Source organism: Ischnura elegans, chromosome 4 (assembly GCF_921293095.1).
Source record: "Ischnura elegans chromosome 4, ioIscEleg1.1, whole genome shotgun sequence".
NCBI classification, from domain to species: Eukaryota; Metazoa; Arthropoda; class Insecta; order Odonata; family Coenagrionidae; genus Ischnura; species Ischnura elegans.
Genome location: NC_060249.1, coordinates 53,481,509 through 53,607,224, shown reverse-complemented (window position 1 = coordinate 53,607,224; position 125,716 = coordinate 53,481,509). Strand labels below are relative to the sequence as shown.

The 125,716-nt window shown below is 38.5% G+C and overlaps 1 protein-coding gene across 1 annotated transcript; it reads left to right on the top strand.

The window, feature by feature from the left end:
- Positions 1-62,012: 62,012 nt before the first annotated feature.
- LOC124157487 lies at positions 62,013-120,584 on the top strand. The gene is made up of 4 exons (XM_046532223.1): positions 62,013-62,386; positions 97,013-97,239; positions 106,587-107,260; positions 117,448-120,584. Exons 2-4 carry the CDS (start codon positions 97,071-97,073, stop codon positions 118,012-118,014), a joined length of 1,410 nt encoding a protein of 469 aa, XP_046388179.1. The 5' UTR covers positions 62,013-62,386; positions 97,013-97,070; the 3' UTR covers positions 118,015-120,584.
- Positions 120,585-125,716: the final 5,132 nt, after the last annotated feature.

The window sequence follows — 125,716 nt, the reverse complement described above, 5'->3', positions numbered from 1 at the left end:
TTATTTCTATAAACATAAAAATTACCGCTCACCACACATGACTCTGAGGAAGCCACCAGAATGGGAAGAGAAATGCTAGTTGGTACATATTTAAAACCTTGTAGGAATACTCAAAAAATTCCATGTAAACCATAATGGTTGCCACAACGTTGCAGCTACGTCTCACGGCAACCAACTGGGAGTTCCATGCAACGTTGTGACAACGTCTTATTTACTGCCAAACGTCCTCCGTACTACGTTTTCACAAGGTCTTCACAACATCTTTGCAACGTGACACGTAACATGATTGCAACCTGCCCGCAACCTTCTGTAAACCATATAGGTTGCCACAACGTTGCAGCCTATATGGTTGCAATTTTTATTCCACTTGTCCGGCAAAGCGTTTTTCAAGCCTCGGCGATAATACAAAAGTTCCATGTATGGAACATTTGCTATAGCAACCAAAACGAAAGGAGCTGAAATGTGCGTACATTTTCTGAGTAAAGCTCAACACATTCATAGTTTTTCGACACGTACGGAGAAATCAGCAGCAAAAATTAAAAACTTTAAAGCTTTGGCCTCATTTTAGCACAAGAACTATTACCTATTCTTTTAACTCAATATTTTCATATTTTAATGAATGAGGGAAAATTGTTGTAAGGACGTTGCAAAGCAACCTGTCTGCAACATTGCAAAGAGACCTTAGTAGCTCTGCAACCTCGTGCAACCTGTCTTGCAACGTTGCCAGGACGTTGCAAAGAGACCTCAACAGCCCTGCAATCCTTGCAACCTCGTGCAACCTGACTGCAACGTTGCTGCAACTCATTGAGTTTACTGGGTTACTTGAATAGGTTCAATACATACAATGGCATACAGATTCACTTAGCTTTCGCAGTTGTGGCATAATGGTGTACAGAAGCTTCAACCAGCTACCAGAATAATGTAAACTTTAATTCATGTTTCCCTTTCATGAAGTCAGCAATAAGAGATTTCCCTTATGGAAACTTACCTTAATCGATAGAAAACTATAATAATTATATGTGGTTGTTCTTTATTAGAAATAAAACTTTTATAGGTATTCTGTGTTTGCATCTTGTTTAGAGACTAATTTGTCATACCATTGAATTGTGACATGCATCTAGGAAAAATGTAGAAATAACTTGAATGGTTGATAAGTAACATTTACCGAGAGTTAATCAAGGTGGTGGTGGATAATAGGATAAATTTAAATGATGGTGTTAAATTGCATATTGAATTGCTTTTCTAACATCAAGAGGGAGGCGATAGAGTGGAAAGTGAACCAAAATCTCTTGAAACTATTCAGAGAAAATTTTTATAGAATCTTGAAGAATGCCATGAAAAAAGGAGGCATTTTAATATTCTCTCTAGTATTTTGATATCTTAGCTATTTTTCCACATTTGTAGCCACAGTTGTTTCTTTTGACGTTTTAGTTATCATAAATCATTTAATTGCCCATTAGAAAAAATGATCATCACTACTCCAAGAGAAGGCCATTTGGTCCTATGGTGAATTCATGAACTGTATTTTCAGATCACTTGATTCATGCATCGATTGCCTTACACAACTGCCTCGTAATGCATTACGGAGAAATGGCATTCTTCCTGCCTCTCATTGAAGGCTTCATCTACTCCCAATTAGCTTTCAAGTATTTATACAATAACCAATAGGTATTTGGTGTTATACATATAAAAATTGCAGTTAATCTGGGTGAAATTCGTAAATTATCTTAAGTTTGCACCTTTAGATAGCTAGTTAATATCCATTAAAGTTTAATGATTGGTATTTTTAATTTTACCAGTAATTCAATTATGTACCTAATTATTTGGTTAATTGTATAATATAACTGACTGGCTATTTGTAGACTCAGGTTTGAATTCTGGTTGTCAAATGGTTTTCACAGCAGTCAACCTTGGTATGTGTATGGAGAGGCTAATTAAGGGGTTGTCCTTTTCAGTGGTGCAGCAAGGGGGTGTTCTTGGGGATAAACCCTCCCCCCCAGAGCTCAGAGAAATTTTGAAGTTTAATCCATTTTACTTAATTGGATAGATATTACTAATAGAATAGTGTAAGGATTGATAAAATATCCCTCACAAAGCCGTAAAACTCACCATTTTGAACCATTTATTGTAATAAATTTCTTGGGGAGGGCACCCGCATCTCCTGTATTCCATACCCCCCCAGTATTAGTTGCGCCTAAACCCACCCCCTAGCCTTAATTCCTAGCTGTGCGCCTGACTCAGGGTATCTATGTATACTTACGCACAAGAGTCGCCAAAAACATTGAGCAAAAGATGACATAATTAGGGATTGAAATTTGAGTCGAATTGTGTACCTCAGTACAATGCAAACAGCAGGAATGATTTTTTAGAAGTATTTACAATTCAATTTATAAATTCCGCTATTTATTAATCTCGCACCAACCGCTTATCCTGGTGGGTATTCCATAACCCCACACACCTCGGTATTAGTTGCACCTGAAACCCTCCCCCCCCCCTCCCCAGCCTTAATTCCTAGCTGTGATCCTGGTCCTTTTATTCGGTGAGGTGATTTTGATGATTTTGGTGATTATTTGACCCTTGCTGAAATGTCATTAGGCTCGCCCCTTCCCCCAATCTCATGTACCTATATATTTTTCAAAATATGTACTATTTTTTTGTATAAATATGTTAATCTGAGCCTAATTGCTCAGGTTTTATGCAAAAGAAACACAATTTCATTAGTTATTGAAGGATAAGTATGTAATTGAAAATACTAAGAAAGTGAATTAGAATCACTGGGAGAAAAATCAAGCGACAGAAAATTTATAAATACCTATCTCAGTTTTATGCTGTTTCTTGATGATATTTACCAAATTCCCCTCTCCTCAACTGGAGTTGGGTGAGATTTAGCTCAACCTCTTAGCCCCCTAAATGTCTCATGTAATTAATGGAAGGCCCCCAACTGTGAGATTGTCTTCCCAACAACTCCAAAAGGATATGTTGTTCTAGTATTGTGGAAAAGAATTAATTTCACTTTAATTTTATGAATGGGAGGGGATAAGAAAAGTGAAGTGTTCTCTCTTGAGCGTAGAGTTTGAATAGCACATATAACATCAATGGCCATTAGTGTGGGTGATTCACCTCAGTCTACTGCAGTTTTGGTAACAAAGGCAATGTGAATTTCACATGGGAAATATTTATTTTTTATAATTATATGCATGTGTCTAACCAAATATCAAATGATTATGGTTTCTGGATATAAATAAAATAGATAAATATCTATAACAAAATGTGTTTAGAATGTTTGGAGTTTACATGAATATTCTCTCCCTAATGCAGTTATACAAAAGATATTACTTGCTACTCAAGTCAATCTCTCACTCCCTTAGTGATTCAACCTGAAGGTTGGTCAGAATATACAAGGGTAGAGCTCATCCCATACTAAATCAAAGGTTTGTGAATTTCACACATTCAGTTCGAGGGCCAGTTCCTATCCCTGAGGCAACTCTTACTTCGAGACTTTTGCATGCGAGTGTTCAAAGTATTTACAAGAGATTTTTGTGGAACACCCTTTGACCAGTAACCCAAAGTTGTATCCACTGGGCCATTATACTCCCCATGGCCATTATAGGGTGTTTGATGGCTCAGTGAGCAAAGCATTGGACTACTAGTTGGAGGGCACAGAAGTGGATTTTGAGGGTTCAAAGGGTTTCACCCTAAATTTTATCAATAATTTTTGATTTTTATGAGTTTAATAGTTTTTTATCTTCTCAAAGGAGTATAGGGAGTGAATATGCAAATGCATGGCTACAACTCCCAAACATCAAAGAAGTTAAAGCTGTATTTATCGTAGAGTGTAGCTCTCCCAAAAATGTTTACACTGGAGAACACCCAGGGATGCCGACTTTAAAAAAAATATTGGGGGGGCCCAAACCGGGGATCTTTCCCGGGGAAATTTTATAAGTGGCGAGTTTTAAGTTTTTTAAGCATTTTAGAAGAGTTATATTATCAACATTAGAACCCTGATAACTCTAATCTCGATATCTGGACACTTCGGGGAAAATCCTGAAAACAAGCCTGGCACTTTTCCTCACACCCATAACGAATTATTGAGGGGGTTCGGGCCCCCTCAAGCCCCATGGAGTCGGCGCCACTGAGAACACCCCTCTCTCCCGTGGGATTTTCCATACACAGGTCGACATGACCAACCCCCCAAATTTGATACTGAATCAAATCCTGGAAGGGCTCCGGTTCCAATCCATGGTGAATATTTTGGAAACCTCCAAATAAAAATCATCATTGCGGTAGGTGGCTCGGAGAAAGGAACTGGGCCTCTACACTGAATGTGGGTACCTCATACTGTTGCTTAGTTTGCGGTGACCTTTAAGCGCATAACTTTCACGTTGAACTCTGGGAGAGTTCTATCCGAGTCTCTATTGCCCGCTTCCAATCTACCTTCAAAAGCAAGAAAAAAAATTTCACAGTCAGCGATTCTCGTCTTGCATTAACTCCCATGGAATTCATTTTCATCCCACTCATGTGGTGAAGAAAATGCTTGTATGGGAGGAAGATTCATTGTGACTTTCCTAACTAGGGGAAGAACTTTGTCTTGATTCTTCTCGGCTCTCAACTCTCCTCGATCGCTCTCTTCATTAATTTTTGAATTCACTTAACGAACGCCTCCGGATTCCCTTTGTCGTATATCTCTCTCTCAGACGAATTCTAACACCGCACACTACGCCCCGCTTCATATCAAGCCCCTCATTAGTAATCTCTTTGAGAGGTCCTCCCGTTAAGTCTCACAAATTAGTTTCCCCATGACTGAGAATATGTCTTTTGCAATTGAAATCGAGATATCGATGTAGAGATGCGATGGGCTTTGGTTTTTGCAGTGTCTTTCGTCTGAAATCAATCGATTCTGATTATTCCTCGTTTCGAGATTTGGTTAAAGGCAATCTTACAGTCATTTAGCCGCGCAAAATTGTGATATTTATGGGAAGGGTGGCCAAATTTTGGGGGTATACGGAGCGGAGGTGAAAGTGCATTCCATAATGATGAATTGATTACTGATCACATGTCAGGGAAAGTGATCACATAACATGTAGAATGGCCAACATAATTTCTGAAGGTAGTAATGGAATTCCGAGTCGTATTGGATACTTCGTCTCATGATGGAGCATCGAGTTGTTGTCCTACTCTAATGGCCGTTTTGCAAGGGGTACGTAATTGCACAATATGACGTGTGTACGAACGCGCAGTTTTAATTGAGCCGTGTAAAGCGGTGAATTGGTAGAACGCATGCGAGAATACATATTGGCTGTGAGCCGGAATTTGCAGTTTAGGTCACTTTTGGTTTTTAATTTTGGGTTCTACTTATTGCTAGCCTAAAGCAACTTTGTGTTGAATTTGAGGTACACGTCGGTCACGGCGTATATTGATTCCTTTGTCTTTGGAATTGGAATTCCTCCATGTGGTTCGCAGGGATGAAAAAAGGAGGATTGATAAATATATAGCAGAATTATAGTTGCAAATATTCTGTCTAATCTTTTAACATTTTTTTTTTAATGTTTTTAACTTCTTGTAAATGAATTATGGAGAACCTGCTGATGAGCCTGTTTTGGCTCAGAAGGTCTCCTAATTGTAAAAATATTTTTTTTATTCTAAAATATTGTAATATCAGGGTTTTTCTCTTTTATCTTTTCTTGCCCAATAAGTCAGAATATGTGTTGGTTATATAGTGAAAAGCGTGTTAAGAATTTGTAAAGGGAATGTTTTTAATGTATTATATATATTTTAATATTTGAGATATGTATTTTTGATGTATTGTAATGTGTTTATAAACAAAAAAATAAATTAATAATAATAATAATGTGCCATATGAAAAAAAAACTCTGAGTATTTACGTCCATTAATAACTTGAGGTGATTTTGGTGATTTTTGGACCCCCTTAGTGAGATATCGTGAGATTTGGCTTGACTCCCACCCTCTAATATCCCGTGAGATTGTTAAAAATGCGTCTTTTCATGGTACATACGTTAATATATGCTTCATTGAGTTGGATTTATAAAAAAACATTATTTATTTATTTTTATTTAAGATTAGTCAATACTAGTAAGATAACTATTATTTAAGATAACTAAATCGCAATTTGACAGTGTTTCTCGCGGAAATAATTTAGAGATACTTGCCAGGACCACCCTCTTCCCCACGTAAGGTTGGGTGAGAATCGGCTTGACCCCCTAGTCCCCTTAATCGCCCCGCGTAATTAATTGATGCCCCCTTACTGCCACCCTTAATGTATGCAGTTCTAACACCACGGTGGTATTTCCTATATCCCTCAGAAAATAAAAGTATGCGAAGGATCATCGCGGTTGAAATACTGACTCACCGTTGTCGCTTTAATTTTCAATTGCCTGATTTAGCGTCGCTGTCTTTAGCTCGATGTGAGAGGGGTTTGTGTAGACTCGTCGATAGTCAGTGGCGGAGAGTGGAGTGCGATTTGCTCTCTGCAGTCGAAAAAAATCGATACGTGAGTGTGTGCATGAGTGTGAGCATATGGAATTATTTTTTCACTTCTTTTTACTTTCTTTGCACTTCCTTCACGATGCTTTAGCAGCGAAAGCTGTACATTTTTACCTACAGACAATGTTCAAACCACAGTTTGAAAATGAACGATAGGGATTATAGGCAGTGACGCCGACTCCATTGGGCCTGAGGGGGCCTGAGGCCCCTCAAAAATTCGTTATAGGTGTGAAGAAAAAATGTGTCAGGATTGTTGATTTTCCCCGGAGTGTCCATAAATCGAGATTCGAGTTATCAGGGTTCTAATGTTGATCATATGACTCTCCTAAAATGCTTTAAAAAACTTAAAACTCACTATTCATAAAATTTCTCGGGGCAAGATTCCGGTTTGGGCCCCCCCCAATATTTTTTCTAAGTCGGCGTCCCTGATTATGGGGTACAATATATATAAACCATCTTGAAATAGAAAAATCCGACATCACGTGTTGAGTCTAATAGAATGTGATTTAGACGGTCGCGTTTCTTATGTCGTTTATTTCGAATGGATATTCCATTTCTATAAATATCTTAGATTAATAATAAAAGCCTTAGGTTTTGGTTCTACGCAGCCACTGCGGACGCTCTTATTTATATTTATTCTGAACTTCAATCTAGTCCCATTAAACTTGGGTTAGAATAATTGATTTCCCTTCTGCTATGAGAAGACCTACTCGATCCCAGCGATGCGGGAAAAGGAATTGACGATAAAGGGCAGCCACTCCGCCCCATAAGAAGGAATGTGGTATTTTAATTTTACCCAAATCTTTAATACGGGTGATACGGGCCAGGCATAAGAAAGTATCCTTAGGCTATATGGATACCAACCATTCCAACTCCCTGAAAATGACGTTCCGTGGACTTAGGGATATCGTCCTCGAGAAGAAGAGAATTTGCCCAAAATGTTTATTTCTTGGGAAAGCCAAAGTATTTCAACAAAGTTTCTCTCGGCACAACACGAGAAAGCTTTTAATTTTAAAATGGATTTGCGAGGTGGAGAATGGGGTCAGAGTGGCGCAAAATTTGGATCGGGCGATTGTATTGAGCTGAGGACAACCTCGAATTGGAGTCATCATCGAGTCTTCAGCCTCCTTTCATCATTGCCACGATTGCTATTTAGTTCGGGGAGATGTTGAGGCACGAGGATAGGTCGACGAGTCGGAGGTAAAATTGCAGGATAAAGTTTTGAATAGGGCAAGCTTTGCCTTATCCTTTTTAAGAGTGGCTAGGAGGTTTTGAAGGCTAGGGAATTGCAAAAGAGGGTTTTCGTAGCCCGTCGTCAGGGCGAATGAAATGCCAGCGTCGGTGTTATCGTTATTGATAAAGTCTGGCGACAAAGGGTTATACATATTAGTTTTTATTGAAAAAACTGAGAATTTTATCTCATTATTTTCTCTAATTAAAAATTTTAATATTGGAGACGATAGCAGATACTGATAATATTTTATACAGGTATGATTAAAAATTTCAAGGTGATAGCGTAAGTTTTAGATAAGTATGTCAATAATATTCTTGCTGACATTTAGATTTTACCCCGGGTACCACAGGGATATGGGCTGCCGCAGACTATTCGTGGCCGTCAAAGTGAAGGAAATGCAAGGAGAACGTCAATGGGAATTGTGGCCTCAACACCAGCACCACATGGGATCCTACTGTAAATGATGCTATTGATATAAAACTCCGTATACTCCTCCTTTTCCAATCTCTTCCCCTCTATGAAGGGTTATACGTTCCCTCCATTGAAAATCTGGCTTATTCGCTTCCGAAAAAATGACCGGCACGAACATGGTACGCAGAGTAAACACGAAAACACAAAATACAGCTGTAATGACCAGCGAGGGCATTCACTAAGAAAAAAATTCTTGGCTATCGCGATATCAACGCAAACAAGTAGGTTTAAAATAACCGAACCATGATAATTTTCGGGTATTGGCAGTATCTAAATCACTAAATCCGCTTAGAGAAACAATTTATGATCCCTACCATTTATGGTTACGAAAAATTGAGATTCCGATTGATCTTCAAGTTATTTATTAGCCTGAACGCATAAGTTTTATTTTGAAAATATACTTGTCTGCTTTGACTTTTCGGCTCTGCTTTGCTTCGTTGGCTCGATGCGGTGACCTCCATATTGACAAAGGTCAGATAATTACTGACAGGAATTTGTCTTCAATGATAATATAATTAAATATAAAAGAAAACGACACGAGGGAGGGCAGCGTGGTTCTAATTAGGTGGAAACCCTGGGGGGCGTCCCAACTGTAGGCCGAAGGGTTTTCAGGGAGCATCCACCACCCCCGGATTCCACTGGGAAGCAGACCCGAGTATACATTTACTGCCCAATATCCATGCATAGTAAGCATTTTATTTCCAGAAACTATGTACTTATGTACATATGAACGTTTCAGTTTCAGAGGCTAATGATTTGGGTACCAAGGCTAAAAAGTTCGAAGTCACGCTTATCAGTTATCTCCCAAGCATAGTTAACAATTTTTTTCGAAATTTCTGAACTTTTGAACAACTTTAATACAAGTTTTGCAGCAGAGAAAATATATTTTTATCATTCCAACTCGATTTTACTACCAAACCGGCTTCTTCCTCATGTTACTTTGCGGATAACAAGGCCATTTTAATGGCCAATTTTAACCTGAAAAAAGAATCAGAAGGAAAATTATCTTCAGACTGCAGTGAAGCTGGTGTTATAGCGGTGGCGGCATTTAGCGACAAATGGGCAGGAATTCGAGTTTGAAGTCTTTGAACAGCTTAATGTTCCAAGTTATGAGTGTTTTCCTCATCCTAGCTTATTTATAGTCTTGGAAGGCCTATAAAGTCTTTGGAGGGCTTCGTCATTATTTCTCCGCATTTCTTCCCTATTGCTGTTATCCTTATCATTAGTTCCCTTACATCTTTCCCTGTGCCTGTAAGATGATGATATAATCCTTAGTGTAAAATAGATCAGTATCCTTCTTATCTCTACGTGTTGTCTGTGAATTTGGTTTTATTTGATTTTATTTTTTATGGTATAGTTCCCGCTGTAGCTTATTCATTTCTTCTTTCTTAATTTTCTCTGAAATTAGCAGTGAGAAATCGTTTATAATATTAAAATATGCGTCAAAGAGCCTTTCCTACTCGTCAGCGATGTCACTGTCCGTGTGACAAATAGTGAAGATAAAATGATTTTTCGAGCTATCCATTTGAATTGAAGCGAAAAGTTCGAATTTTCATCAAAAATCGAAATTTGAACCAGAAGATTGATAGAAAAAACATAATAAGAATGCATGCTTGAATTATTAGTAGAAAGAGATCGGAAACACTTAAAGTACAATGCAAAATGTGGAATAAGTAGACAAGGATATTCAGCTGCAATGTAAAGCCTCGGAATTTTATGGACTTGGTGTCTAAGCCTCGACACATATCCAAAGTTTTGATGGAATTACTATAAACTATCTGGGGATCTAATTCAAAATAAAAAAATTAAGAAATGTTGGAGTCTCAGAAAATCAAAGCTATCCCATTGCATATGTATTTGTTTCCTCACCTTTTCAATCGGTAATGAGATGACGATTGCGTAGTTAAGGGCATTATTTACAACTGGTTCGGAATAAATGTTCAGAATGTGTCCATCCTCCTTCAAGCAGATTCTCCAGCGGCTCAAGTATCCAAGTAATGGACCGGATCATTCTAAAAGAAAGTTATTTTTATACCTTTTGCTTCCTTTTTCTCCGCAGAAATTTTTAGGCGTCATTGTGAGTTTTATCGTGTTTAGGTAATTGTACGCTACTTCCTGTGTGCTTTTACTGTCCGCAAAATTTGGCTTCTGTTGTGGGTGAAGTTTGCCATTGCGCTATTTTATTTTAATATTTTCCTTTACTTTATTTGTTTTTTCTTTGATTTTATTTATTGGCATTAAGTTTTCGCCTTATTGACTCATCCAAAATATTAATTGAGAAGCTCTTCTATTACCTTCGCTGAGACAGGCTGTTCTGTGTCATTTAATTTGGTCGCGATGTTATCTGCACCGCAGGGGAAAATAGCATTGTTGAAGATTTAAAAAAATCTATTCTGTATCGTATTTCTCCGTTGACTTGTTATCGTTTCCTTTAAGATCGCTTGTATTTCTTCTGGTGAATATTTTTTTTCATGATGCTACTTTTGTCGTGATAGTTTTTATGTTTGTTATTCTTTTTCGGAGTGGCAATTCGATTCTAAAGGAATAAATGCCCAGATAATTTTTCCTTTCAACACTCCATTTAATGGATTTTTATTATTTTGAGCATATTTTCCACAAGTTATTATTCAAGGCTATATTTAAGTCCATAAGTGGCTCACAAACCGCCATGCATAGTTTCAGCAAGGACTTGGTGTAATTCTTTCGCTTCGCTAGAGTGGAAGAAGAGCGTCGAGGAGAGGTTTTTTCAGAATAAGATATTGCCGCCATGCAGCATTTCCTTGAGTAGATGGCACTTTTTGGTCAAAGAAGTCGATGTAATCCAGATAATCCTGCTTTTACTGGTATAATTTAGTTTTAATACGGAAACAAAATGGAATGCAATGGGCTTCTGTATAAAAAATTTGCTTAAATAAGACCCTATTCTGTGAAACAATGTTTTGCGTTTTTGGAGCTAAGCTCTTTTTTATGTTTTGCATCAAACCTATGTAGTTTTTGGTTGTCCTGCGTGTGAATACGAGTTAATTGAATTATTACCGCTTTGTGTATATTGATTGTGTATGATTATTTAATAGTTCGCGATGTATCTAAAATCGATTTATTTTCGTTTTCTCTGGAGAGCACCCGGTTTTTCGTTTGGGGAGAACGCAGAGAACTTCGTGGAAGTATTTATTTTTTTCACTGGTGCGTAATCTCTTTTAACAAGAGAAATTTATCAAGAATGGAATACCTGCTTCTTAAGTCACAGAAAGGATAGTCGACAGATACCACCTATCATCTGGCCATTTACTCATTTCTAACGTAATTTGAGGTGATAACAGTGGGAGTTTCTGAGGCGTTCTCAAGTTCTTGTTTTCAAGTTTCATGTCAAGGATAATCAAGGGTGAGTGGGCAACAGTGATAATTTTCTTGTTTATGCTTATCCATTTCGAGACGGTGGAGTTCTCGCCTTAGCATGACTGCTACACTCAGTCCCAAGAGACTCTTCCGTCCCCTCCGTACGGAGTATTTTTGCAGGACATTCGTTAAGATTATTTGGGAAGCAAGATAACTAGTGACGGGAGAAGTAAGAAAGAAATTATCAGTAGAACAGCTCAGGCGAAGAGAGCATTCCACCAAAAGAGAGACCTGCTTACAGCGGGAAACTTAAATATGGAAGTGAAGAAACAATTTATAAGAACAAACATTTGGAGTATGCTCCTATACGGAAAAGAGGCATGGACAATGACCGCAGTGGAGAAAGCAAGGATAGAGACATTTGAAATGTGGTGCTTCAGAAGAATGATGAAGATCAAATGGATCGACCGAGTTAGTAACGAGGAAGTCCTAAGAAGATTGGGAGAGAAGAGAAGCCTCATGAAAACCTTAACAAGAAGACGGAACAACCTTATGGGCCACATCTTGAGACATGATCGCCTGATGAAGACAATCGTCGTGGGACAAGTGGAAGGCAAGAAATGAAAAGGAACACCTCGAGCGAAATATATGGAACAAGTAAAGAAGGATTTGAAAGAGCAGAAATACGTAGGTGTGAAAAGATTAGCTGATAGGAGAACTGAGTGGAGAGCTGCGTCAAACCAATCCTAGGATTGTTGACCAGTGATGATGGTGATTCGTTAAGAAGAGTCTCGCTGATAATCACGCACTCTCAGCAACAACCTTTTTCGACTCTTCCTATTGGAGACTCCGCATTATCTCGGACTCCAAGGGTAGTTGGGCTCCCTCCTTTCGGGGTTAATAACCCTACCAGCGGCATTGGTTTGCGGTCAATCATGCTTCAATTATATGAATTAGCTATATGGATGATTGTTGCTTGAACGTAAATTTCAGACTTCGAATTGAGTTCCTCGTTTTATTCTGAAAATTGTCAAATTTTGAAAGAAGCTCTACCGGCAATATTAACGTATTTAATGCAGCAACAATTTCCATGTTGATGTTTATAATGAAATCGATATACGAGTTAATATTTATGATACAATTTCGTTTAAAAATTGTAAAAGCTGCTCAAAAGACAAAGAATTCAATTCTTAGTCTATATTTTTATAAAGAAACAAATATTTAATTCGCAAACTGACTGAATGAACAATTAAATGACCGCGGTTCCTTTCCGCAAAGAAGGGTACGGCCTAAGTCCCGCTTTGTTGGGTCCTGAAACTTAGACTTCGCGAACCCTTGACCGTCATAAAAGTGGTAGAGCAAGGAAAAGTATTTTTTCAGTATTCAATCGCTTGCGTATAAAAATCTCCGAAGAAAATTTGGGTCTTTCGTCTCCCGGGTCAAGAAACGTCCTGCCGCATATTATCGTCATTAGTAGGGAAAGGGTTATGGAAAAATAATATTTTTTTGTTCTTATAACGTTTTCGATTTTTGAGTTTGATGCTTCCTGCCTCATATACACTTATCTGACCAGACTGTTATAATTTCCAAATTAATAACCGGTCATTACGTGTAATATATTTTTCATATTGTATACATTTTGTGTTTGACGTCAGTGGTTTTCGTTCAAGAATTGGGAGTGTAAAATATGTGCTTGGGAACATGATTTCCTATTCAAGGTAATTAATATTGATTTTCCATTTTATTATAATGCAGGATTACATAAAGTATTTTTCTAATGTTTAAAAACAAGTTAGTGTCTATGATTTAACGATTGATTCTGTATAATACATAGCGTGTTTAGTGTAGCTCATGTAGTTTTTTTAAGGTAATAAATTTAAAGAAAAAATTTTCGCTACTGGATTGATTTTTGGGATGTTCTCAGCGGATAGGTAGCATAAAATGGTGGAATCACTTTGTCTCGGCAATCTGCCTTTCTGCAATCATCAGAAGCGTGGTGATGAAGTGCTTTCGAGTTTCTAACCGGGATTAGGCGTTGATGGGCACTCAACGTTTCGAGAGCTTTGCAGTCTACCACCTTCCAGAGGGTGAATGAACTCTGATAGAAATGGCGGCTCGCGTCCTCAACACGTCAGCGCCTATCGACGCTTTCGCCCTGTTGCGAAACCAAGTGCACTTCATCACCTTAATTCGTCGCGAAAACCTTCGATCACCTTCATGCAAATTCATGCTTATCCGGCTCCTTGGAAATGGATGAAAATGTCAATGAAATTTGCTCTTTCATGGTGTCTACTTCGAGCTTCCTTTTATTTATCGAATTATTCTAAATTCTTTGGAATCCTTTCGGAAAAAAGTTCTTGTCTAAAAAGTTTTTTATATCAAGGAATTTAGGTCCTCCTTTTCGATTTTCTATACATGATCACTTCATGTTGTATCTTAATCCGGAAGGCTTCTTGTTTTCGTCAATCGTGAAAAGGTTGTCAAAAAATTGTCTCGAGGATAATTTTTCTGATTTTGGCAACCCTATTCTACTAATTCGATTGTTTCGTATATTTTATTTTTCCGTGTAAAGTAAAAAACAATATATTTGAAGTCTAATGAGTTGTAATTCTCGTTTAATAGAGACTAGAAAGCCGAGGAATGTGATATTACGTATCAGCTATACATCCTGGTATATATCAGGCTGTTTAGTCATGTCATGGTTTAGTCCTCAGTAGATGTGTTTGATCCGTAGTGGAGTACGGTGGGCGTCGTATCCATTTACTATATCTTTCCGTATTCGCTGATAATCTCATTTCGGAAACGATGAGGTACCTTGATAAGTATTGATACGATTTTGTGACATTAAGGGCCGGTTTTATAATGCCTAGTTACGTTTATTCGGAGCATAAAAATCATAGTTAACGATATCTTCCACTTAAGTCACCTGTTAAACTAACCGTTATCCTGAACTGCTTTTCACTGCTATCAATTTAAAATACCTTTAAGGTTATGGCGGTATCATGTTCCGGTTAACGCAAACTAGACGTTATAAAACTGGCCCGTAGTTTTTTCAGTCTTATGGTGGAAATCTAATATATTAAAATAAGCTAGTGGCAAACTTCCACAAATAAGGCTTAATTACTACTGGTTTTGATGCAGTTCGTATCATAGTGAACTGAAGTAACATAAATAGGCAACGATGAAACGAAATATATTGAAAACGGTAGTAATAAAAGATTTTTTGAGCATCTACGAGTTTCTTATGTTAATACGATATTATTTTTCATTTAGAACGCTGAACTAATTCGTTCTGGCTTCCATCCGAAACCGCCGTCTACGACGAAGTAAGACGTGTCCTTTTGAGGGAAATAGACTTGAATATGGAGACCTCGTGAGCCGTCAAATTGCAAAAAGCGACCAGCGAAAGAAGCAGCGACTTCAAGAACCCCACCCGCACTTCCTTCATCGATTTGCCCATGGAAGATGAAAAGAACGAGAGACCTGTAAACAAGTGCCTTGCCTCCTCCTCCGTTCGTTTTTTGCGTCCCCTCTGCTGTGGGAAGGAACTCCAAAGGAGACTGCGCAAAGTGGCGCATCATCTCATGATTATGGTGGGATGCCTCGTTTTGCTGCTTCTTTCCGAGAGCATATTGTTTTACCCGGAAAAAGTTGTCCAGTCACGTAGCGAACGGCTTTAGGGCTCACTTCTTAGAAGTAACTAAAATCCATTTTGGAATTAACTGTATAGTCTTCTAAGGAATTTAAATTATTATTCTTTATTTTTTATTATTTATTTACACATTATTTAATATTTATCTTATACCTCGAGTTTCACCGGCTTGTGACATAATCAAAGATGATTTTTGAGATTTCCTTCAGGTGGTGAAATGCGTGGGATGAATTATAAAACTTAATTATTTATAGATAAACTGCTTTTTTATATACTGCTACTGATAAACTATCCTGCTTTATAGAGATAGTAAGTATAATCCAAAATTAGTGTCCACTCATATCAGTTCTTTCATATGACTTAGTTGATATATGCTGTCGGAAATTTTGCCTCAAACTTTCAAAATTTCACCAAGGAACAGCAAATAGCCAAATTATTTAATGAAAGTGGTCGTATTTTGATAACAATAGTTGAATAAATTGGCTACTTTAAAGTATACCGGGACTAGCCGCGGTGATAACTTTTACGGGAGTCACCCGCAAAGCACAATCGTGCGAAAGATCCGCAGAGAAAAAATCATCCGCCTTGACCGGTATTATTTAAGGGGAGTAAAATCCTCAGTATGCCAGTTATGTGATTATTTTTCACTGAATAGTTTATTAAATTCGTATTTTCGGGAACACGTTTTGGGTAGTAACAAGTTCGGTGTGGCTCGAACTCGCGACAATCAAAATATATTGGTTTCTTATGCGCCTTCTGTGTCACCTTTTTGGGTTGTAGGTACCCAAACAGAATTGCGCATTTACATCTCTATTTATTCAGTACGTGAAAACGATGGTGACGTTTTTCCCATAAATGTCATAACAAAAGTTTTTGATGCTAGTGAAAGAGGTGGGGAATTACTTGTTTTAACTAATTGTAAGTATAGCTGGATAAAAAGTAATTTTTTTGCATGAAGTACTTAGGAAACAGAAAGAGGGTCAAAAAGGTGGTCCAGTGACAGTGGCGCCGACTCCATGGGGCCAAGGGGGCCCGAGCCCCCTCAAAAATTCGTTATGGGTGTGAGGAAAAAATGTGTCAGGCTTGTAGATTTTCCCTGGAGTATCCAAATATCGAGATTCGAGTTATCAGGTTTCTAATGTTGATCACATGACTCTTCTAAAATGCTTAAAAAACTTAAAACTCGCTACTTATAAAATTTACCGGGCAAGATCCCCGGTTTGGGCCCCCCAATATTTTTTGTAAGTCTGCGTCCCTGTCCAGTAATTAGATATAAATACTGAAACTGGTGTATTTCGAGACGAACTTCGTAAAAAGCTGTATGGTATTCGTCCGAAAAGATTCCCTGTCCCTTCCTCCCCGTAGCGCTTTTTCGTCCTTTGTGTAATCTTTTCGCTGCTTTACAAGGAAGTGGAACCAAAGTGGAGGAATCGCATCAAATGAACGATTGTTAGCTGTACTTCAAGAGGACGCCTCACTTCGTGTCAAATGGCCGTTTTTTCTTTTCTCGTGACGTATTATTTGTTAAAAATTATGCTTAAAATCTTGAAATTTTCAGGTTATGCAGACTATACCCTGGTCATGATTTGCCTGTATCTCAAGCTGAAAACTAATTATATATGAGAAAATACTGAAGGAAAATTTTTCAATTTGAGATGCAGGCAAATATTGACAAGGGTATATTCTGTATACACTGAAAATGCTACGATGATAGCGTTAGTTTTAAGCAAGTAATAATTCGTCACAAAGGAAGATTGGTCCAGTAGGATTCATGCGTCTTGACTGCCCGTATTTAATGTAACCTTTCACTCGTTTAAAACGTACGCAATCATCCTCAATTTTTCAGAAACAATAGATTAGAGCCGTTTCAACGTTTTTCTATTTTATATTATGAATAAAATTTCAAATGAGAAAATACTGAGGTGAAAGTTTCAAATTTGACTCTAAGTGTTAGATTAGATTTGAATAAGGGACAAAGTCCTCTAAAAATAAAGGATTATATCAGCTGGTAAACAGAAAATTTTGGAAACATGGACGTTGAAATGATAAGTTGTATGTATCCTCGATTGTAGGATCATCATCATTAGTCAACAATCCTAAGATTGGTTTGACGCAGCTCTCCATTTCTCTCTCCTATCCGCTAATCTTTTCATAGCTACATATTTCTTCTCTTTTACATCCTTTATGACCTGTCCTATATAACTCATTCGGGGCCGTCCCTTGCCCTTTTTCCCTTCCACTTGTCCTTCAACGATTGTCTTCATGAGACCATCGTACCTCAAAATGTGGCCAACTAAGTTGTCCCTTCTTCTGGTTAATGTTTTTAAGAGGCTTCTCTTTTCTCCTACTCTCCTTAGCACTTCCTGGTTACTCACACGGTCAATCCATTTTATCTTCATCATTCTTCGGTAGCACCACATTTCGAATGCTTCCACTCTTGACTTCTCTGCTGCTGTCAACGTCCAAGCCTCGCTTCCATAGAGAAACATACTCCATATGTAGCATCTGATGAATTGTTTCCTTACTTCTATGCTGGTATTTTCAGCTGTAAGAAGATTCTTCTTTTTGTAGAAAGCCCTCTTCGCCTGAGCTATTCTACTGTGTATTTCTTTCTTAAACTCAATAAATTGGAAATAATACATTTTTAAACGCATTTCTGGAATTTTATGCTTATTATACCATGCAATTTAGAGGCAAATCATGAGAAATCAATTATTATTACAAAATTATAAAATGTTTCACACTCCTTAACGAATAAGGTATTTTGGGTAAGGGGTTCAAGAAAAATTCAAACAGCAGGTAAATGTTTCCCCTCTAAAATACCAACAAATTGAGGTTTTTTGGATGAATATCTATTACTTATACCACTTATTTTATGAATAAAGCGACCCGGGTTTCGATGACTAATCATCATTATCATGCCCTAATCATTAGGTCTAATAGGCCGCTTGACTAAAAGATAATGAATCTAAGAATCAATAGATTACCCCTAAAATTCATTTGGAAAAATATACTAGTCCATGAGATGCATCAACGTTTGACTAGGAAAATATTAATTGTGTTGTTATATTGCGATAATCAAGGGAAAAAACTCTTCATCAGGCGTAAATTATTAAGCATAGTAATTTACACCTGATTATAATTATTATTTATAAAAAAAAATCGGCTTTGTTTAAAAATGAAGTGGTAATATATATATATTCATTCAAATAACTTTAATAACTTTAAAAATGGAATACCATATAGTTAAACATGAGCTAATGAATTTAGTTCTTACAAAATACAAGATGATTGCGTAAGTTTTTCGGCAAGTAATATGTCACCGAAATAGACTGGTTTTGTGCGGGAGGTATGCGTCCTCTTGACGAAACAATTTACTTTGACCCGTCGCGTCGTGAGTGCTCTCAGATTACCTGTAAGAATGTAAGCGAATGGGAGTGGGATATGCTGGAGTAGAGATATTGAGATAATGCGGTGAGCGCTGTCAAGCTTCATTCAAAGTTTGTGTCTTTGAGGGGAGGCTTTGATGTTATACAATCCTTTGATGCCACTCTCAATGGTGCTAAGGAGCTATTGTGACAATCTTCCTCGGAAGGCAAGGTTTTCTCTATAATTTTCCTGTGGAAACGTCGGAGTTGTCTTGTCTTAATTGCTACTAAAGCAAGGGTTTTGTTTTGCGAGGTCTCAGCATTCATCGCTTACTTCATTCGAGTCAGCCTGTGATAAGTATCTTTTGTGACTCTGACTTGGAAATAAATCGAGCTTCAAAGTTTAACGCTCTGAAATAGTTTTTCATAAACTATTTTTTTATGAAATCGTTTAAATAAAACTGAAATCAAACATTACAACGATATTACTTAGACGTATGTTATAATTCGTTGTCTCGAGTGTGACTTCATGGATGCGACTTAACGCATTGAAATGTAAAAACTTTGTAATTACGCATTAATTTAATACTGTGCGACCTAGTTTTCGACGTGGTACTTCATCATCTGGTGGTGAGTATCGCGTCATAATCAGATGATGGCGTGCCATGTCGAAACCTGGGTCTTAAATTATTAAATTGATGTGGAGTTACAATTTTTTTACATTTCATCATATAGACATATGATGAAATGTAAAATATGTTGGTGGAATGAGGTATATTATTCCATACGATGCCATTTATGAGCATAATTAGTGCTCAATGTGATGTGATATGCAACCTTGTCAAAGTGAAAAGAAGTGGTCGTGCTTATTTTCGGCTCGGATAATTTTTTCTCGATTTCTCTCTTGGTTGTCTGTTGATAATGTCCATTAGGTTTTAACCATCGTCGTCAAAATACAACGTTAACTATCGAAGTTCGAATTAAATAACTGATATATTTTAAGTCTGAGTTTAGTAACACATGTAGGCGTTTTTGTACGTAGCTCCAAATCTAATTGTTCTGAAATTTGATATCTATTTGAATCAGCAAACGTTAATTTCAAAGAAGATTTTGGTTAATTCAATTTATTTCTCTTTCTGGTAAATAGTAAATCCCACCTTAATAGCCCGTGAAATTTATTTAAGGTAAAAATCATGTTTTAGTACTCTATATTCCATTTTTACAAATATTCAATATCTTATCATAATCACCTTTCTCGCCACGGAGTGTGCAAAGTTGTAGACTTTAGTAGGAAATATCGATTTCCCATGATGTTTCTCAAAATTGCAGTGCAATATTGTCATAGTTGTCCAAAAATGCATTCAAAAATGTATACGTTTCATTTTTTTGTTTTCTTCTACAGACGAGATTACATATTAATTTTCATTTCAACACCCATATCTCCAATATTTCCTGTTTAATTTCGGTAGTTGAATCAACACTATTTTTAGAAGGCTTTTGCCCGTCCTCAAACGTAGTCTAGCACCGACAGTCATTTTCATTGAAATCCTTTAGCCATTATTTTACCAGGTGCCAACGGAAAATTCTAGTACTTAACCTAAATTTAAACGTAGCAAGTTTAAAAACAGTTCCGTCTTGCTTTCCTTGTCATCTTCTTTTTGCTGACATTAACTCTCCTCTTATAGCGTATAATCGTTTATCAACATCTGTTTATTTTTGTTTAATTTATTGCCACACCACCGAAAACAGCGCTTTTTGGTCTTTACATACCATTTAACAATTAAACGTACACGAACATCCATGCTCTGGATAAGGGCAACCTACTCAGGCGGGACTCGAACACACGACCTTTGGTTTGGCAGGGGAGGACTTCGTTCCGCCGCCATCGAGACCGGCAACGTCTTTAATTATTTATCCACTAACGGAATTCTTTGCGATTAAGAATTTAAGTCACCTCCTCATACTCAAGAGACTTTTCTAAATCTTTTTTATTTCTTATATTTTATTCGATTCCAGATTTTCCCTATATATCACCATTTTCATAGTTTATCATCCGGTTCTTTACATTAGAGATTGCTCTGTTTTAATTACCTACAAATGTGAGATCGGCTTATGTTTGGCTTAAGCAAGCTTCTGTGATATTTCGATTCCTTTTTCTTTGATCACTGAAGTTTTTCTCCATGAATGTTATTTTTTGCTCCATCTATTTTTCACGGATCCCTTTTTAGCTAAAAAGGTTTTTTTTCTGATATAATGAGGCCCTTAGCATACCTACTACGATTTTTATTTGTACGTAGCGATCTCTTTCACCTTTGCCGTCCTACAACTTCTATTAATTTAATTTTCGGTGATTCCTGATAGTGGTACTCTTCGTATGAATCCCTCGGTGTTCTGAGCTTGTCCCTTTTTGATATGAAAATTCCTGTTTCCAGTTTTTACTTGCCCCTCTTCTTTTTACCTTTCCAAAGATTTTGGTCTAGCCGCTCTGAGAAGTGAAGATGCTTTTTTATTTGAGGAAAGGGACATTTCCGATGAAACAGTTAATTGGAGAAATACTTGTATGAAAAAAAAACTCATTGAGGAATTCCACGTTGTACAGTCTGTAAAATGCCTTAGAAACGGATATTAAGTCAGATTCTTGATCCCTAAGTGATAGTTAAATAAAATATTTCCTCCAATCTTTAATTTTTAGTGAATATTTTAAGGAATTGAGTAAAGGGAGGGATAAGGTTGAAAGAATACATAGAAGTAAGTCAATATAAAAAAAGAGAAGAAGATTAGGAAAATATTAATAGATCTCTCACTCATTTAGCAGATTTTCCTAAGGAACATGTACACGTTCGTCAAAAGCACGCACCCACTCAGATCCGCGAGTTAACTCTTACGGAAAGCCCGATAAAGAATGTTGTAGCAAGTTAAAATTTCCATTAAAGGGTTGATCCTAGTGGAATTAATTTTGTTAAACAACTTAACGGCCGTAGAACGTCTATTGATTGATCTCTCAGGGTCGTTATAGGTAGAGATTTACCGACAGTAAAGGTCATCTCTGAATCCTTCTCCATAGCCACATTTGTCGCATGCCTTTCGTGCGCAATTCTCGCTCTAAAACACAGCCACTTTCGAGGTTCATTCCAGTGCAGCGTAGCGGGAATGAGAAGGCAGTGAAGAGCAGGTGAAGAGGGTTGAATGGAAATGAGGAGCGTAGCCTCGGGTGAAAAAGGATTCGCTTCGCATGCATTGGAGGCGGAGAGGTGGAAGGCGAAATCACGGCTCGCCATTATCCTTGCCTCGCCCTCTCTCATTCTCCGTTTGTTTACTCCGGTGCGGGCGGCGATTCACAACTGAACATGCCGAACTTTGGGCTTCCATCCCCTCTGAATGGATTAACTAATGCCCTCTCGATTGCCTTCTGTTGTTGTGAAAGCTGAGCGAAGAAGATGATTCATTAAGCGTCGTTGTTTACGTTTACGGCATCCCATTAGCCTCGTGGTACTCTCGAATCACGACTAAGGAGAGATTTTTTTCGAGTAGAATCCGTAACCAGCTTTCAAGTTCCCTTCTTCACTACATTCTGCCTATGCTATCAACTATGAATTATGTAGAGAGAACCGATGGTGCGCCGTCATATTTCCTTTGAAATTTTTTTTCTCCATACAATGAATAAAGTAATTGAGTTGAGTTACTAATTGGCTTAATAGAGAATGTTCGAAGACAGAAATATAAAAATGTCAATCAAAGGTTGAGTAAATTAAATATCGTTTTAAATTAAGGTTTTTTGATTGACTTGACATTTATCTAAAGGGAGGAGAATAGGTGCTAACTCTAGAGTTACTATTGCCTTTCTGGTGGGTGAACACCTTTGCCCTTCCTCATAGACGATTGCTAAGTATCGAAAAACATTATATTTCAATTTTTAATCGGCAATCATATTTGCTAGTCTCCGAGAATCCGGCTGATAGCTTTGAACTCGATGTCTCGGTTTCCCTTCTCGAAGCTTCAAAGGGTATATTTCGTACAAATGTTGATCCCTGCCGGTGCGTTTTGTAGGGGGCGTTTTTGTGCATAACTCCGTCCGTAAAATCTTCGTGGTCTGTATACCATGATCTTATGGGTGTCTGTGGTGAATAGGAGGCTGACTGCGTTACCCATTGCGCAAAGTTTCTCTCTTTTCGTCCGTAATTTCCCAGATAGTTGATATTACTTTAACTGTAGGTCCCTACAATTACATTATCTATTAAATAATTCATTTCAGTTAAATTTGTGTGTCATTGGGTCGTTTTATCCGTGTGTTGCTTCAGCATAAATGACTGCCAGTGCTCACGCTGGGAAAAACATACTCTACTAACGGAAAATGAATGAATAAATCTAAATGAAAAAATAGACACAAAGGGTTTCATAAAATAGTTACATCGTCAGGTATGTCATGAAACTTGGGTCGTGCTTTTTCAAATATATTAGTGAATCTAACAAAGTGTATTCTTTCATTTTCCATAATGGAAAGGTTTCAGACAGTTAATCCTGAAATCATCGGTAATACTATACTTAGGTCATTAGGTTATAGAAATGATGCTATTTTTAAGTAGGTACCCTTGAGAATTTTGAGATAACCGCACCATTAGTCTATTTATCTATCATTCATTGCACAAGATTAGTTAATGTCCGTCGGTTCTTGAGGTACTAAAATATAATAATTTTTACTATTCAGTTAATTATGATTTATTTAATATTATTTTAATTATTGACGAATGCATTTTAAATTGAAATGTAAAAAATAATATTGATTCTTCCTGTATAACGGCCTGTCATAAATTAGACAGCTATTCGTCTTGTAAAAACAGGCTTTTTGATTCTCTACTTTAAGAGACCGCTCCAAAGTTTGCTAGCGTGAATGTTAAGCCCCCTAAACACGTAGACGTTGCTGGTTGCGAGATCAGAATATCGGATCGAGTGATGTATTCCTACATTTCATATTTGCGAAATGGTTCTCCCGTCTTACAGGGTACCCTTCATTTGCATACAAATTGTTTGGACCGCTGTAAGGGGTGGGAGATATCGAAGAGCAAGGGTATCGCCCGAGAATACCAAGGAGTGTTGACCGTACCCCACCAGGAGAGTTAGATATATGCGCGGTTCGATGGAAACTTCACATATACTACTGCATCGTTCCCTATTGCTATTCCACGGGTGTTTCGATTTCACTGTTTTCAATTATCGTATGTCTAAGAGGAAATTTAAAATGGGTCATTGAAATAAAAAGTCGGTGACCCCCTGTGAATTAGCATATGTAATCAAATAAATAGTCAACGGCTCTTCAAATATGTTTCTTTTACCTACTTTCAGTACTTGGTTTTGTTTTATATATTTACCCATTTTCCTATCTACTTAGAGAAATTGGCCTAAGTATATAAATTTTTTACAATCAATATGACATTGTGATAATGTTTAGATATATTTTAGAGAAGAAAATGTACTTACTACTTACATGTATTCTTATTTCATTCTTTTTATCACAGACTGGTCGAGTGAAGTGGATCTTCGAGTAAATATGAATCGATGAAAAGTTTTGAGTACATGTGCAAGATAAAGTACGTTTTACCGTAGACATGGAGCCAATCTATACCATACTCTTGTGTTCGTCTAATAAATATTTTGACACCATTTATAAATTGAAAGTATCTATATTGGTTATAATATTCACGTATGATGTGAGAAAAACATCCTGATTTTTTTTGCTGTTATCTGTGAAGGATTACCATATCTGAAATGAGATTAGTATTTTAGCTTTGACGTTGAATACGTTTTTCGTGCACTGTTCTTTTTGGAGTATGGTAGGAAGTCCTCATGTAAGAAAGCTTTATGAAGTACTTTGTGTCGGATAAACTAGACGTTCTATCTCTTTCATTTGACCCTTAAATTAAAGTTACCCTATTTTATTCACCCCTCTCGGTCTGTCCTTGATAATTATATTGCGGGTGCAACGTGTATACGACGCTGAGTGCAATTCTCTCTCGAGTTAAATGTGCGAGACAAAATGTGCAAAGGGAAATGATCTCGCGGTATAAATTTTTTTTGCACGTTGCGTGAACTTTATGACATCGCTGAATCAATGGCAGATATTCAATTCTATTCACACTCCTTTACCCTCCACTGGTTCCCGAAAATTTTATTTTAAAATCGGATCACGCGTGCAGAATAGAGGCTTCGGTATTTTGTGGCAGTCTTTTTTAGCTCTATCTCAATACCGGCATTGAGGCAGTATTTTTCTAACTTTATTTACTCAACAGTGGCTGTTTAACTCTCTTCAAACTTCAAGTATTTGAATTCCAATTTGTGCGAAGGATTTAGTCAGATGGAAACCTAGTGGAATGCAAGTTTAATGTTTTGCTGCGTAGTCCGGAGAAATTCGTATTGCATTTTTCGCGTGTTCCATAGTTTCCTCCTGCGACCCATTTTTTGTATCCATTTCTAGCTGCGGAAATTATCCTTTATTCGGATTAGTGCAGCACTGTGCATGAATTTTCCAAAATTGCTACCGAAATATTGCAAGGTCTCCCAAATGCACCACTACTCGGGTATTACCACTTAGTTTATACCGTGAATTGTTTTTGTCTTACCTCTTAGCATTCTCAATGCGTCACATTAACCCATTATAACCCAATGATGCTTCTAAGTAACATCAAAAATGTATACATTTTCAGCTTTTTTCATGAAAGATTTTAGCTACGTGTTCTTTTGTGCAATAATGTTTAATGGCGTGTAACACTTATTTTTGAGTTGATTTGGGTTGTTTTGAGTTGGATTTTGGTGTGACGATGGATAGAAGGAGAACAATGGAGCGAACAATAATAAGCAGCAGAGGTGGAGTGGGGCGATTGTTGGTGAATTGTTTATAAAGTGTTTAAAGTTTAATAAAAATATTTGTAAGTGCTTTGAAGAGAAAATAAAAAAAAGTTACAGGCGAAATATATAGCTTCCACAATAATTATGACTGAGTGGAAAATTTTCAAATGTTTAAAATGAGAAGTCTTGATATTTAATTTCTACCCGAATCAACTCTGGGTTAAGGAAAAATAGTGCTTTCATACGATCCTGAGCTACTGGGCGCCTCTTGCACGGAATGACTCTGCCTTTGGTGGAAAGGTAAGATTTGCAGATAAGTTTTACTGCGGGATATGATTCCACCTTTTTGTCCTCACGCTCACCCTGTTTTACTTGATAAAATGAGGTGAACTTCATTAAATCGAAAGACGGCTCCTATGGTTAGTTTACGATAATTAGTTGATAATAAAAAATATGGCGTTCAATAAAAATTCATTTTTCAAAGCGTATTTAAAAAAAAGTAATTTTATTATTAATTTTATATTTTCTTGTGTGATATTCAGCAGTAAACCTTTACACTCTCGTTAAATAGAGGGTAAACAATTGCATTTTCAGACTTCAGGAACAGTATTTCATAGCATAAGATGAATCGACGCATTCATGCCATTATAACACCGTGAAATCATGTTAAATACGCATTGAAAGCAGCCGGCGTCGAAATCGGCTGAGTTTTAGTAAACGACCCACTGTTTACGGACTTTTGCGGGGTGCTCCAAAAATATGTGACTGCCTATGGCGCACCTTTAATTATTCGATCCATACTTGTAACCTTAGGTGAATAATGATAGTACGAAATTCAGGTTCAAACACTTGAAGCAATCCATCGTGTTAATATTTCATTGTTGGAGTCTCTCATATTTGCGAAAATTGAGTGAATACGGAACAAATTCCTTACCTGTTGTGAACGTTTCTCAGCGAAGCGATCCATGAAGAGCCTGAATAACTACATTGTTCTTTGAATCTCGTTTTCCGCTGCAGGTGGCATTTTATTTTTGATTTTTAAGTGCGTGGGAAATTTAATTAATACTTGGAATCAAAGATCAGAAAACAGTTGAGGATGAAAATTTTTGGTCGGGTGATAGCGTCGATGTTATGACGAAGAATTATGTTTTCTAGCTGCATATAGATGCGGTAATCCCTTAAGTTTGAGTTTTTATCCATACGCACTTAGCCTCAAATGGATAAATTATTTCATTGCTGTTAGAGTCAGCGCAGGTCGAGGGCATTTTTCCGTATTTTGAGTCGTTTTTTTCAGTATTGCCTCATTCCTTTTATTTTGATTATATTTTCTCCTTGTGAAGGGGCAAAGCTGTATGTTGGATGCGGAGGTAAATATGTCGACATGAACCGTTTTTTATTATGTGTGGATCTTAAGCCCGTTCAGGATTGAAATTGAATCTATTTTTTAGGCTTTAATTCGCTATTTTTTTCTGTTTTCAGTTATAATATCAGGATGAGTCATGTGGTTTCAATTGTGGTCCTAGCTTTCGGCGACTGTGCAGCTTCGTGGAGTGCTTTGCAGTTAATATGGATCTATTCCCAAAAATTAGCTAGTAAATACGCTAAAAATAACAGTTCCGACAGCGTGAAATGGTATCGTGAAATCGATTTTAGAGGATTATATTTCAGTCCTTTTAGCTATCTCCATCAAGTCAGTCTCGCTACTTAAGGCTGTTGTAAACCAGCAATCGCCCTACTCAAGTCCTCTACTCCCAATTCACACTCCAGCTAGGCCAGTCGTATTTTATATTGATTTTTAAAAATTTTCATCATTACTGATTTTCACCGCATTTTTAATTTTTTTACCGGCAACATTTTTGTCAGTTGTAATACAGGCGAGACTTTCATCAGTAAAGAGTCAAGGCATGTAGTCAAGGGCGTACCCAGGATGATAACGGGGGAGGGGGGGGGGCAAGCCAAGTTGTTACATTTTAGCATGGAGAAGGTGAATGAAACAAAAATTTTAAGATAATTATAACAGCGCTTTTTTAGTTTATGAGATTATTTCCTTGAGAAAATAGTTTTATTTTAGTTACATATCTTGTACTAATACATTTTGTTATAATATCTTGTAATAATATCATTTTTAGTGGATTTAAATAAAATTTGTTGAATACTTTCGTTTCTATTCAGTACTGATTTTGCTTAAAGACTTTTGCGATTGCGATTGCGATAAAGACCCCCTGCCCCTCGCTGGGTACGCCAATGCATGTGGTGACAACCAGGTAACATGAATGGATATCGCTTGCTTTGCAAAAAAAACAAGAACTAACGACTGACGTTTTACTTATTAAAAATTTGCGCCATCATTTACGTAGATTCATGACATGTATGGTAATCCTTCTTAATAATCTACCTAATAATGGAATATGGAAACTTTTCGAAGAGGGAATACTGAGGTTAATTTGAGATGCATGTTATTCTTGATGTGCCTTCCAAATTTCATGTCTGTGTAAGCTTTAATACAAGTAATACGTCTTGAAATGAAGGTATTAGTGTAAAATGCCCTAACGGCTGAAGTTGCTTTTACATAAGAAATGCTTTGTGAATTTTACACAGTTTTTAAATTCCTTCAATTTCATGATGGAAATACAACCGGTTGAACGGGGGTGACCATGGTGTCCTTTCTTTTATATATTCAGAGATAATTTCATTATGATGATGAGAATTATAACGACAAAGTAATTTTCCACACAAAATGTATCCACCCAACCGGTTTTGACTCTTACTGTGTCATTAAGGGATACAACCTGACACATTTCAAGTGTATAAATATTTAATTAATAGATAACCAGAACCAGTTTTCTGTATTTATTAATTATTCATTTTTATGAGAGTGAATTTAATTTTTTTGTTTATTTACATGTTTCATCATACTTTTTGTGTTATTTTCATTGCTCATTGTCATGTTGGACTGAATATCTTAGAAGATTACGGAGAAGTTAAAATGAAACTATATTTATAACTGTATCAATGCTGGTGAATAAAAATTATTTGTAGAAGAAAAGTGCGGAGGGAAATAAAATGGAATGGCTGTAACACGATAGATTGACTTCTCCATCTTCCTCAAGATACTCAATCCAACAATTCCTACTTCATTTCCTTTCATCACGATGACAATAACTCAAAACGTTAATTAACAAGACATCATTGCAATCAATATTATAAAAATGAATAAGCAAAAGACACATAAAAGTGATTCTGGTAATTAATTTTCGTGGATCTCTCCGCATCCCGGGTTTTCGCCGCGTTTTCTGACGGGAAATTGGGAGATCCACGACTTCTCGACGCCACGGAAGACTGCAAGACAACATTGGGAATCAATAAATTAATCATTTACACCCTCGACATGCGTCAAACTACAAGACTAAAAGGGAGCTGTACCTTTGTTAATGGCACAGTAGGTAGGTGTAGAATCGGATTGGGTGAAACAAGGGCGTACCCAGGATCAAAACTAGGGGGGGGGGTCAAGCCATGGTCGTTCAAGTTATCGGTAAGATTTAAGCATTGAAAACGTGAATAAAACCAACATTTTAGGTAACTGTAACAGCTCTTTATTAGTTTTTAAAATTATTTGCTTAAAAAAATATTATTTTCCTTAAAGACATTTGAGATTTTTGCTTCTAGAGGTGGGGGGCAGCTGCCCCCTCCTGCCCCTCGCTGGGTACGCCCATGGGGCGAAACTAAATGAAAAATTGCTGTTTTAACCTCCTCTGTCATAAGTGTAATCTATACAATAATACATCGGCAATTAAATTTTTAGCTAATTGAAATGTGGTTATTGCACTGGTTCAGTGCATCCTGACAGATTACAGCATCATACAGAGGCATGGTGCACAGAAATTACTAATGCTATTTGTTAAGATCTAATTAACCAGAAAACATTATATTCAAACCAAGAATAACGGTAGATATGTTCCGCGACTAAGGAGGATAATCTGTAAAGCCTCGAAAAGTCCAGGAAAATCATCTTGATACATGAGTAGCCGACTTGGTGATGTCTTCTCTTACGTTAAATTGTTTATCGTTGCTTTGCTGTGAGGACATCCCTGCGGAGAGTCGTTTCGGAAATCCGCGCCAAAAATACCATGGCACCACAAGAGTTAAATTCAACGTTGTAACAATGAGTAAATAAAAATACATAAAAGTGATTTTGGTTATCAGTTAATAAAATATTTACATACTTGACATGCGTCAAAAATATATGCTAAAAGGGAGTTGCACAACTTATAATGACACGGTAGGTAAGTGTCGAATCCAGTTGGGTGAAACTGCCTGGAAAATTGCTGATGTAATACAAAAAGTCAGGGAAAATCTTCTTGATACTTGAGTGGCCACCCTTGTGATGCGTTCTCTTAGGGTGTTTTGAACGTTGCTTTGCAGTGAGGGCATCCCTGCGGGGAGTCGTTTCGCGAACCCCCGCCAAGAATGCCACAATACCTACCACAAAAGGGAAAGCGTGTTTCGCGGGTCGGCTCAGTTCTGTCCTTTTGTCGATGAGACTCCGGTTGCGTAGCGGCACGGCGCAGAGGCTTTCAAGAGCTGGCGAATCCGCGCTTCCCCCGAACCCTTTTTGTGAGGAGTGCGACGCGTCCCCCAGGCTAATCCAAGGCCGTCGATTTCGGATTCCTCCTCATCCTCTCTCCCGTGTTTTGACGCCCCGTAATTGATTTTCTCTCGCGGAGCGTACATTTCAAAGGAGCACTCGAGGAATTCAGAGCTCTCGGGGAAACGCTGCGAGCACTAGTGTGTGTGTTGCATGATTTTATGCGAGATCATATTTCTGCTCGGTATGCATGTTTCACTCGCTCGGTACCTCGCACACGCGAAATGATTTATTCCGGGATTCCAATCCGTGGTGATGGGATGATTCTCTTCGGAGTGAGATGCGTCCCGATGTTTTCCTCACATCCAGAAATGTTAGACTGTGTTACGTGTTAATAAGCCTTGCAAACGTGTTTACAGCGGTATTCGTGGAAATCTCGCTCCAAGGATATTCAGCTCGCCAATTTTGCGTGGTGATGTATCGCTTGGGTGCGTTGCCTCTATGAAATGGGTTTTGAGTAGGAAAAAGGATGTTGATGAATCCGGAATTTCAATCTCGTAATTCCAGTTAATTTCTTAAATACCTGGGAAAAGCTCATGAAGTTATATTTTTAGGCTTAAATCAAGATTCTTCACTTTTCAGATGAAAATTTTTCATTTCTCCTTCCTACGCCTTGAAGTATGTTTCCTTGTATTCACCTGCATTTTCCTTCTGCTGTTATTTTCTTGTTATTGCTTCAACACTTCATTTTATCTGATTATTATAAATATATATACATATCCATTGCATCAAAATTTCTCCGATAATTTTCTTCTGCATTAGGCCCTGCAATAGGGTGGTGTCCTATTATTTTTTAATTGCACAAATCGAAAGATTATTACTCCTGGAGTACGTAATTCACGCTTTTAGATTTGTAAATCACGATATGTATTTTTCCCAATTAAATGAAAAGTCAAAATTTTCAGACGATGTAAAACCCCTGACTACTCGTAGGCCCCTGTGACGTCAAGTGGAGTGGCATCGCATGGGCGGCAATCTGGCCTTTTTCAATTAAGGTTAAAATTGATCATTAACAATCGTCTTTACTCGGATTTCTAAAACCAAAAATTTGAATATTATGAATACACTAAGGGTGGGTAACGAATCGAAATATTTTTCTTTGATGAAGGAAACTACCCTATTGTGTACGTCTCTCCTTCCACTCTATCATATTCTTTTCCATGTTATAAAGGTTGTATTGCTATAAGTATTGTGTGAAATTCATGGCACGTTGACTGTATTAAAAATAGTAGACTATTAATCTTGATAAGTAGCCGATTAAATTAAATGTTGCAACGATTATGAGGGTGACCTGAATTTCTTTTTACATTGAACATTTTCGTCGTGGAAGAGCATCAATAAACGTCTGGAAACATTTCCTGTCTACGGAGAGCTAGCTTATCAGAAATTATCGGAACGTAAAAAAGCTGAAAGTATACCAATACCCTATCTTAATTATCCAAACTTAACTCAATTTTTTAAGGCTGCTTGCTCTGAAAATTAAATGAAGAATATTTTATATTTGATCATGCTATATAAATTAATAATTCATTAATTGATAGCTTTAATTTAGCGGTGAGACTTCTTTTACCGGAAAGTGGTATCCCTCAGCCGATGGAATGCATCATGACGTTCAATTGAACTCGGAGAAAATAAATCACTTTTTTATGTATTTAAGAGTTATTTATTCCAATAAATGATCAATAAATAATCGAATCTCTTAGTTACATTGGTAGGTTACGGCGTGTTTCTTACTCCAGATTCAGGCTTCACATCGGCCCCCCAAGACTTCTTCTTGAGAATTGAAAAACCCTTGCAAGCATTGGTTCAATTGGTTAGTATAACTTGTTATTTCAGTTTTTTTCTTACCATATGCGGCGTCTTTGAGCACTCGATAAACGTCTAAGTCTTCATTGTTTTATATGGTCCTCATGTGTGTGGCCTGTCAAAGAAGAGAATAATTAATTTTTTTTAGGTTTTTAACTGCTTTTATCTATGCTTCTGGCTGACCGAGTTACTGATCCCTACAGCAATGCAGGAAAAGTCATTATTTTATGAATTTCATTTGCTCAGCTTTGTGGAGTTTGTTTTCACTGCTCTATTTTCAGTTCAAATTAATTTTTGCCCATAGTTGTTCGAGATATTTAAAACGTTTTTACCTCTTCATAATTGGTGTTGCATCTCATATAACTTACGCTGTTAATGTCCTTGTGTCTTCTTCCTCTTCACAATTGGTATTCACTTAGGTTTATACAATGTTATTTAAGTGACGATGCGTTAGATAAGATAAATCAATTCAGTTATTTAAAAAAATAGATCGATAATAGTATACCTAGTAAGAATCTTAAAGATGCTCTAATGAGCATTCGCGTTTGTCATAGTGCCTTGGGCATTGCATCAAGAGAGCAAGCAGCCCACGAGAGAGACTTTGTCGAAGTCTCCTCGATTCGCCTCGCCGTGAAAGAGCGTGAAAGAGACGTGCACTTGATTCTTGTCTGTCTTGATGAATTTCCCATGTCAACATCGGTTGCACCGCCCGAAGACGGGTCGTAATTTGTCGTCTTGTAGACAAGACCACATCCGCCGCGTTGGCAAACGAGGGCAGAATTTGCGGTGTGGCCATCGGATGGCTTTCGCTGTTTACACGGCATAAGTGGGAGTGACTGGGCGTGGGAGGAGGCGGTGACGGCGGTTTGTTTGAGATTTCCGGCGATGGGAGGGATAGGGTGGGCTGAGCCCAGTCACAGCCTTTGAAGCCATCTCCTACCCTCCCTCGTATTTACCTTCTCAGGTTACTCTGAGGTCCATTAGGGCCCGCGAAAGTCTTTCTCTCTTGGGTCTCGGCATTCACGTGCGATGGATGCGGGAAACCAACCAACGTCTGGAAGGTAGCGGAGTGCTCATCCGATCTCCTCACGTGCTTATTTTTTTGCCACTCGGCTATCCCACCTAAAAGCCTTCGCCCGTGCGAGGACAGGAGGGTGTTTTCATTAAGGCCTCTCTCTCTCTCTCTCTCTCTTGGGCCTACCAGGCCGGATCCGGAGAATTTTTACTGTACAGTAATTCATGACGACGAAATCCCCCATTCCCGTGATTAAGTAGACGCCTCAATCGCGGAGTTTTAAGCCGGCGAGGAAAATGGTATCTCGGCGTTGAATTTTTACGATCCCGAAGCAAAATTGCGACGTTTCTCGCGAGTTATGCCCCCCTACCCCTCCTCTCGCGTTCCTTTCACGGTTTATCGGAAATTTTCCGCAAATGATAGCCCACGCACCGGAGTCAAAGCGAATGGAGACCTTAATACATCAAGCTTAAGGGAATGATCTTTTCTCTTTATCGTTACCTTATAGTTACGCGAGTTTATGGAAGGGAAGATGGGATTAATGGAAAATCCAAAAGCGATACAATATAGGGTTATTTATTGAAAAATGCTAGCGATAGGGCTCTTTCAATTGCAATAACTCAGGCAGGATAACTTAAGAGTAAATATTTATCTCTATGTATTTGCACATGAATGGCAATTTATCAGTGTTTACCCTACGAATGTTAAAACATTCAATTTGAATCGGGAGTTAAAGATTTCGATTCGTTGGTATTTTCTCATCTCCCATGCATCTCATATACTCATCTCATGATGGATTGTGCGTATTTATCCCAGTGGAAATACAGGTTTTCGAAAAGTGAAATATTTTTATGTGTTAAAACATATCATAGCGCCAGGCATTGGATATTTTTTATTTATCTCCTCTTAAATTTTAATTCCATAAATTGCATGATATTGCTCACTTCCATGAAGCATCAAACACCAACTTCTTCTGGGGAGGAATTCGTTTATATATCAAATAATTTATGTTTTTTCTCAACCTCGAAAATCACTGCATAATTTTTCGCTACGAGCTTGCGGCGGTGACCACGAACGTTTCCGTGAACTGCAAGAGGAATATTTCTGCCGCGCTACAGGAAAAACTAAAGGATTTTCAGAATCCTGTAGTACAAAGCACCAGAATGCTGTATATAACTGCTCAAAATTTGGACTCCTGGTCCTAGAATACGAGGTATTTTAAATATATCCACATCGGGGGTTTTAAAAGCCATTTCTTTCTTATCTGTTTCAGAATCATGGGATATATATTTCATCAAGACTCTATGAGAGTAGAGATCGAGTCTGATGAGAATAAGACGGCCAATGGAGAAAAATGTATTGTAGATGAAGGTACTTGTTGACATTTGTAATTTTCAGTTGTGTTTTGTCTCTGTTGGTTGGTTACCAAGATTGTTTATTGATCTGTATTTGTTAACAATCCTTATGTGTGTGAAGTTAAAATACGGTACTACTAAGACTTTTAAAATATGAAGAGTTATTGCATTTAATTCATTTACAACTACCAGTGCTTTCCAATAAAATACCAACAGAGGTTATGGGCCCAGCACTGGTAAATTATAAGAAGTAAGTGAAGTCTTCATAATGTCGTCTGACGCATCCGGTATATCGTCTCACATTAAGCCGTTGTGTGGGCGTGAAGGATATCCAACTTGGAAATTTAAGCTGAAGGCGTATTTAATAGATCAAAACTTGTGGCATGCTGTTGATGGATACCCAAATGATGATCATACTGATGCTGCTTCAAAGTCCAGGAAGGATGAGCGTGCCCTAGCTAAGATTTGTTTGTGCGTGGACGATTCCGCTATCATACATGTAAGAAGATGCAAAACAGCTGCTGAAGCATGGAAAGTTCTTGCCGATGCATATGAAGATAAGGGTTTTGCGCGGAGACTTAACCTTCAAAAGACTTTGTACCGGTTATCCCTCGGAGATTATACGTCCATTGAAGAGTACCTAACTGCCGTAATGGATACCGCTCAGAAGCTTGCTGATATTGGGAAGGAGATTCCTGATGAGGATTTAGTTGCTATTTTGCTTGGAGGTCTTCCTTCACATTACGACCCCCTAGTAATGGCACTCGAGAATTCAGGAGTTGAAGTAACGGTGAACATGGTGAAAACTAAACTCTTAAATGAAATGTCCAAAAATGATGGTGCAACTGAGACTGCATTTGCATCCAATGCGTCTCGAACTATTCCGAAGAAAAAGAAGTTCCCGAAACGCAACAACTCTCAAGATGGTATCGTCTGCTATGGATGCAACCAACCCGGCCATAAAAAACCAGACTGTCCAAACAAGACCAAGAAAACGGCACAGACATCGAGTTCAACCCACAAGCAGCTACACAAGAAACAATACACTTTATTCTCGGATTTAGGTGTTGGTGGTTGTGCTCAAAGCAATAAAAATGATTGGTTTGTGGATTCCGGGGCAACTGCCCATATGACTCCTCATAAAGATATTCTGTTCAATGTTAAAAGTAACTCTGGTTTGGAGATTGTGTGTGCTGATAAACGTAAGTTGCAGAGTGACAGTATAGGTGATGTCATGATTCACAAAAGTAATAACAACAACAGTATTAGTAGTATTTCTGAAGTTGTTCATGTGCCTAATCTTGCTACAAATCTTATATCTGTGTCAAAATGTGTTTCAAAAGGTTTTGTTGTAGTATTTACGAAAGAAGGTGCTAAATTTTTTCATGATAATGATTGTAGTATTTCAGGGAATGTTTTAATGACTGCTCTTCCCAGTAACGGGTTATATAAGATAGAGTCACAGGTATCAGAAAAGTCCCTGGCTGCTACAACTAACCCTTCTCAGCAAACTCTTTGGCATTGGAGGTTGGGACATCTCTGCCGCTATGGTATGAATCTACTGAGAAATGGATTAGCTGATGGAGTTGATTACGCCCCTGAGGAAAATAGAACTGTATGTACTGCATGTCTAGAAGGGAAACAGAGTCGAGAACCTTTTCTTAAAATCAAAAGTAAAAGGGCGACTAAATGCCTAGAGTTGATTCATTCTGACCTCTGTGGACCATTCAGTGTAAAATCATTAGAAGGAAATAAGTATTTACTTGTATTTATAGACGATTACTCTAGAATGATATTTACCTATTTCATTAAAACAAAAGATCAAGTTAGAGTAAAGTTTCAAGAGTTTAAAAACCTCATGGAAAAGCAAACTGGCCAGAAAATTAAAATTTTACGATCAGATAATGGTTCTGAGTATGTTAATAGGGAATTCTCAGATTATCTTAAGTCAGAAGGAATTATTCACCAGACTTCCATACCCCGTACTCCTCAGCAAAATGGTGTTGCTGAAAGGGGAAACAGAAGCATTGTGGAGAAGGCTCGTTCCATGTTGCATAGTGCCAGACTACCTAAGTCATTTTGGGAAGAAGCTGTGAGAACTGCTACGTATCTCAAGAATAAATCACCTCATAGATCCGTTACAGGAATGACTCCAGAAGAAAAATGGACAGGTGAGCGTCCCAACTTGACACACTTAAGAGTATTTGGCTGCCGAGCTTTTGTACATATTCCAAAGGAGGAACGCAAGAAGTGGGATAGCAAAAGCAAGGAACATATATTTGTAGGATATAGTGAGAATAAGAAAGCTTACAAATTTAGGGATCTTTCTAATTATATGAGGGTAGTCCATGCTAGAGATGTTGTGTTTTTAGAAAATAATTTTTCCGGTGAGAGCAGTACTGATGCTCAAATTCCTTTGGATTCTTACAATGAAAATGCAGATTCAACAAAAGATGAAGCTGCGGCTGCTGTTAAAATTCTTTTGGATTCTCCTTGTGAAAATGCAGACTCAACAGAAGATAAAGCTGGGACTAATGTTCAAGAAACTGCTAAGAGTCCTAGATATCCTCAAAGGGTACGTAACAAGAAACAATTTCCTGATCATGTTGTTTTACAAGCAAAAAATTTCTTTGACAAAGAACCTACCACATTTGAAGAGGCTATGCAAAGTGAAGACAAAGAGCATTGGATGAAAGCAATGATGGAGGAATTAGAGTGTCTTAGAAAAAATGAAACTTGGAAGCTAGTGCGAGTTGCAAATAAAAGTGTAATACCATGTAAATGGGTTTACAAATTGAAAAGAGACAATGGTGGTAAGATCATCAAGTACAAAGCTCGTTTAGTTGCTAAAGGTTTTGCTCAAACTCATGGTATAGACTTTGAAGAAACTTTTTCTCCGGTAGTCAGAGGTTCAACTATCCGTTTGCTGTTGGCTATGGCAGCAGAACTGAATCTTGATGTTGAACATCTGGATGTCGAAACTGCTTTTTTAAATGCCACTTTAGATGAAACCATCTATATGACACAACCAGAAGGTTTCATAGCTGTAGGTGAAGAGAAGAAGGTTTGTCTATTACAGAAGTCTATTTATGGACTCAAGCAGGCTAGTCGTGCTTGGAACAAAACAGTTCACAAGTTATTGTATGAGATAGGGTATATTAAATCAAAACATGAACCCTGTGTCTACTTTAAACATATTGGAACTAAAATAGTTATTATTACATTATATGTTGATGATTTCTTTATATTCTCCAATGATGAGAAAGAAAAGAAATCATCAACAGTACTATATTGATGTAGACGGCAGAGTTGGATACGGAACGGAAAGAAGAGAGCAGAGCTGATTGGACTTACGGCTGTAAAAGTGAAGTCCCCTTTGGCTGCACCAGGTGCCATACCGGACTCCGATCTTTGTAACTCTGCACGGCGAAGGCTGACGCAATCTTGAGGTCAATGCGAATATAGGGGTGAGATTTCTTGCTCATATTTTATTCACAAGCGTTTCCCTACCTTTTGTCCAGCAGCAAGTCTGGTGCGATACACAGAATGAATTCACGACTGTTGGTGAAAAATGTATACATTGTTCTTTTGGATATTTTCTTTTCAAAGACGGTATACATTTGGTATCTTGTGCAATTCGAATCGATTTTAATTCAACGAAGGATTCCTCTAGTTTTTTATGTCAGCTGCAAACATTTCAAAGTTGGGAACCGCTGGAAACATTGAAAATCCCTGAAAAAGTATTTTTTTTTGCAATTTCTAAATCCAGAATGAACATCCTTATTATATGTGAACGATACCTGTTGTCAATTAAAGACGAATTTGGGTGAAGATCTGGTAAATAATCAATTTATGAAGGGCCATTAATTTTCAACGAGTTAAGAGTGAAAGTATTTCATCTTCTATGGAAATTCGTATTAGATTTTCTTGATGCTGTCTGCTGGAAAAATAGCTTATAAATGACGCTAACTGTGCTCTTAAGGAGTGTTGCCATGTTTTCGGTCGTGTGACCAGCGGAGCATATGATGAAAAACGTTCTAATCTCCATAGGTGCCTCACGGGTTTCAAGGTTACTTCAGAAAATACTGCGTAGGAGATCATCGCTGTTCTTGATGAGGAAGGTCTTCGTTCAGCCACCTTTTTAACGTCTGCGTCAAGATTGTCGCTATGTCAGCCTTACATAGTCTAACATGTCACCACTCGCATCTTCTTGGTCTTGGTTCCTTCATTTCTTCTATAAAGTTACAAATTATTTTAATTTCGGAAAGAAACATGATAGCTAAAGCGACGTATCACTCTTGCTCCACCGTTTTTACGCGCTTTTTCGTGCTTCGTCTGTTTGTGTTTTTCAACTATGGAATCTTGCGATCGATTTTTATCCCACTTCCCATGGTCGGATCGGCTTGAAATTATGCATACTTCCTTACTTTTGATGGCTGTACAATATTCAATCATCAGACGTTGGAAATTTTGTTCCATTGTGCGCTGTTTGATTAACTAAAATTCTCTATGGAAAATAGCTTTAACTATTTTCAAATTGTTTTAATGACGTTAGTTTTAAATTTTTTGACAGTAATTTCTTTAAAATCTCTAATTTAGCATCGATTACATGCCTAATGAGTAGAACGTAAAGAAGATTAAAAAAAACAGTCTTTTCCAAAAAAAGTATAAAATGCTATAAAAAGTAAAAAAATAAGGTTTTCACCACTCGGAGAATGAAGCGTGGGTGGTGATTTTGTTTGGAAATTAATATCGCTTAAGCCTGAATCACACGATCATTTGTTTCGTCCCTCTTAGTGATCAGTCGAGCGATCGCTTTTCGCGACCGGAAAAGTGATCGCTCGATCGCTCTAGTGATCATTTTTCTGAATCACACGGTCACTCCCACCGTCGCGTCGCTTTTCGCATCATTCCGATATCACAGCTCGTTGTCATAGGACCCGCATCACGAAAATATATATAGCATGTGTATGTTTATCTATGTCGTTCCCACGATTGTCAAACGTTGCGCTGCAATGGAGAGCTCATTTGTTTTCTTTTTAGTCCATTTTATACTGATTTTATATTTTTATGGGTTTTTTATTTTATTTTTATCTTCGTTATGTACGTGGTATTTTGTTTGTACTTAAGCTGTCCTTAGAAATATTCATATCATATCAACCATACTTTATTTAACATAAGCCCAGCTAAAATTTGAAGATTTTTACATCAGATTTTTCTGAAATTAAAATCTTTTGTATTCGAGACACCGACTATTGTTGACGAATTAACCCTTTAACGCACGACACTTTCAGTATGATACATACCTCTTGACTACTCTAACGAAAGTTAATCATATTGGAAATATTATTGTCAGTTGTTGAGTAATAATGAACATTATTATAGCATGCATTAATTATAAACGAGTAGTACGTGGTGAAAAAAAATGGAATGTGACCGAAGAAGCGGCTTTGGCATGTCCTCTTTAAGGCGTAACTGGTTTATCTTAGGTACTGTATTTTGTATTCGCCAGGTACTCACCATCGTAAGTTCTTCATACTCTCAATTTTCTTTGAGCCTGTTAGGTCGTTTATCCTGGGGAAGAATATGAATAAATAAAATGGTTCACCTGAGTGGTATTTGTTGTATTACCAAAATCACTCAGTCTCACGTTACATACGTTGTACTGTTTTCATCAAAAGTCACGCAACGTCTGATGCGTGGAATCGTTGCTGTGTCGGCGTCACGAAGTGTTTCCTTCTATAGGGACAAACTCATTCCGTCACCAGAGTTAATCCGTGGTCATAGAGGTGTAGTTAACCTTGTATGCGGTCTCCGTGCAGCATGGTCTCCTAGTTACACTGATCTCCATATATTACATCCATTATCCCGGCGGCTGATCCGTGTATCCCTCTTGGAGCATACGGGGGTTTACGGCGGGTGTATGACGGCTTCCACGGATAGCCGTGCATAATGCATGTGGAGTAGAGAAAGCCCTGTGCAGTGTGCACTCACCTGTATTAACAGTCATATTCTTTAAATTTCTCTGTGGATACGAGTTAAATGCTACGCTATTCGCTTTTGTCAATAGATGTATTATTAAGAATATTACTCGTGATGCACAGTGTAAATACCTTTTTAGGAGCCTATATCGTGAGATATATTTTTGGCGACCCAACACCGGATATCACGGTTCGATTGGAAGCTGCTGGTATTTGAATGAAAACAAATGTTTGGCATTGGGAGCCAGTGGAGATTACATGGAAATGGGTGTGGCTGAATAATATTTTTATCTTCCAGGGTGTACCGTTAGAGAGATGGGAATATAAGGAATAAGCGAATAGAATTCATGGAACGGATAAGTAAGGAGAACTTTTTAAGTGAGGAGAACTAAAAATTTAGGAGAACTAATTTAGTTACCTGCATTACGAGACAGTTTGAGGTACTGATTTGGGATTCAGTTCATTTGACGATCCAGAGAGGGGGAAGGGGAGTATAGTCTCCCCTAACCCCCATCTGGATCGTACTAGAAAAAATGGAAATACATAAGACAAAATGGTAATTTTTTTCAGTTGCCGACTATATGCAGGAGTGCCCCAAAAACCCAAAAGCCATCTATCTCCTCCCCCCTTGCCCCTATCCTGAATCTACCACTGTTACGAGATATATTGTACTACACTGTATTCGCTATGTACGCTGAGAAAAAAGAACAGTTTTTTATAGAACCTCCAACTTTATGAGCAATATCCGGATATTTTTCGGTTCCCTCTTTTCGGTGGCGAAGAGCCTCAAACGGCCCCTTTGGAAAACAGCGAGTGCGCGCCCCCGAGAAGAGAAGCGGTCTCCCCCATTCCTCAAGCACTCGTAGCTGCGCTGCCGCCGCCCCCGAGAAAGGAAACTCTCAAATTGCCCCATTTTCAGGGCAGGCCTCTTCTCTTCCCTGGCAGTCACAACTTGTCATTCAACCCCCTCCCCTCTTCCTTTCCGTCTCTGGGGTGACGCCCTTCCCCATTCCACTTCCCCCTCTCCTACCCCTTCCCCCAGGAGAGGCAATGAGCGCGTGGGCAGGGGATTGACGACGGGGAGTTGTTTTCTTTCCGCTATGCGAGCCCTTCATCATTTTCGGACGTGTTGATGGCGCCACTAGCTTGAGAGCGGACAGGTTCGCACTTGCCTTTTTCCACCTCGGCACCCCTTATCTTCCTGCGCATCAAAGGGAGCTCGTGCCTTTGATAATGTGTAAGCTGGATGTCTCTTTTCATCTCCGTTTAGTCACCATCAAATATCCGTGATTAATAAAATTATATTTATAAAAATAAGGATAATAATGTTATCGATGTCCTTGGAATTGTATATCCGTTGTGAACGCTTTAAATAAATGCATGAATAGAGCTCGTGTTTTAAAATATATTTCAGAAAAAAAATTAATCAACGAAATATTAGGAAAGAATAACGCGGTATAATTTTCCGCATAAATTCCTTTTAGCTCGAACTAGGTTCCAATGTACTTATTCCCGGCTTGTAATATTGAAGTCCCGGCCGAACTATTCATATATCAGTTTCGTTACTTCCTTATAGTCTAATCTCCTGTTTGGTTAAAGCACGTGCCTATTAACGGACTGGAGGATTATAGCGATCAGGTTTTTACGCTCCACTTACCCATCAAAACTTGATTTGAACCAGTCAAAACCACCAACAAAGAATGAAAATAATATTTCCTAGGTATAATTTCAAGTAGAATTCACTATTCGTAGATAAAGTGTGATAAATATGATGATGTGATGCCTGAGAGCGTTGTTAGAGGAATAGCCGATGTTTCAATAATTTCCTCTGATTTCATTTCGTACTCAAAAATATGAATGAGGCTTCAGTTAATCAACTGGACGGATTTTTATGTGGTGAATGATGTATCGACGTAAAAGTGGAATAGTGGAGAGAGAATGATCGTTTATATGAAATCGCCTTTCAATACGCCCAAAGACTCCGTGATGCCAAAAGTCTCCAATTTAGCAGTATCCTATCGTAAAACCTAGAACTGAAAAACGGATTTCAAATGGCATAAAGTGAAAAATAATACTCGTGGAGCTCCACTTTATGCTTCATTGGAACCCTGTTTAAACAACTCATTTTATGAAGGGTTAAAGGTAGAGAATATGAAGTATTTCTGGAAAATATTCGAAGAAACAACAAATATTTTTAAATTGAAAATGAAGGTGTCATGATATAGATGATACCATTGTTTATCTGATCAAAATATTCCGATGGCGTCGGCAAGTGCTTAATCTATTATATTTTACAAGAAAACTGAAAAACGCCCGCGCCGTTACTAAGAACGTTTTGCCATAATTGCATGCCTTTATCTAGACAACGGTGAAGTAACATAGCAAATGACATGCCGTTATTTTATTGCCAGCCATTTTTAATATTGTTGCTAAGTTTCAAGCTCCTTCTTCGAAAAGCTCCACTTCACATTATTGTGCACTTTATAATTTCCTTTCTAGAATCTTCGGATTTTTTTATTTGCGAAAATAAAATTTTCTCCGAAAAATAAAAAAAACAGTGGTTAGTTGTATGAAACGTGTGCATGAAAACTGATAATATACGACAAGGTCGAAGGATGCCAGTAAAAATTATGCGACCGATTTTTATTTTAAGTTTTTTTGTAAGAGATTAATGTTGAATATGTTTAATTACAGAGTCTCTGTAATATTTTTGCGCACTTTGTTCCACATGCTATAAACTACAAATGTCACTGATATTTGATACAGTGTGGAACGGGAAGTAATATTCTGTATCAATCCTGGTCACAACATTCAGTGTATTGAATATGCATACAATTTAAATCTGAAAAAAAAATCGATAATTCATTTGTGTTTTATTTGTTTAAAATTTAAGTGCAAAAAGTAAGCCATCATGAATTTACGCCTTCTTTTTTGGTCAACCGACTTGTTACATTAACGATAATTAGCCAAACTAGACTAACCGCTGCGATGGATTAGATGAGATCTTTAGATTAAAACGCCGAGGTATTGGCGCATGTGTAATTAGTGTTATTATAGGTTTTCTTGAAAAATTCCCCCATTGACCTTTCGCTCTTTGAATCTTCCCTTATATCTCTGCTTACCGACTTATATTCATTTTATCCATAAATTCTATTCTCTCTACCCTCTTCCTAGCATAAACTTCATGCTTTCATGTATCATACTTTTTAGTCTCCCCTTGTCAGAATTGAAATGCTAGGAATTTCAACAGCTGACTCCAATATTATCATTTATAGAGCTAAAATTCGTGTAAGGATAAATCATCTGATTTGATGGAAGCTTAAACGAAAGCCCCCATACCCCTCGACCCTCCGATTGTGGTTTTTCAACCACTTTGGCTAGTATAAGTCCGTGCGTCATTCTCCATTGAAGTCTTATGTTACCGTTAGGGTGATTAGGTATTACATGCTGCTTATTTCGAACTACAATCGAATCGTGGGTTTGGCATCATGGTCTAGGTGAATAAAACCAAACTGAGAACTACACGACGGCTGGCTCATGTCTCAGATTTTAGAAAACCAGTCTTGGTAGCGGAGATTCGAGGGGAATCACCTATGATAGCATTTAAGTATAAATTTATTTTAAATCATCTTACCAAACGAGCAATACTACTAAAGCCACGAAAAATCTTCAATTGCTGAAGGAAAGAGAAAAAAACAGTGGAAGTTTTATGAAACGGGTAAATGAAATTTGATAATGTATATTGAAGAACAAGAAAAGGTGTAATACAATTGGACATTTGAAACTACGATACGATGAGGTCAATTGAATGAACATAAAATTGCATTTCTGAGGATATGCTGATCATGGCAGTAGAATAATAATTCTGAATAGACCTCGTTGTTTAACATTCTTGACATTTAAACACATTCCCAATGGGGCTATTTATTATCAGTTTACTGCACGTTAGATTTCAAGAGAAAACTCAATAGTTTGTCTTATTTTGTAATAGAATACAATAATGAGTTTCGAAACACGAGACAAAAAAGATGATCGGAATGATATTTTGCTCGACTCGATGTTGCATTCCAACAACGAGACGTGCAGTGAATTGAATGCGATGCATTGTCGGAAAATAATCTCAGTTTTTTGTGCTGTCGAAGAAAGGTGGATGCTGTATTATGTGTCATCTATGAGCGGCACCCACCTAAAGCTTTTAGAGTCGCATGTGCAAGATGGCGAATAGCGACCGGAAGTTATATCCGCATTGCACCCAAGTGGGACTGGAAAATAAGTACGATAGAGTTTTGCATCCCCTGGGACTAAACCCGAAACTCGTGTCCTATATCTTTCGGCGCTCACCTTTTCCAATACAAGTTACGTTATATCGATTTCCTTCGCGGTGAACGAAATCTTGCATGCTCCAGAATGGTCTGAAAAATATCTCCCTCAATATTAGATGTTAGGTATGTATTGTTCTGTACTCATATCTGTATTTGTTTATGTGAGCACAAAGTAAACATATCGCGGAGAATAAAAAGGCGGAGAGTATTAAATATATTCCTCAACTAAAAGATTCTTTTTTTAACTCTGACTAATTTCGTTCTACCGGAAAATAGCAATGGAAAGGTTTCCCAAAAGTCTTAGGGTAGGCAGTGAAATTATATTCCGCTTGTTCAAGTCTTTGCGTGAGTAGAATGTTAGCAGTATCTAAAAAGGGAAAAGCGTGCCGTAGGTAGTAGTATGGTTTTCTATTCCTAAATTAACGGAGTGAAAATACAGTCAGGTGATCCAAAATGTTTGATTTATTTGCCAATTATTTAAAAAGATCAGTTTCATTATTTTATGAAAAATTGGCATCTCTCCTTTTCATTAAATCAGGATGTCATTCTGCTACATCTCGCGTGCTTCAGTTACTTTGATCAGCGTCATTATTCATGGTATCAATCTAAAATATGACGCTATCAATCTACTCTTATGAATTTGTGTTGTTTTTTACTACTTTTACCTGACTACACGAAGTATTAATTCTAGATAACGTCGGGTTCGGTAGAAATTAAATCAACCGTTGGGCGTCACCAAGTTTTTTTTTTAAGTCCATCATAATGCTCCATCAATTCTCGCCAGTCACTCCATTTTTATCGACCGTTTACACTTTTTGAGGCCATTATAAGCTACCGGGGAATTCTGAAAATTGAGAAAAAAATCAAACTTCTGCTGAGGAAAGGTAAGATTCTGTGGCTAATTCATCATGTCTTGTTCACAAATCCTCCTGAAGCCGTGGAGGGCTTTGCGGTCGTTAAGTGATTCCAGGGTAATGGGACCAGCGCGCGAAATGCCTCCTTAAGCCATCGCAGCTACTAAAAGGGCGTTTCCCACTTTTCCCTTCTTACCGTAATGGTCTCGCTCTCCGTTGGAGAACAATCACGTGATGGAATGGGAGAAACAAAGTGATACGTGCGCTGCTTCCGTCGAGTTCTTGGTAAAGGGTGGTTTAAGGGGGGTGGGTCACAGGGGTCATGACCCCCCCAAATATTATCAAAAATATTAAATTTTTATTAGTTAGTAGTTTTTGCATCCTTGTGAAAGGAGTATATATGCGAATGCATGGCTACAACTCCCAAACGTGGGAGAAGTTTGAGTTGTATTTGATATAGAGCGTAGCATTCCCTGCTGTAAAAAAGCCCCTCTCTTCCTTACTCACGGGACAACCCCCCCTAAAATTTGATGCTGAATTCGGCCCTGCTAGTGATTCTATGGTCCATCTTGGATCTGCGTACTTTGTTTTTCTCGGGATAAATTTTACATCAATGCATTGTGATTGATAATAAAATTGGCGGGGCGCCCTGCTTGATATAGTTGTGATGTTCAAAAGTTATTGAGGTGGATGTTATTTAAGAAATGGATTTAAATCTTTATTGTCCAGTGAAATATCTAAGTTTTACTGAATAGTGGTAGATAAGTAAACTTAACTGGCCTACTTTTGGGGAGAGCGTGGTATCCCAGAGCGTACAGTGCTCAGCTCTTGAACGGGGGGTGCCCGATTTAAACCCCAGCTGAGGCATTTGATTACCTTTGTACAAAAAGGCTTGCAGTGAGAGGTGGTCAAGGGAAAAGAACTTTCCACCCTACCCAGTATCTACTATTCACATGCCGTTACCTAAGTGTGGTGTGAGCACCACAGTCGCCTGTTAAATCCACCTGAGACAGTGATAACCTTTCTTGTAAAGGACTTGGCTGGATAAGCATAATAAATCAGCCCCCGAGAGATGTTTAATAAATGTTTGGCCCAAGAGTAGGTTTTGGTGAGCTGTCGAGCCGTGCCAAATACAAAGCCGATGCTCATGATAATTAGGCAGTTATTCGCACAAACGTGATTTTCGAACTTCTTAAAATATTTACACCTTTTGTGAAAAAATGAGAAAATTAAATAATATTTTAATCTTTCTGTTCTTTTCGAATTTTTAAAGTTTTCTTCATCACTTTGAAATTAAAAAAATATATTTCACAATGACGGGCAACAACAAATATATAAAGAGATTATAAAACTCATGCATGTGTTAAAAATATTTCAGTTGAATTAAATTAAATTAAATTGAAGTAGTAGAAGAGGGTTAAAAACATAAGTATAGAACTTAAATCCAATAGCATTATGTCCTATCATAAAATATTTTTAATTTTCTATTTTTCTTATTTGTTTTAATCGTATTTTTTTGTTATTTGGAAATAAGGATTTTTCAGAAAGTAACTAATCTATTGAAGATGACTTAGTATGGAAGTACGCTAGTAGAAATTAATTTTATCCTAGGGAGAACATGGGAATTTGAGGGAATGTGCCAACATTTTCAATCGTTTACTCTTTATATGGTAATGCGTCAAATGTCTGTCCCACAATAGTTAACGACTTCGTTCAAAATGGATATTTTCTAGTGTAATAACATACATTAGGATTTCCCGTTTTCGATATCTTCGCCGTGCAGAATATTGTCTTTTGAGATCAAAATGCGCTGACGGAATTCACTAGAAATCACACCATTTCAAGAACCTTAAGTCCATTCAGGGTAATTTCAGGATTTCAGCATTAGATATTAGCATTCCAGGATTAGTTACTTGAATTTGAACAACTTGGTTTACGCCAATATTGAATTATGATGAATAGTAGTGATAGTTATCTAGGATTATTGATATTTTCGTCGAATCGATGGCCATCAAACCCATTTGAAGTGACAAATGAAGTTGAAATAATAATTCTGTGCATTACTTCGTTTTACATGTAAATATTGGTTTTTCTTGCGGCGTCAGATACTGGGTCGCTTGAAGATTCTGGTTTTGTTTGACCTCAGCCCTTGTGGGTACCCCAATAACCTAGTTACTTCAACTTCGTTATCGATTGTCCTGAGGATTCTGGAAATGATGTGAATTTCATCAAGCTATCAGAATTATTGGATGTCTCGCAGCAGAAATAAAATGTTTTATTAACTGGAAATAAATAATTTTGTTTACTATGGAGGCCAATCATGAATTTGGATTATTTTTTAATCATTGCCTCGAAGACTATATGCTTAAATTCTTTGGCATTATAATGAGATATTAGTTGTCGGTAAGGTATAGCACAAATACTAAATTCCTGCAGACGTACTAATTGTGGGTGTACCATTCTTCCCGGTTATCTCTTTTGATATTCTCAATTTTGGTTGATAATGCGAATATAAGTAAAAATTGTCCTAATATATACTTCGTGTTGTAAAACAACCTGTGTATTTTTTTGATTCAAAATTTTCATTTGAAAAATATTTAATTACAACCCTTCAATTGCCATTTAATAAAATCGCATATCAAATATTGCTCTTTTTCATCCTTTTGTTTCGCGCAGGAAATAAAAACTTAGAAAAGAAATACTTGTTGTTTGAGGGGAAAAATAATGTTTCCGTACGGTAGGAGATGATAGTATTTGATTTTTGTTACTGTCGTATCTATCTTATTGTTACCTATTGGAGCCATTCCTTCAAAATGCATTGTTGCTCAAATAATGAGCTATATGAAACGCGTTGGTAGTTATTTTTTAATGAATGAGTCCTTGTTGACGATTATTGTGATTTTAAATATTTGATAAATAGAAGGATAAAATGCGACGGATATAGCTTTCAAGTAATATGTATCGCGATGAAAGTGGCTCCTTATGATTTTCGAGGAAATCTGATGAAAACTCATGGGCACCAACGAATTCGAGTATCCGTCGTCGATAAAGTGGATAGATCTAGAAAAAAGGAGCTATATATTCGTATTCCATGTCTTCAGAACATGTTTATTTTATAAATATTTTGACAGCCATCATCAAATAGTTTCACGCATGCAGATGAATGATTTCAGTTTGGCTCCAAATTGTATTTCGCATTTATATTTATCATTTTAGTAAAGTAGAATTTACGATTTTCGTTCAAAGTACTTCCTAGCTACGATAAATTAAAGTATATTAGTTAAGTTAATATTTCAGTCGCTTGTTTTACACGTCGTGTTATCCTATAAGAAAAATCACATCACATCATCGAGAATTGATTTTACGCAGATCTTTAATCTACTCTCCTTTCATCAAACCTTTTCAATTTTACGTTTTTCTTCTGTTTTACATCCTGACAAGTCATATTTATTAGTTAACAATTCCAGGATTGCTTAGACGCAGACCTCCACTCTAATCTAATATCAGCTAACCTTTTCATGTGTGCGCATTTCTTCTGTTATTCAGCGTTAATAACCTGTCGGAAGTAACTCATTGTCGGCCTCATTTTGCGTTTTTCCACACCCACTTCTATTGTCTTCAGCTGGCCATCATGCTTCATGATGTATAGGAAAAGCTCGCGAGCGAAGTACCTTTTTTGTTTTGCATGCCTTCATAATGGACGGTGCGAGTGCACGGAGTGAATTCCCAGACGGAAGCAGCAGTTTTAAAGCCCTGGGGGAAAGTGGGTGTCTTCAATTTTCTCGATGGAAACGCTTCCGCCTAATTCGCGGAACGCCTTTAATCTCGTCACCATAACCGGATCAATCCCGGGGCGAGAAGGGCTGTAAGGAGTTTTTTTTGGAGGGGGTGGGAAAGGACGATTACGGAGTACTTTAGCGGGCAAGTGTCGTTTTTGCGTTATTGAATATGGATGCGGCGGTAGTGATGATTGCAACTACGGCGAGCACGCGGCGCAGTGCAAGAATGCTGGGAGCGATTCTCTATATGGCGTCCTTCGGGATCTCGTCGGGTTTTTGCGCCAACTGAGCAGAACCCCCGTTCCCACGGGTCCACCCCCTCTGTGCCTCTGCTCCCTCCATTCCACCTCACCCCCTACTTCCCCTCTTTCCCCTCCCCATTAACCCTCCCCCACCTCGGCCTCTCTAGTGTTCATGCGCGCTGGCCCCTAACGGCCTCGGTGGCGTCGGGGTGAACTCCTTGTCTGCCGCACCAGGGGTCGCGGGTTCGAGTCCCGCAAGAGTAGGTTGTCCCTATTTAGGGTACGGATATTCGTGTACGTATTATTGTTAAGTTTAAAATGATTATGTTAAAGGCCCGTGGTAATGTTTTTGGTGATACAGGAATAAATAAAAATAAATAAATTAAAATTAACATGCAGGCGAACCCTTAAGAGGACGTAATACTCACGCTCGACTGATTTTTTTTCCTCGGACGCATATATTGTTTAGAATTAATGCTCTCATCTTGAAATTTTCAGAGGGTGTAGAGTAGTGGTCCGTATAATTCACCCAGAAGGTGCGGGGTTTCCATCGTGAATATATTTCCAAAACGCTTAAGGCACATATTAATGGCTTAAAAATTGGCCACTCCTAATTTTCCATGTTACATTTTCATGAAGCTACCGCCGGGCCGATAAAAAGAATACAAAAATGCCATTCTCTTGAGCTCTTGGGGAAGGCAGTCAATTTTCAAATATCTATAATTTGGAAAGTAACAAGGCTAAAAATTACAAATTTCTTTGTTTTTGAAGAGATTTTTATTGTTATCCCTTTTTAGCAAGCAAAGCGGTTTCAGTTGAATTGGAAGCGTACTATAAATTTCACATTTTTTCAAATGTAATGGTAAAGGATAATATCTTCCCACACCCCTTCTCATATACTGCCTTAGGGATCCCCTCCCCAATCATCACTCCACATTCCTTGGCCTCCCACCGTCTCCCGCTACTCCCTCTGTGGCCATCCTACCAGAAAATAACACTCCTTGTTTACGAGGAGCTTTATTTTTTGAGTTCGAGTCGTTTTTTTTCTGTTCGACCCTGAAAGTTTCTACCCCTTTACCTTCTACAAGCAAGGGGTGCGGTTTTGGCTTTGCGCAGTGCTACAGCACACGCGGCAGTATAAATATTATTATCAGGATTTATTCACTGAGACTGTATACTTTTTGAAATCACTTTGCTTCGCTCTGGACTAAATATGGCGTTAGCATCAAATACCATTAGCGCATTGTAATAATATTCGATAGTTTAGGCAAAATGTATTCGAGAGTCACGACTTCAGTTTTTTGTTTCCATCTTCACATGTTATGAATTACATTCGTTGATTCTTTCAGAAAAGTCACTGTCAATGAGTGAGAAAGAATTCTATATTATTTTCTTTTGTATTGGGTTGTACATCGAAACAAAGTAGAAATTTGAATTAATTTTAATATGGATTCAATTTGGAAGATTTTTTGCATATTTTTATATTATTTTCTCGCTTTCGCTATAAATTTCATTCGGGATAAATTTTAGCCCTTTCCCTGGGCTAACTTTTAATATGAAGTCACCGACTCTGACCTCAAGCTGGCGTAAAGGATATTGAAGTGGACACCCTGCCTGCATTACTTTTAGCTGTGGTTGTTCATACATGGCCGCTACACTCTAAACCCATTAATGCCCGAGCACGAATTTTCCATTTTTTCCCCTGCACTCTCGTATCATGGAGCTCATTTCCGTCCATCGCAGTGATTTGACAATTTTGTGGATTTCACGTCCAGTCCATGACCGCTTTGAGGGTCTTTCAAATTTTTTTTTTAGTTTCGTCGGTCTGTTTGTCTGTATCATCGATGGAATCGTGTAATCGATTTTATTCCACTTCTCATTGTCGTATCGCATTGAAATTTTGTACACTTGCTTGATTTTGATTCGAAGTGAAAGATTTTCAAAAATATTTTTAATTTTATTCATAAGCGATGGAATCCAGTATTTGATCTTTATTCCACTTCCCAACGTCGGATCGGCTTGAATTATTGTAAAATTCCTTGATTTTTATAATACAATACGATATGAAATAATCAGACAATTGATATTTTGCTCCATTTTTCTAATTAATTATTTAAATTTCCATGCGGAAAAATCAGTTTAAATTTTCACAATAGATGGCGTTAGTTACTTCTAGAACTTTGGCCGGTGAAAGTTGTCGGAGGAAATGAGTTTAACCCCAGTCTATTCCGAAGTTTTGTTTTTCAAATTTAATTTATTGTTCGCTATAAGTATGTACCTTTAATTAGGAATACATTTTAGCTCTTTCACCGGGTTATCTTTTTATCACTTACCGTACTGACCTTAGTGCTAAACATCTGTACCCCTAAGCTGCCCATTTACAATACTTTTGTGTTATTCCTCAGCATCCAGTTACTCACCTGCCACCACAATGGAATAATCGATTCCCAGTCCTGGACAGGAATAGGTGTTTGGAATCATTTGAAAGAATGAATTTTGCTTCGGTTTTCTTTTTTCATATGTTTATTTACAGGTTTACACTTTGTAAAAAAATGGCAAGCTAAGATGTTTCTACATATGCAGGGTATCCTATTACGCCCGTTGCAAAAATCGAAGGATTTCACTGGCGTAACATTATGCCCATAGCACGCCAAGTGTTATATGAAGTCACCAACTCTGACCTCAAGTTGGCTCAAGGGAAATTGAAGTGGACACCCTGCCTGCATTGCTCTGAGCTGGCATGGTTCCGTGTCCGCTATGTTATGTCCGCTACACTTTTTACCCATAAATCCTCGAAAACCATTCCTCCCAACTTTTTTCTCGGCATGCTCTCGTATCGTGAAGCTCATTTCCGTCCATCATGATTTGACGATTTTGTGGATTACACGTCTGGTCCCTGACCGCTTGGAGGGTCTCTCAGAATTATTTTTTTTCAGTTTCATCTTTCTATTTCATTGACGGAATCATGTAATTGATTTTGATCCCACTTCCAAATGTCGGATCGTATAAAAATGTTGTACACTTGCTTGTTTTTGATTAGATGTGAAGATTTTTGAAAATATTTTGTAAACATTATATTTTTACGCGTTTTTTTCTTAACTTGCTTCGTCTATTTCTCTGTTTCATCGATGGAATCTTTTATTTGATACGTAGCCCACTTTCTACCATTGCCGGGTTGGCTTGAAATATTGTAAACTTTATCGTTTTTGATGACCATACAATAATCAGACATTTGAAATTTTGTTCCACTGTTCTTTAATTAATTATTTAAATTTCCATGTGTAAAACTTGTTAAAATTTTCCCAATAGATGATTTTAGTGACTTATAGAACTTTGTACACTATAAATTGTGGGAGAAAACGTGTTCAAGCCCGGTCCATTACGAAAGCTTGTGCTTCAAATTCACTTTTTTTATTCGCTACACGTATGATTTATGAGGAATTAGCAGGACAGCCGGAGTTGCTTTGGGAGAATCGTACCTATCCATAGAAGTAGAATACATTGAGCTTGGATTTTAGGGTCGTATAGGATTTTCGTTTTCACTATAAGAGTGTCAAGAGGTGTGCCTGCCCTGCAGGATGACAAACAGTAGATGTTGCATGACGCGACGTAAGAAATGGTAATGAAAAGACGACGTAATGGACGCAACCGAAAGTAGTACTCCGGGGTTTGGAAGCACGAGATTCACGTACATACTGACTTTGGTTGCAATCCGAAAATGCATAGCGGACAGACCATTTTTTACTATCCTCTTGTATATATAAATGTTTTTAGCTCTTTTTCCGAGCTAACTTTTAATATAAAATCACCAACTCTGACCTTTAACGGGCGCAAGGGAAGTTGAAGTGGACACCCTGCCTGCATTACTTTAAGCTGTGGTTGTTCATACATGGCCGCTGCACTTTTAACCCATAAATCCTCAAGCACCATTCCTACAATTTTTTGCGGCACCCTCTCGTATCATGAAGCTCATTTCCGTACGTCGCAATGATTTGACAATTTTGTGGATTTTACGTCCAGTCCCCTGACCGCTTGGAGGGTCCCTCAAAAAAATTTCCCGACTCCCCTGCGCAAATAGTCGTTGCGTTTTTCTTTATTTTTTATTTTCAGTTTCGCTCACTCTTTTCCCTTGATCGGTCGCCGCCCTTCCGCTTGAAATTGTTTCGAAAAAAAAAATAATAAATGAAACATTCGATCTCTCTTTCGATGGAAAAAAATGAGTTTTTTCTTTATTCGGAAGGGTTCGGCGATTCGTTCCCTAGGGAGCCGCGCGTGAATTTTCTCCTCACACTCCAACCCTCCGTCGCGTCACGTGTCTCGTTTCTGCGTCTGTTTACCAATCCCGCCGCTTCGCCCCGGTTCCCATCCCAATATCCGTATCCCGCCACCACTCACGGACCTTTGCTATCTTTCACTCTCCGTCACTCTTTATCCACCCATTTCCATCCATCTATCTCCTTCAATGAAATGAATACTACTTATTTTAATCCTTAGATTCTAAAAAAATAATAAGTACACAGGAGGGGAGCGTGGTTGCCTAGCAGGAATACATCAGCAAATCATTAACCCCATCACTATACCGAGTGTTTCAGGAGGAATATACAATGTTTCAGGAGGTGGTAGTGGAGAAATTTACAAGTATTTTTGTCCATAATGGGTAACACGGGGTTGAAAACTCCTTAGTCATTGAGTTATAGAAACGCAAACATATTTTTTGATGCATTTTATAGTTACCATGATAACGGTTTTTCTTGGGTATCCAGCCTTTTCTACAATTTATTTAATTTCTGGATTTTTAAGGACATTAAATAATTAAGGCCGTACAAAAATATGCGATTATTATTGCCTGAAACAATTTATCTATGAGCTTAATTAAACGAGAGCAAGTATGAGCAATACAATTGCGCAATCTCGCCCATTTTGAGTTTAATTGTTTCAGACAATTGTAATTGGTAGGTATAATATAGGTCGATGAAAGATCACACTATCAACCGATAGTAAAGTTCAATTTATTGTGTGGTGCAGCACAGTATAGGATAAATGCTCTCAATACAAGATTTTATGTTACAGAAATGCTAGGATTCCATTCTAATTGTGACAAAGTGACGTAAATGAACTCGTCGCGCGTTGACGAACGCGTCGCTTGTCCCATCATGGAAATTGCGAGAACGTACGCGAACGTACTAGAGTGGAGGGGGTTATGTTTCCCGAAATTTCGAGGCAAAGCAACAAGATCTTGTTGGGTGCATCACCTGTGACCGGAATACTAAAATAATCCCATCACACGGAGTCAAAAAATATGTTATGTTACAAAAATTATTATGTGGCAAGTTTATTAGCTACTGCCGTTTTCTTATCCCGTAGAAATGAGATCGAATTCCAACGGTGGCGCATTCTTACTGAAGTAATTATTGATTTTTACGAGGATGCTGTGAGCGTATGAATGTGGTATATTGAGTGTTATCCGTATTCTGTGGGAATGGGTTCGAACTATGGAGGTTTTTTTAAAGAAAAATTTATTTTTTTAAATTCCGTTATGTCGAAGGTAGCATGTCTTACGTGTGTTGTATATTTTTAGCATCAGTCATCATCTTATTATTTGAAATGCAGAAACTTGGAGTAAATCAAATTACTGTACGCCCCCTACGTCAAAAGTAGGACCTGTGTCTCCAAGGCCCTTGAACGCTGACCTTCGGATCTATCGGATAACTCTACTGAGCTCTGCTTTGGAGGAAGGTTGCTCAACTGACTTAATTCTCTCCTCCACTTGCCCCGGCTGTCAACTTTTTTCGTGCAATACATCACTTTTGTTGTAATATGCGTTTTCTCTCCTGCCCTACCCTTTGATTCCGTTACGCGGACGATTAAAAAGAACGATATTTAGATGGAATGGGTACAAATACCCATGCCTTTCTACTGTACTGTATTGCTAGGTCTGTATTGCTAACTAGATCGGATTTCAGCGACCCTTATCCCCGTATTCTACTTTGTAGAAAGGTAGTTAGAATACTGGTGTGTCTGATTTCAATCCAAATATACTAATGTATTTCTCCTCAAAAAATGAATTCGGCGCCAGTCTTCACTAGATTTAACGCCATCTTGTCGTAAATTACCATTGTTACCAATACTTTTTATGAATTTAACTTTTTCTTAAAAGATGACGTAAAAGAATTGAATAAATACCTGCAAAATCTTGGATTAGTGCAGAATATGGAATTCGTGCACTAAGAGAGCAGTTTAAAAAAATTCGTTTTCTAGCGTCTTAAATGATAACGTACTTTATTAAGAAGTTACATGTATAGGTATACTTCAAAACGCTCTCATCCCTAAAGCTCACACGTATTCCAATGTTTTTTTCCAATGTTACAAGATTCAAATGATATCCCATAGTCTTTAGCAACCTCTCAGATGATCTGCCGTCGATTTTCCCGATCTAGGGTGTAGATTTTGATGACGTGTGAGTCGTCAGTTGGCGAGGAAGGACTTCCAAGACGCTCATCGTCTTCAGTGAACTGATGACCAGGTCTAAAACGTACGTGCATGTGAAACATGTCGCACGCAACTTAGCCGTTAGCCGTGTTGAGCGTATCTAAAGTTCCACTCATAGATTTTCCTAGTTTTACACAGTGGCGGCTTGCCCATAAGGACTCTCGGACGCCGCCCCTCCCAAATATTTGAAAAAGTAAAAAAAATAAATATCCATTAATTTATAATTATACATCTAACTAATCAAAGTGTTTTTTCAGTCACATACATCGAAAGTGTTGGAAAAACACGAAAAGAAATAGCGCGAGAAGTTCGTATTTGTAGCCGTGGGGCGCTGGCCAGAACGTCCCAATCCATCCCCATGCAGTTATATGGAGAGTGGTAGTGGTGGGGGCCGCTGGTGCTATGACGCGTCTAACGTTGTGTCTTATGGAAGTCTTGGGACGTCGTCCGAGAATGCGCAGAGCGACGTGTGAGTTGATATCGCTGCGCAGGCCGGCGGGCGTATAATCTGGCGTCTACTTGGCGCTGCCACAGAAAAGGGACGTACGGAATCAGAATGGTCACTGTACTGGGTGTAGTTATACGATTTTAATTTTTAATTACTGGTAGGTATTGCTACAGAAAATAAAGTATCCCATTATGCTTGCGTTTTTTGGTGTATGAATTCCGGAACACATAAAATCCAACCAGTTAAAGGCCGTATTGTTGTAGGAAAAGTATTCTCGAGTATTTGCCAAAGTTCTATTATGATTACGAATTTCAAGAACCTTGGGGAAACTGATATTATAATATTTAGGCCTTAACAATGTATTCATATCTTCCCGATGTTTAGAAATGCGGTACCTATTTTCAGATAAATTTATCAAAAGACCTGCAGTATTAGGAAAAATCAGTTAGCATTCCCCACTGATTTATAATTTAAGAAATAGGTGCGTGCGTGATAGGGTGAAGGACTAAAAATGATTAAACCCGTAAAACGTGACTTTAAATAGAGTCATTCAATGAATGTCAAGAAGTTCCGCGTACAATGCCCCTTTTGTGTGTTGGTTCATCATTTTTCTAGCCGTCCTTGTTCTATTAGTTCATGTTCACCTAATTCCTCAGCGGCAGAGCGGTAGCTGTCTGACGGAAAATGTCCACTTGGGTCTGATTTAAGTGGCTTCGAAGAGTTCATATCAGTGCGGAGATCCTTACAGCTCCTATCTGTGGTTCAGAGTCGTCTTCTTTTACGATCTAGAATTTTTATTCTATTATATCATGGCAATGATTTCGAAGACATGGTTATTCCAAGTGCGACCCGTTGGCGTTTCGTGTGTTTACCACATATGAATCTTAGACTCAAGGAGATGGTCCGTGACGTCTTTTGTTTTGCTTGAATGCCTTTGCTGACCTTAAATTCGTCCCTCAGCTGAATCAGCATTAGTGGACCACGATTTCTATCTCCCTTGACTCTTCCTTATAGTAACGGCAAGACTCTCGGAAAGAACGGAGTGAAATGAGTTCAGACATCATTTTTGAGGAGTTAACTGTGCGTAATTGCCGATTAAGAAGTTTCTTAGTGCTGTGTGTACATTCAAGAAGACAATTTTGAATTAATCAACAGTGCTCGTTTTTGTTTTAGGGAAACATAGGGAAAAATTGTCCCTAAATCTGTGTCCAGGCACCTTGTTCTTTTTGGTCGTATTTTTCTTCGGCCCATTTTGTGTCGTCCCTTGTTTATTTATAGACTAGTGCCCTTGCCATGTGTTCAATCGGAAAGAAATTGTTGTCTGGCGCTGATTTCAACGAACGTGTAATTGATCACTTTGCTGGACAAAAGGAAAGAAGGATGGACTTCTGCAATATAACTAAAGGCATGTGAGTATTTCAGATTTTGTTAAAAATGTGTGAGAAATGTTTAATTATTGATTTTAAATCATACTGTATTCAAGAAGCAACGCGAACACCGCAATCAAAGTTTACATCTGCAATAGCAAAGCGCGCGCATTCTAGTAGTGTTTGTTACCTAGTGGAAGTCAGTGGCACTCCCCTCCCTCCTCAGGTGTTACAAGTGTCATTGCTACCTAAATCTTTGCAAATGTTGAATAGATTTGACAAATAACGCATTATGATTGCAAAGCGAACAACATAAGTGTATTGCGGGCATATCCGCACGAAGAATTTAGGCGCTAAAACCTAAAGTTACGTATTTTCGTTTGTATTTGCAAAATATCGCAGCAAATATATTTTTATTCTTCAAGATCATTGATCAGTATAATCGAGAGTCCGGACTAAGCCGATCCGTATGACCGAGAGTCTACTGCATTTAGTACTTATTTATCAAGCTTTATTAGGAAAACTAGGTATTTTTGTTGAAAAAAACGGAACATTGGCATCACAAAATTTTATTCCTAGATTGCCGTAAAAACTTAATAAAATACACGAAATATTAAAAAATTATGACCCCCCGGTGGAGTGCGCCCCTCCCAGCATTTGAATCACGAGCCGCCACTGGTTTTACACAAACTTTCACAGAACCTCTTTGCTAGTTCAGGTAAATCATTTTAAAATGTGACAAAAAACCCTGCTCACAAAAAACCGCGTAGCCAGGTAACAATACTAATAATGTATTTATTCTCAAAACTGCACTGTAATCAGCGGACTTCTATCAGACGAAACTAAGCAGATTTTACTATCATTCATTTGGTCCGCGTTATTTAAAGTCTATGCATAATTTGAACAGACCTCGTATATTAGAGAGCCTTTTGCTAACCAGCGTATCCCGCTTTTTCGTAGACATTAATGATACTAATGTTCCGACACTGTCACTATATCCTAATATCTTTTACTCCCCTCAACTTTTTTTCTCCACCATCCGTGCTTTCTTCCGGTGGAATTTTTTTCACCCTCCACCTCACCCCAGTTCCGCACCTTCGCGACGGATATCTAGTTGTGCACGTGAAAGTCCACGGATCCTTTTTCCGCGGTTATTGAAAATAAATGGATTTCCTAGGTGCACCCAAAATCCTCCTCCCTTCCCCTCGGCTTCGTGTTCCCCTAACCCTGCCCCCTTCCTCTCTCGTAGGCGACCCCGACCGCCACCCCTGCCTCCCCGCACCCCATCTCCTGCTTCCTCCCTCGTTTCCCTTCCCAATTTCCGTATTGCTCGACGGCCCACTCAAACTCCCCTCCTCTCTCTCTCTCCTTCCCCTCGCGTATCATAGATATAACCCTTTCCACCATCTCATCGGTCCTTCGCTCGACTTTGACGCTCCCTCTTCAGAATTTTCTTTCCCATCCCAATTTCCGTATCATGAGCACTCAGCCTCCCTCCTTATCCGAGTTTCTTCTTCCATGCATCCCGAACTTTCTGCCCTCATACTGTCTCTGGTATCCAAGGCTTTCCATCGTCTCGCGTCCGATCCCACGAATACCCACAAATTATAAATCTCAATCATATTGGTAGTGCTAATTTAAAATGAATGATTGATGTCTAGATGTCATAAAAAATATACGGGAAAAATCCTATGAAATAATTAAATGTAATAAATGAAAATACTGAAATAAAATTAAATGTACCACCGTTAAAACTTTGAATTTCTAACAGCTAAAAAAATTCTTTGCGTAAAGTAGTTGAAATATTATTTCATAATGCGGTTATTCTGTGAATTACCTATTTATGGTTTCCTCCTTTCCTCACCAAGGAATTTTATGGTTTGGTTCACTAATTTTACAAATTTCCGATTGCTATATGGTCCGATACATTAAGTGACCTGAATATTTACGTTTTTCTATCATTTGCCTACTTTTAGAGCTATTCGCTGAAAATAAAATCGAATGCCTTTACTTTTCGTAAATAATGCTGTAACGCATTCCTGTCGAGCAGGTTCTTATTTGTTTACACTGTTGTGAACGATTTGTTCCATCATCTTGCGGCTATTTCTGAAAATATTAATGAACAGTATAAGGACGTCACCTACTCATGACATGTAAGTGGCGACTTTCAGCCACTCGCAGCCTTCTCGCAATGGCCTCCTACGGTTACTTCCTGTTTACGCTCTCGTGAGCGGTTTCTTCCCTCATTTAGCGATTCTTTCTGAACGAATTATTGAGCCGTAACATTACTGACGTCACCTACGTCTACTGAAAAGTGGTGGGCGACTTCCAGCTACTCTCGAGCTCCTTGCATCGGCCTGGTGGGTTCACTTGCGGTTTACGCTCTTGTGAGCGATTAGTTCTCTTAGCAGTTCTCTCTGAACGAATTAATGAACCGGAACTCTAATTACGTCGCCAGCTCATGATGAAAAGTGGGCAGCAAATTACACGTTTTTTTTCATTGGGAATATTCGAGAGAATGTCTGAACGAGGAACATTTTTTCCTTCGTCCCAACTTATATTTAAATTCTGTTCACCGAATTGTTTTTGGAATTGCTACTTTGGGTCTGAGTGTGCGTCCCCATTGTAATTTATATTAGGATTCTAAGGGTATTTTTAATGCTGTAGAAGTGAATTAGGAATGTCATTCATCTTCGTCACTCTGCCCTTGCTCACTAAATGCTAAAGTTTTTCTCCAACCCAAGCTAATCCAATCTTGCCTTCCTCTCTCCATTATCGTGTGTCTTACATTCCACCCTCACGTTCACTTCCTAGCTCACGCCCTGTTTCTGCCTCTTATCCGAGTCCCACCTCCATCTTCCCATGCGCCAAATACTCCTAATGACCCCGTGTCCTTTCCTTGACAAGTGTCTTCCTCAATCCTATGGTATATCATTTGGAGGAGGCGACCGACAGCTGTCGTTATTTGCGCCATGAGGAAAGGGTAGGTGAGAAAGGGTGGAGAGAAAGGCGGCGCCAAGAGAACGTCTCATACGACGGACGGAGTACTCTACTTGAAGTTCTTTCAATTAAGCACTCAAGTAAGGATCGGATTATCTCTGAAAAATCTAATCCATCGCCTGAATTTGAACTCGGATCCACAGGGTGGAAGGCAACGCTCTAGCCACCAACCCAACTACATCCCCTTCCTCAGTCCTCGGCATATCAATCCTACCGCTTTTCCTATTATTTCATAGGCCCACCTCCTCCTCCTATTTATTCTTATCATGCCCCACTCTCCATAGTATATTAACTTTCTTCCTTAAGTGTCCTATTCCTCAACCCTCTGCTTCCCAATCTCACACAACTCTCTCTAGTGATCTCGGCCCTACATAACATCCACACGTTCACCGCTACGATCCCTCTACTCCTTCCGCACCTATCCGTATCACATCCCGCTTTACTCCTAGACCCCCTAGTCTAATCTAGTCTAATTCCTCTGCTCAGTTTCTGTGTTCAATCCTCCACACCCCTCTAACCCTGCCTCACTCTTTCTTCTGGCCAAGGCCCTACATTCCATTCTCACTTCCTCTCTTCCGTCTTTCGACTTTCGTCTCCCCTATCTCTATCCTAGTCTTTCCCCGCTCTTTGCGAAATGCTAGACCCCCCCTCCCTTCCCGGCCAAGTTTCTATCCTTAACCCTCCACATCCAAACCTTGCTCTTTCTCTGTTATTCTGTTCTCGTCATCTCCGGCCCCACACTCTATTGCCCTAGGCCCTGCATCCCATAATTTACATTCCCTAGACTCCTGTCTCCCCTATCTCTATCCTAGTCCTAGCCCTCTCTTTCTTCTATCCTGGGGCCTGCATCCCATCCTCACGTGCCTCTCTATCGCCCCTCGACTCCTGTCAACCCTATCTCTATCCTAGTCTTTCCCCACTCTTCCTGATATCCTGAACCCTGCCTCCCTTCCCTGCCAAGATTCTATCCTCAGCCCTCCACCATCAAACCCAACCCACTCCCTGTTTTACTATGCTCGCCATCCCCACGTTCACCTCCACGCTCCCCTACCCCTGCCATCCCTATCCCTTTGGTATCCTAGGCTCTCCTCTCTTCCTCCCCTACGCTCTCTCTCGCGACCTCAAGCATCCCCCTCCCCTATCATCCCGCCCCTATCCTGCCCCACCCATCCCCTATTTCCCTTCCCCTCTCCTCGCAGATTCAGCAGGGCGGCGGCAGCTGCCCCTGGAGCGCCACCTGGGTCCCCCTATTTCCTCCCCCCCTTTCGCCAACCCTGCACCCCACCCCGCAGCAACGCCTCCGCGCTTCTCCGGCGACTCGCTGTGTCCACCACGCCGACTCCGTGTTTCCACCACGACGTAGCGGGGCGCCGCACAGCGTTGCCGGGTAGAGACGGCGCACTCTGCGCTCCGTCGCCAAAGGAGCCGCAAGAGAGAGAGGAGATCGAGTGTGTGGGAGAGAGTGAACTCCGCTCCCCGGGCGCGAGTGTGTGCGTTTTAGGAAGGAAGTGAGCCGCTCCCGCTGCCGACCGCTCCCCGCTCTTTCCCAGTTTCCTCCCTCGCGGACAACCCAAGCCCCCGTCGGCGGCGCAGCGTTGGCGGTCCCCCTGTGCCGGGGTAGCCCCACGGCCGGGGTCGGCTGACGCTCTGTCGAGGACCGCGCCGAGGACGCAGCCAAGTGGTGAGTTGTCCGGGTGTCGTGCTCTCGCTTGATTGGGTGGTCACCTGAGGTGGTCGCAGAGTATAGATGTCTTTATAAAATACGATAGATGTCTTTGAGACTAAAAATTCCCCTCTTTTACCTAACCCCTGAATGAGTATGAGGGTTTTTATGATCGTGAGGATGAAGAGTTGGCCTCCAGGGGATCATCGAATGGTGCGACGGTGAGGGAAAGTTATTATGTGGTAAATGAGGGAAGAAATACGATGTCAGCGCTATCCGAATATTAATAAGTACTGGAAATTATATACGTGATGTTTCTGCCTTTTCCTTTCGCTGATTTTTCATGAAAGTTCTGGGTATATTCGATCAATGAGTGAACGAAGAGATTGTAAATTGGTGATTGTAATATCTCCGGTTATTGAGAAACCTAAAACTAGATATTGTAGAAAGTGGTTAATAGTTGACTGCACTTTCGACGGACGTTGTGCTGTGCTTGAGTAATAAAAAGTTTCCTTTTAGTAGTGGTGTCCAAACCCATGCTTAAGAGATGCTAATGGTCCATACCGATCAGCTCCCTTGCCTCCCGCATGCTCTCTCGGCGTCTTGGGGGGTTCTTATTTGCACGCGAGGGGTGTTGTCTTCAGGTTTCCGTGTGGGGGGGAGACGGGAGTGGGGGAGTGTGGGTAACATTCTCTCTTTCGGCGATCGCGGTCCCCACGTTGGGTTCGTCTCCTACCCCCGGTGCCATGCGTAATGGGTTGTAGTGGGTGGGGGAGAGTGGAATCGCGTTCGTTTGTTTTGGGGCGGGGGAAGTTGGCGCGGTGGTGGAGTGGGAAGGAAGTGAAGTTGTTCCCTGCGGCGGCAATTGATGGTTCGACCAATGATGGCTGTTCCTTTTTTTTATATCTCTTCCATTCCGGGAAGTTAGTCCCTTGGACCTCTCGCCGCTGGAAGTATTAGTGAACCTAGATCTGCGTCACGTGATGTTAAATTTCTTGTTGGTATTGAGAGAAATTTTATAATTCGCGTTACTTGTTTTACTAGTGCAAACCATTTCCGTATTGCTGCTGGTTGTTAAACCATAGCGTCTCACCATTTAGTTCATCCTGCTGGGAACGTTGTTAGGAGACTGAATTAGATTCCCGGAAATGGTTGATAAAAGAGTATCTAGTCTCGGCTAAGTCTTGAAACAAAAATTCCTATTAGTAGTTAGGAGAGCGAAATTTGTTTCTTATCATGTCTTAGGTCATGGTTGGTTGATTACAGGTGTGGAGAGTTTCCCCCCTCTCTCACTGTCAATGCTTCAACCTGAGGGTTGGTTTGAATGCATGAGAGTAGGTACAGCTCCATCTTTGCTAAGCCACAGTTTTCTTATTTTATATTTTTATTGAAAGGATTGGGTTCTGTACTTGCGAAGAACTTACTATTGGTGAAATTTTCTGGGATACGGATTATTTGCTATATCATAAAGATTGTCAAAAAGATTGCTTCCCTACCCATTTCAGGTTGTAAGTTGTTTGCCCTGGAGATAATAGCCAAAATTGCAGTTAAACTTAGCAGAAGCTTACGAATTTGTAACCTTCTGCGAGAAGTCACTTGCAAGACCCTGATAAAGTCACAATCATCTAACTTAAACCGACAGTAGCGAGATAGTTAGCAAATATGAAATAAATCAAAAGAGTAATGGAGCTGAAAATTTTATTGTACCTCCTGGTTACACAAACGAATAGTCTTTTATGAACCGCCAAATATATTTTTAGGATTTAAAATGGATTTCCAAATTTCTTAAAATCTCCTACTGTTATTAAAATTCCAATTAAGTGTTGGCTAAAATATAACTTAAATTCGCACCCCTATTATCATCGACGATCCCTAGCTATGCTTGTAGAAGTCGATGAGGGCGATTATAGGATGAAGTCGAAGGATTTTCCTCTGCTGTGAGCAGAAATTCGTTAAGAGTCGGATTGCCCTTGTTCCAAAGTGTTGATGCGTAAGTATCCTCAAGGTTTAAAATTATGGTTGATGCGGTAGCGTATCGGGCAAAGCACTTGGCTGCTGACTGAATGATTCCGGGCTCGAATCCTGGGCGAAGCCTTTGCACACCCCTATTTAAAAGTGCGAGGAGGCCCTCGGCAAGAAACTAACCCTCCCCCTAACCTGAATGCTCAATTTTCACCCCCCTGTGTCGAAGTCTGGGATGAACTGTACACTCTCCCATAAAAAAAACATCAGGTTGAATCACTGAGTGAGTGGAGAAGAAATTCCAGTGCCCATTCGATGAACAAGTCAGATCATATAGTGGTGACTACTTTTCAAATTCCCTTCTGGGGAAATGAATTGGTAGTATTTTATGACCCACACCACGCTGGATGTGACTGAGATTTTCACTCAACTTCTAAGCCTTAATAACACCCGGAAGGTAACTTTGCAGTTGAAAAGATTCCGCAGAAATAGGTGCGGATAAAGCTTCCTGCAGATATGTAATGCTTTCATTTGGGAGAGAAATGTTTTTTTTTCTCCATTCATGAAATACGACTTGATGGCGGAAATCGAGTCATCAATAAGTGCTCCAGTTGGTGACGAGTACACGGGACTGAAGGCGCCTTATAATGAGCAGCGATTGTCGAGACAGTCGTTGCCTTCCAGCGGATTTTACTCCCCCTGTTGTGGGGAATGAAGTAAGCTAGGTGCTGATTGGATGAAGCCTGGGCGTGTATCAATAACGGGGTGTGGGTTGTCATGGGGATATTGCGACGTTGTCATCTCGTGGGGACATTTCATTAATGGCTCTCCCGCGGAGTGATGCGGTGTTTGATGTATGGCGGGGGGTAAATGTCAAGCCGCAGAAAACGTGCTCCGCTGCCCTTTCTGTCCTAATCTCCAATGGGGACCAACAAAGGGCACTCCAATCCCAAAATCCTTTTCTAAAGCGCTTTGTTTTGCTTCACCTTATCCCACGTTCAAGCACGACAAGAGGACGTTTCAACAGTCGCGATTGTGGTGTAACTCGGCGTACATTACAGTTTTGCCATCTCTTTCGAATTAAAAGGATGAAACGAAAGGCTAAATTTTGGAATATGGGCATGGGTGGGACATATAGCTTTAAGTAAAACAGTTTTTGTGGGAATATGAGCATGGTAGCAAACGAAGAGCTTAGTTAGAATAAATTATTTTCATATCCTCCTAAAGTCCTTCTGTAATTACCTTACTTGAATAATATTAACTGAAATGATCAGAGCCCATGGTAGTAGTATTACGCGCGACCTTTATCGCATGATATGGCATAAATTTAGCTAAATCTCTCTGAAACCATAGGTTGCCCTAAGAATTCAGGTTTGGTTTGAGATCTTAGGTAAAGGTATTTCGCTCTTTGTCTCCTTACCTTTAGGGTATTTACCTTTTAACTTTCGTTATATAACGACCTAAAGGAATAAAATATCCAAGTTTTATTAAATAAAACTTTTGGGCTATTTCGCCGCGTCAAAGTTTTTGTTTAACATGGCGAGTACCCGTGAAAGTTTTAACGAAGAATATCCAAATTTGTTTTGACTTACAAACTTAAATATGGAGTGATATGGTATTAATATTTCTAAATTCCCTTCTTTGAACCAAAATGGCCCTTCTCTGAGTATGAGAAGAGTCATGGTTATGTTGTTGATAAGCCATTTTGTATAACGATGAGATAGAGTATAAAATTATAACTAACAAAAGGTTCATAAATTTAGAATTCTGATGCATGAAGTGATGTGGTATAATTTTTTCTGGATTTCTCTTTTAAATCTTAGATGGCTTATCTAACCTTCGTGAGAACTATGGGGTGTTCGGAAATTCACCTCGATGCATAACGATAGTATCGATACCTAAGGACTGCAAATCTGTTCAGATCACATTAATTTCCCTTTTAGTCCCGTTAAATACTCTTCCCCTTTTACCATTTCCCTTACAATTTAGTATCGCAATGTTTCCGAGTGTCCTCGCTCCAATGAGAATTGTCTTTTAGATGTGCGACTTTTTACACTCAACGCGTAGCGATCGATCGACAACGATATGCATGGCCACTAAATTTGTTACGATCAAATAAATTTCCCTTCTGTTTGCCTTAAATATTATCCCTCGTTTGTCATTGTCTTATCGATTCGGTATCGAGATGTAAACATTTGGCCGGCGTATCCGTTATTCATTCGTCAGGCTCGTCCGCGTGCCTTTGGGGAAAAGGGTTTTTTCCGCCCAAACCAAACCGCCGCGGCGGGCGGCGTGCCCTTCCCCCGTGACATTTCTGCCAACCCTTTTCCTCCCTCCCTCCCTCCATCTCCTTCGCTCCTCTCCCATAAGTCCTCCTGGCCTCATCCGTACTCAAACGGAGGGACCGGCTTGGACGGGGGGAAGGGAGAAGGGAGGGTGACCGTGGAACCCTTTTTCGGGGCTGGGGATGGAAAGGAATTTTGGGAAAAGGGTGGGTGAGGGAGAGTAGTCTACGCGACGACCCCCTTTAGGGGGCCGGAAATCGATTCTATTTCGTGGATTCCCGAGTGTCTTCGAATGGCGCCAAAATTTATTTTATTCCGCCCCTCAATATTGCTCCTCCTTGAGCGTAAGCATCCTTTTGAAAAAAAAAATTGAATTAAGCTTATAGATGCAGGAGACTGGTGAATAATTTTTATACTTTCTCAGATTTTCGAAAGAAATTGTAAGCAAGTTAATATTATATACATTTATAAACGTATAAAATCGTTTCCGGCTTAATTTTGTGGAATAACGATATATCCATGATTAAAGCACAAATGGTAATGTCCACACTATTTTGATGGATATTACCATTTGTGCTTTAATCATGGGTTGTATACATTTATTTAAGGAAATGAGTTCGTACCTTTAAGTATAGAGTCACCCGTAAGTGCTCATTCGTACTCTGCGTATTTAAGTGCAGGAATGTGAGAGGGATAAAATGGTTCGACTCTTTTTTTCAAGTCACCCTCCTATGTCACTTTCATGTACATACTTTTGCGTATTTTTAACTCATGTAAGCACGTATTTACATACAAGAGAACGATGAATTCCTTTTGTACTTCCGCACCTTTTCAGAAAAAAAAAATATTTGTAAGTGCGCATATAAAAACAGGAAAATATGGGGAATCAAATGAATTGACCAAATAAGTAGTGAGGAAGCGCTGAGTAGTATTTGAGGAAAGAGGTGTCTTATGAAAACCTTGTGAAGGAGACGGGACTACTTGATGGGCCACATCACCAGGAATGATGAAAAACTGTCAACGAAAAGTGGAAGGGAAAATTGGCCAAGGAAGGCATGGTAACAGCTATTCACTAATGTTTTCTCATCTCGCCTTGGATTTGATTTAATTTAGGGGAGTGATTGTTTTTCATTAAATTACGAAAGTTGTAATGAGTGTACTGTATAATACTATGGCCAAAGGAATACAGGTGAGGTGAGAGCGCCTTTACTGATCTTCTTACGTGCTGTGTGCTCGGATTTCAGTTCGGAACTGTCAAAGGTACTATGAATGACGTGCACTCACAAAAAAAATAATAACTGTTAAGTACCACTATGTGGTGAGGTATACATTGTCCTCTTGTGGCCATGGCGAAAAAACACACGATTGAAGCGATTACGGAACATAACCGCCCACCAAATTTGAGTTTCAAATTTTAACTTAAATTTAATCATGAAGGAAACATACTAATACTTATCTCTGAAAGACTTAACAATTTCATTTAAACAATAGTAACAATTTTTGGTAAAGCTACAAATTCACTCCTACTAGATAGCGTAGGATATTTTTTTTTCTTTATTTTATTTTATTAACGTCTTCCAGTTAGTTAGCTTGGGTGGTTCTATATACCGATTCCGAGGGCAAATAATATTAATAATAATAATTGCTCTTTTGGGCGCTCAAGGTGTTAGAAAAATAGGATTAGTTAGAAGAAATAAAGGTAAAGGATGGATTACATCTAATCTTCATTTTGGAGGGAGGTGGTAATCAAAGACTTTTGAAGATGGGTAGGACGCCCTCGGAATCGGTATATAGAACTACACAAGCTAACTAAGACGATAATCAAATTAAATAAAGAAAAACATATTCTACGCTATCTTGTAGAAGTGAATTGGTAGCCTTACCAATGGCGTGACAGGTTAAAATGGCTGTATATAGCGAATATTTACTGCTCTGACACGACCGTCCCGACCGGGAAATGTTTTAATGACTCTCTTCAATCTCCATTGCTTGGAAAGGAACTTGTCCCTTCGAATTTGAACTAAATCTCAAACGTTTAAATGCGGCTTTGAACCAATTTGATCGCATCTGTAATGAGTGCAAATCTCCTCGGAGTACCTCAGCTAGAAATGTTGAGTTCTTTGTCTCACCAGTTGCCATTGAGATAATCTACTGCAGTTTATTTATTTTATGTCTGACTCTGGCTTGCTAAGAAGCGGCGAACCTATCAAAAATGTTCTGTTGTCAAAGCTTCCAGCTTATTTGGATTATTCGATAGTGCGGTAAGAGGCCGGGAGTTGAGTTTGGCTTCAACTTGGGCAAACACTGTTGTCGGCTCTTCAGAAGTCATTTAACGTTCCCCATTTATTCTGAGCAAAATTTTCGTTGCAGTTTTCACGTAGGCCTCCCACAAACCCACAAAATGTAGAGCAGCCAGAGGATATAAATGCCAATGAATGCGTTTGCGTACGAGTACATCAGAAATATTGTCATTTAGGAAAAAAATCGTGAAGTTGTTTGCTTACCTCCATGAGGTATCGGCTGGTTCCCTTGAAAGTAGTTCCAGTCAGAATACACGTGAGAGGATTATCTACGTCACGAAATAAATGTATCAAGAGCGGCTAAAAAAGCATCGGTAGATAAGTTGGACACGACTTCAATGTAGCATGCTTTAGTGGCTAAGCAAACTAATAATAGCAAGTAGTCTTTAGAAATTTTCACGTTTTTTCTAGTGGGCCCTTTGACATAGAATAGACCCCCAAAGTCTACACCCATGCAATAAAATGGACGACTGAGTCATTCTCATGGAGATGGAAGGTCACACATTAAGGAACGAAGGTGTCGCTCGTAATTTTATACACACGAGGACTTTAAAAATGTCCGTCCGGGAAGTTTGTTTGGAGGATACGATCCTGTAATTTTGGGAAAGCAAATTCACTAAAGTGGTTGTTTCTGCATGATGACCTAGCGTAATAACTTATGAAATTAGTCAATGTAGAGACTTATGCAAGCAACAATGGATGCTTCTTTATGTCGTCAAAAATATATTCTTTAATCTGTCGTCTACCCTGATACAACCGTGGGCATCGATGAACGGAGCTAATCTCAGAAAAGTGGGAGAACAAGGCAAATCTCTTTTTAATTGTTTGATGTCCCGTTCATAGAATAGGCTCTTATAAATTTTTTTTTTTAAAACCAGCCTTTATATTTAGATTACAGGGGATGAGCAACGTTTATATATGACACAAAGCAAAAAAACTCAGTGACCCCGAAAAACCAAAAGTGACTATAGTGACTAAAAGTTTTGGGGGGCTATAGGTTGACTGGGGGGTGGTTAAAGGGGGGTTGGAGAGAAAAAGTTATATTTTCATGTATTGTCATCGGAAATGAAGAAGTGTGCAAAATTTCAGCGTTTTTGCTTCACAGGAAGTGAGTCAAATTTGAGTTACAAGATTTGTACCAGACAAACAAACAGACAGGTTGGTGAGTTGATATAAAGGCTGGAAAAAACATTTGTGTTACACTCAATTTGCATGTTGGAGCTTGTTTCCGTTTGCGGTGGGCATCTTTAGCAATAAGCAGTTACTCTTTGTAGCCTTGGTATAGAAGAATACCCACCAAAGATACTTCTAATTATATGGTGATATGAAACATTGAAACAGACTTTGAGGATTTAGTTCAGTCACTTGGCCATGCTCGATATTCATAAAAGTATTTACTTCTTTCCATTACTCACGAGGATAAAATAACCATTAGGGATAAATCCACCGCAAATCATGTGCTATTAGTTGCGATGGTAGCACGCCACTATTAACAAAATCTGCGGTGTTGCATTTTTAGATACATAATTCCATTTTATTTCAACCATACAATCATTAATAGTTGGTAATCTCTGGCACACAAATATTTAAGTAAATGCTGAGGTGTTTTCATCTTAGATTTTATCATGGATTATTCACTCCAGGAATAAACAGAGGATATAGTAATAAGTTTAGAAATTTTTAAAGAACAAATTCAATTAATTTTGCTAGCAATACAGCACCAAGTAGTTCCAGCCTTAGAATTGACGGTTTTGATGGGCGCTACCCATGTTTTTGCCAAAAGTTAAGAGACATGGCCGTGCGTGTCGATTTTCCCATTACGAATATAAACAACAGCGGAATAGCCTTTTTCCAATTCATCGAAGACTTTAGAGACATGATACTCCCCAATTATGTCACCTGATAAAAATTTAGACACGAACCTTTTAATTTGGACCTCCGACAGGGAAGGGAGCTGCAAACAAAATCGTTCCAAAGTTTCTACAGTTGAGGTGGAATAGTGTCACCACAACCAATGTTAAGTTTCTATAATTCCTACATCACAGATTTGGCCCAAGAAACTGCTGTCGATGTCCAACCCAGTGGATCGAATGATTTCACTATCATCGAAAGAATAGTTCCCTTCGTAGAAGAGTATTTAGAGATGAAGAAATATTTCGTGCTTTCCAGGGCTGAGGACGATGGCCAAGTCGGGCATCGAAACGTCGGCAGTTATGCAGTTTCTGACCCGGTGGCGATCCCGAAATTTCTTCACTAAGTCTTTAGAGATATTATTTTGGGAATGACGAAAGCAGACACCTGTATTTCCTGGTCACTATTTTTTGCCTTCATTATAAATAAAATAACACCTATTGATGAGTGGAAGGGATGTGAATTTTCCACAAATTTAGTTAACAAAGCGCAACGCGTTTCTACTGTCAAGTCATTCTCAAGTATAATTAGAATTTTTTAACATCAGGAGTTGTATTTATGTAGTTCGTATGAGCGGTTGGGGAAGGTTGAGGAAGAAGGGGGGAAAGTACAATACAGAAGTACACTACCAAATGACGCACCTCTCCCCCCTCCTCAAAGTTCCCCACCAGCTCATACGAACTGTGTAAATACAGCTCCCGATGGTAACAACTTCTTACTGTACTTGAGAATGACCTGACGGTCGAAACGCGTCGTGCTTAAATAAATATGTGTAAAATGGCCATCTCTCTTGTTGATTAATCGGGATGTCATTCCACTATATTTCGCCTGCCTCAGTAACTTTTAAGTAACACCTATTATTTTGCGCACAGGAGTACCTCATGTTAAGCCTACACAATTGAGGCTCATCTTTTTTGGAAACAACCCTAATCTCTTTTGGCACTCGATTGTTACAAAGCTATCGTGCGATGAGAGATCAATAATCATTCTTAAAGGGCCGTTTTCATAATATGTCTTAACTAATGCCGCAACAGGGCCTAACAGAACAGAGGTAAGCTTTGAATTTAGACTCCGCCGCACAAGGCATTGAGCTCACTACAGGATTAGTAGATTTGAAAGAGAGAGCTTCCTCAGATTTTCTTCGAAGTCACGTTGGTACTTGAATGCGTCGGTATTTGGTTGCCATCTTCGGAATTCGACTTTAAACCTTTTTAAGGATTCCCCTTTACGCATGTTGTGAATGATGCCTACAAGCATGGACGTACCTAGCGATGGGCAGGAGAGGGCAGCTGCCCCCTTCCCCTAGAAGCAAAAATTGCCAATGTCTTTAAGGAAAATTAATTTTTTTATAGCAAATAATTTTAAAAACTAATAAATAACTGTTACATTTTCCTTAAAATGTTGGTTTCATCCACCTTTTCCATGCTTAAATCTTACCTACCACTTGAGCAACCATGGCTTGTCCCCCCCCCCTCCCCCTAGTTTAATCCTGGGTACGCCCTTGCCTACAGGAGCAATACCTGCATCTGTACTAAGACTTACATTCTAGTGATTTATAAACACTTGCTAGGCAGTTAGAACCAATGTCTCCAGGTTTGATAAAGTCCTTACGTTGACTGACATTCAATGATTTAAATTTGGGGAATTGGTAAAGTCTATAAAACCATAGCATGAAACATTTAACTCCAGGTTATCTATGTTGATAAAGTCTATGTTGTGTCACAACAAGCTGGAATTTAATCCTGTTTTCATGTTCAGGTTGAGACGTAGCAATTGATGAGTTTTTTTTTGAGTCGCCGTTTTAGCCACAGATGAATTTCTGGTGATATCAAACTTAATTTGCTTGCACCCTGATGTCCATAAAATATGGACGCACCTACGCCCAAATTCCAATAGACGCGCAGAGGGAAAACCAACCCTATGATTTTCAATTTCAAACGGCATTTTCTCACATTTTTCTAGAGCTGATGCGATATAGGAAATAATAAGCTAGGATATATTTGGAATTGTCATCTCATTTAAAGCGTTTACATTTAAAATATCGAAAACAATCAGCAAAGAATCAACAAATCATTATTGATTCGAATACTGAATGATTTCTATAAAGAATGATAAGCGAGCAACGTATTTTTTTGTTATTGCTGAACTAATATCTTCCATGCAATTATGTGATTTCTGAAATAATGGGTATTCTAGGAATCAAAGCCAACGCTTGACCCTTTAAGCTTGACAAAAGGTAATTAGGTATACTTTTCAACTTCAGATAATATTTTATTTGAATCAATTGGACGCGTAGATACATCATAAAATTCCTTAATATTGGCCAAATTTCCATCAAAAGTAGGAATACTAATTGTCGGTAGATTCGCTGAGTGATAGATGGTTGTTGCAGGCGATTCCTTGATTCGCGATTGGATTGATTTAATGATAGTGGCGTTCAAGGCGCTCCTCTGACTCGCTTTCAGTCGCTTCCGTGTCTTGATTTAAGTCAAATGCCAAATCTCGCAGTTCGTACGTCAACGTGATTAAGGACTGGAAATAATCTGGTAAAGCCGGAAACCGTCTCAAAAAACTGACAATTCTTCCCTATGCAATGAAATCGAAGTTGACGTCAAGAATAGTCGCTCGATAGTCCTAATGACTGCATCGCGTCTAATTTTCGTCATGGCATAGTATCTGTTTAAAAAAAATCTATTGTTCGTAAGTAATTTCTTAAACCACTTTCCTGTTCACTGTCGTCGACTTGATGACAGTGAAACAGGAAAAAGTCAATTTTGCACAAACAAACTATTAAATACGCAGAGAATTATAAACATGACTTAATCCTTAGAGTTGGAGAATGCAAAGCAAAAGTCTTTCCTCAGAATAAGTAAGTTTTCCGTAACAGAAATTCACCGCGAAATAGATAAACCTGCTATAATCTGTACCGTAGGGCCAAATTAATGTCATTTCTGACTTAAGTTTTGAGGAATGAATATTTTAATTAAATTGTGACGGCGTCTTGTGTGACTTTCCTACGTGCTGCGAGCTATACGAGCTATATCTCGTATATGTAATTACGTGCTACATTCATTTTATATAAAGTACAATCATTTCATTTTAATATACGGCTATAACATGTATTCAATATATACTTTTTCGGCTTTTATTTTGATATTTTGTTTTGATATCTAGTATAGTTAAGTTAATTATGAGAAATGTTAGGAATAAGTTTCGAAATATCAATCGTTTCCAGCTTCAGTATATTTTTATAATTAACTATTTTATCAAGAACCACTTCATATATTCTATTTACGCATACCATACCGCGTGTAATGGATTTTAATTGGTCTATGGAGGTTTGTTGATTTTTTTCAATATCAAAGTAAACCTGCTTGGAATGCAAACATGCAAGCATATTATGAAGTGGATTTTGGAAGAAAATATTAATTCCTAGTCCTGGAAATGAAAATATTTATATCTTAAAGGCATAGCGTAAATAAATGATTTTTTTTAATCGATCTAACCCTTTAAATGTGGAACTCAATAATAATCATGAATAAGTTAAATTCTTTTGTGGTGACACTGATGTCTTATCCGAAAGCCCTAAATTGGGACCTCTGCAAGTCCCCTCTTCTTATGGAATGACGCTGCATGCCGAAACGGTTAGATGTGCATCATTTGTTGATGGTTACCACACCGAGCCCTCTGAAAATTGTAGGTACCAACTCTGGCATGAAGTTAAAGAGATAGCAACTACCTATATTAGTGAAACGTCCGTGTTTCGTAATACCATTACAGGGTTGATCCGATGAAATTTTTTTCTGTGTAGTCATAGACCGCAGAAACCTTAACCAAGATTTGAATTATACTTATTCATTTGATCTCTATTACGTATTTATGTGTGAATATATTTTTAAAGCACTCATTCAGTGCTCGAATCAACGTTTGGAGAGACATCCATCATCATGAAAACTCCGAATGGAATCCATTTTTCCTTCCTCCTCGATATAAAATTTTTATTCGTTCTCCGCGGTATCGTTTAATTTAATTCAGTTTCCTTCTTTTCCTCGTTTCTTTCTTTTTTTCATTTTTCCCTGCAAAGGGGCCAAAATTTGGATAAAAATCCAATAGAAATAACTTGGGTTCAACTTTCGGAATGTTGGATGCGTCGAAAATATGGCACATGAGATGTGTATCCGAGGAATATGAAAGAGGAATTCTAAGGCGAGGAGCGATATTGTTGGTTGGAAGGTTAATAGGAATCTGTGTTTGAAAAAAAGGTATCTGAGGTGTTTGGAGAAAATTCTGAGGTAGGAATAGAATTTTTTGATAGGTTGTTAAAATGAAAACCCAATAATATTTTCCTATGTTTCACCCAATAATTAAATCATTATCAAGGTATTGTGTCTAGTAAGAACATGCAGTAATGTTAAAAATGTTGACAGAAACTAAAATCAACCTGATTTTTTAATGTGCAATTATTTTAACTAAAAACCTGTTCTACGATGTAGAAGAATTTTTTATATTTGCCGTTGCTCTCATTGTATATTGAATTATTAAACCTAGTAATTTGCAGGAAAGTTTATTTATGAACGGCATTAATTATCGGTTGATTTGCATAATAATTTAAAGTTTTTCTCTGTAATTATCTTTGAATGATATAGCATAAAGATCGAAGCGTTTGGAAGTTAATTTGACGCCTTATTTTGACCACAATCCGAAAGGTCCGCTTCGCACATGAATATTTCTTGGCTGATAACTTAATTAGAATTTGTGCGCAACGTTGAATGTATTATTTTGCAAGGATTTTAAATGGGATTAGATAGTGACTAATCCATGGGGATTGGGTACAAATGCCCCCTTAATACGGAAAATTTATAATTTTTTTACCATACCTCGCTCCCACTAAGTAATTTCGCTAATTAGTACATATAAAACCTCTTTACGAACCCTAGACTCGGTCCTGGATCCTCCTCAGAAAGAGAAGCAAGAAATTACTAGAATCTCTAGAGGTTCTGATAGAGGGATGGATGAATAGCTTGATAGGAAGATGCTTCATAATTTTGAGGTAACTATAAACACCTACCAATTTCTTGTAATATTCATTGTGCTCCTAGGCAATACATGTTACTAGTGACTTTTTACGTAGTCACGCGCATGGCTGCTAAGTTATTTACTCCAAAAAAGAAATTTGATGTAAAAAAATCATTTGGCTTTGTCGGCTTTCGAACCCAGATCTCACGGTTGGCAGTCAGGGCTTTGTGCTGTAACTGGTAGCTCACTACACCCGCAAAAGTGAGATCCTGGCTCTGGTCCCGGTCAGGCTAAAATTATTTTTTTCAAAGCAAATGTCACTCTAGCCGTAAATAATTAAATAAAATGTGTTGATTGGAGGTACTTGTGAAGTGTCCTTAAGGTTTTGGAAAATTGGAGATTGATAACAAAAAAAAAAGGTTCAAATATTACATAGACGATGGGCAAAAAAGGTAGTAAGGGACTGGGTTTGGAAGGCACTAACCAACTATTTAGATTAGGAATTATGTTGTGAGTTCTGCCCTCACTTATAAAACCAACATTCTGTTTTTATCGTAGAGTGCGTGGCGGACTGTCTAGGCAAATGATTACTGCGAATCTGGAATCTCAGAAAAGGAAATACTTTGAGCGGGCGGACGTCCTTATGATGTTTAAAATGCATTGAAGAAAGTGCGGAGCTAATTCAATGGTGAAACTTCATCGGAAAAATATTTTTTTACCCGTATATCTTGGAAATTCTAGCCACTTCAAATTATATTTTTTATTTCGTAGAATAATTAAATTTGATTTTGCAAATTCAAATCATGGAACGATTTCACAAACATATATCCGCAGATAAAACTCTCCAGGCACGAAAAAAATCGTTGGACGACGAAAGGATAAATTAAATTTTATTACCGGATAGATACGGAGAAAGCAGAAACAGTGGTTTGCGCATTTGAAATTTACTTGATGAATTAATCTGGTGGTAGAGTGATGGGTTGAGTTATAAACTCCCAAGGTACATGAAGATCACTGAAAAAACATCAGAGCGTATGAGAGTCCTCTTCGGCGACGCGGAGGAAATTTCTCATCGGAAAAAAGCATTTATCAATAAATTAAAAATCATCAGGCGGGTGTTCCGTAAAGCTCTGCTGGTGACTAGTACGCGGCTACTTCTTGAATGATCTGGTGAATGGTGGAATGGGAGAATATTATCCATTTAATTTCTATGTAAAAAGTAAACTACTTCCTTCTACCCCTCAGCTGTCGGTCGCCTTCTACAAATGCCATGTACTGGTTTGGTTTTACATCTTCGTAGGTAATTGATTAATCTGGCGTTTGGGTACCTCTCCAGAAACCTAACAATTGCTTTGTCTTGCAAATAATATAACAACATATTTTTTGACCATGGAATGAGTAAAATAATTTTTTGTATTTGTACCTGAAGATGGCTTAATAGCTGGTACGTATTGTTTTACCTTGATCATTATAAAGTTTTTGTTGACAGGTACTAATTTTCACTCAATTGATTGCCTTCCACCACATTTTGCTGGACACAGTGATGAGGATGGGGAATTGAAAATGAAACTTTAATTTAGTGAAATTTTTTTGAATTGCCTAGATGAATTGAGTTGGAATAGTTGGGAGTCATGTACTCGTGAATCAATCAATCACAAAGTAGGAGTATCCGTAGGTTATTCGGGATAAGGAGGAAGCAGAAGATTTAATATCTTCCCGTGATTGGGAGTAGGTGCAAAGATGGAGGTGATTGAATTGAGGAGTCTTTTTGATGGACGGTGGAGATTTTCCGGTAAAAATTTATCAGCGAATATCTTTGTAATGGATTGGTATTCGATTGAGGATTCCCTCCAGGTACCCAGAAATCGATTCGTGGGGCGGGTAATGGTATATATCAATTTTTTTCGATCAAGGGATAAAGGTAGGATTTGTTCGGAATAGAACTGGGATTGCTAGTATGGATTCAGCTCGGGTAGGGAATTCTCATCAGGATAGTTGAATCAGACATCTCAGAAAAGGGGAATCCTATTGCTCGTGCATAGGAAGGAAGAAACTTAAGTGCTCCCACTATTGTCGCGTCGTGGAAAATACACTGAGCCCGATGAAGACCAAACGATAGGCGGTGAGCACTTTTCTGGTGACTAGTTGAGAGTATTACTTTTATAACGGATTAATCTAGAGTAAAGGACTCTCTCCAGCTACCCAGCGATCAATGCGTCGGGCTGAAATTGGATTAGTGCATTTCTCATTTCGGCCAAAGGGTGAATAATGTATTTGCGGGGAGTGGTATTTGAGATTGGTCTGGAGAACTCTCCAGGTACACGGGAAACATAGAAAGCGGCATCTCAGAAAATGGGAATCTTCAATGGGTACGCGGAGGAATGGAGATAGAGAGTGTTCTTAGCGTAATCGTGTCGGGGAATATACTCGAAGCTCGATGAATGGAGGGCCGTGGAGATGTCTCGGATAAAAGTCTTCGAAATGGATTAATCTAGGTTCAGGGACTCCCTTCAGACACTCAAATATCAATTCATGGGTCGAAAAATGGATAGAGGTATTTAGTTATTTGAACCTTGTACGAGGAGGTGGTTGGTGCTGAGTTGAATTTGGGAATTGCTTGGTATTATGGTTTGATGAAAATCACCACATTACCTAATCACCTAAGGTCAAGTGGACGGGAAGATTTGTCTCGTATGATGTACATATTATCACTAGATGACCTTGCAAACGCTATTTTACCATATAAATTATTTCTAGGGAATATTTTGGTTGTCAAATTAAAAATGACTTATTGTGTGTGGGGATGTGGTATATGACTCAAAGAGGAATGAAGCGCTGTGACAGATGACGACCTGTAAAAAAAAAAAAAACACCAAACACTTATTTTTTGAATCCATTGTACTTTTATTATTATAATAAGTAAATTTCAAATTAAATCTCTTAAACAAATAATGAGAATTAAAAAAATAAACATTATCAGTCTCTTAGTGCAATGGAGTCTACGATATTTTTTAATGAATCCATTTTTAGCCAACACAAACAAACTGGATGGTTTACACACGCAGTAGTATTCCACGTATAATTGTCCGTGTGAAAAACTCGGTGTACCCAAATCTAAGCCGCAAACAGACATCTTTTGGCCTAGAGACTTATTGACTGTCATTGCGAATGCCAATCTAATTGGAAATAGAGATTTGTGGTAGTAATACATGTTTTCCTTAGAACTTCCCATTCATAATGTTCGACAGCGTTCTTAATCAATTTTTTAAAGACTAATCGTGTGCCATTTCACAACCGTGGTGGGTTAAATTTACGGAGCATATTTAAATGGAGATCCAACCTTGTTGTAAACGGAGCGATGGTATGCCTGGCAAATCCAATAAATTCAAAAACTCAGGTGGATAAATTTAAAGATTCACGGGTGTCGCCAACTGCATCGATAGAAGAGATGTCAAACTACATATACAATACTGACGGTCGTCAAGGGGACAGTAAGCCAAAAACGCTAAAATTTCAAAATTTTTATGCATATTTTTTTATTTCACCGTAAATCACGAGGAAACATTCTTCATGGCAATGGATTGACATAAACTTAGGCACTATCTCTCGGTGAACTGCAAGCAACTAATTGCCCGAAAAATGGAATAATGCAATTATTTTATTCTCAACCATTGACTGAGGCATTTCATGCTATCAGACTTTGTGTGGTTAACTTTGAGGAAGGAATTTGCAGAAAATGTCGCGTCTTGGAGACGCCTAGCTCCACGATTATTAAGGGAAAGAAAGTGACGGCCGTCGGATATATTGCCAATTAAAAGTTTTTAGACTTCGGGATGAGGATAAGTTTTGGTACGGAATTGAATTTGGAATCGGCAAAATTGGCTGAGCTATGGACAGGAAAACTCCAGGTACATGGGGATGATTTAATAAGACATCTTAGAAAATAATGAGTTTAATGAATATCTTAGATTAATAATATAGTGACTATTTCTTATATTCTGTATCCGTATCGTAAGAAAAAATATGAACTCGATGACAGTGAAATATATTGTTACAAACGCCGGAAATTTCTCTGGTTCGGAGAACGTATCACTCCATCTTGAACATGCTAATTGGTGAAACATGAATTGTTTGATAATTACTATGCTATCATTTATACATTTTCTGGGGATATACAGTTGACACCAGTCATGCCTGTATGGCATGTTTAAAAATTTTATATCAATAATTTCCAAAATGTGTCATTTTTATGCTCGTTGTTTCGGAAAATATGTTCCTGAGTTCATTCAATATAACCTGGAATTTTCAAGACGATAGTTCAAGTTTTAAACAAAGAATGCTTCGCAAAGAAGACAAATACGGCCGGTCAAGAGGGAGTGACATTACATTTTCTACGTCCTCCTCGGCGGTTAGCTAAACGGCCGAAAAGTAACAGAAACTATTGGTCATCTGTTACATTTTTTTGACAACGCTGCAAAATATTGCGTTTGAAATGTGAATCTAAGCTACGGAATGTACGAACGGATGTTTTAGCTTTCCTTCCAGCTCTATGGAAGTAACAGTGAAAAAATCGCAAAATGTCGCTCAAATTTTCTATAGTGTCATTATAGTGTATTTTTATTCAATGAATGAAGCAATTTACGCTGTTTTAATTCGATGATACCATGCCAATATTTGCCGGAGGTGGGATTTTTCAAAAGTCGACTAATCCTTACTTTGATGTTGTGTTGAGGAAAATTAAAGTGTAACACTTTGTCCGTAGGATGGGACGTTAAGCCAATACCTCCTTGGCACCTTTCTTTAAGAACAGGCTAACGCCGACGACGGGCTTCTCTGTACCCTTCCTCCCTTACCCTTCCCACATGGTCCAAATGACCTTACATATCGGTCGCCTCCTCCAAATACCATTCCTTAAAAGTTGAAATCATTCGCCTTCGTAATCGAATAACGTGGATACTCTCTCCCTGTCTCTCTCTAACCCCTGGCCCTCTTGAGCCTCAAGAGCACCACCTTTCCTCAAGAGCAGTCTAACGCCGATGCCAGGTTTCTCTCCACCCTTCCTACCTTACCCTTCCCGCATGACCAAATTCCCAAATGACCTTAGCTGTCAGTTGCCTCCTCCAAATACCATCCCATACCGTCCTTTAGAAGTTGAAAATATTTGTCTTCGTAATGGAATAACGTGAGGTTGGAGGCTTTCTCTCTCTCCATGTGGCCAACAATAAATCCTTGGTCGCAAAATTGGACCAATTCATTTATTTATTTTCGACCCATGCCTCAGGACGGGATTGGCGGCGAGGTGCGGTGTGTTTGGGTGCGTGCGATCGGCAGGGAGTCCGCGGGGAGCGGGTCGGGAGATGTCCGGGAGATTAAGGGGAGTGGGGAGGGAGGGAGGGAGGGCGGGCGAGCCTGGAAATGGTTCGCGGAGGCGGAATTCAATCGGATGCTGGAGGCCAGGAGCCGGGGGGACGACGTGACGTGAGGTGTATGGCAGTGGGTGGAGGGGGAGAGGGAAGGGTTGAGAGTCTCCTCAGGGGGGAAAGGGAGGGGATAGGTGGGTCCACACGCTGTAGGGAAGGGGGTCAGGACAGGTGGGGAAGTGTTGGGCTCTGAGCACGACGAGAGGCTGGTCAACAGGTATCGAATTGGCGTGCCACGCAGGAGATACACGGTGCGGGTAAGCTGGAGCGTGGAGTTGGGCTTCAGGTGGAACTCCAGGAAGGGTTCCGGTGAGGAAATATATATGAGCGAGCGCACCGTTACGCATGCATAAGAACAATGCACCTATCGGCGGGTGGCAATCAAAACACGGGTGGAGCGAAAACAAGTCTGCGCGTTCATTATTCCAACTTTCATTGAGGTTCCCCACCATTAAGTGTGTGACCTGGTACGCGAGCGTGTAAACATCGTGGGCACTGTTAGGTGGTATCAAAACACAGAGAGTCTCATCATTAATGAAACTTGTCCACCTCTGAGCATTTACTTCGGATGAATATACTTGAAAAGAGGAAAACAGTAAGATGTGGGTCTCAGGGAATGCCAAGAAGGTGATAAATTTGATAAAGGTTTTAAATTTTGCGGTGCTGGGCGTAGACACGTGAGCCTAAAAAAATGAATTTTCTTCAGTTTTACGTATCATGCGAAAAAATCACCCTGCTTCAGGATTTACTTCATAGAATATTTTTTTGGTCCTCTAAAATGTTTAAACTGCTGAAGACTACCCAATATAAACTAAAGTGAATCCTTGATTCGAAGCCAGATAAATCTACCCTGTTACTGTCGAATCAAGAACTTTTGCTTTCATCAAGAATAGTCATTCTGCCAACAGAAAATGCTTGGATAAAACTATTCCCAGAATATGGAAAACCCGACTTAATGAAAGATCATCCGAAGCTTCTGCCCTGTGTTGATCCTCCCTCGGGTGGGTAAATAGATCCGCATGTATTTATAAAGGGAGAGAGAGACTATCGGATGGGGATGCGTAAGGTGGGAGACTAGGATACGTGGGCAGGGGTTCGGGGAGGAGAGGGTAGGGGAATTTTTTTTATTAAGGGTGGGCCGTGGAGCGCGGGAGGAGGAGTATTTGCGAGGGAGGGGAGGGAAGGGTGGAGGGGGGGGGCAAAATGGGAGAGAAGCCCACCGATCGATGCCAGGGTCGTGAGAGCGCGACGGTGGCGCCGCGGAGCGGACGGCGCCGGATACGCCCGGGGTGGGCGAGGTGCATAAAAGGAGAAGGGAGGAGGAGATGAGACAATGAAAAAAATAGGGGCCTGGGGAAGGGGGGGAAGGGTTTATTTTTTATTTTTTTTAGGGTGTCAGGGTAAGGGGGGGACCCTAGTCGGGGAAGGACACGCGGGTTTTAGTCGGAGTTTATACGAGGGTAAAGCGGAGTGGAGACCGAGGAAGGGTCGGCATGTTTGTTTATAATTCATCACGCAGTGCCAAGTCACGTGGGCACTCCTCTTAAAAAAATATATACTTCCTCTCTCTCTCGTTCATTCTTTTCTCTCTACTGACTCACTCGGGCAACTCCTCCCTTTTTTTTCTCTGTCGACGCGATAAGAGAGAGGAAAAGCGGTCAAAAAATAAAGTGATAAAGGGTGGAAAAAATTATTCTCAATGGGCGACCTCGTTTGTTTATTTGTCCCGGAGTCGAGCGGGACTCCCTCTCGGGGAGCGTCGGGTATGATGCGGGTCGTGATGCATGCTCGTTGCTCCGCGACGTCGAAACCATCCGGTCATCATCCTTCCACGGGTGGTGCCATTAAATAATGCAAATTCGGACAGACGCCGACGGAGCGCCGCGGCCGTACCCCCAAGCGCGCTGGTGAAACCGCCTCGAAGCGCCGTTAATTTCCGTTTTCCACGGTCAATGTCCAGATTTTGATGGGGCCCAACCCTTGTTTCTGGCCGAAACATGGCTAACGATGATAACTTGCGTGAGATCTTGCGTGGTTTGCCTCCCCACCGATGTAATGCAGGTCATTGTGGACCCCGACAGGAAAATTGTCTGGGAGGAGTTTTCAGTGTCCTCAGTCCCTCAGTCTCTTACATGCTATGTTGTCAGGTGTGGCGATTTATTTGATTTTGAAAATTTTCAGTTACTGTTATTAATTATTTGTTTATTTTTTAAACACACCCCTTGGTTTTAAATTCTAATTGTGGTCTGCAGTTCCTCAGTGTATTTCACTCTCTAGGTCATCCGGTGTGGCGATTAATTGCCAGGCGTTGTTTTCCAGTTATTGTTCTTCACAGTATATCCTTTCCCAACAAAATCCTTTAAAATTCAAATTAATAAAGTGGTTGGCATAATTTTTTTATAAAAAAAGCAAGGGGTACAAATGAGGCCGCTTGCTTTTCTGCTACCGTCGCGACATGATGAATGTGGAATACATTTTCTTAACTGAAAACCAGCAATTTCTCGCTTCCTCGCCCAACGCTAAAAAATTATGCGTACCAATCTCTGCTTCCCGCAATGACCTAAACTATTGGTGATTGCTATAAAGTTACGATAACAATATGGTGAATTTGCGGGCGAAGATATCCTGTAGACATTTTTCAATCGACTCATTTACCGTGGGAGATAGCGAAGGTCAACTTGAAGACAAAGCGGTACGTATCGGTTGTGGGTCATGGAGGTGATAAATAATTCTGAGCCCCATGGGCTATAAATCATCATATTTGAGAGGCGGAAAACTCTACCGATAAATGCCGCGGTGGAAGCTAAACTCTTATGATTGAGCGTATATGTACCCTTTATACACCCAATTATTTTTTGCCGTCATTGTTTCGCATGAATGGAAGATGTTGAGTAACCATCGCTGGGTACACATAATATTTCTCTAGTACCAACGATAAGTTCATTCTCGCCTGGTACTAGAAGGGAATCCTTGTAAATAAGCATAACGACAGTGCGTAATGAAATCACCAGTGGCGCCATCTCCATCGGATTTTAGGGGGGCACGAGCCCCCGCAAAATTCGTCTTGAGTGGGGAGGAAAAGATGTGACAGGCTTGTCGATTTTCCTTGGAGTGTCAAGTTCTCGAGAGTTGAGTTTTCAGGCTTCTAATTTTGATAATATGACTCTTCTTAAATGCTTTCAAAAACTTAAAAACTCTCTCTTTATGAAATTTCTCGGTGCAAGACCCCCACTAAGGGCCTCCTAATATTTTTTATAAGTCGGCAACCCTTGAAATCACCCTTGAGTACTGGTAGACCAATTTTTCATTGAAAGGAACATGATTTCCGGGACGTGCTTTGTTCATTTTCTATACTGACTTTGCCTCTGAAATTTCATCTTTCTGAACATTGCTGACTTAGAATTTTTTGAGGTCGGATAAATATTCATATATGAACCCAAAAATACGCAGTATATGTCTTTTAAATATAGCACAGGTATCTTTTCGTTAAAAAAAATTGAATTAAATTTAGATGCATGAAGTTAAAGCTTGAGAATTTAATCATTTTTCTTTGACCGTGGCAAAGGAGGGGGAAATCATAGGGTTCCGATTAACAGCCGCTCACGTGGATTTAAATCAGAAAGCTGAACGTAATCAGCATTCATCTTTAATGGGTTACAAGGGAACTTATATATTGCACAGACCCAAATGAAGGGTGTTTGAAAATTAGTTTCCAAGGGGTTTGTTGGGAAACATCCGCTCCAGGTGATAGCGCCAAATCATGGCGATCGGTAAATTCGCTACGCAAGATGGCAGTGGGAACGAGGAAGCGTCGTAAAACGGATCAGCGTCGAGATGAATTACGCAGGGCGGAGTCAAATGGGGTTGCGTTGGGTCCGAGGGGCAGTTAACGCTCGTTGTAGCCGTTTCGTGGGACGCGCGTTTGGATTAGGAGCCTAGACTTGGGGCGCTATTAATAACACCAATTTCAGGGTGGTTCCGGTGGGGATTGAACAGCACGTTTTCATGCCGGATTCTCATTAAAAACGGATCAGCTGGTAGGGAGAGGTTGGGATAAATTGCGCAGCGAAAGAGAAAGCCCTTTTCTCGCGAGAGTTCGAGGCGTGAAAGGACATTGACGTATTCATTCTGCTACACTCCACCTCCGACCTTTCCGGCCGGCTTGAGCCCTTGTGTATTGTATTTCTCCGAAAGGTCTCGGGTTCTGGTCCTCTTTTAAAGTTGGTTCTATCCCGGGTTCTTTCTAGAAAGAAATTGTGGCGCCCTAGTAAGGTTCCCGTCTAGCTGACTCAAGAATCGGGTTTTTGTTTCCAGATAGAGGATTCACTTGCTATTTTAAGTGTCCAGTTTAACTCAATTGGTATATATTCCTAAAAATCAGTTGTGAGAGTATCTTGATGTAACTTTTTCCTAGTTGGTGAATTTAAATAAAAATTAGGTTTTATTAATTCTACGTAAATTTGGTCCTATCATGGCGTCGGTTCTGGTTGAACAGAATAAAGTTGCTATCTTTATCCCTTAGCGGAAATAAATATATTTGGTCTGTCAAAAAAATTGAAATGTGAGCACTAAAAAACCTAATTTCTTTTTGAATCAATTTCCCTTCTTAATTCTGTTCCGATTATGTGTTAAAATCAGATTGGTTTTATCGAGTGCTGAAATCCTGTCTTAGGCCCTAGGTTTATACCAGGCAGAATTTTTTTCTTACATTTCATTTTAATATCCAATGTCTGTTTATAATCACGAGTTGGTAATATCTTATCATTCATCCATTATTCATCTCACCTTCCTACCCATATTGATATTGATTGCATGCTGACATATTCCAGGGATGCTAACCAAATAATTAATCAATACGTTTTTGGTACCTATGTGGTTAGTTATTCCAAGGGAAGGATTCCATGTATCGGATGGAACAATAAGCCCCTTGGCAGGATAAAGTCTATACCTTGCAATCTAAAGGTCGTGAATTTTAATCCCTCCTAGGTTATCCTTATTCCTGGGTATGGATGCTAGCCAATATTGCATGGAATTAATGGACTCCGTCATTTAACTCCGTCATTTGTCACCAATGAAGAGAGGAACCTCCTATAAGGAGAAGACACCGGAAATGGCTAGTGCTAGTACCATTCGGAGACGAAATCTAAAAATCTTAATAGAAAGTTGTTGGGTAGATGGGGAATGTGATGGGCGAGAGTATGGTTCATGAATAGAATAGTAGTGAATGAACCAATTTAATATGGAATTTAATTTTGATAGGGGGTCTGGGCTCTCTACAATTTTATTTCTTTCATTGATAACAACTACGGTCCATTTGAGCCTCATGACTTGTCATAAAGTTTCATACCGCACATGTAGCGGCACATAGGAAAGAAAATGACGATTTGAATAACATAGAAAAAAGAACAATTTAGAATGTAAAATAAAAATGTATAAGAATTCACAATATTAACTTGATAGTAAGTCAAGAACACCGAGCAAATTAAATAGATTTAGGCATTCCAAGTTAATGAGTGGAATAAGGTTTTCATGTCCAATGTATTTAACATGATTATTAAAGACTTTTTTTCAATTAACCAAGGTTGTAACGATTTATATACTACTACCGTCGATTATTATATCAACGCATTTAAAAGTGTGTGGTACATAATATTTTGGAAACCTTTCATCTTATAAATAGAATACCGTTATGTTGACAATACAGGGAATGTTTCATGTAAACCTACCTTAACCGTTGTATTGCCTTTAATAATCGCTCTCGCCTTTGCCTTTTCTGCCTCCCGAACTCAAACTCCGCGACATAGGTTATTCCGTCAAAGGCGTCGGCTCAAAATCACATCCACCACAGAGTGTGTATACGCCGTTGCTCCGCCTTTATTATTCGCGCGGCGCCAAACAGGCCGCGCTGCTAATCGAAAGGGCACAGCGTGCCCCCTTTTTTACGCCTCATAACTTTTGATGATAAACTAAAGGGTGGGTGGAGGGTTGAGGAAATAAAAACTTAATCCCGTCCCGGCTAGACGTTTCGATTACCAACCCACCAAACCACCTTCAGGCGGAGGGAGTGGTGTAGTATGGGAGAGCTCTCCGTCCGCCAGAGGACGTAACGAGCGCGGCTGAAGAGGGCACCCTGACGGCAAAGCACGGCCCGTGAGAGAAACTTCGGTCGTGATTTGCGGGCGAAAGGGGTTAGAAGTGGGTGACTCATGGAGTGCCTTGCCTTGCTCGAGGACGTGGGCGTGTAGTGTTTTAGTAGGCCTCAGTGCTCTGGGCTCGGTGCAGCCTCGAAAGCGGGGATTCTGGAGATGTATGCCATGGACCAGCTGGATGAGGGGAGGGGATTATGAGTGGGTTTGAAATTATGACGGACGAGAGAGTGTGCAACGAACGGGGGTTGGGGGAAGTGAGAAATCTCCGGGTAAAAAAAAAGGTACTGCGGGTAAATGGTGCGCGAGGAGCGCGGTGCTTTTTTTTTTAGGCGTGCACGGACCGGTTTATGAGTTCCTGGAAAGGGTTGCGCGAAGATGGACAAGCTTGGGCAGATCAAGACGTCAATACAGCATGCTAGGAAAAAATTACGTGCGTTGCCATGGTGACAACGAAATGAGACTGGGAAAGTACGTTGGCAGGTGAACAGGATCTTATGTACTTCGATTATTTAAGTCCAGAGAGGTCATATAATTAATTGCTAGCATCGCCTGTTCCCTCTTTTTTCCATTCCCCTTGTCCAGACAGCCAAGTAATCTCACTTAAAAATGAGTGTTTTTTAATTTTTAAAATTTTATTACTTATCTTCATTGCCGCGTAAACAGCTCAGCGGGGGAAATTAACGCATAAAATCGTCGGACGATAACGAACAACCATTTCCTGGATCGGAAACAACCTAATCAGGCAGGACTCAGAGCCACAACCTTCGGTTTGGCAAGCGAGAACTTTATATAATTCTCAGATTTAAAAAAAAGGAAGTAATGTGGTTTATCTAATGAGAATAAATTCAGCATGAAGAGGGAGAGTATTTCTTTTTTAATACCCTCCCTTCGAATTATTTTATAAAATTATTATAATCCTCCAATTACAATTATGGTTTACATGTTTATCAGACTATATGCGCAGAGCCACAATAAACCTCGATGCGTTGAAACAAGAAATATTTCAGATTGTGCTATTTTTAGGATAGTGCCATTTTTCAGATTGTTCACTATTTAAATGTATTAAATATCTAGCCCAATGAAATTTACATTAAATTGTTGAGGGAAAAGACCATTGGCCGTCTTCAAATACTCATAAATCAAAGGAATGGGATAATGAGTGTATTGGTGGAGAATTTCTGTGAATAATCGAATTGATATATCAATAAAAAGGTTTACTTTATTCTGAAGTTTTTTTCATTAATTTAATAATGTTTATTGATCTAAGGCTTGACTCATTTTGAGGACACATTTAAGGAAATGAAAGAGGTTATAGGTTGGAGTATATTCGTCGGCGCAGAATCCGGGAAATGTCTAGAGTAAAAATAACTCACTCGGTGATATCTAAACTCTACCACATATGTGCTCGTTTCAATGTTGTACCAGTTACGTAAAATTATGCAAAAAGTGGCTCAGCGCATTTTAGATGACTAACTTCCGCAGTAACGCTCGGTAGTTATAATGTAGATCTACATGAAGAAAATCAATGGTGACACAGTTCAAACAAATGGATGATTTACCCTACCCGAATGGATTTCATCACCAGATTAATGTAAATTATGCATGATCTTTACTATGACTAATGACTTATGAGTTCCCGGTAAATTTAGTATGGAGAATGTTAGTACAGTCAGTCGTCTACTTAATAAATTCCTAATAACGGACTTTCAGAGTAACGATCATTCAAAAAATCCCTTCGTGTACGCCGCGGCGTAGGGGAACTCGCACTTTGTGCCTAACCATGGCCTCCTTTAATACTATACAGTAATCTTAAATAGTATTAAAGGAAGCCATGGTTTTGTCCACTCTTCCTTCCCGCGGTTAGTGATAATTTTTTGACTCCAGCTGCATCGCATGCGCAGTGAGATCAGTTCGTAACCTTCGTGAGAAAACGCAAAATTGTAATGCGGCATTGCATTATGGGGGATTTATATACTTTAGATGCCTTGCTTAGATTTTTCAACTCACGAACTAATTCAACTTACCAACAAGGTCTCGGAACGCATTTTGTTCGAATATCGAGGACTTACTGTGCTTAAAACATGCTTGGTGGTCTGGTTTGGGTTTCCAGTAGCTGAGATACTCCATCAGGGAAGGCTGTATGATGTAGCTCATAATAATATTGGATCGTCATCCATAAGTTCCTTAATAATCTCTGACTCAAAGTTTGGGGGACAAGACCGCTCATCTTGCCAGGAGGAGCTTTCCTTGAGGCAGTTTCAATTTTGGACCCGTTCCCTCCTGTAATTGATCCGAAAGTTACGAGATCTAATTAATCACTCTTCATACAGTGATTAGAAATGTCATGAACATCCGATAGGTCTTTTTTTACTTCGTATTGGTGTACTTAAGGTGATGAATTGTAAGAAATTGTTGTAGAACTTACGTAGCGGCACATAACAAAATGACGATTCGAAAGAAAGCGTATAAAAAAGGTAGAGCAATTTATAATGTTAACTCAACAGTAACTTAAGAACACTGAACAAAGGTAATGGATTTAGCCATTCCAAATATATCAATTTAAGGGTTTTTATACACAATGTATTTAAAATGACCATTAAATTTTTTCTCAAGCAAACAAGGTTGCAACTACTCCTTTAATACTGCCATCCTTCAAGGTATTCAGGCACGCATTTATAACTGGGTGGTACCTACTTAATATTTTGGACACAATTTAACATCTAAATGACTTTATGTTACCAATACAGGGGAAGTTAATTAATAGTGTATAAATTTCCTTCGGTACCCATACGTTGTTCACGTACGTGTTTTCTCATTTTGTGCCACAAGTATATTATGAAGCCTGACTTACCTAGTCATAGCATTATACACCGATCTGTATCTTTTTTGAAATAATGGCAGTAATTGTCATAGCTTTATACCTCTCCCTCGATTTTTTTTGTTTTCTGAGCAGTACGATAAAAATTGGACGAAAGCAAGTGTTTTAATGCATTTGCCTATATTTGCGTAGGCATGATTCATTCATCTCAATATCTTCATATGAATGGATAAATATTATGTTTCAATAATACTTATGAATATTGATTTCTATTTCATCATAATGAAATGAAAGAGCATTTAATTACCATCAAAGATGTCATAGTATTTTTATCCCAGTTAATCTCTCCTGAGCGGCCATAATGCCATTTCCATTCCATGGAAGTAATGGATTTCAATTTTCTTTTATGTATAACCACTGGTCTTATATCGATGATCACTTAATAAATGAAATATTATTCTCTTCAGAAATTCATTTTTTAAAGTCAGAATTAGTAGCTTATTTTTTCTAAGCTAATCCTGTATAATTTTTGTTCATGAAGCCATTTCTGTCTTAAGAAGACGAAATTCAATTCAAATCAAAAGAAAAAGTCAGTTCGATACATTAATTAAAAATTAGGAGAAATAGCCGATTTCCAATATAGCCAAAGAAATGTAATAGTAGTGTATTATATTTTTATCTCTTTCAAATTATTGTGCTTTTTGTAAATTGGATACACCTATAATAATTTTTGAAATATTGTTTATAAATCTCAAAAGTAAATTATATCTGGAATTAATTATTCTTGTGGCCTTTGCTATAAAAATGTAAATTATTCTTATGGTCTTTGCTATAAAAATGTAACAAAAGCGCCAAATTTGTTTAGATATCCGCCTAACGGTGGTGAAACAGTTTCTTCCTATTATAGGTTTGATAGAGCCATCATTTGGGCGGTTTGTTGATGAGAGAGCCTCCAAATCGTGTGTGATTCATCTTCATTCTTTTCTACTACAAAGGCGGCTCGCCATCTCCAGGCGGCCACCATTAAATTTGCATGAATAACTGGATGGGCTGCAGTGGTAGTGGGGCAGTGACGGTCTCTTCGCCATATCCCGTTAATTCTTGGATGTGGATTGAGGACGCGCCTTTATAGCCCGGTGGGGACCTTGAAATCTCCGTGTTCTGTGCGATTTCCGAAGCGGCATCGGGAATGCTGCCCAGTCGACGTAGTGCGCTGGGTCCAAAACTGCGGCGTAGGAATCCGTCGAGAGGGGTAGAATTTATCCTTTGCTGAGGTCACAAGATCGGTAATGGTCCTCCAAATTACCGATTTAATTAAAGTTTTCCTGCAATGCGCTCTTCGAATACCAGCGAAATTTGACAATTGAACAATGTTCCGGATTTGAAATATAACTCGCAAAAACGGTTGATATTACTGAATTTTTATCTGCCTGGTTTACCGCTGTAGGACAGTGGTAAATTATCACAGGATTTTCTTTATAACTGTGTCATTCGGGTTGTTTTTGTTTACTTTTGTGGCCTTGATATTTAGGTTAAAAAACGGCGGGTTGTTCCAAAATCTTATCTTTTCGGCTTAAAACTGTGGTGTGTTTCACTGTGGTAATATCGCCTCTGTGTGTTTTTCAGGTTGTTCTTCGATTGATTCCGAACACACGTTCCCACTATCGTTTTTTCTTTTGAAATTTAAGAATTTCCAGCAAGTTGTCGGAATCTTCTATTGTAATAGTAATGTTATGCTCGAATTCCGTTATTTTCGTATGAAAACGATTGATTTTTAAATGGGATTGTCGGACAACGCTCCTTTGTTAAAACCTGAAACTTTTCTTATGACTGAAAGTATAATATATATAAATAATAATATATAAAGATCAAAGTGTGTATTCAGGGTAAATAACAGAAATCTGCATTTTTATACTTGGATCCAAGGTTTTGATCTCTTTTTAATCATATTTATTGCCTATAATTATATTATAGTCATGTCTTGTCAGCGGTCAAAAGTGTTGTCAGTGGTGATAACGAGGATTTTTTGGTTGCATTAGAAGTGGTAATTTGGTGATAAGGGTTTATTTGAGACCTAATGTATAATTGAGCATCCATGTGTTAAAGCTTTTAAAATTCTATCCTTTAACCGTAATTTAAACTCAAAAAGTATCTCCGGAATTATTGTAATGAACAACTCTGTTGTTAACATCAGCTTTTACTTATTTTTACTCAAATTCACCGAGCTTTTAGTGTAAAATTTAAATATATATCAAAAATTTCATTCCACTTAAAAGTTTAATATTTTTGGCCCCAATCAATTAGGTGATACTCTTCAGCTTTCTATGTTTTTATTTTATAAAAATAAATGTGGAACTTCTGGTTTTTTCTTTGATGTCTAGCGCTTTTTTTCCACTGAAGTTATTATGTTTTCCATTAAAAATTCATTCCTGATAATATAAAAGGAAATACGAGACGTGCTTTCTAAAAATTCCACTCGAAGTAAAAAATTAATAATGCTGGTAGTTCAGCTCCTTAATTTTGAAGCACTCTCCAAACATTTAAGATTCCTATGAGGCGATTTCTATATCAATACGATCTTTCGGTCTGGGGAAAGCATCTTTTAATCTTATAGCTTTCGGTTGAATGGGCCTTTTTGTCAAATTGGTAGCGATCTTTCCATTTTAATTGAGTAAATTAATATTTGACTTTGTAATTGCCTTTTCTCTTTTATTTCTCATTTGTGCGTTTAACTATTTTAATTTCCTCCGTTGCATTTCATGTTAAGTGAAATTCAAGAATTGTAAGAGTTTTACTTTGGCCAATGACATAAAAGTAAAGCATGCTATTAAACTCTTGGGAATATATTATATGCTCGACATTTTTTTGTTGATAGAAAGTTTTTTCTCGAGTTAAAATATATAAAAAAACGTTATTTGTGAGGAATGTGTCATTACGTTGCTTCATTGAGCACGGTACAAAATGAATTTATTATAACTATTTCTCTACCATTTAGACTTTATATGTATTTCATTCGAGGGAGACGGGGATGAAATAGTGAGCAAATTAGCGAAATGCTGACTTTGGTAACCGAGTTAACTTCATGATTGGTCCCCAGTAAAAAAAATGCCCCGGGAGATAGTGCCGTTGTTGGAGGCAGTCCGCGTTTTATTGATCAACAGATGATATCACCGGTGGTACGAGTGCAAAGTCAGCCGGTTCGTTGAAGAAAGCGAATGGGCGAGCAGAAATAAATGTTGCAGAAAACTGGAAAGTGTAGGGATCGTTTTTTCTCCTCTCCCTCCTGCTCTGTTACTCCGGTCTCCGTATTCATGAAGGCCACAATGGCTGCTCCGCGCCCAGGGGATATAATCGAGCGAAACCTCTGGAGACTACAGAGTTGTCCAATCTAATGCTTCAGCGAAAATATTTTTGCGTTTATCCGCTCCATTATGATTCGGGTCGTTTGATTAATTATATCCGTCGCAAAAACCTGTCGCAGCCGCTGTGGACGTTTTTGTGGCTCGGGTGTCGTAAATTTTAAAAGAATTTTTAGCAAACATGAAATTGTGCGTCGGATTATTGATGAATGTAGAATAAAGCTGGGGATGGAATTGGCAAAAGGATCGCTTAATCTGAAGAAGATAGGAAAGTGATATCATCAATCTTAGTGAATGATGTGTAAAGAGTCATTAGAGAAAAATGATATCAAAGTGGTGGATAATTACGAAAATAAAATTCACGATATTTTATATAAATAAGCTTTTAGATACTTTTAGAAGCAATTATCCTTTTACACTAAAATAAGCGGCATTATTAAAGAAATTTTATATTTAAAATGTGATTACCTTCTTAAAAGAAGAAATAAAGAAACAAAAACTGTGCGTATATAATGTCGACGTTTGTTGTTGTAACAAATTAGAATTAGAAATAGAAAAAAATTAGCATTTTTGCAATAAACGCGATCTGGTCTAGTTAAAAGTCCTTGCTCATTTTCTAGTTTAGTCATTTTGAGGTCGAATAATACTTTTTAAACCAGCATAAAGCACTCCAAATTTTGGCTCTCGCTGCATCTTTGTGAAAAATTCATATGATAATCCGTTGATCCAAGGAATTTGTGCCCGTCTGATCCTGGTATTTTGAGATTGACATTTTGGCCAGCATCCCAAGGTTTTCTTTTTTGTCCCTAGGCGATTCCCTTTTTCGCTATTGTCCTCGGGCAGGCTGTCTAACCGCATCCACCGACACCTCTCCGTAGTATCGCTCTTTCTCTTCGTTCTTTCAACTCAATCCTTCCACTTTTTCCTCGCCCGTTCCTCCCTCCTGACTTTTGCCACACACATGTAGGCACGACCTGGAATTCATGGCTTTGTAGGGAAGTTCAGGATATTTTTTACACATGGCTAAAAGGACGAAATGCGAGGAAAATGTGGTGTGAGGCAAGGTTCATGATTTCCAACGAACAGAAAATAGCTTTTCTAAAAAAAAAAAAAATGCAACGAGAGGTCTCTGTCGCGAGTGTCAGCAGTCATTAAACTGAATATATTTTTTTCTACCCTGCTCTCCACACCGTTCTCTTGTCGGAGAGCCTCTTTATTTCTCCTCCAAGCCTTTATCTCATTAAATTCATGGAACTAATTCTTGTTCTCGTCACTGTGTAGTCCCCTTGTTATCGATTTTTCCTCGTCAGCTCCGCCGTCTGAGGACGTTATTTAAAACAGTACCTATCTGACTCTTTCGTGTGCTCTCTACTAATTACCCTTATTAAAAAAGAACCAGTCGTTTTTTACGCTCGTATCGGTAGCTTTTGTTTTATTGAAGGGCGTAGTCCAATCGGGTGGGGCGTTTCCTCCGCAAGGTTTTCCTTCTCTCTGTCTACGTGGAAAAGCAGGTGAGCGACTCGTTCTCACGCTGACTTCTTCATGTCATGACACTCACTCGTGATACTGGTCTATCGAGTTTCAAATCGACGACACTCATCAGATATCAGCTAATGCTAATTAAGATTTCCATGGAAAATATTCCAATTAATTTATTTAATAATGAGTAAAGGCTTCCCATTAAATGTTCCACCGTTAGTACCATCCTTCTCTTCAGTATAGTTCTTCCCTCCATCCATCTTGCTTGAACTGTTTCTCTCTAGAGGGTTCTCATAAAATAATGGTCTTATTTTAAACATGATTTAAATGAAAACAGAATTACAGTAGCCCTCTCCTAACGAAAGGTGCCAAGGGGACCAAGGCTTAACTTTCCATACGACGGTCGGAGTGCTGTACTTCAAGACATTTGCACTCCTTGAGGCAATAAGTTCATTCAATATTCAAATTTTTGATAATAGAAATCCACCTGCCTACGGAAACCCCCTATTTGCCTGGGACGTCATATATTTACTTTCTTATCGATCAATATAGAATAACAGTGGTTATTAAATTTCCTTGGAGGAAATGATCATTAAGAATAAATCTTTTGGGTGATATCGTTGAATTAAGGCTGCTATTAAGTGTACATGTTGTTGATTTCCTGTAGGAAGTTGGTCATACGTTTCGTATTTTTCGTAAGAGAAGCAATGGCCTATTTATGAAAACCTTACGTTATTTTATTTCCTATTTCCGCCTTTTTTGTTGTCAGGATTCATTGTTAATATCGTTTATTAAGTAATTGTTTATATTTTTTCTATCATTTAAGTGAATCCCTGGGAGTAAAAATGATAATACTTTTGTAAAATTAAAAAACAACATCACTGAGATCCTCAATGATTTTAATATTTTCCGTATTTTTCTAGCAATGCTCAGTTGTATTGAGGACCCGAAATAGTTGCGCATAAATGTAAATTTGCAGCAATATTTCGGTTCCAGCTATATGTTTTATAATTTTGCAAAAATCAGTGTAAAAATGTGTACTTAAACATCGGTGTATCAGAGCTCTAAATGGGAATCTTATTGAGACCCTTGATTGCTAATTACATATGCCACTCCCGTTTCAGGAAACCGTGACCGTCGCATTTAGCCACAGGAACAGAGATACGAAATGAACACCGTCAAGCGTTCAAAAGGTCGCATCACTCCCGCTCAACCAGACCTTTTTTGCAATGAAATAATCGTCTAAAACTTACGGTATCATCTTGAAATGTTCAGGGTACCTATATAGAATGGAGCATTGCCAATAATTTTCTGTATATCCAATTTTTAAGTTTTGTCTTAGTGTCATCTCAAATGAAACATTTTATGATTGAGATAAAGGAAAGCATTGACAAAGGTTAACTCTTTGTATCCTGAAAGTTTCAAGATATTAGCGTCGGTAAAACGAGTAATGAGTCACGCAAAAAGACAAAATTCAACCGTTCAAATGGAATGGATGAGTCATTTCAAGAGGTCGCATAGGTTTCTCGACTAACCTTTTATGTTGACGGATTACTATCATCTTGAAATTTTCAGTGCAAGCAGGGCAGCATATTTTTCACAGCACAGCACATTTTTCTGTAAAAAATAACGTCTAGGAAAATACGTAAAAGGTAGAATTACCAAATTTGAGATAGATTCAATTGTTGACGAGGGTATATTTATATATTCCATGAAAATTTCAAGATGATAGCGTATGCATTAAGCACGTAATCCGTTACCAAATCGAGCAGGAGGAATGCGCCCTCTCAAGTAGCGATACGTTGCGGCCGCGATACCCTCGAGGCTGCTGCATCGGAATGGTTCCCTGAGGGTCCATTTGATGCGGCGGAATCGATTGATCTCCGGGCTACCTATCTTCGAAAAAAAATACCTGACCGTCCTTTTTTTTACCTTTCGTCCGCAGGTTCCATGCATGTAGCGCGGGGGTCGCCCCTGTGCACGGATCAAAGACGTGAGTGAGGATGTCGGGGACCCCGGGGGTAGCTTGGCGAGGCGGCCACCTGCGCCGCCAGCGTCGCCTCATGCTGCTGGACGCCGTGATCGTGGCGGCGCTGTGCTCCGCGTGCCTCGTGGGGGGCGTCCCCGCGCCGACCGACGCTAAGGCCGTCGATGCACCTACCAATAAGACAGGTAAGTTGGGGGACGCTATGATGAGTATAATGCCCTATTCCTTTTATGTATGCGGCAGATGCTGTTTGGAACTCCATTTTGTAGGGTAATGATTAAAATTTCTTTTTTCCACTGTGGCTTCACATGGTATTTATTCAACACAATTTTCGTTACACAGTAGCATAATCAAGTGGTTAATACTTTTTGCCATGTGGTAAATTCGTAGCATATTCAAGCGGTAAATATTGTGTACGAGCTCACTTCGTAAAACCTTGTCATAGTCAAATAAATATATTATTAACTTTGCCTATGCCACATACATATATTCGGTACAATTTCGCTTATTATGCGAACAAACATGCGCTATTTCATTAATGAAATTAATAATGTCCTTACTGCTTGCTATTAAAGTAATAAATAATGGCATTAAAATGATGTCCATAGTCACCTTCAAGTTTAGGACAAAAGTATTCCCCCTGGATGGTATAGAGGAAACCTAAACCATTGAATACAAAAAGAAAACTTTTTCAAAAGACCATAAGGACCAGTTAAAATGCGGATAATGAGGCACTATTTTCTTTGTGTGGTACCCAATACGCATATGCTTTGTCATATTTCTGAATACGGTATTCCCCTAGGGTAGTGTATAGCCAACCCGTACCAGTGAATAAAAAAAAAGCATTTGCGAACAATCCTGAAAAGCAGTTCGAAGCTAATAAAGTGAAGAATTTATAGCGAAGAGGCCATGAACCATGAAAGTGCTCACATTAGTTTGCTCAACAACCAATATATCTACACAAAGGAATCGTTATTACATCCAATCCGTTTTTGTTGTTTGCATATTTAGAGTGATAGTAACCACGTTATTTCCAATGGAAAAACCATGGTATAATGCTTGTAAATTCCTTGGAACCATTCGGCTTTCATGAAAATACATTGTTTACACGACCAACGTCTGTGAAAATTGCTCGTTCTTAGTACCAGTATTCTTCCCTAGGTAAATGGTGGTCTCCTACCAACCTATTTTCCAAGTGATCCAAGCGTATCATTAAAGTTATTTGCTTCTATCCCGACGTAACAGCCACTTTAAAATCCTAGTTCCAAAGAAAATCAAAGAGTTATGTTCAAAGGAGCTCGAAGCGCTGGTTTCATATTATTATTTATTTCCTTTTTTATAACGTTCCAACCATCAAAAGGTTGCTTTAAAAGCTTAAGTATTCATCTCAGAAGTAAGAGTTACCATCGTAACCGTATTTTTGTGCTTCTTTAGAAAGCATCTCGCAAGAAATAAGTCACCATGGTAGAAATGTTAGCAATGCAAAAGGAATTCCTTGATAGCAAATCCTAGTTATTATATATTGGTCGAAAATAATTTTATTTGAAAATACGCATTTTTCTGCGTCCATTTTATATGAAATATTCGCATAGTAAGCATTTTACTGCTAGTTTGGATCTTTCCCTTACGTTTCCTTTTTGCGTTCAATTATATGGGTTTTCTCCACCTACTTGTAGGAATATTACCGTCCGATATGATTAGAAGTTCTTTATTTTGTCATAATTTTTTTCCGTAAAATTAAATTATCCAATATTTTAATGTCTATCCCATTGTAATTGTAATCAGGAAATATACAATTCGTATGAAACTGTACAAAGCCTCAAATTCTGCATGAAAATATTCTGGAATCTGGAATTTACCTACCTTAAAGTGACAGAAGAGTTCGCTGCGGCATAGCGAAAACTGTGCTTGAAGTCGTATTGACTGTCCATATGCGTTATGTTTGAAAAGCATTTGTGAACGGTATTAATTACGCCATTATTTACAAAATGTTCACTCATCAGCTAACTTGTCGCTAAGATGCATTTATAATTTTACCTAATATTTCTTCGTTTCTATTATGTATCTGATATGCATCAGTTAATTCGTGCTCTGCACAATAAATCATATGTCCTGCCTTGTCCTCAAATTGCGTTCTAGCTCGTAGTAGCAGTATATCTCATTTTTATATTTCATCCTGGACACTTTCTGTTGGCGTTTTGGCTTGCAAAGTGAAGAGCATTAGGATCCGCCCCAGATGGCGCGTGAGATGTTGATCGCTAATTAATGAAAGAAAACTTTTCAAAGTTTTGAGTGCCAGAGGGAACTCCGCAACCTTTTTTTGGTTGCTTGAAAAACTCTGTGTAGGAATCTGAACTTGTATCATGTTCTTTTTAATTAGCTGATTTCATTAGGATCCCTTCATTTCAATAACATACACCCTCCGAATACTTTCGTTAATATTTTTCTGCTTACGATTTTCGACCCTTCGTTGAGTCTTGAAGTGAATGTTTCACTCTTATCCCATAATGGTCGTGTATTTTATTGAAATCATAGGCAGATTTTCACCAGCATATAAAGCATGTATATTCTTTCAAATATAATCTCTCTAATAATTTTGATCATTTCCACGTTCCTAGTTTGAAAAAGAACTTCTTCCCAATCATGCGTAATTAACGTTGAGCATCTGAGAAACATTGTGGGTGGTCTATTTTGGTTGGAATCAACATCGTTGGCCTGGATGGAATCGTTGATATTATACTAAGAATTGTGCTTCCAACGTGGAGATCCTTTATTCCGAAGTAGTATTCGATGTATCTTTAAGTACAGCGCAACCTGCCGTGTATGTATCAGCAGCCTTCACAACTTTTTTGTGGAACAGAACGTTAAGTTACCTTTATCATGCGTGATTGGAAGCCAACGATGCAGGGATGCTAAAAATCCCCCGAAAGATTACCCATTTTACCATGAGAATGTGGTGAAATTTTAGTTTCAATGATTTTTGGGGTTTAGGTCTTAAACAAGCAATTAAAAAGTAAACATTAATCCATTTGGCTGAATCCATCGTTTTTCTGATATTTTAAATAGGTATTTTAAATGTGAGACATCTTATTTTTTATTTAACGTAGATTCAAATAATTCCGTTATTTAAAAGCAGATATCAAATACAACTTCAATGATTTACATTTATAGTGCTGATTTTGAGTCAATTTTTGGTAAAATGGAAGTATTTATTTTTTTTACAATAGGGTAGTTTCCTTCATCAAAGAAAACGAAATGCATTGATTGCTATTCGTTACCCACCATTAGTGTATTCATAATATACAAATTATTTTGTTTTAGAAATCCCAGTTTAAACGAATGGCAATGGTCAATTTTAACCTCATTTGAAAAAGGTCAGATTGGCGCCCATGAGATTCCACTCCACGTGACGTCACAGGGACCTAGTTTCTACACGAGAGGATAGGAGTTTTACATCGTCTGAGATTACCAATGCATGCACGAGTCACAGAGCTCAGGGAAACATCTCTTAATAATCACTTATTAAAATTGTCTAATGTCGGAAAGTTTCCTTCGTTTGATAAGGCAGTAATAATCCATATTTAAGCCAAGCAGTTAGCAGCCTGCGTCGTATCAGCGCTCAAGCCTCGCCTCAAGGTCACCTCACAGGGCGGCAGTGGGAACCAGAAATACGTCACACGGACTTTTCCCATCATTCCTACTTAGCCGTCGCGTTTTCGCGCGCTTGAAATTTTTCACTTTTCGTTTAATAGCGAAAAATAGACATCGTCATTCGAAAAATCGAAGAACGTGAAATGCGTACTCCAGGAGTAATAATCTTTCGATTTAGGCAATAAAAATAATAGGAAACCACCCTATTAGGGGAGAGTTGTCTATATTGTACCGGCTCTTAATTCGTTCCACCTCGGTAAAACGAAGGACGTGGAATATTGAGACTAAAGTCGTGTGCAGCTTCAACTAGGTCTTACAAGACGCCAGAATACCAGTCGCCAGCTTAGCGCGTTTGGGTACGGTCTGCGTTTGAGAGAGTAAATTTTTTTGCAGTTTTAATAAATTTTTTCTCCGCGTGGCTAAGAGAATAACAATAAGAATCTAAGTAGAAGCAAACTGTATTTCTTATTACCTGAAAATACATATATAAACCTCAGTTTTTACGAAAATATGATTCTTTAAAACTTAAGGTTAGTTTGGGAGGAAGTAACGAAGATAAAATGGCTGAGTTGCCTATAATGTACCATTACGAGTGTCCTATATTGTACTGGTACAATTTAGAACACCGTAGTGCTATTCAATGATGATTTAGCTGTTTTTTTACACATAAAGATATTTTTAGCTTATGTGCTATTGTTAATGTTATTCATTAATAATTTGCTATACATCGTAACTAATTCACATTACAGTATGGGTCTCGAAGCAAAATATGGAAAGTGGAGCGTAGATGAACTACATTTAGCCGTAGCAGTATGTTTAAATGGCGATATCTGCAATTCCCAAGGTAAAAGCAAGAGTTGCTTCTACTAGAGTTTCATGACCTGGACAGGGAGCCTGTGAGTTTATGAGTAGTCCATATAAGGACAAACTCATATTAGCGAAGGAGATGAAAGCCAAACCTGCAAAAATACCCTTACCAAAAGGAAATTCTTTTGTGACACTGCAGTGAAACCAACAAAGAAACCAAGGGCTGGTGCTGCGGTAGAATGGTATTGTGAATGTGATAGGAAGATAAAATGGAAGAGATGATAAGGTGCATGAAATATCGAATATGGACTTATGCCAAAAGCGCGTAGGTGGGAAAAGAAGTGAAAAAGTTTCTCTATAATGTCTGTAAATAAATGTATTGACTTGTAAGGTTCAGTAAAATGCTTTTAATGATATTGATCTGAACCGCAATAGATTTATTTAATTTAATTTTCAGCCACATAATTAATAAGAGTTAATGTGTGGTCCAATTAAGGGAACCGATGGTACAAATTAGGAAACTGGGGTCCTAATTTGTACCTTTGGTTTCCTAATTAGTACCACTCGCAGGTATTTATAAGATCAGAAATATTTTGCTTGCCACGATGCAATTTTGAACATTTTACTATCTCATTCTATGCATTAAATAGCACTGAACAAGATAAAATTGAATCAATCACTGTGTAACTTATTCTATAAGCTACATCAAATGAAATGTAGAAAGTGGTGCAATATAGGCAACTCTCCCCTAAAAAAGGCATTATTCTTCTCTCTAAGATTTCGTTTTGTTTCATAATAACAAAAACAAATTTTAGCTCATGGTTATTAGATTTCTCTATTTATTTATTGAATTATGAGTTTAAAATAAAATTTCACTTTTTGAGAATGTTGCTTGTATTGAATTGCATCAGTTATTCGGCAGAGATATAAATTAATCATTCTAGAATCGTGCCAATTTTTCAATCCACATTTTTGTATCAATTCCTTGCTTTCGGGGTGGATTTTAGGAAATAAATGATTGCGAGGACGAGCAACGAGTTGCAATAGCTGTACGTATTTAATCGTGTTGGTACGGAGGCCATCGAGGGGAAATAAACGGTTGATACTGCTATATCATGGTATAAATCGGATCACATTCATCTCCTTTAACGTGTTATCATTACTCTCGGAAGCAATAAACTCGCCTCGTGGTTCTTAGAGCATGAATGACCGAGGTCGATGAGGCACTTTAATGAAGGCCGAAGTCATATTTATCACGGGTTACTAAACTAAATGATTTTGGAGGCAGCATTTGTGAGTTAAAATCGAGCCATAGCTCCATCGGTATGAATAGAGTGGTATTTATTATGGGCCACAGAACTAAGTGGTTTCGGGAGGCAGCGTCTGTGGCGTTCTCGAATGCTGTAATTAAGTTGATGGGAAGAAGGCAATTCATTTCGTTTTCCTCAACCTCCTGCCTCTCATTTTGGACTTTTTCCGGCTACTCTGGAAAGTCCATTCGAGCAAAATTAAGCTTAGTGTGTTCGAGGTGCTCATATCCTTAAATTGTCCCTTCCTCAAATATGGAGTGTAAATCGTCCTTTTTTGCAATAATTATCCAGAATTCTTTTATCACCAGCTGCATCACGTTTTTTTTAGGAAAAAAGTCTTCTCAAATTTTCCATCCTCCCTCCCAGTAACGGAAAAAATATGGCAAAAATGTAAGGAAATATTTTCAAAGCATTTCCATCCTATTTTTTTGCAAATATAGATGCTTTATTATTTTATATGCTTAGTGAAAAAGAGCTATTTAAAGGAAATGGAAGTTGTTATTGAAATGCATTTTAAATAGTTCGCTCTGTTATACTTAAAATGTTTTTGATCGGCGGCCTCTATTGCTGGATTTTTTTCTCCGTATTTTCTGCATTTAATTTATTATAGTTTAAAACAATTATTTTAAAGAGTTTTTAGTTTTCCATTCAATTTATTCAAAGTTTGAGTGGAGATCAAATCGCTCTGAAGCTCCTTTGAATAAAGCTATTAATAGTTTAAAAATCAAAGATAGGGAAAAGAGAACCCTCTTCAATTTTGATTTGATCACCTTAACAACCCGTATTTGGGAAAAATACCGTAGTATGTGTATTTTCATACTATTTAAATGTAATTGATTTTCTCACTTACTGTGTCTTAACCTATAAATTGTTCATTTTTAATGATAATGAAAACTTTTAATTGTGAAGATTCCTCATTCGTAGTAATCCAAATTTCAATAAAATGGGGAAAAAAATTAACCTTATCCGTATTCATTATCGTAATGATATGAAAACATCGTACCTATTGGTAAATGTTTGACTTCGTGGCATTTACATTTGAAAATGCTCAACTAATTCAAGATTGCGGTCTCCACAGGGGTCATCCTGCGAGATAGGCATTGCACAATGCAAACCTATCCTTGTGTTTAGACAGACGTGTTGACACTCGGGGTAACGCTAGCTACATCCTGCTCAGGATAAAGCGATCCCTTGACCGTTCGTAGTGGTTTTACATAGTCCATTGCATGTTACACAAAATTGCTAGTTGTTCCAAAATTAATCTTCTACCATTCATGTTAGTACCACCGCCATTTGTTTTTTTGTTCCCCTTTCTCATAATTTTTGTCTAACGTCCCGTCCATTTTTCTAAAGCTATGAATCCTTCGTCTAACTATAAAGGATGTAAGGATGACCTTGTATTGCAAAACTGGACGAAAGTGGCTTATAATATAATAATAATAATTTATAATTACTCCATCACTATTTATATTGTTTAAGGACAAATAGCTCGGAGCTCAAAGGTACAAGCACCTGTCTCGAGACTGCCTTCCGTAAATAATTATGTACCATTGCTGGCGTTATTGTACAATGATTGAATTTTTCTGAACGTACAATATATATATATATATGTATATGTACACAATTAAGAAACATTTCACGCATGCCATTTTTTAACAAAAAATAAAACATGCGTCTTTATAACAATAGATCAAGCTATATCACTTCAACCCTTAAAATGATTAGTTACAATTTGTAATGTTGTATAATGTGAGTAACAAATCAATATAAAAATCAAGTCTATTTATCGACAGTATCCACTCCTTGAACGGCTTTAAAATTTTCCTTTGTTTTATGAAGATTTTAAATACTCTGATCTATCATTAACTGCTTTCGGTGTTAAGTAAATAAAGGACCTCTTAAATAATGTAAAGTTTAGTTTAGGCGTCGTAGCACATCGCTTTCTTCGTAAATGGTATTCATCACTGCCGTTACAAGAGGGGATATTGCCGCTCTTAAAATAAAATATACAAGAATAGTAACATAAAAAACATGATAAATTTGCATCATTAAAAATATCTAATTCACAAATTGTCTAACGTAGATACATTATTGTTTGCGATTCTTACTCAGTTTCATTGAATGTTCTGTTTATTTTTTCTTGTTTCTCTCTAATTTTCATCCGCTCTTAGTTTCTTACTCTAACCAATCACTTTCATGAGTGTGCATTTTTCGGTTGTAGGTGTGTACTGTATTTAAATTCATAAGAGTCTTAATTTTCAATCACACTTTTATGTTCGGTCCTTTTCCTTAATATTTTCGTTTGTTTTATTCTTCATTAACTGGATAATGAAACTTTCCAACTACATATATTTGGGGGCGATGTTATCAATAAAATATATTCATTAATTTTTAAGGAGTTTCCGTAATACCCTCATTCCTTTTTCACATGGAAAACCAGGTTTCATTACTCTTATTGTAAGTGCTGTTAGCGTTGACTTTATACCTTTCATTCAAGTACGATTTATTTAAATGTTAACCTGATTACTTCGTCTTGTATATCTATTATCTAAATCAATGCGATTTCTAATACGCGCAGTTTATACATGTCATTAACTAGGTCGTGAATTGTTTATTTTGTATAAAAACCTTTTTGTATGATTGAAATGAGAACATTTATAAATTTTTATAAATATTTGAAGTTCGATTGAACTGTCCATAGGTACACTTAAAATTTTTATCTCGCAATTTGTATTTATAGATATATGCAAGGATAGTGCTTACCCCACACTTAGCTATTGGCGTGAGATTTTCAAAGACCCGAGGTTGGAGAATCATTCTTTTCCCTGACCCACTTTGCACTGTTTGAAATTTCCTTTTTTATTTCCAATGCCCCCGAAAACAGCACACTTGTGTCTGACTTGGAAGGTGGCCTACTTAGTGGTAACCTACTGAGGCGGAAATCGAACCCACGACCCTTACCTTGGCAGGGACGGGCTTTTCCCCTATTTAATTCCGAAAGCCAAAACACTCTTCCCACAATACAATCTCGTTTTTCCCCATAGTTTTAAAATTTGACATGCTTAAAATGAATTTGTTGAGACTGCACCTTAGAGGGATAGGTTGAGGGGCGATGGCCTTCCTATTCTTTGGGGCACACCCTTTGCAAGCTTAAAAAATATATAAGGATAGGAAAATTATTTTCAACTGCCAACCACCGATTAATAGGATGGCCCTGCCAATCCGCCAATATATGATTCGGCCTCGCCTAATTCCCATGTAGCTGTTCGCATATTAAAAGAAAGTTTATTTGTCATGTGAAACATTTAGTCAAGAGATTCGAATCTAAATAATGGCACATTGTGACGTCCAAAATATCCATACCCTTTTTCTCTGGTCTCCGTGGAAGATTTCATGTTTTAAATCTTACACTCGAAATGACCTCCAATTTAATTAATAATAACATTTTTTGAAGCTCATCTGCAATCGAAGTCCAACATTCCTCCCTCCGGGTGATTATACTGAATCATTTACATCTAATTTCGCGCGGATAAACGTTCACTGATTGTGAGGCAAAAAAAATTAACTTTATCTTTCCCTGGAATTCATATTTTTCGTCAAAATTAAGCAGAGGAAATCCATACGAAGGAAAATTAATTACCCTCTCAACACACCCCTATCCGCTCCGCCTATATAGGATTCAGCCTCGCCATATTCCCTGTATAAGTTCGTATATTAAAATAAAATTTATTTGTCATGCTCAATTTCTCTTTCCACCTCCAAAGACGACCCCATCGACGCCTCATCATCGCACCACGCGCCTCCGCCTCCCCCGGATGTCCCCTCGGAGGCCCCTCCGGAGGCCCCATCGGAGGTCCCGCCCGCGTCCCCGTCCTCGCCCCCAACCGAAGACGACTCTTCCCCAAGCCCAACGCTCCCGCCGTCAACACCCTCACCCTTCGCGATGTGGGACGAGGCGAGCGCCGAGCAGGAGGTCGAGATGGAGGCGGGTCACCAGCCCAGGCCGGCACACTTGGCCGCCGCTTCTACCTCCCTGCTCCTCTCGGCACCGCACCCGTCCGACGAGCCGACTGACGACGCCGAAGACGCCGAGGACCGCGAGGACGACGGCGAGGACAACGTGGACGCGGACGAAGACTCTCAGCCTTCTTTCCTGCTGGTGCTCGTGGGCAACTCAACGGTGGCGCGGCTGAGGCGGCGGGACTTCGCCAAGTACGTGCGCGTCAACTTGGCGGCGCGGCTCTCGGTCGAGTACGACCAAGTGACGATCGAGAGCGTGGTGCTGGCGCCGCCGTCCATCTTGGTGAACGTGACGGTGGCGACGGAGGGGGCTTCTACGGCCCCCTTGAGGGCCCTCTTGCGGATGGCGCAGACCAACGCCACGCTGCTCGAGCTGTCCGGGGAGGAGTTCCGGGTGTCGAGGGTGATCACGTCCACGGTGAGTGCTTCCTCTCTCACTCACCGTTTCTCCTCCGATATTAGTGACATTAGACATTACTACATTTCCTCTGGATTTGTTCGAACACGACGCGTTTCGTTTTTACAATTAAACTATTAATACAAGTGCCAAAGAACGCTTTGTTGTAACAACGAAACATATCTTGTTTGAAAAAATACGAATAAATTGTTCGAAAAAGACGCGTTTCGTTGTTACAACAATACTATTAATAAAAGTGCGGAAGAACGCTTTGTTCTGACGCCGAAACGCATCGTATTCGGAAAAATCCGAATAAATTATTCGAAAAAGACGAGTTTCCTTGTTGTAACAACATTATTAAGTGCCAACGAACGTATTGTATTAAAAACTTCTACCATACTGTTCCAAATATCATACAAGTTCTCCTCTGATGTCATAAATCATAGAAATATTTAATTCCACCTATTGCTGTTTCTAAGTATAGTATGGGATTAGGTACACGAGTATAAACTGTTTTTGGTTTATTTATCTTGTTTTAAGCTTCTCCTTCGATGTCATAAATCATTTAAATATTTTATTCTACCTCTTGTGGCATAAATGAAACAATATTACAATTTTCTAGAACGCCGTGGAATTAGGAACCATAGTAGAAACTATTTTTTGGGTTTTATCCAAGTAAGCACTCGACCGGAAATCGGGGGATCCGGGTTTGAATCCCGGTCAAGGCGAATGATTTTATCTCTGTGGATCTTTCGCACGATTGTGCATTGCGGGTGACTCCCGTAAAAGTTATCACCGCGGCTAGTCCCGGTATACTTTAAACCTTTCTAGTACACCGTGGAATTAGGAACCAGAGTAGAAACTAATCCTAGAAAATCGTTATTTCTTCGTTTTTCGTTTACCATACTAATAATAACAATCAAACTTTTGTGAATTAAATGTGCAACATCTACAGCATAATATATCAATCCATTAAAACCAAATGCAGTCCATTATTTCAATTAATTTGAGCTTATGTATGAGCTAACGGGGGTAGGTTCGCCTCTACGAGACTGGAAAAACATTGCTTTTTACACGATATTATTTTCATAGGCGGCATGGCGACATTTAAACCAATATGACTGCACCTAGATTATGATTGATTCAATCCATGAATTTATAAGTTAGTCGCTGACCATTGCGCTATTTTCATGTAACATAATTGTAATTTGACTTCCAGTATATCATTTATTTGCCATTAAAGCAGGGAACTAAAACAATAGTATGGTGAATTGCCTGCATTCTATTTTTATCATGGTTATTATGGTATAACTAACATTAGCGTGATCAACGTTTTTTCTATCCATTGGAAAGAAATTACATATGAGCTTTTTTAAAATTCTGATTTTCTGATGAAATTTCTATAAAATAAGCTGTAAATTTCTATTTTGTGGCCGGCAATCAATGTAGTACAGTTAGAAAATTATAATTTGAAAATTTCATGAAAATGAAATTTAATGTGTTTCAGGCACCGATCTCCTGAAATACCGCATCATGAGTTTTTCAGGGTGTTGAAGCAGAGAGCTCTTTTAAGTTTTAGAAAAAGGTTTGGTCTTTTTGTCTATCCTATCGCTATGAGCTATCCGTATATTTTCGACCTTTATATTCAACGCGCGTCTCATAGCTCACGCGGGCATGTTTCATAAACGCGGATCTCGGAGATAAGTATACATTTATTTTTTATAGCATTTATTATGTATTTATTTATATTATTTTATATTTATTTATTATATATATATTATAGCATTTTTAATATATTACGAATAGCAGCAAGGTCACCCAGTTATCCGGAGGACTTGGGTGAGTTTATTTTGAAGCATCAACCTTCTTTGTAGATGTCGGAAACTCCGAACAATGCATACCCTGCGGTCCTCTGTGCCTGCCAAGATTTCCGTCTCACAGTGGGACACATATCGATCACGCTATCAGAATGTGCCGAATGCTTTAAAATCACAAAACTTGCGACGTAGTTCGCCTTGCGGAATCTAAAATGCTGGAAACACTTCCCACAGTCTTCATTCGAGTTTTCATCCGCTTAATTCGTTTTCACCATTCCATTACGGTTTGTGGAAATAATAAATTTTCCGATGATTCCGTACTCCGTGCCTGGCGTGGAGAATTTTTGATTTTTACTCCTTCCGTCGACAATGGTCTTATCACGGACCCCGGATTTACCTCGTAATGTGGCCTAATTTTTGCAGCCAACAGACTCTCAGCCCTTGAATGGGTGCAAACGAGTCAATGCACAGTTCTTTTCACTGCAGCATCCGCCAGAGATGGAAAAAAACAGCCCTATAAATGAGTTTTGTAACTTGAAATCCGGTGCAGTGGTGTTGGAGACTCATTTATTAGGGAAGTCGCTAAAGCTACTAATACGAGAGGCTCAAAGCGGTTGTCCGTACTGTGGAACAGTGTGGAAGGAGGGAGTGTGGAGGTTTTATGCCCGAGTTTAATTTATTGCAAATGGCTCTGTTATTCAGTCCTCCTCGGAGTTAAAGTTTCGAGATCGTTAAGGACTGGGCTCAAAAGGATATTCGGTTGCGATCCTCTCCTGGATTATAGGATTCCGCTAGGTGCTTTTCTTACAGATGAAAAAATGAGACATTCGTACGAGGTGTAGTTAAGATAATGAATTGAGACCGTCCGAATCGGTCTCCAGTTGCCTCACATTCAGAAAGCCCTCAGAGGATGTGGGTAGTCGTCCTAGAGATGCTGATATTCATCGATTACGCTTTGTTAAAAAATATTCGACTATTATGTGCTTGCTTATTTATTGTGTTCTGAATTCACATTTATTCCCTAATATATACTGAAGTTCTGTTTTTAGTAAAGATTGGCATTTATTACATAATTTGGCGTTTTAAATTTACTCTATCTTTATTTTGCCTTTTTCATGCTAAGTAATCCATTTTCAATCATAAATGCATTTGAATAGTTTCTTGTGGAGCTTTAGTCATCAATAATTAAGGTCATCAGGGCCCAGGTAACATTTATTACACGAGACAGATTTTTTTCATTTTTTGTAAACTTCTCTAATGTAATTTCATCTGACCTCCAACGAAGAGGAATATTAATGCAAGCGAAACATCAGTAAATTGGGTGTATATTTGAATTAGTGATTACCAAACCTCCATAGAAAAGAAAGTCAATGGTCAAGAAGTACTGCTCACGAGTCGTGAAAATAATATTCTACTCTTTAAGTCTCTAAATTCGGCATTTCAGGCTTTTTCTTTTTTCGATCGAGTTTTAATTTTCATCGGCTTTGGAGCGTGAAACTTTGAGTATAAATTTACTGGAATTTATTCGTTCAATAGGGTAGTTTCCTTCATCAAAGAAAACGAAAGGCATTGATTGCGATTGGTTACCCACCATTAGCGTATTCATAATATACAAATTATTTGGCTTTTGAAATACCGGTTTAGACGAATGGCAAGGGTCAAATTTTAACCTCATTTGAAAAAGGCCAGATTGGCGCCCATGCGATTCCACTCCACGTGACGTCACAGGGACCTAGTTTCTACACGAGAGGATAGGAGTTATGCATCGTCAGAGGCTACCAATGCATGCATGAGGCACAGAGCTCAGGGAAACATGTCTTAATAATCACCTATTAAAACTGGCTAAGTTCGGAAAGTTTTCTTCGTATGATAAGGTGTTAATAAACCTTATTTAAGCCAAGCGCTACCATCCAGCAAGGTACTCAGCTATCCGCTAGCATCCTGCGACGTATCAGCGCTAAGCCTCGCCTCAAGGTCACCTCACCGGGCGGGAGGGGGAACCAGAAATACGACGTACGGAGATATTTCCCGGCATTCATACTTAAGCGTCGAGTTTTCGCGCGTTTGATAATTTTCACTTTTCATTTAATCGCTAAAAATAGATATCGTCATTTAAAAATCTAAAAGCGTGAAATACGTACTCCAGGAGTAATAATCTTTCCATTTAGGCAATAAAAAATTAATAGGAAACTACCCTATTCTCTTAGAATAGATTTTCATTCATGTTACGCACGATTCTAATGTTTGAACTTCATTATTATAACTAATCACTTGTCAAAATAGTTTCTCTTGACACTTGACCTGAATACTCTGTAATACAGCGAATATTGGTTGCTGAATGGGCGTTTCATACTAACTTAGATTTAAATGATCGAATTTCATATTCTCAGCTCATATTTTAACTATGATTTTGGTAGAATTATGTACAAATACATGGTTAAACATCTAATTCATTAATAAACTGTAAGCATTTCCAACGTATGTGCTTTTAAACATTGAAAAAGGGAAGTGCCGGTGAGAATTTTTCGGTTCAAATGGTGGTTTCAGAACTTCCGCTGCCTGGATCAGGTCCCATTGCTCATGAAATATTTCTTTAATTTTTGTCCTTTCCATTATTCTCTCATTATTAGCCTTCCTCATATGTCCGTATCGCTTTTTATTATATCACTCTAGGGGTGCGCATAATCTTCATTATTGAGCTTCATCGAAGCTTCAGAACATATTATAATCAATGTTTTAGTGTATCACACATTTTTACACATTTTCGAGAATTATTATCACATTTCCAGCTTGTCTAATTCCCAACCAGAAAGAAATTTAAGCGAAAATTACCCGACGTTTTGGAGTATATCTCCTCTGATTATCGCTTTTGGCAAATGAAATTCACCTGTCCATTTATTTCTGTATCTTCTTCGACGTTATCTGCCGTGTGATTTATTTTTCGTTCGGTGTCCATGTATTTTCTTGTTCTCATCATTTTCAGATCTTTACTTAAAGTGTTTAAGTAATTCGTGAAATTGAAATCACTGAGAATTACACGTTTTAATCAACGGCACCTTTCGTTCATTATTTTCTTGCTGATTTGGAAAGAGATCGATATAAATGAAAAATGGGGAAGAAGAAATACAGCGGTCTTTTTCGTGGTATTCAAAGCCCAGAGACGAATTACTCTGTTTATGCGATCTCGCTGACTCGTAATTCCATTGCCTCGCCATTTCGGGATTTTTATTCCACTGATAAATTGCTGGCGTCATTTATCTCCCAGATGAGATTGGAACGAATGACTTTAAGTGCATACCTTTTTGGCTCACTAGAAGCTTACATTTATAGGATTGTTATAAATCTGTGTCCATAAAATATGGCGCGGTTAAGCTCATGAAATGATGCATTTAATTTTGGGGTATAAACTTGACTTTGAGGATCAATGGGGAGATTTTGGTTTCTCTTACTCTCTATTTAAGGTTTTTCGATTCAGAAGAGATTCAAAGCTTTAGGCAATAAATTGATTTAGAAATTAGGATCAATAATTTCGTCTTATTATAAAAATAACATTTTTAGGATTCTTGCGTAAATTTCGGTTTTGAAATCGTGTTATGAAATGACTGTCGTTGTTGTATTCATTATACTTATACTTAATAACTTAAAAAACTCTCCGGTATTCAAAGGATTTCCGGGCGTATAAAAAATTGTTATTGCAAAAAACATGTGTAATTATATTATGGAACTAACCTCGACTTTAATATAGTGATTTTGCTATTAAAAACAGATTCAGTTTCCGAAAATTATGAACTAATGGAATTCTTCAATTGTCAGAATACTTTGGTCATCTAGATTCAAAATTCGGTTATATGAGCTCATATATTCAGAATACCATCGGCTTATTACCTCGTAAGCCGCCTCTAGTATAGGTGTGTGGCGGGGGTGTTAGGACACCGCCCCTTGACAAATAAAAAGGAATACGCTTACCAAGCCCCGCCTACCATTTGTTAAAGTCCTTTTCTGTTCAGGGAAAAACGAATTGCTATACATATGCGTTTGTCAAAATATCCCTCTTACTTTATTGCTTTTGTCAAACGTGGAAGTGAAGTGACGTTCTAATATCATTTTTTCTGCAGGATATCTATAGCAGGATAGCTGCTCTGAAGGATATCTATTCTCAATTTGAAAATGTTCACCTCGACCGGGAATTGAATCATGGACTTTTTGCTCTCTGGGCAAATGCTCAGACCACCAAGCTACCGAGATAAGTTTAATCATTGGTGCTTTCGGCTGGGGGCTCATACAACTTATTCCCCCAGATGTAGCCCAATATGTGGGCAATATCATTCCATCTCCAAGCCTCCGCCGTGTCAACGTCATGTGTTTGTATTCCGATCTCATTGTTTTATCTTCTATATGTATTTATCTTTGCATATTCGCTTATGGCGACCTGTAAAAATGTGAATTTGATAGGTATGTAACCAGAAGGAACGGGAAATCGTTTTATCAATGGTTTCGATAATGTTTTTTCGCAATAAATAGTTCCAGAAACCGCCGCCAATGCGACAAGGGGCTTAAACTCCGGTCGCGCCATTTCCTCTTCTATGAATTTATATTTGAAATATGAAATTTCCGAAGTACTCGCTTCGACAACCACCATTATGAAGCTGTTAGGTATGACCGGGATTTTTCGGACGAAATTTATGGTAATCCTATTTCAGTGCCCATAAATAAAGCTAAGAACAAATACCAATGGCCATTTATTAGTAATCCATTCGGTCCATTTTAGGGCAATAAATGCTAATTCTATCCATACAAGCAAGCTTTTGGTATCTCTATATAAGTGTGCGATTTTTTGGCGTGAACATCAGGGGCGGTCTGACCAGGTCGGCTGGTCGGTAATCGCCGAGGGCCCCGAGCTTAGGGGGCCCCCACAACGCTCACGTCTATCATGAAGCGTATGTGACAGGCGTGATAAAAAAGACTCCGATTAATTAAAACAAGTTTTTTTTGCAATTATAAAATTCTACGTTTTCGTTATTTGTTTTATTTACAATATACTGTAAAAATATTGTATAAAAATAAATGAAATAAAGATGTCATAAGATAAAAGAGTACCTGATGCTTTTTTGAAAGGGTTACCCGAAAAGGTTATTTATAGGTATTTAAGATTTCAATGCAGTTTCTAGGAAAAAATTCACTAAGTGAATAATAGATGCATAAAACATTATGAAATTTTTTAAGCTGTGAAATTTTCACTTTTCATAGTATTTTCTCTTGCGAAATTTCTATATTTTATTGACTTTTATCTAGTTTCTAAGAGCCAGAAAAGCTTCAAAATCCATTTATGGACATGCAATTTTCAGAAAATTTCCGCGGGAGGATCCGGAGGAATTAAGGAGGGCCCCATCAAGAGCCCAAGCCGAGGGCCCCCAATCATACCAGACCGCCCCTGGTGAACATGTCAAAGTGTACCAAATGACTCGCTTCGCACTGCCACAGTTCGAAGGTGAATTATTTTACCAACGCAGGTGTTGCCTAGACGTTTTCGATATAAAGTCGTTGTGAATTAATTCTACCAAAAAACTACTTTTTATTTTATGTTTGCGATCAATTCAAAAAATTATTTTTAATTCTTATCTCTACTCGTAATATTCCTAGGCCGTCGGAAGAAAAAATGTTTTCTTTCGCTAAAAAATGTTTTTTTTTCATTACTGCATCCACCACGAGAAATGGGTTAACGTTATCGTGTTTTGCTGAAATATTTACAATCTCATTATTTGATCAATGGCAACTTTTAATAGGGTCATCTGGCAGATCTTATAGAAGAAATATATTCTCACACAGATTGTGACCACCATAAACCACTACTTTGATTATAGCCCTTTTAAGGGGTGTTTATTAGGGATGTGCAAGTACTCGAAAATTCGAGTCGAGACGAGTAGTTGGTCCTCGACTCGAGCGTTTCGATTAGCAATACGAATGTCGAGTCGAGTAGTTACGGTTACAGAGCTTTGGAGGCTAGTAGGTCCAGCAATCTGCCGACAGGAAGCGCCATCATGAAACTCATCTAATAGTACAGTTTTTAAAGCCGATAAATCATTCTAATGCCTTGGCTTGGTAGTTTCAGCTTGCTGTATACAATATAGTTCTCGACGTGTGCGCCGAATACCTTTACGTCAGCCGCGGTGGCCGATCGTCTTCCGACCCGGCGCACACTGATCCGCAATCGGAAAAATTTGGAATAAAGTCCAAAATGACCTTTATGGGGATAGGGACTTGGAACTTAGCGTAAATACTCATAAATTATTACCAGATATTTATATATATATGCCATTTTACATAAATACGACCCTTTAGTGGCCCAAACATGACCAACTTTTCAAAACCACGCGAGATCTCGTTTTTCCTCGAAGATCTTTGAATTTATCCAGGTGGTGTTGGATTGGTATGATTTTTATGGAATAAAAAAACGCAATAATTCTTTGACCTGGTGCTTTGCCTATACTTTCTATTACTTTTGAAGAATTTGACTCGCAGCTGTCTGGTTTTACAACGCAAAATGGCCGACCCATTTTTCACGTGAAATTTGACATAAAGTAGACATTATCTTTCGTTTACGAAAAATATAACTCGGAAAATTTGAACCACGATATAAAGTAGAGATTTATAAAGAGTACTAAGTAGATATGTTGGAAAAAAAACGTTTGCGACCAAGGAAATGAGAGCGATTTTTCAATCGCGCTTCAAGGCTGAGCTACACGCCGCGGGACCCTGAGGCTCGGTAACCGAGGCCGATTTTTCAAGTTTTTAAAAACTTTTTTTCTTGAAAATCGTCATTTAAAGCACGGAATATTGTCTTCATTGACCTAAAACACTAAACTGAAGATGGTAAAAAGGATTATGTGTAGATCGATTTGACCATTTAACGCATTATTCGAGTGAAAATACTAATGATTGAATATTTTACGGAATCATCCCACGCATAAGAAATATAGCTCGATAATTGAAGTAAAGTGAAGAGATTAAGTCGGCATGCTTAAATGAACTGTTTCCGCGAAAGGCAACAACCGATAGCCTTTTTCCCTTTCCTCCTTCGCCGAGGTGAGTCGCGCGGAAAGGGGAGTTTTCACATCGCAAGGCATCTTTTAGCCTGTTTTATTACTGCGTCCGTCCGATGTAACATTCATTTGTTGCGTTTAGTCTCTTTCTTGAACTTAAAAAAAAACAAGAGTTTTTAAGGTTCACTAAATGACGTAAGAAGTATAGAATTTTTTTGGCTCTACAAAACTAAAGCTAAGTTCTATAGTTCGTTCGCTTCGTCCCATTGAATTCCATGAAGATTCAAGATTCATAAAAATCGTTGATATAATTTTTAATAGCAATTCCAAAGTTTCCGAAATCTTGCAATTTTGATAGGAAAGTACTTGCCCAGTAACACAAGTGTGTAGCAAAAGGCAATTTTCTGCAGGCAGTAATACTGTAACATGGAGACGTCAAAACCTGCTGGCCGAGCATGTAGAATAATTGGTTTTTCTGCTTGAGAATTTGAAAGGGCCAAATATTACATGATTCATATACGTAGTAATTATCTTTATTATAGCTGTGACAATGACAATACTCAGGGCTCTCCCATGTAGTTTGGATACATATATGACTTAAATGGTTGGCATATTATTTGGGGTTAATTAATTTCAAGTGTGCCTATGGAACTATTGAAGAGACATTAATTTTCATTCGTCTCCTACTTCTGACAAACCATCAACGATCCTCATTATATTTTCTTTCTTACATTAGGCTTGACCATCAGCGATCCTCATTATATTTTCTTCCTTACATTAGGCTTGATATTCATCAAAGAAATTTTGAGTAGAATATATTATAGTATGAATTGATGTATTGCCTGGTTCAGAAGTTATCATACTCGACTCGACTGGACTCGATACTCGCGAGTAATTTTCAATTCGACTCGACACTCGATTCGAGATCCAAAAATGCTACTCGCACATCCCTTGTGTTTATACGATGAATTTACCCGCAAGGTTAGATTTCTAAACATATTCACCATAAAAATTGCATCGTGTAAACATACAAAATTGTGATAATGCACGAATGCATATCCGGAAAATGTCCTCTATTCTAATTTCGTACATTTATCCGAGCATTTTACCAGCCATGTACTTGCTCGGATAAACGTATCGTGTTAGCACGGCTTCACTTTCTATTGATAAATTAAAACTTTCTGGCAATTTTCCGCAGAGACTTTAATTTTCCTTACATGACCAGTTTCAATAGGTTTATTTGTGGATAATGGCCAGAAAGTTTTAAATCACCAATATGTTAGAATTCCACCAGATTAAGCCTGAAGCAACTCCCTATACTGACTCTCCATGTCGTTCGTTCACCTTGCAGTCCCTGCTAACCCCCAAGGAGATCACGGACGGCAGCACCGCGGCACTCAAGCACGAGCAGCTGGAGCGCAGTGTGTTCTCGGCGTCGGGCGCCGCCCTCGCGGTCCTCGTCCTCGTCACCGTGGCTCTCGGCGCCGCAGCCCGCTTCCGCCGGGGCCGCTGCGCCGGCTCCAAAGCCCCTCCAGTCGAGCCCCCCCTGCCCCCGCCACCTCCACCGCCCCCGCTCCGCCCCCGCCGACGACCCCTCGCACCCCCAAAGGTCATCTACACGGGCGCCTTCGCCCTGACGCTGGGCGCCGCGGGCCGCGGGACGGTTAGGATGCCCGCCGGCGGGTGCGCCGTCCACCACCCGGCCATGATGGCCCGGAGAGTGGGCGGCGGGCCCGTGGTGGGCGACAGCTGGAGGCGGAAGACAGCGGACGGCCGGTGGGAGGATCCCAAGGGCCTGCCGGGCCCCGTTCGGAGGCCCTGCGGCCACCCGCCCACGGCACAGCGCCACCTGTCGCCGGTCTCGTCCTGGAACCCGGTGAACGACTGCGGCTTCGACAATCCCAACTTTGAGAAGTAAATGGTTATGGCGGGCGGGAAAGTTTGAAGGGGATGGGTCTGGGGTGTGGGCCCGTGGGTATTAATTTGTGGATATAATATAAGGAAAGGATCGATGGGCTGACGGAGAGCATTCAGGGCCTGTAAACCTGGAGGAACTCCATATCGCCGAACGAACATGCAAACGCAAGTCCTCATCACCTCTCATACTCATGCACGGCGGCAATGGTATTTGAGATTGAGGTGTCAAAAATTGTTAATTTCAGCAGGGGCACAACAGCATTCCAAATTGTTTGGGGAGGGAAAACTCATTGAAAATCTTTGTGAGTTAATTAATTGGAGGAGAGGGTCGGAAAATTGGGTAGTGTCCACGTAAAAAGTGGGCCCCAATCTCTGATTCCTGGGGAATAGGGGGGCTGAACCCTTCAACCTGGTACTTGGGGGGCAATGACCCATTGCCTTGTTGTTATACCCCTGCATTTCAGAGCTTCGTCAGCATCGAGATTTTCTTGACTAAGGTCCCAGAAGTCTTTTCTGCTAAAAACAAATGGAATGGGATGATCAGATTACCTTGGAGACTCTTAGGAATATGATGGTTTTACGAATTGGAATAGTATTTTGAATGAGAAAACACTTGTTTGCAGAATGCAAATGTTTTTCAAAGGATCATCAACGGTCTAATAATGAAAGGACGTGGTGATAACTTGTTTCCATCATTTGAGCACTATTCCCAGAAATTGTATTTGGGGTTAAAGCGGTCTGTATGAAGATAAGAGGATTTTTTATACATTCTCCAAAACGATTTGATCTCGCAAGCTCTGTGTTTTCTCATTTTGAGCTGACTCATTTGATGTGGAAAGAAATGACAATCACAGAATATTGACTTGTATGACATGAAAATGCATTAATTTACAAATAAAATAGGATTAGTTTTCAAGGTGTGAATACTGTGGCACATCTGTTTATAAAATTAACTTACCTTCTCTTGTTATATCCGTAGTGATATTTTTATTATTTATTGAGATTCTGACTGCCACCAGTCCTCCGATGTATGAACATGTAATCCCATGTGTATAAAAATATCATTTGGAGCAGTTTGGGAAGTCACAGCAATAATTCATCCAATGAATATGGGTAGGTATCACAAAAAATTAAAAGTTGGTTACCTTAAAAGATTATACATTTGCTGAAATTTATCATTGATATTCATAATTGATTTCTTGAGTTTTCTTTTCATGATGTCATTTAAGCCAGCTTGACTCCTATCAGTCAGTCTCAAAGAATCCATAACATGGTTTCGTAAGCTGTATTGCATTAGTATGCAGATTGTGGTTGACTTATCCAGAGCTATTGCAAATCTTTAATGTTAAAAAGCCTCTCATCTCTTCTTTGGAATGTTTTTGTGGAAGTAAGTTGCCTGATTGTGACTTGTGAAATACCTTTTCCTATCAATTTTTGAATGACAAAGCAAGCTTTAAATGCTTAAGAGGCGTACAAATGTGAAAATAATTACAAATATCAGGGGGGTTGATAATGGAAAAAGGAGGATTCTTCTTCAAGTTTCTGGAGGTTGGATGTTGTATTTTCTCCAGAAGTTATGATAGAATCCTTGTCAATTAAAAAACAGCATCTTACTTTTCATGAGCATGAAATATTAATCCATGGCCTCATGGTAAATTGACTTCAATGTATGTCAAAAATAATGAAGATCTAAAAAAATTGAGTCAATAATTCTCCAAGCATGAATTAATCACCTTGTATGAGATAAATAATTCCTACTTTTAAGTATGGGATTTCAAGATTGTGGATGCACTAACAAAGTTGTGGGATATCTATTTGTGAAGTCGCAGTGGTGGATTGTAAATGTTATTTACATCCATGGGAGCTTTACCAGTCTCAATTACAGTGGAGTGGTATCCATTAAGCTCCCAATTTTAGAAAATAATTTGATTCAGATAATTAAAAACTTCATCATGTTGTTTCTACCATCATGCATTCAAAAAATTTTCAATGCTCATTGCTTTAGGAGAGAAAAATGGCTCTGATTTTTGCCTGCAAATTCACATAAATTCTTGCACTTAGGCATACAATGGCTAATTTTGCTCCATGCTTTTGAGATGTATGTATTGAGATTTTTAGAACTAATTCTTTAGACTACTACCTATGTTAAAGTGTTTAATGAACATCATTTGCATTGTTGAACCTTTGTGTAGTGTGCTTATTTCTTGGGAAAACAAACTGCAGCAAAGTTATAGAAGAGCAGTCTTACTTCTCTATGTCTTTAGTGCAAAATTGAAAATAAATCAAATGTAAATTTATAGTTTGTGAAATAAACTTGATTCATGTTCATGGCACTAATCAGCTGTTGAAATATCTATCTGTATGCACAACTCATAAACATTTTTGAGTTCCTTCCCGTCTCTCAAACTATAGTTCATTCCTAAGTTTAATTCTCATTTGATGTAAATCAAATTTTGTTATTTGATAAGTGTTTATTTTCTTGATGACATTTTTAAATACCATTGAAAGACTATACTTTGTTGTGGAGTAAAGAGAGCTTCCAAATAAATCTTAAAGAATTGTCATGTTTCAGTGGATTGTTTTATTTTTAATCTTCCCTTTATAACCAATATTCTTTACTTTTTGACTGCAGAGTTTTATTAAGTATGAACACAACTAAAAAAATATCTTAGGGTAGGCGACACATGGACAATATTTGAAATCATTTTATAGATGGGGACTTTACCGTTGAAAGAATAAGTGAAGTTTATCACTTAGGAGTAAATGTTGACCAAGCAAACCAATAGGTTATGTAAATCAACACTATAAATAATATGTGCTAACTGATGTTACTGGGCTTCATGAGGGCTTTTAAAAAGCAAAATATTTTCAAAAGAGACCAAACTATGGGTCTACGAAACCATTATAAGTATAACCTGAATGTGTCACAAATTTGGCCAATGTTAAAGCAGGCTGAATAAAAAGCTGATAATGTTCAATATTAAAATTTAAATATGCATTTTCGGTCCTATATAAATGATTATGAAACATGAAGGATCCAAACTAACAACGAACTACGAGAGCTATATAAAACCCAGATATAATAGCACAGGTCAAAATTAAAAGAGACTCAGGTGGTCAGGCCATGTAAGGTCAGGCCAAGATTCAACAAAAATAAAAGCTGTATCAGAAGGATTGTCAACAGCAAAGCGGCCATTGAGACGGCCAAGACTTCGCTTGAATGACCAAATCATAAAAAAAAATTAGAGAAGTTGGAGCAGAAGACAATTGTATGCAAGATCAAAAGAGGTGGTGAGATGTTGTTGGGGAGGCCAAAAACCTTCTGAGGTTTGAGTGGCCTAATGGTAAGTTAGTTGGTTATGTATTCAGCTCAAAAATGCAGTTATAGCCATAAAAAATTTTGGAAGATTTATATTGTGTGGGTTAAATGTACACCTTCCAAATGAGAAGGGCAATTGGGATCTTTTTCCAATTTATTTTTATTGTCGATTGTAATAGCCAAGAACCCTACATAAGGACGGTAATGTCCTATCTGAAAGATGTTATCAATGGCTGCGCAAGTAATTCAAGTTCCTACTTTGGCCGCTGTGGCGTCGCCAACCGCATTCGAGGCATGTAGCAGACGCTACAATAGGGAAACAATGTTATTTTTCAATTTTGTTTAACCAAATTACGGCGAACAATGATGAGTTTTACCAATTTTTCTGATAGGATGAGTTAGATAATACTCATATCTCTATTGGATGGGATGGAATAAACCCAGATGTCTGTGATAGTACAGCGAAGTGAAATTATATTCGCACCGGTGCCATCCGTAAGAAACTGTTTTAACTGTCTGAAAAGGTCGAAAATCCGCCAATGAATCTCAGGTGCACGATATAATCAAGGAAGGAAATCGATAAATGAATGAATATACAAGAAATTTGCAGCATGCAAGTCTGTTAGCCATCTATCTTGACAGTCTATTTCGAGAAAAGCTCAGGTGATAGTGCAGCCTACCGACACATTTGAAACATGGCGGATCTTTGTTTACAATTTTTCGGTACTAGCTGATGACTTTAAACCATTATCTCGGACGCTATACAGACATGGAAGCGCTCACATTTTAGGTTTGTACAGTAAATGATTGATTTAACCCTCGAAATATAATATTTACGCTGTGGGAGCAGTGATTAACTTTACTAATTGCTAATTTTACACTCACATTACACTACGTCATATGAATGCATTACGAATTTATATTTATTCCTTCATTTCACGATTGAAACAAATTGCTTCGATATCACTCATTAAAAAAGAGGTAAACACGGTCCATAGGTATCCACGATTGAATAAGTAAATGGTTCTGAAATCAAAGTATACTTAAACAACTGCTCCGCTATGCAAGATCGATGCATTAATGCAATTGTTGTTGACAAATTTTCATGCATTCAGTTCACTTTCTACGTAACTTCAATAATAGGGTTGTTCAAGCCTATCAAAACGGTCTAAAAAAACGAATGTATATCACTTCTGATGTAATTTCATTTTGATTGGGATGAATGACAGATGCGTTGAAAAAGTAATGATGGAATTATTAGCAATCAAAATTCGAACAATTTTAAACGCCGCCAAAAACGGTCGGCCATCTTGAAATAGAGGTGATGACGACACAAGCCTGTACGGCTGGCCTGTACCCTCGATCGCTCGATGCCAAGCTGAGTACTCAGCATGCCGACTGGACATTTGCCAAGGTTATTCCTTATTTTGAAATGGCCTATGTTGTGCATGAAGCTTCCGGATGGATCAAGGCGATATAAAATCCATTCTTCAAGTTAGGCAGGCAACGTATGTAGTGTAATTGTTGACAGGAATTGAAAGTTTTGTATAGCTGCATTTGCAAGGAAACTACCTACGTGCAGTGAACTTTCATTGTGCTTCTAGTGCAAGTGAACACAATTTGTGCCCTTAATGTACCCCTAAGTGAATGATTGCATATGGACGATGAAGTAAAGAGTGAAGTGAGTTGTGAATGTAACTGCTTCGACGAAATTATTTATTTCTTCCATGCTAGTTCAATCAACCCTATACATTTCGATCTAAGGTATCTAACTATTGCCTAGGGGATATTTTTCATATTTGAGCTAGTTGTGCTTTAGGGATACATCGAACGCATATTAATTTTCAATCGTTTGTTCGCTTCTAAGTTCCGTTTGATTTTATTACCTATTCATTTTGAGCATTCACGAGTGTTTACATTTCACGAATTTCGTTGCGCTGTTGTTTGTTTTTGTTTTGGTCATATTTTGGTTACGGTAAGAGTACGGGTAAGAGTAATAGTGAAATTCGAAGTTTTTTGATGTTACAATAACCGGTTTAGCTATTTGTTTCAGCCTATTCATTTCATTGTCCTCGAAATGTCAATGTGAAATAACGTAAACTGATTCTAAGTCGTTAGTGATGAGTGAGAAGTGAGGTGTGGAGAATCTTTCGAACTTCAAGGAGTGCAAATTCTTTTAGCGTGTGCATAGTGATTGGAAAACCGATTATCATGTTTTATTAGTGTTTTATATTTATTGTGAGTCAAGTTTTTCATTGAATCAGTTGATTCGGAATATATTCGAATAATTCGTATCAAAAAGACAACTCGTGAAATGTGTACGTTGTAGTGCTATTTATGATACGATGAGCAATAAATATGTACAAGTAAGGGTAATTTTGCTTATTATTGCTCTTATTAAAGGATAAATTTGGATTTTCTTTAAACACTGATCTGGCGGCAGACGCTGGAGATCTTGAAAAAAAGTGGAATAACCCTGCTGAGCCACTTAAACAACACTGCAGTAGGGCATCTACAGGCTTGTGACGTCACACATCAATTCAAGATGGAAGTAGGGCTTTTTGGCGTAACGTAAAATTTGTCACTGTTTAAAGCCTTCTCTAAACATGTACAATTAAGAAAATAGCATAATATTATTGTCATTGCTCCTTCTGAAGCACGATCTTTCGATTTCTTAAATAAAAAAAATATGGTGAACAACCCTATTGCTGTGACCGGCAGAACATAGAATTAAAACGACAAAACCTTAAACTTTCTTACCGTCATTGCACTAAAAATACCTTAGCGGGCATTCTTTCACGTACACAGACAGCATCGCCCATTGAAAATACAACACTCTCGCCCTCACTGATGCCGATATCGTGCGCACGGATTTTGTATCAAGCAATACTATTTATTTCACCACAGGTACTAACCAAACACCTAAAACGACTTTAAAAGATTTTCTTCATTTTAAGATCACCGAATACGTACCTTGCATTCCAACGGAATAAACGGGCAATAAACAGAATGATTGCTCGAGACAAAAAGAAATTTAATGAATTACTCATCTTGAAACAGCATACATTGCAGTAGAACAAGGCAAAGTCTTCATACTTGCAGCGATATATCACAATTTTACCCTGATCCAGTCTATTCAGTAATTCAGAGTCTTATCCTTGCAAAGGCAGTTGAAGTAACATACGAATAATATCAAAAGGCAAACATTTACACTTCAACAATCGTTTCTTACAACACTGAAATTATAATCAGCAGAGAATTGTATCACACGAACTCACAATCACAACACTCGATCATTTTTTCTCTACGAATTACCTTTTAATCGTCCCACATGTGATTTCAAGCAACAGAAATGTTATCTTACAACATAAAAACTTCTGCGGAAGTCGTAGATTCGTAGCGAACACTAAAGCAATCGATGTAAACAAGTCACGCTAAAAGATACACACCAACACAATAAAATCAATGCTGTCACTACTAACCACAAAATAAAATAATTATACGCCTAAATAATTAATTATGTGATGTCTTCAGGGCGAAAGTGTAGGAGTAGTAAAGGAAAGTAGTAAACACATTTAAAAACACATTTGCAAACACGGTAAGTGCTAAAGCGCAATCCTTCCTTGGAATAGCCTTCATCCATTTCTCAAGCTCGGACTCCATCTGCAAAAGTATCGTAATACCCTTTTAAATTTCGGTATTTATTAAAATAATGAGAATAATGAGACTTAACGCACAAAATTAGGAGCAAAATGACTTCAAATTTTCATGCAACCGCAATGGCGGACGACAATGACTCACGCGTACTTACTTTGTCTTTAAACAACCTCCTGATCTTCACACTCTGAAGTTTATTATTCACATTCGCAGATGAATTTCCGCAAAAGAATCCTGGCTACCAAAAATTACGTAAACCCATTTCTTCCTGTGTAATCTTCGATTTTAGAAGAGACGCTCACTTATCTCCCATAAGAGGTAATGGCAAAATGGCTGTGACGCTGCCTCTAATTGTTGGTCGTCGCTGCCATCGGCGGGATTAGGAACCATATTAACTTGCGACACGAATTTTGGACAAATGACGATCGAAGCGCACGAAGACAATCGTCCTTATACAGGGTTCTTGGTAATAGCTTAAAAAATATACCAGTATCATTCTGTTTCTGATTCTGTCACCTACTTCACATGCAATTAGTGGTGAAAAATCGATGATCTTAAGGCTTTCACGGATAAGCTGGTAATGTCATCACCTCTTGCAGCGAAGATCACCACACCTTCCCTACTTCCCTGTTGATTTCTTCGACATTAATGCCTATTTGTTGTATGTTCAGTTGTCTGTTGGTTTCCTATTCCTTGTCCAGGAGATACCTAACTTATGAGAATATGG

What these genes read in the sequence shown, in the direction of transcription:
- LOC124157487 (XM_046532223.1), top strand. Translation starts at nt 97,071, where the DNA reads ATGTCGGGGACCCCGGGGGTAGCTTGGCGAGGCGGCCACCTGCGCCGC. An exon ending in TGCACCTACCAATAAGACAG is followed by an intron (nt 97,240 to 106,586) that starts GTAAGTTGGGGG and finishes CCACCTCCAAAG; the next exon opens with ACGACCCCATCGACGCCTCA. An exon ending in CGAGGGTGATCACGTCCACG is followed by an intron (nt 107,261 to 117,447) that starts GTGAGTGCTTCC and finishes TTCACCTTGCAG; the next exon opens with TCCCTGCTAACCCCCAAGGA.